Below are 112,673 nucleotides of genomic sequence, written 5' to 3'. Positions count from 1 at the left end.
AGAGAGAAAGAGAGAAAGAGAGAAAGAGAGAAAGAAAGAAATATACAGGAAAGTAATTAAGGTGGGACAGAACCAAGATTTCTAAATAGTATTTCCAAAGCCTTACTAACTCTGGCTAATCTGTGGCTATTGAGGCAACTGTAGCCATTACACTGAAGGTGTTTTCACAGTGGAGATTGATAACTTCCTTATATGACAGATGAAGAAAGCACTGTACCTATGGATATAAATTACAGGGGGAAAAAAAGTCCTCTGAATATTAAGCAAATTAGATAATATAATATTAAAACATTAAAATTAATTCACTTGGTTTGTAGAAATGATTTGTAATATTATTCACTCATACAGAAAATTTTCAGCAATAATTCTAAAAAAATATTGAATGTGTAATTCAATATTATAAACCCACATCATCCATACATAAGTGACAATTAATCAACCCCCCAAGAATAAGTAATGAAAACGTAGGTAAAGGCATAATACAGCATACAGTACTTAGTAATTGAAAGGAAAGAAAAATATTGTATTAGTTGTAGGACTGCTACTGTATGTCCCTGTCAGTTCCTTAAAGGGACAGTTCCATAGATGGTATGAGAAAAAAACATATCATAAACATTTCATCTCAGAGAGACCTTAACTGATCAGGAAAGGTCACAGTAGGAAAAAGCCACTTTTGTATGAACTGAAATACTGGAGCTGGTCAGATGTTCACAATATATTGCTCACCAAGAAACTGAGCCCAACAACTATTAAGTTTTTTGGTGAATAACTTTGAATAATTAATCCTTCTGAGAAAATCACAATCTGTTCACCAAGAGTTCATGAAAAAAACAAGGTGAATAATTCATTATGAATTATTTGACCAGTTTTAGCAATGAGGTTCTAAATCTGTCTTCTTATGGATATTACCCTCATTAATACTATTCAGATACAATGCTTAAGGATAATTTACATGATGAAATACTGCACATCTAATATGATACAATTTAAGCTAGTGACTTTTTTTTTGTTTCTTTTAAATAATTTGGATATAAGTCTTTATTTATTAAATTTTTAAAAGGCTCTGTGTATCACTTTAGAAGCACTGTTAGTCTTGGAACAATTGGTGCAATGACAGGACATTCTCAAATAAGAAGACAACCTTGATAGAAGACAGACCTAAATGTTTAAAATCTGAAGGGGAGTACGGCTGTAACATATAGTTAGGCATCTGTACTCATGAGTTTTAGGGAATTTGTGAGTATGTCTAATCCTGCTCTGGGAAACCATGAACGTCCATGGATTTGAAGGAAAACAGGTTCAGATTCCCATTCTTAAATATTTACAAAACATTAATTATAGCAATTATTGTACAATAATTTAAAAACTGAATAATGTTACAACTGATTTCAAATTGTTCCAATGTGCCATCCTAGATTAACACATTTAAACATTACTACACTATTTCAGTTTAATTATAAACATGACATTGTTTTAAATTAAAAGCTAACATATTCTGAGCAACATGTAGCCAACTATATAATTGCATTAGTTAAAGCTGCAGTTTCATGACACTTTGAACTGCTCTACATCAGAGCTGCCACTGTGCTTTGTGCCAAGTGTTTCACCCTTCTCTCTTGCATCAGAGTATGGAGGCCACTTGTCCCCCCACTCCCTTCCCACAGAGATGAGTTGTTTCATGGCAAAATTCTATTCAGGGTGAAGCCTGACAATACAACTAGGCTGGTCTAAAATCATTCCCTTATAAAAAGAAATTATCCAGCCTCTTTTGTTCCCAAACCTGGCTCCATCCTCCCTGGCATAGGTAATGATCTGACCCCAGATCTGTCTCTTTGACTCAGAGGAGTCAAAGAAACATAAAAATAATCTTGTAAAATACACTTCTCTATACTAGAAGAAGGCCCCTGAGCTGCAAGACATTCAGTTTGAAGTCAGATGAATGAAGGTGCCAGTGAAAATGCTGGAGAAGAGCACAGCAAAGAGAGCTCAAGGGAAAGCAGTGGTAACATATGGCCAAAAGTAGGGTTTGCGGCAATCAACATTTAGATTGGCTTCAGCTTCAGTGGAACCACAGGCTTGGATTTACTGTAAATAAGATCTAATTCTGAAGGAACTTCCTCAAAACAAACATAAGGCGAGTCATTTCATACTCCTCCTCCAAGAAAAAGAAACCCAACAAGCACATCAATTACAGTGATAGTAATAGTAATAGTAACTTACTTCATGTAATGTATTTTCAGCCACTTGGCATACAACATGTGAGTCTACCAGTTGATTATACTAGATGCTTAACTGAGTTTTACCTATGCAAGATTTAATCTGACCCTTCAAAGAATCTTTTAAACACATTTAAAGTGTGAACGCAAAACTATGGATTTTAAAAGTTTTCTACTCTTTACTATGTGCAAATATGCATCACATTACTTTGAAATGTCAGTAAAGGCCTCTTAAAAGAATAGCTTTCTCTGGAATAAATTTTCCATTTAAATAATTCTGACAGTAATCTTCTGTTGGGTGGTATGATGTTAAAATCAGTATATTCATTATGAAACTATTTATTATATGCTATTATATACTTCATTAACATTTTCAGTACTACTGTTTAATTTTAATATAAAATTTGAAATTATGTAAAGAGATAAAACTAAAGCAATTTTCTTCTTTACATTGCTTTAAAATATATGCAACACATGTATATGTATACAGTAAATACGAAAAACAATCCACTGTTTGACACTTAAAAATTATGGTAATAACTGTTTATATTAATAAATAAAGTAGAAGTGTAATAGTAGCATGTTGGCAGAAGGTAAAAGTGTGTACAAGTGGGATTTGGCTACATTGTTCCTATTTACACCAATTATTCAATTGCATATTAGTTCTAGGAATTTTCTTCTTATTAGCTCAGTATTAGATTTTTTATCCCTGTGCATTTTAAACTGGATTAGAGAGTGACTGATCTCTGCCAGTTTCCTTGGATGTAACATTCAGAAATGGAATCTTCCCAATTTAATTTTTTTCTCCTCTGTATTGAAACAGTATTATTACAAGGGAGGACTGCAACTATTTAATACTAATGGCCATGCAGTTATAGTTACTCTTTCAGCTGTATTAACGTTTTAGTCTAATGTTCATTCGTATGACCCCATAATAATTTAGGAATTCTGAAATAAAAATGTATTAATTCATAAATCAGAAGATTATGGATTGGATTTACAAGATTTCATAGTAACAAAATTTTATTGGAAAACATAGTAAAAAGCCTACTACTAGAAAAACGCTTCTGGGAGAAACATTTGCAGTATTTGTATTCATCACTTCTTGCTAACTAATTTTCTCATAAGATCTGGGAAAAACACTGAGCAGATCTCTCATAACTACATCTCCTTGCAGTACTGATAGGTTGCCTGATGGAGCTCTCCCTGACCAGAGATGAAACTTTTCATCTTTTAGAGGCTACATAACCTTTTTGAAAGGTTAGTTCTTTCTTTGGATGAGTTTCCTGGGCATAAATAGAGAGTAAGATGAGAGGTCCACAGAAATAATCAGCTAGTCTAGATGGGCATATCTTGTTGCCTTTCAGCATAAAAGAAAGGGGATCTAAATGTTAAAAAAAACCCACCAAAACCTTGCTAAAACAATAGATTATCACCCATTTATTTAGGTAAGAGTGTGAGACCTCCCACCACCTACCATATCATCCCACTTCAGCTTTTTGGTACTAAGCTTTCAGCTGTTCTCCAACCCTTATGATTTTACTGAAAATTTCTCAATATTGTGTGATGCATTCCACTGAGAATCTCAGCTTCCATTGAATCAAATCAAAACATGATTTTTCACACAAATAACTTAAAGCCTACCTTTAAAAAAATATCAGTGATTAAATAGCACAAGTGTGACAGCAGTAAGAATGAAAACGTATCCCTTTTTGACTCTTTCTCTAACCTCTCTGATATTCTGTGAGCTATCTAAAGGGGTAGATGAAAATATCTTAGTTTCAGACTTACTTAATTGCATTAAGCAGCCTGATTTTAATTTCTTTTTTCAAAGCTTTGTGGTATCTTTCCAGATCTTGTAGTTGAATTACAATCTTCTGAATATTATTGTTGTTTCAAAATGATCACATTAGTTATAAGGATAAGCAATTACTATATTTAGTCTCTCCCAGCTAATCATTTCAAATGCTCAAAATATATACATATAAAATTTCAGAAGTTCCTTAAGTGCAGTACACAGTCTTTTTCCACTCTATTTAACAAGACTTGTACTAAGAACTAAGATGTTATGTAATTTCCATAAAGTGTAGACAGTTCACAACAAAGCCTATGATATGTTTTTTTTTTTTTCAGTACTGTGTTGTTCCCTCTAACATACATTTTTTTTTAAAGAGCAGATAAATATGGGCATTGTGTGCTAAGTAATCAAACTTGCAGCTAAAAGACAGATTTATGGCTTTTGAGATAAAAATATTATGCTTGCATTTTATTATTTTTAAGGTTTAAATTTTCAATTAATTTATAAAGGAAGTATTTTAGTATCTGTGATTGTGATTTAATTAGTAGTGCTTTAGGATGTTTACTATAGAGGAAAGAACAACACATAGCATTTAAAGGACTGAGCTCAGAAATGTTGTTGCTAACATAACGTGCTAATACAAGAACAGGACTGAAAATTAGGCCATGCTGTTTTCACACTGGGAGAAGCTATTGAACTGTTTAGATTTTAGAGAGAGATTATTTTCCTTCTGAAGACAACAGTCTCTCTTTTGTTCTTGTCTCTCTTCTATTCCTGAAGGTCATGACTTGATTGTGCATTCCAGCATCCTGTTTTCTCAAAACAGCAATCTAACTCTTCTTTCAGCAAAACTCTTCTTCTTGGAAGAGTAGACAAGAGAAACTGGCTGCAAATGGCCAGTAAGGAAGACCAAATAGCCACAAATATGAGATTTCCATAAAGATTAATGGCAACAGCTGATCTGTAAGCAGCAAAACCAAGTTTTCTCCAGATAAAAGCTTAGTTCAGGCATCTAGCTTTAATTAAATAATACCACTTCATTGATTAAAAAAAAAAAAAAAAAGTTTAGGGACTTGCAGGCATCTTTAAATTAAGCAAGAAATAACATGAAGAAGTTCATGTTATTAGATGTTAGAGATATCTAATTGAGTATGTTTCATCTCCTCAGTTTACCCATCAAGTGCTCTATATTTTAAGAGTTTATATTCAAATAAGTATCTTAGATTCTGCAACTTTAAAGATAGTCACTTTGGTCTCACCACATTATTTTTAACAATGTTTTTAGTGTTTAGTTTAATATTAAGCAAGATGATTCACTAGTTAGTTCAGCAAAGAATTCCATAAATGGTAATAACTGTGAGATCATTCTTGCCCACCCTCTACTCATGCAATCAGGACTCCCTGTAATGCAGTTTGTAAGTCATTGTCCAGTTTAAATCTGTCATGCATTAGCGCTTTCATCCATCATCTTTCAAGTCTGAATGTGTAGTTTAGACTAGGCCTTAGTCTTATGAAACAACCAAACATTTCATTTTGAAAAGCAGATACTGCAAGCAGCCTGACTTAAAAATACAAGGAAATTCTGGATCCATAATTCACCCTCCACCTTCCGACCCCACCAACCGCCATATTAGTGTGCCCCCACCAAAATACCAGCTTGTGTTTACAGTTTCGTTTCTCCTGATGGTGGATGGGCGCGTGTACACGCACTCGCTCTATGTGCACTCAATAGGATCATGATCTGGAGAGCTGAAAATGTAAACACAAGCTGGTATTGTGGTGTGACTAGCGGTTTGTGGTTTCTTTGTTTGAATATTTCAAAAATGGCACACTGGCCAGAACTTAGGAAGAGAAAAGCAGAGCTGCTACTTACACAAAAATTTGATGGTTCCAATGCTCAGATTTCAGATGGATAAAGCAGGCTGCACAATACTTTATTTTTTACATAGTTGACTATGCTTGAGTGCAGGAATTTTGTTTTCAGGGATAGATAAAATACACTTTTGCCCTTCATTTCACATAAGGTGGAGTATCCCACTTGTTCAAGTGACCATCAAGTGATTTCTTCAGATTAGGAATGCTCTATTCATCCAAAGCTGTCTGTAATCATGTGACTGAAGTAGACAATATGGTCAAGCATTCACAGGATCGGCACATTTTAGGTGAGTACAGCTAATAAAAAATTTATTGCATTTTCATAGAAAATTCATTGCATCATGGCCATTTTCTAGTATTTAAGCTCAAACATGGATCCATATGTGGACCCCACAGAGAGCCCCAAAATTACATACCTATAGAGTTACAAGAGCAAGCTTAAATTGGTGTAATGTCAGAATTTTTATTTGTTTTTGCTTCACTGAAAGTAAGGGAAGCAGAATTATTTTATGAAATCACCATGAGTCCAAAAGCTCCTCTATTTCTTTCTAAGTATATCAGCCAGTCTCAATAAAACCTCATAATATCATTTTGCTACTGTTCTGAACATGGAGGGGAGGAAGGAGGGAGGACTGAAATTCATCTTATAAAGTACTGGATTATATCCAGCTACATTATATTATTTTTATACCCTATAAAATTTTTAATAGCTTATCAGAAATAGATATTTTAAGTAATTTTTTCTGCCAATAATTTATTTTCATCAGTTGCAGACTGGTTATAGTACCTATTATATACACTATACAAGCTCATCACTGAAAATTTAAATAACTGAAAGCAAAATCTAAGAAAATATGGAAAAAAACAGGGTGGTCTTCTCAAAACAGTGGGAAAAGGCCAGAAATTTCACCAGTACTATTGCAACAACTCTTTATTCAAGAAAGGGGCAGTTCTAACATCTATGTTCTCTATAAGAATAGTGGTGTTATTCTTGTAGTACTCACAACTCATGAAAAGAGCATCTAGTTTATAAATACTTAGCTCATTCCATTGGAACATATCTGTCCCATAAAAAGCAGGAAATTCTTTCTTAAACTATGAAGTATTACATTACATACAAAACCATGCAAGAATATTAATCAATTTTCCTCTTCAAATACTTTTCAAGTGTATTTTAGAAAGACTTGATTACTTTACACAAACTGCACAACTGCAATGCCATCATAAGGTAGAACATCTTGCCTTTTTTAATACATTACTCTATATAAGCACCCTCACAAAGACAGCTTGTGAGCTTTTCACAAATTATAATAATGGAACCACCTACATGTATATCAGTGCTGACAGATCTGGATCATCTTATTTTCACCTGCAGTAAGTTCAGAGTCAGCTAAAAACTAAATTATACAATGAACAGCTTTGTTGTAGGAATATGCATGGCCTTATTTTCCACCAACACTTGCAGAACAAACGCATGCAGCTAGCATAGATATTTAATATAAATGGAAATAAATACTAGTGAATTTGCAATCGCTTTTTTTTTTCATCCAAACTGAAGATAAAGCCCATCACTTTGGGGTTTTTTACATTATGCTCTATAGATGGATGGTTCTGTCTATACAGATGCATACCTGTCCAACAGTCATTATCTGCAAAATGTTTAATGTACAAAAAGGAAGATGTATCCAAAAAGATCTTCTTGGTGTTAGTTAAAATGAGTAATAAAATAATAATTAATTAGATGAAGAATTAACTAAAGCAGAATTTTGTGTTTAGCTACTACACAAAACACAATAAAATTTTGATAACTATTTGAAGTCAAGATCTTTACTATGTACTCTTCTGAAAGGCAGTGGCACTTCTGGCATAAAATAAGAGGACTGCCAGCTGAGATGATCATGTTGTTCTGAGATGCCTAATAGTGACCAAATATAGACAGATAAGACCAAACACTAGTCTGATGTTATGCCAAGGAAGGGTTAGACTGGATATTAGGAAAATATTAGGAAAAATGTCATCATTGAAAGTTTGGCCAAGCACTGAAATAGGCTGCCCAGGGCATTGGTGGAATCACTGATCAAAAATCATGCTGATGTAGCACTTGACACGGTTTAGAGGTGAAGGTGTTAGGTTCACTGTTGGACTCAATATCAGGGGTCTTCTAAATGACCCTATGATTCTATGATCCTTGCTCCTTGGGCATTGTAGAATGCAAGGATGGCTTGAGTCACATGGAACATGTTTGTAACTCAGAAGGGAAAGATAGCATTATTCACAGTGTTTCCTTGTGTTTGAAGATGTACCTGAACCATTTTTTCAAAAGAAATATAAATATATATTTCATGAAAACAGGAAACAAATTTGTGTACAATACTGCATAATAATACATGCCTTCCCCTCCTACTGGCATCAGTCAATGTAAAAAAATAAAACTATTGTTCTTCAGTCAGCTCTATGAAAGAGTACATTTAGCACTATTAGCTCCTGAGGAAAAAAAGCACCCTCTTTCTTCAACTACTAAAATGACAAAGACCTCAAGCGGCAAAATATCTGAATGTCCAAATTTAGGTAGAGTGCATTCTTCCTCCATAAAAATAACACCTCATTCAAAATATAAGAGATAGCTCCTTTTTCTGTCACAAGAAAGACTTAATATTAAGGTCTTTTTCTATTTGTGTAGTAAAAATTCTAGACCTAATGAGCAACAAAACAACTACATCATAACAGCACATAATTATAACAACATACAAGTAGAGTTAAAAGACCATTTACACTATTTTATTGATGACATGAATATAATCCACATCAGCCCTGTATATTTGAATTGAAACCAAGTTTCAATTACAACAGAAGTACCTAAACTAGCTAGAACTTTACTGATAAGGAGAAAAGAAAGTTTGATAAATGTTCAAGACCTGCAAGAAGCATCACAAAATTAAAAGACCTACACCATGTTAATAAAGTAAATAGCTCACCAGCTTTAAGTATAATGGTTGTTTGAAAACTAACTGCAATATCAGAAGTCTTGATATGAAAATAATCTTTCTAAGAATTCAAACCACAATTACTTTTCACACAGTGGGTAGCCTATTCTTATGCTTCAAGACAGTTAGAGTGGCTTGCATTTATAAAATTGTTCCTTAATATATGTGTGCATAACAATCAGTCACATAAAATCACACACAGATCTAGACTGGACAATTCCCATATTATCTGCAAAATAAAAAAGTTACAACAGCTTCAAACTGTTTTCTCAAAGATTAAAAGTAAAAAACATTTCCTTAAAAAATTGTGTCTCACACAGGTAGTCAGAAGAAATGGTTTAAAATACCTGGGCTTTAGACCCAATTTTTATGCTTATTTGAACACATTATTTGATAGTCTACATGTGATGATCACTACTGGTAAGTATTTTTCTGTTACTTACTTGAGAAATAAAAACATGAAAGATTGCATGAAGAAAATTTGAATGAACTGGATTTGAATGTTTTTCAGAGGGATGGAGATTTTAAAAGGTTACTGCTTATGTACACCATTAACAGTATATTTCACTGTTTTTCATTACAAAGGAACTGAGCTGGTTTACTTTCCACTTATTTAAACAATATTAACTATTTATGTATTACTGCTACTACAAAATCCCAGATCTATTACCAAGAACAAAGTCAATGGGTAAAGTGGACAACAACATTTGACCTTTAAAAATATTTGTGAAGTTTTTCTCTTTTTTAGAGGGAGAGAGATATTTTGCTGAGTGGTTAATGAATTCAGACACTGACCATTTGACCTAGGTTTTTGAAAGTAATTAGCAGCTCCGGTTACCTGAAAGATGGAGCTAAGATGAGCAGGCAGTTTTAAATCAGCGCATTTCTAATTAAAAATGATGTTATTTACAGTCACTCGATAGACGTTGTAAGCATCTGTGCTCATAAAGAAATATGCAACAAAGGATTGGTGATTTTTAGAGGCTATCCACAGTTCCTGAAAATAACAAGAGAAGGATGTTGAATATAAAAGGTAATTGTTAGCTAGAGGAGATTATGGCTCTTGCTTAAATATATTTTTCAGGTAAACTGGAAATGTGTAATTTAATTAATTTTTATATCCAAGTTTTGTGGAGAAAGGAAAGGTTCTCAATAATGAGTGTAAAATTAAACTGAAAGGACCAAATAATTATATTGGCTTGGACTAATACTGAGAAGGCCATCACAAAAGGACTGCAGTGTAAGTTTTAAGTATACAAACACTACTCAAAAACACCAAGCTCCTAAGATACACAAGAAGAGTATAAGGTTCTGTGACATGAGGTAGTTACTAGGGAGTATAACTGCTGTTAGAAAAAGATTATCGAGATCATCATCACTGCATTTATTCCACCTCAAATTCCCTATTGCAAATATGCCATATGAACAATCAAATTATATTTCATATATATTAAACATATATATGAAAACCAGTCAAATACTCCAAAGGATTTTTAAACTGTTGACGTTAACTTTGTGACCTGTGGACTCTGGTAAAGAAGTGTCTGTGGAGTATTCTTTGTCTTCAAACGATGTTTCTAATGCAATTCCTTATCCACTGAAATTTTTATGACTTCCCAACTCAAGAGATTGACAACTATTGCCACATACTGACATACGTAGTTGGAAATAAAACAAGAGCCAAAGCAAACTTTAAGGTTTGAGCAAATATCAAGTTTGAATATTACCAAAACTAGGTAGCAGATACTGAAGTACTTTATTGGACTTCAGTAACTGGCCATTTAAGTTATTGTATTAACTCATCTGGGGTATTAAACCAATTACATTGACTTAAACAGATGGACAGAAAAATCATTGGTCTCAAGACAATTTAAGATATTTCTCTAGTATAATAATTCAAATCCACTTTCTTCAAAAGACTCCATACCAGAATTAAAGAATATGTATTGTATTACATTTTAACAACCCAGCAACTTACATACCAGCAATACAACAGTTTGGAAGACCTAATGAAAATTCCTTTATCATTATCTGGTTTCAGTATTTTTATTTAATTACAACAAGTTTTTGTATTTACTTTTGCCTTGAATATTCTTCTTACCTAGATCTAGACTAATTTTAACTATGAAACAAAATATAATTACTTAGATAGTGCTGTGGAGATTAATAGTTAAACAGCAAGAATGAACAAGGGAATTGTATTTACTCTTTTTAGCAGAGTAACTAAATATGAAATAAAATTGTAAAATAAAGTTTAAATTTAATTAAAAATAATTTAATTTTATTTATTTAATTTAATAAAGTACTCAAAGAACAAATCAATGTCTTACGCACCTGATACTGAGAGTTGCTTCATCAGTTCTCAGGATTTGCAAATCATTTTATAAAACAATAGCATGTGCAAGTGTAATATTTGCATCCATCTTTTCTGCATGGATAAAATGTCTCACTCTTTGATCATTTTAGCAAAAAATATCTGGAAAACATTGCATTTTTCACATCCTACCTTTGTTGAGAAAAGGCTAGGTTCAATTGGTACTTGAAATGGTCTCTGGACCTAGAACAAAACAGGAAAAATAAGTGTTTAGTAGTCAAACTAAAAGAATCATGACCCCCTAAATGAATAAAAAAATCTGGAGGCATATCAATTAAAAAAAAAAAAAATTAAATTATAAATCTGGGCAATATTAAAAGCTTCTCCAGATCCCTTCTACAATGGAGACTAAAACTGCCACCACATGGACCCAAATATTTAGGTCTCCAAATACCAACTGTTACAACATATAATTAAAGTCAGTTTCTAGCCTTTAATCAACTGAATCAAGTAAGCTTGTGAGATGAGATAAATTGCTACTGTATTTATTTATGGCACATAGCCAATATAGCTAAATATACAGGCTTACCTGAATAGTTTATCAGCTATTGCAAGTACCATGACTATCCAAATTACATTTCTCTCAGTGTTTGTAATAAGCTTGTCTATTCAGTGTAATAAAGTCAGGAAGAGTTATATTTCTGACAATTTGGGTACTACAAGAATGAAATTAACCTTTTCTATGTACTTCTAGGTTTTTTTCTGTGATTAACACAGAGAACAAGGCATGATCACAACTCCACAGATTGTGCACAGTCAAAAAACAATTATATTTTCTTTTTCTTTTTCTTCTACTGATGCCTTGTGTTCCAGAAAGCTGAACTGACTGAAGTATATGTTTTTAAATGCATATGTTTAATCAATAAAAAGCAATTTTTCTAAACCAATCAAGGAGGAGAAATATCTAGTTTATTTTAGCTAGCTATTAATTATTTGCATTATCTCAGAAAAATTCCAAACACAACTGGGCTTCATCATGATTTAATGTTTATAAGAACAGTAGATAATTCTAGGAAGGATGACAGAAAAAAGAGCCAGGGTCAAGAAGAGGAAAAAACACCATGGTGTTTATCTTGAAGGGCTGCAAGAACTGAAACCATCAAAAAGAGAAGAGTCAATATATTTGATTAATAATTTCATAATTCTTAAGACTATATAAAAGTCAAAAATTTAATGTCTAAATCAGATACATTATTTTGTATTTACCTCCAGTTTCTATTTAAATAGAGAGCACAGGTTCCTCACATACTGAGTAACAGGGTAAATTACAAATACTGAACACACCTTGTTTTGTAGAGGCACCAAGACTACAAATACCTTATTGTCTGCTATATCTTTGTGATTAGTAGAGTAATGTAATCTCTACAGATTTATTTCATTTATGTAAAACTCTGCGGAATGAAGCTATTAAGGAATTCTTCATTACTTTTTTGTCATCAGACAATTTCCAAAATCTGCAAATTGCAATCCTGTTTGTGAAATAATTTCAAAGGTAAATGTTCTGGTCCAGCAGAAAATCTGATTTTATAGAATAGTATCATCCCTACCATCCTCTAAATCAGCCATTGAAATCACCGTTGTCATCCGTTATGTCCTCCAGCAGCGCAGCCACAGATAGCTTTTCTTAGGCAGATCTTTGTAAGTTGAATTGAAAGCAATTTAATTTCGGCAAAATGGCTGCTTTCATTGTATACAGGACACCGAACCTCTTGTGTAGGACCTTTTCACCATGTTGTGATTGATTTTACATCTATTGAAAACAAGTCTGGTCTCTGCCATTTGTTTACCCTTGTATTCTCTCTTTATGCTTTGGTATGCATTTTTAATTAGATACACTCCAGTTCTTTCACCACTAGCTAACACTTTTATTTGGGAAGCAGTCTTTACTAGCCCTGCAAATATCCGCTGTTCTTTGCAATGTCAAGTCCTTTTCTCACCTTGCTTTGACTTGGTTATCACTTATATCACAAGTAATTCATCCATCTGTTAACTGCTCCAATTCACATTACTTGGCTTTATTTTAAAGATCTTAACAATGGTCAATGGTCTCATCTGGCAGCTGGTTTCTTGTAAAAAATGTGCCTTTCCCAAGTGACATTCTTGTGAGGATCAAAATATTCACTGAATGGGTTTTTATCTAGCAGTTTACAGGTCCCTCAGGCTCTCCATAGAACATATTGTATATACCCAGTGCTTTGGGCATGCCATGTGTAGCAATGTGGAGGACTTCACCTTCTCCAATTTTATTTCACTCTTTTCCAGCTTTCCACCATGTTGTCTTTACACATTGTTGGTTCATTCTTGTAAAAAAAAAAAAAAAAGATATCATGCATCTACATGATTGTTGAAGTTTGCATCCAGAGTGTGCCTTTAAAGCAAAACTCTCAAAGCAGTTTGGTGCTTTGGTTTGTCCCATGAAGCAAACCAAAGTTTGGGAGTTCTGGAAGTAGGTTCTCTCACTGTAAAATGGCAGAGCAGAAACATGCTTCATATGATTTGGTTACAAATGGGCATTCACCCACGGACACATGTACAGCTATCCAAAGTGGAAAATGATAATAGAAATGTATCATGCCTATTTAGCCCCACACATTTACTCCTTCTAGTCTGTACGATTCCCTAACACAGACATAACCACAGAAATAATTGAAATTGTCTTTGTTGGTTGGCTCTCACTACCTGAAATTGGTGAAAAGCATTATACAATTATACCACAGCACTTCTATATAAATAATGTTTCAGCTCAATCAGAAATATCTTAAGTACTAAAGGAAGTATAAAATTAATTTTTATCATGTCACAAATAAAGGGAAACTCTCCCACTGAATAAAGGGGGGAAAAAAATAAGGTGTAGTATTCTTCCATCCCACAGCAATCCAGAAAAAAACCACAGTATGTCCACTTTACATACTACCTTTCTCTTAATTTACAGTTTTCAATTTACAGTCTTCTACACAGTTATTTAAATAAACTGTCTCTCACAGAGTAGCACCTTTGCAATTGCCAGGGACACAAACCCACTTCTCTGTTTCCTCATAAAAATTTTCCATAGACACCCCCAACACAAGCATTTCCAGCAAGACTGATTTTTTACTTGGCCTTATCTTCTCCAGATGGTTTGTAGATAGTTCTCACAACTCAGCCATCACTTTAAATAGACTTAAAAAGACAAAAGTCCAGTTTCCTTTAGGACTGTGTGTGAAACTTGTGGCTGGTGAAATTTCCAATATAAACAAGATCTTTTGGCACCAACTGGAGGGGGGCTGGGTCTGTGTTTATGGCTCGCTGCAAGGAATGTTTGCTTTCTTAATATCCTCTCCCTTCTTAAATGGGATGGATTATATCCAAATACATTGTTACCATTCTTCTCACTCAAACTGACTTTATACTTGTCATACTTTAATGGGCAGGTCTGTAATCTGAAAGAGATGCAAATAGTTTTGTTTGCAGGTTTTCAATAATCATATGTTTCATGATTAATGAAGCCTCTTTCAAGCCTCTAACAGCCTTCTGCAGCTGATTGTAGAATTGTTGAGGAGTCTAAAAAAAGTAATCTCACTCATATACTATCTTTAACTAATCCTGTTAAATTTTATTCATTGTTTGTGACAAGCCTTGCTATTACTCTGCATGCAGCAAGGAGTTGATCAAGCATTGTACAAGCTGTTGGGGATGTCACAGAGGTCACCATCAGCACTTCTAACGGAGTGAGTGCTTGCCAAGGATAACAGAAGAAACCATTTCCCCATTTACAGGTTTGCCAAGACAGAGTTCCAGTCCCTTCCCATGGTGAAAGGCTGCAGTTTAAAACACTTCCTTAGTTCCACTTAATTCCTTCATTACTTTTTCAGTGTATAACTACCAAACATAACTCTAAATCAATCAATCAATCAATCAAATAGTGTGATTCTGGCTTTATTACCCTCTCACAAGGATGATGTCAGCTCTTGTGCTCCTTGATGTATATTCATTCCCCATTCTCTGTTTTACATGTTTAAACATAGAAAACAAAAAATATCCACAAGTCCAATATTTTCTTCAACCCACAGTGTTATTGGGCATTCTAACACCAGGCTTTCTGAAACAGTATCTTCTGTTGGGTTTGTTTGGGGTTTTTGGTGTTGATGATTTTTTTTTTTTTTAATGTTATAACTCAGTCCTGGAGAATTCCTCCTGTCCTAACACAAACAGCACTCTCTACATATGATTTATCAGAAAATTGTGTCCAATCTCTCAGTGCACTCTTCATGTTCTACGTGCCATTCTTACATTTGCCACTTAGCCATGTACAATGGAATTATTTAATTACAGAGTTTCAGCAATATTGCTGCTTTAATCCAATCACAAAGAGACTTGAAGGGAAAATTATATGCCAGGAGTTAGAAAAAAAAGATGTGATCTGTTAGCAAGTCTGACTCTGTTGATCACTTCATTACAAACAAGGATAAGTTGGTATGAAAAATGTGAAGGTCCAATCAAAGCTAGTATTTACCACTTACGAGAGCCATCCAGGTAATAAAAAAAAGGTAATAAAAAAGAGAACAAACCTTGAACATTTTCTTGCACTGCATTACTGCAAATCAATAAATAAAATCTATACATTAGCACTGGTTAGACCAAAACAATGAGGGATTTGGAAGCATGCAAGAGAATGCCCTTCAGATTAAATGACAATTTGGAAGTGTTTAACAACATATGGTCTCTTTTCTTTGACATATACGATTAAGAATATATCTTTTTTATATAAAAATATAAAATACCATCTGTCATAAGTTCCAACCATGATACTGCCTCCTTATATCCAATTAATTCACTATACTTCCTAGTGTAAATATTTCTCCTATTTTCTCATTTTTTCATTTTCTGTAACTATATTTATTTATAAAATTTCAATAAATGTATATATTTAAAAAGTCAATAGTATGACTTGAAATGTAATTAGGAATAACAATGAAAGTCTGTTTCACTTTGTATTCATTCATATTTCAAAGAAGGGCCAAATCTTCAAATGGTTTGAAATGCCATTGCTCATTTAAATCAGTGGGTATAGGCAAATTATAAAGATTTTACTATGTTGTTTTTCCTTATTATACACATTAACCCAGATAAATGATCACTTTTCACAAATAAATATTTGTGTTTCTTTCTTTTTTCAGAAATACAGGGTACCTTAAAAACACATGACTGCAGAGTGAGAACCCTAATATAATGGGTATTTTTCCTTAAGGTGTCAGAATTCCAGTGGACATGGAGAAATAAATGGATTAGTCTCAAAATCATGGTACAAACCAGCAACATAATGCATTTCCATCCACTGAATTAATATTTTATCTCATTCATTTAATCCAAAATAAAAATCTTTGGCCACATAATTAATATAATGACTTCTGAGAACACTAAGACATGCACAAGTCTCAAAATACAGTCTCAAGATTACAGGAGCTAAGTTTTACCAGGTTATAACAGGAAGGACTATAACAGCCTGTTTGAAGAAGGGTGCAAGATTTCTTCTGTTAGAGACAAACATACCCAGATAAACATATACACACAGACAGAGACACGTAGGTTTTACTCTTTGTTTCTCAGTAATTTGGCTGTGGGTGCACCAGTAAGTTACACTAATAGGTTTTGCATTAGTAGCTTGAGAAAGAAATTACTGGCCCACAACTTAAACCACATTTTAAACCTTTAGCTTTTTAAGAATCTTTTGAAATTTTAACTCTTGAGATGCCCTCAGCCTAGCAAAGATCTGAAAACAAAATGGAAAATTATTTTGCTTTTCAAAAACGTTGCCCCTCTTATAAAGCAGAATACCATATAATGGTAATTCCCTTTCTCTTTCTTTGGATTAATTTTATACTTCATGATATAAAAAACTAGGACTTCTGTGTCTGCTGAAGTGCTGTGGAAGTGGTGACCATATCTGTCTGAGGTTATTCCCATTTAATTTACAACTTAGTACCTTTTTACCTGCTTCCATGTAGCTGATCTGTGAAAGAGAAAATGCTGAACATCTTCTAATACTACATTCTCAGTCTTTAAAGGAGCTTTCAAATAAACCTTGAGGCTCATCTTGTTCATTCATGGCAGAAATTTTATACAGAGTCCTTAATAAATTGCTTGTATAGGTTCTTAAATTGTCCCAATACTTTCTAAAATACTTGCAGTATTTCAGTAACTACACATAAATCAACTTCTAAAAATTTTTATTGTGTAAGCCATAATAAGTTTGTAAGGGGCACTGACATCCACATCTTGCTCACATGCTGTCTGGCAATGTACTCCCTTGGCCTTTGTGTTTTCCTCTTTTAATTTACAACAGAGTTTTTGCTCCAAAGTTAACGTAAGGGTAATAGAAATTCCAATTCACTTCTCTGTTTGCATCAGGCAAGTATGCATTACTCAACAGCATGCACACTTTTATATGATTATCTCCCTATTATCTTTTTTTAGCCAAAATTCTGATGCTTTTCCATTTCTTCTTGTGCTGGTTTTATATATATATATGTGGTCACTCTCATTTCTCTTCTCTAAATCCTCGTATTTTCTGTAACACTGTTTTTGAGAGGAGTGCATGCGATACTGTTCCTATTACAGTAATAATTCTTTTATTAATTTGATGACTCATTTGTTGATTCTCCTGCCATCCCGTCGTGTCGTTCTTTCGGCACTGGTGGCATTCGGCTGCCAGGGGACCAAGTTAATCCCCAGCACTCTATAGCAGAGCAGTTCATGGCGCCTCACATCGGCCCGCTCCCCTGGGAGGCCGCTCCCCTCCGCCGCTCTCCACTCTCAGAAGCTCCTCCCCGCCGGCCGGGGGCCGGAAGCCGCTGCCGGGTGCCCTGTGAACCGGGAAGGGCTCGGTTTGAATGAGATCCGGCTGATTCACCGCGGCCCGGGAGGCTCCGGCCCAGGTGAGGGCCCGGCCGTCTCCTGGCCGGGGTGCTGAGGGGCCCCGCGGTGGCAGCGGGAACGCGGCCCGGGGAGTTTCTGCCCGGCGGCGCCCGGGGAACGCGCCCTCTGAGCAGGGCCGCGGACGGGAGCGGGACCGGGCGGGTCTGGCGGGCGGCACCGGCCCGGGAGGGGAGCGCGCTGGGCCCCTGGGCTTTCCGCTGGGAAGTCCGGGCGCTTCAGGGCAGTGGGAGCAGCTGCGAACGGTCTGGGGGGAAGTGGCGAGAAGGGCCGGGGAGCGGCGCAGGGCGGGGGCCCGGCCGCTGGAGCCGGACGGGCCTCGGCGCCGCACGGGCCACAGGGCCCGGCCGCCTCCTCCCGGCCCGCAGCGGCCGCCCTGGTTCGTGCTGCGGGCAGCACCAGCGCTCTGTGCCCTGTCAGAGGCACCTCACGGACCGCAGCGCTGCTGCTCCCGGAGTGCGGCATTGCCACGATCCCCGGCAGTGCAGCTGAAGTTAGAGGGGCGCGGGGGGAAGTGAAGGCAGAGCACTTCAGGCTGGGATACCTGGATGGGAAGGAAGTAGAATTAAATAGAAGAGGAGCGATAATAAAAAATTAACGGTGCTATTTATAGTATGCAGCTGACTTAAGTAATGTTTCTGTAACAAATTTGTGTCATGTAGTTGGATACTTGTAAACAATATGCTGGCGTCATGTCTTTAAAGTTGCAGTTGTTTTCAGTGTGCTGTGGAAAAACAGAAAACTAACAGGGATTGAGGTTGACTTTTTATAAAGAACTTTCATGTAAATGTATTTCAAAGCTATATATAAGTGAAATGATACTAGGCAAGCTGAAAAGCCTGACAGATTTGTGTTTATCTGAAAGCTGTCAGCCCTGGGAGTCAGCGGTGTCCCCTGTGCCTCAGGTAGGGAGTAAACTTAGAAGAAGATTCTGTGGACCAGAGTATTCACTGTTTGTGACCTTATTGAGACAGTGATTTATCTGATTGTGAAGAAATTCAGAAATTTGCTTGCCTATGAATTGCTTCTCAATTACTCAGTGTGACATTGAGCAACAGGATTTAGCCTGTAGCTTAATGGGAAAGGCTGTGTTCCATCACCTGTTGTAACATGCCATTTCAGTGATATTCATTTGAAAACCATGATTTAGAACATTATAAGTTAGAGAATACTTTAAAAGCAATATTAAGTAATACTAGTATATAAACTAGTTTGTCAACTTCCTTGGAAATTATTCACTCCTGACAAGAATTATGGAGTGCAAATTAATAATACCTGTAACTACCTTGTAACATCTAGGATGATGGGAAAGGGCAAATGTTAAGGACACCTTTAATAACAGAGAACTGGTATGATGAGTACTTGCTGGACTACTGCAATAGCTCCACAAGAGTCTCTGCTTGCTTTTCTGCAGATTTTGGAGAAGGCCATAACTTCTATAATACAAAAAATTCAAATGATTTCTGTCTGTTTCTGTGGTGGTGCAGCTTGTAAAAGAATCTCTGCTTATCTGGAAATTTTATATGAATGTACTTCAGTAGCTTTAAAGCAGTCTGTTTGAATCTGTGTTACTGAAGTAACTCCAGCTCAGCAATAAATGTAGTAGAATTAGGTTTGCTGCACTTCTGAAAGTCAGAAAGCAGTCTGGGAAGCTGACCTGCAAACCACCTAGTCCAGCTTGGGTCTATTGAGATTCAGGTCTATGTGATCCAGAAACTGGGTCTGTATTTACAGAACTGATCATGTTATGGAAGCAAGAGTAATGTAACTCTGGACTTGCGCTACTGAGACTCCATTCATGCATGACATGATTAAACTCTAGCTTTAATTAACAGATTACTTAGTATTGATGGTAATATGTACATTTTTTTCTTCTTTTCATACAAAACGTATGGGAAGATAGGCTAGCCCCCTGCCTTGCCCCCCACCTTTTCATATGTGAAGTCTCTGTTCAGGTTTGATGACTTTAACTGCAGTGAGATTTTTTCCTTGGTGAAATAATGTTTTTCTGCAATGCACAGTTTTTCAGCTGATTTACCTCTTGCTGTTTATCATCCCTAGTGAAGCTGAAATGGTTGCAGTTGCACCAAAAACTTTGAGCCACTTTTGAACACTGTTAATAAAATTGTTGATCATCTGCTGCATGTAACTCCTCAACAGGAGATCTGGAAGTGCTTGTCCAAAGCTTGTTATATAGTCTCAGGTGGAGAAACTGAGTTACGGAAGATGAAATGATTTGCATCAAGTCACTCAGTGTACAAATTGCAAAGTAAATTGCTGTCACCTGTGTGTAGCCTGATACTCTCCACTAATAGGGCAGTTTAGTAGCCATTGTTTTCTATGTATGTCAAAGCTGATTTTGATATTTATTTCTCTACTAACTCAAAAGTTGCCAAACCAGGAGAACCCTCTTTCGTTGAGGGATCACATTGTGGAGTGTTAATGCTAGATAAAAATAGTGCACTGTAGTGTGAAATTCATATGTCTCATGCAAGGAGATGGAGTAATTTAAGACTGTTTCCAGTTGATTTCAAAATACATGCTGAAACATGCCAAGTATAAACACAGTAGCTATTGGTTTATACCTATTTGTGTATACACATTTGTGCATAATCCTTTTATATAACTTCATCCCTATGCTACCTAAGAAAAAACGTTTTCATTATTAAAAGTCCAAATTTAAGTGACCTGAAAATACCAATGAACAACGGAGTGGTGAACTAGAACTCCCCAAATGGGCAACTCTTTCCAATTGTAACAGTTGTCTAACAGTAGTATTAGGAGCAAATATTAGACATGGATTTTAAAATTTCTGTTTTCAGATCAATTTTGAGATGCTCTGTGTATACTCTCACTGCATTAATAACATCAACTATTATTTCCCTTTTGAGGGAAGGACAGTTAAAAGAAAATTGCGGTAATGCAAGTTTGGATTTTTAAATGACATCCTGTGACCAAGCTTATTTTAGTTATGGTGTTTCCAATCATGGACATACATATGCAGAGAAGCTATTCAGTTCTTTTAAGCCATTAATGACCATATTGATTTCAGTGATGAGTATACATTATCCAAATCCTGCAGTGCACCAAAATGCAAGTTTATTATGATAACTGTCCTCCTGTATTTTTTCTGATATGGAAATATTTGATACATTTGCTTCCTTAAAGTTTAGCTTTAAACAGAGACTGTTAACTTTCCCCTGCAGACAGAAGGAAACAATCAAAATACCTGTTGCCAGCTTTGGAAGGAAAGGAGGTGAGATTTACTGTGAACTGTTTGTTTACTTTTCTGGCTTTTATTTATATGTATATATAATGAAACTATATGAGTGTGTGCAAATATAGGGGAAAAGCCAACAGAGAAGTTGCTAACCAACCCAGCTTTTTGCACGTTGTAGCAGAAGTGAGATTCTCAGCTGTAGGCTACCCAGTGTGCCTCCCTGGGGAACAGATCAAGCTCACAGAGGTTTGTTTCTTTCATATCTTTGTAGTAAATGGGGAAGAAAGTGCAAGACCACTGGGAGGTCAGGTGGCTAAAGGTGAATAACAGAAGCCCAGGTGAAGAAGTGGCTGCAGTTCTGTTGTAGCCTGTGCTACTGACTCTTGTGGTCTCTCCTGGCTCATTTCCTTCTGCAAAGCTGGCAGAAGGCTAGTAACTGTCCATTCAACTTGTTAGTGATTTCCAGCCTGTCAGCACTGAGAAACTCTGACTTCTTCTTTCTCTTCTGCCTTTCTGGGAAGGTGAACACATCTTTGCTCTTGTACTACTTTGAGATAAGCTTCAAAAGGGTCTCTGTTAAATTGCCTCAGTTACCAAAAAACAAAACAACCCCCCCCACCCAAACAAAATCCCAAAACCCACAGACATTCTTTGAGCAGCTTAAGCTTAAAGAATGATTTGACAGAAATGTCTTCCATAGCCTGTATTAGTGTTACAAGCAATCAGCTTTTCCAAGACCTCTTTTTCTGTTATGCCAAGACAACTATTTCTGGGATGCAGCTTGAAGCCTCTCAGAGAAGTGAACAGGGTTAAACCCAGCATTTTTGATAGCCTCTCAGTTTGCTGCAGGGCTGCACAAATGGCTGTCCTGGCAGTACTGAGAAAGCAGCATCAAGTTGGTGAGCAGCAGCAGCTTCCTCATTGCTCCTTATGTTAACACTGACATTGAAAAAAACGTCTATCAAATCACAGCCACAGATCATTTCACAGATCTGTTTTAAAACACTGCTCTACAAATGATTGAGTGGATGCAATTAATGGGCAGTGATCTCAGGGAGGAGGAGAACGTGAATTTTAACTCCTAAATTGAATGTGAAGCAGCCTTTGTCTACCTGAAGTCAGGCAAACCTAAAGATCTTTTTGGCTTTTCCAGTCACACCAACCGCTCTTGCAGATATAAACAGGAGAGCTTTCTGTACCTGCAGACTGCTCTTACCCTTGGTACTTAGGGCATCTTAGCTACAGCAAAAGCTTCTAAAATAATAAAAAAAGGCCATGGTTTCAGTTTCTAACAGCATTTAAAATAATCAAATGATTTTAAATTGCTTAAATGAATTATTAAAATATTTTTACATGTAATTTTGAAAAAATTGGAAGCTTCTTGCAGTATTATGGATACTTGAGCAAGACATGGCTTGTACCACTTCAAGGAATTGTATGGTAAAAGGAAAAAAAAAGCCCAGTAAACATTCTTGGGGTTATTCTTCAATGGTGCCTTGTCCTTTTGCAGTTTATCAATGTAATATTTTCTTTCACGTGTGCCATAGTTTCTAAATTTTACTGGGTTTCTGCCTTTCTCCTTTCTATTTCCTTCAACAGGAAAGAGACCTACTGGTGTCATCTTTACAGTCAAAAAGTGGGAGCTGCTGCTGAGTTTGTTCTGTGAGCATCTCTTGCTGAACACCAGGTTAGAAATGTATAGTTGCTTTATTTGTAAAGGCTAAAGTTAGCTTCACTTATGTCTAAAAATTTTGCTTAATCTGTTTTAAGGTTTACAAAAGCATTGTTTGAGGGATGGAGTTTATGGCTGAAATAATATTTAGATTGATTAACAAAAATTTAATTTTTTTTGGTGAATGTGATTCAGTAACCTAATTTTTTCAGGTGTTTATACATCTCAATAAACAAATCTGTTTAGGTCCGCATAGACTTTAGCCTACTAAAACATATTCAGTTACAAATAGACAAGTAAAGCATTAGTTGCCAACACTCTAACCAGAATCATGGAAGCCAGTGAAATAATTTGCAGTGCATCTAAAACTGGGTTTTAGAGATTTTCTGTCTGTGCTGCTGTCTTGAAAATTTGAATACCTCAGTTCAATGACTAGTCTGTGGGATATGTTAGGTGGGGAATGTTACATCACTCTTGTTCTATAAGAGTAAGATTTTGTTGTAAAGTTATGCTGATAAATAATCAGTTTATTTAACACATTAGTCTATTCCAACCTTAATATGGCAAAATATATGGCTTTTATAGAAACTGGAATAAACTGTGTAAATAAAATATTAATTAATTAGTACAAGCTATTGCTTTTCACTTGTGTTACAGGATTTGTTATTAATTTATAATTTCTTAAATGTACACAGGTAATGTACCCCATCAGTTTATGGAAGTTGCTGTAGTTGTCAGAACGACCACTTTTAGGGTTACTAGTTGTAGAGACTAAAAGTTTCTTAAAATAAAAGAACTACCATGATGGTTAAAATAATAGTTTTAGTAGTTTAAATATACTTCTCAGTTACTCTTCAGCCCTCTTTAGTGTCACGGAAGATGAATCATCGTGGGTTTCAATGGAGGAGTATCTACCACAGAGGGGTAAAATGAACTGTAGTTGGCGGTAATTTGTGGTAACATTGTGACTGTTTTATTGAAGCCATTTAACATATGCTTACATAATATCTTTAAACAGCAACTTAACCTTTCCAAGGAAATCCTCCAACTTGATGTGGAATTTATTGTAGTTCAGTATAGAAAAGCACATACACTGTGTGCAGCTTTTGACTCTAAAAAAGAAGCTTGGTTTCAATGACTTACTGAAAAAGTGAAGCATAACCACTGACCCTTTAATAAACTCATTTTTAATTTATACGGTGCTAGTGGAGCTTTAAGAAAGTACTTACTGCTAGATGAGGATGCACTTGTTGGATTTGCAGGTTCTACAAAATCAAGAGAGTGAATCATATTAAACTAATAGCCTGATAGTTCATTGAACTGGGAAAGTGAACTTAGCAAGTAGAGCAGGTATTTCTGATCAATGTATCTTGGATATGGATAGGACCTTACTAAAGGAGGAAGTAAAATGCTGTTTCTTTGTGTGTTTAGAAGATTAAAGTATTTGTTTTAAACTTATTCTGAAATAAAGCTTATTAGTCTTTAGCCATTAAAAATTCTAGCAAATATCAGAAGAAATTATGAAAATTATGGTGACGTTCACCTTCAGCATGAAGGTTTTTTCATATACAAAGCAAATATATTTTTCAAGTTCTTTTGTAAAATTACTAAGAAGGCTATTGAATTAGTATTGTTAATGTAATCTGAAATAATGTGTATAATTCTCTTATATCTAATGTAGCATCCTCTTGGAGGATGAATGTATTTTGAAAATCTTATTTTGTGGTTTAATTGCTTTCATATCAGCTAAGCAGGCTTCATTGTGTTGTATTAAAACTTGTCCAATTAAGACCATAATTTTCAATGCTATACTTTTTAATCTTCTATTTCACAAATAAAATAAAATTTTCTGATTTCTGTAAGCCTTGGAAATTGCTTGATTTGCTAAAAACAGCTGTTTAAAAATTGATATCCAGTAGGCTTTTTTTTTTCATTTTATCCGTAAGTTTTGTTGTACAGAGCTAAGAAGTTGAAAAAGCCATGGTAAAGTTCTGTTAAAGCTGGGGCAGAACCTCTACTTAGGTACCCACCATGAAATTGTAGATGTCTTTTCAACAACAGAAAATGAAAAAACTGTAGAGAAAGAAAGAACAGTGTAATTTTTTTGGTTGGGCACCTTAACAGCCTTTATTCCTGGGGATCACTCCTTTGAAAGTTACAAGACACAAAAATGGATGCTTTTTTTTTTTTTTTAGTAAGATGTTTCATTGATTGGAACAATCTTGCAGTAAAGCAATGGCACATGCAACACTGGGAATGTATTAAATGACTGTACTGTCACTATTCTTCCAACTATATACACATTAAATGTTTACTTTACAGTATTTCTTTTAGTATAATGAGTTCATTAAAAAAAGCTTTTGATGCTAATTCAGAGATCCATAATCTGCTTAGTGTCTTTCACATGTAGTTTTGATGATAACTGACAAGCTGTAAGTTAATTAGTGTGGAACTTACTAATGAGGATGCTAAAATCCTTACTTTAAGATTTTTATTGATGATTTCTGAGCAAACTAAAGTACATTTGATTGTATATCTAATAAGTTTTAGGAACTTTCTGGCTGTAGGTACTGATCATAAGCAACAAAAATCCCGCAATTAATTGAATGATGGGAAAGTTTTGAGAAGTTTGACAAGAGTGTTCATCTTCAGAAATGGGGATAACCCAAAACCAAAGCAATAAAACAAAGTCTGTTAATTAGCATGGAAGACAGCTTCTTGAATTAATATGTGGTGTTAATTAACAGGAAGTCTGATGTTGTGTTGTAATTACCACCAATATTTTTGACATACTGAGTGACTGAAGGTGAATTATATAGATAACAATTTAGTAAACATTTCGAGCTTGGGAACATTTTTCCTTTGTTTCTGTTTTTCTAGAAATATGGATAGACTTCTGCGACTGGGAGGAGGTATGCCTGGGCTGGGACAGGTTAGTATATAGCTTGTCAATCTTTTATTTAAAATTAATAAATTCTGGAGTATTCCTTTTATTATTATATTATATATATTTTAAAACAGCATAAAAAAACAGAGTTCATAGTAATAATCTTTGACTCAGGAGATTTTATATGTGTATGCAAATCTTTGTTACGACCTGACTTTTTTTTGTAAATATGAATACCTGTGTTAGCACTAAGTTTACAGAATGTTTACAAACCTTTTTGTGTTTGAGCATTTCAAAATTTGTATCGAAAAGCATTGGAAGCACATGGTGTATTTTTTTAATTAACAGTTCCCAATAATACGGAATTTCAGAACATGAGGGGTATTCTAAATGGCCAAGCATATCTACTGCTTTTTCATAAATTTTATATTTCAGTTCTTGGATCACATTGTGAATGGGACATTATAATATACTGACTATATGTAAATTTCAAGAGGTAATTTGAATTGAATTTATCACTTATGTGTAGTTGTAGCTACCTGTATGAGTATTTTATTGTGTCTCTTCTTGTTGATTTTCCTCACTTCCATCACTCACAGCAAAAAGGCCTCCCTGGCAGCTGTCCTATTCCAGTGAGAGACCTATTCACATTGTGGCTTTTCCTACCTTTACAGCAAGTCCTAGTGTTTTTTTTCTTTGATCAACTGGCACGGCCAGCAGTCTTCAGAAATAATATCAAGCTGATCATGCTACGTTGTGCTGATTGCAGGGATACAGGGGGAAAAATAATTAGGAACTTTTTTTGTTTGAGGTGTGCAGGAAGAATTATTTCCTTGAGGAATGGGCTCCAGTGTAATTTCCGTTGTGGTCCTTTCTTTTGTTTGGTTGCTGTAGCTGGCCTTTCTCTGTTCCCTCATCTGCCTCACGGTCTCTGTCTAAATCAAGAATCCAGACTCTTGTTCTTCTGGAGGAATCAGTTCTGTATGTCTTGGGCTTTAGGGTGTGTGAGAAGGGTTTCTTCTGGGATGGTTGAAATTGCTAAACCAAAAGTTTCTTTGGTTGTGTATAGTGTGTTTGTGTCCAGTTTAACTACAGGAGTAGTTTAATAGAGAAGCATTTGGTGAAATATTCTAGGCTGATCTACAGACTCTAGATGTTTTGCCAAATAAGCTGTAACTTTTGGTGCATAATTTTTTTTCCCCTTTTTATAGCTAAAATTCTATTCACGTTTTCTTAGTGAATCTTCAAGCCGCCCTCAGTTATTTTTAGTTTCACTTTCTTAAACAGTTACTTCTCTTGTTCCTCTGAGCTGCCAGCCTGCTTCATGACTCTTCATTTTTTTAACATCTGTGCAGTCTAATCTCTCAAGCTTTCACTTCTTAGTCCTCTCTGAACTTGACGCATATCAAAGCTGTTTTTCAAATTTACAGTTAACTCTCTGCTGTTTTCTCAATTTTTCATCTTTAACTTAAAGCTTGCTAAAAAATTGTGGCAGACAATAAAACATAACATTCAGAGGAAGCTCACTGAACTCCTTTGGTAGTTTTGGCCTGCAAAGCTGTTCTGTGTTTGTTTAAATATGGAATTGTCTTTTAAATGAGTTGATGAGTATGTGTTGGATAAAAGAAAGGCATAAAACAGAATTGCTCTTTACTCAAAGTTGCTGCTTGCACTGGATGTCTTGACTACATTTGTAGTCTTTTGGTTTATTGAATCAGCAGGAAGGCTTTTCAAATAGAATATTTTTATGTCCTTAAAATACTATGTTTCAAAGGACCTTAAAAGGTCACTTATATTGTGAATATCAATTGATGGTAATTGAGATTGAAAGATAATCCAGAGTGAATCAGACCTCTTTGAAACAGAAGAGAAGAGGAAGGTATTTCTTGGATAAATTTTGTAATGCTAGAAAGCAAAATTATTGTCGCTTGTTTGCACTAGAGCATTTTAAAGAGCAGTACAAAGCTTTTTGTTCTTATTGCTGTGTCACAGTTGTTCTAAAGGTTGAACATAGTAAAAATGTCTGACTGAGTCATTCTTGCCAGCATAAGAATCATCTGTGTATGGTCTGGTAGAAAAAGAGGCATTTTCAAAGTAACTTTATTGCATAGTTTGGAGATTTCTTTTTCTTGTAGCTTGGGGTCTCCTTAGCAAGAGGACTGCATCACATAAAGTTTGCTAAGAGTGTGTTTGATTTGCTTTGTTGATGCTTAAGTACCAGCAGCAGATGCTTGGTCAGCACAGTTCCTGTTTGATCTCTGCCAAAGGATTCTTTCTCAGCGACTTGCTTTAGGTTCTTCAGCAGCAGTTACTTGGCTTTTTCCCCTTGGCAAAACTACCTCTTCTGATTATTGTCTCATTTAGGTGTTTTTGGTCTTCTAAATTTCCAAACTCAGATATGTTGCCCAAAATGCACTTTAAATTCATGTGTTTTCAATATGCTTTTCAGGTCTTTTGGTGTAGTGTATTACACTTGAGAAATGCTGTCACTGAATTTTTGGTTCTTTCCTTACTTCTTGTTCCTTCTGGATGCTATTGAGTGGCTGATTGGCCTTCAGGTGTCCAGAGGTGGTCAGTGCTAGATCCCATCTACCCTAAGCCTGTCTTCAAATGTCTATTAAACAAATCTTTAAGGAAGTAATCTTAAACTGAGACTTCAACAATAAATTTTCCTTCCAGTGACATGTGGCTTAGAAATCTTGAGGCATTTCATTCCTTTTAATCATAGGTGGACAAAGGGCTGACTTAGTAGGGCAGGAGGTGGACAAGAGAGTAGAAGGGAAGATAATCTTATAACTTTTGTCATCACATAAGCCATTCACAGTATTTTCTGACAGCGCACTTGGTCATTAACTGTGTGTTCTTTTTATGGCAAGGCACCTGTGTTTAGTTTTGAACTTGATGCCAGAAGTATTACCTCCTTTGGAACACTGCTTCATGCTGAATTGTCTTACATGACTGGTGTTGTAGACCTGGTCCATAAGTTTGTTTTTGTCTTGAATTTATGTTTTCATGAATGAATGCAGCCTTTTAGAAAAGAAATAAAAGATTGAAAGTATTGTGATGTCTCAAAGAAAATCTTATTACTTCAGTTTCCCTCCTGTAGTTCATAGGAATTAAGATTTTGACAATGCCCTTGTTCTTCTTCACTTACTCCTTTCTCTCTCTTTCTGCCCCTTGTCATGTTGGGTTTTTCTACTTATCTTCTCTTTCCTGATTCATTCTTTTCTGTCTGTCCCTGTTTATCCCTCTCATACTGCCTACCACAGAATTTCACCAGTAGTTTAGTACTTTGATTTGCATTGTACATTTGCTGCAGACAAATGAACAGGTTTGTGGGGTACGTGAAAGCATTCTGCTTATGTAGCAGGCAGGAATTTGGAGCAACACTCCTCTTCATTTTGTATGCTGAACTATTGTTTGCTGGTGAAATCAGTTCCACATATGCCTCTATTAGGCAACCCACTGCAAAGGGTGTGAGCAAATTAAGTGCATTTGTAGCCAAGCTTTCTCCTCCCATCACTTCCAGAACAATAATTGAAGTTAAGCAAGTTCTTGTCCATGCTAGCACATGCTGTCTGTTTTTCTGAACCCAGATGTGATAGGAAGCAGTGAAATAATGACACTTTTTAAAAAGAGGGTTTTAACTTTATATTGCTTGGTAGATTTTTGAATCTGTTAGTGCGGACAACTGTTCTAGTACAATAAATGAAAAATAAAACTGATTCTGTATTTTTGAATTAACATATTTGATGACAGAGGGTGAGGGGAAAAATTCCAATGGGAAGGGTGGGGGAGATGGAGAACTGACCTGTGTCTTGTAAGGAGTGTTTACACCTTGACTTGGAATATAGAAAAAGAAGTGCAGATAGCTATTTTATTTGAATCATGGACTTGCCAATTAGCCATCAAGTGCTTCCATCTGTGAAATAGTTGATCAGATGGGTTAGCTGGGATGTTTCCAGATTAGGGCATTGTAAATGGCACTTGAAAACTGTCACTTTGATAAGGAGGTTTCAAATATTGCACTGCTTGGTGCTGTGGAACCTTTTTCCCCTCATAGGATCTTGGGTTTTTTAGAACACGCTTATCCTATTTAGCAAATCTGTGGCACATGGGAACTTGGGAGACCTTTTGCTGATCTAAAGTTCTGCTTCATGTGCTAATCTAGTTGGGATGGTTATTGGAGGACAACACAGTGCCCTTTTTTGTGGGGCTTCCAAAGAGGACTTGATGGTCTGGCAGACAGAGGAGGGTCAGGCTCTGTGTAGATCATTCCCAATTAACAATTAGATGCAAATTTCCTTGACTTACTTCATTAAGCTGATGTGTCATTTGAAGTACATGACTTCTTCTTGCATCTTACATCTTCCATTTGTAATCAAAAACATCCACCAATAATAAAAAACCTCAAACCCAAAACAAACTCGGACACCACCATCCCTCCTCCCCAAAAATAACCCAAAACAAAACAACCTGAAAACACACCAACAACTCAAACAGGAAAAACTTCAACACCTTAATATCTTACTGAAAATTATTTTGGTTCATTGATTCTTGAAACAGCTTGTGTTTTAATTTGAAGGGTGTAAATGTGTTGTCTTTAATTAAGTACCTTTTTCGTTGTAAAGCTGTAGAGTGTTCTGGTATCTCAGTATCTATTTACCTGTATGACTTTATCCTTTCTGTGTCTCCTGGGTATGTATGCTCTATGTGCTTTGAAATGTGGTGATGTACTGTTGTCTCCTTCTCCTATGTATTTGAAGCTTCAAATACACCTTTTGAGAATATTTTGCCAGGGGAATAAATCTGAATTATAGCTCTTAAAACTGTGCATCATTTTTGTGCCATTGTTTCTGAGACATTTTCCAGCAAAGTTCTCAAGTATGAAGAATGTTACTATTTCTAGAACTCAAATGTAATTCCCAGTAGATGAGATGATGTACAATTTGGGTGGGTTATTCCAGTTCTACTTTTTTTCCCTGGAAGCTGTCAACCTATTTAAAGAATACAAAATTTTTCTCAATGACAAACATTTTTCATCCATTAAAAACATCCAACAAAAAATCCCATACGAAGTTCAGAAGACTTAATTTCCTGCATTATCTTCTGTAGAAAATCTTGGAATCAATTTTTATATACAAAAGATATGGTTTTGTTTTAAGGAGAAAAAAAAATCTTAGCGATAGATAGTAAACTCTGACATTTACTTTCAATGTCTGGGATGAATGTTTTACTGCACTAATTAGTGTTTCAGTACAGGGCTGTTCAATGAAAGCTTCATAAATTCAGGGCCCAGGTATGGCCTGGGTCTGGTTTTGCTGGACACAGTAACTCTATGGGTCATGTTAGGCTTGTTTGAAAGTTGTTGGGGATGGCAAAGCAGAGTATAGTTCTCATGCATTTGAAGTACAGTTGAGTCTTTGTAATGTGATTTTTCTCCTAAGGAGCTAATTGGGAGAGGGAAAGAGAAACCTGTTAGAATTGGTTTAGGAGCAGTCATATAATTTTACTTAAACCCTGTGTGTAATTTGTGCTATAAAAGCTGTCTTAAAGTAGGATGGCTGCACTACAGACATGTTTTACATATTAATCACAAATAAACATAACTACAAAAGGTAGTGGATTGTGTCTGAGCATTAAAGTTTCTTCTGATCTGCTGTTTTACTCTGGAGAACATTTTTAGCTGCCTCTTCTTGGCCTTGGATCTTAAACTTCCGTATTTCTAATAATTAGGCAATTAGATTCTCTCTCCTCAATTTAATTGCCAGTGTAGTCCAGCTGACTTTTGACTTTCCCCAGAAGAAACAAAGGAGCTTGGATAAGGAAATGAATGTAGCCATAATGAGAAAGAACATGGGAAGAAAGAGTAAAGAAGAGATATCCTTGTGCATTTTGCATTACATTTATTCATTTGTAATGTTCCTTTCTGCAAACAGAAAGAAACAGCTGCCTTATAGTGATTAATTTATTTCTATTGGAAATTGTATCTTCTTTCTGAAATCCCATACAGTTGAATATTAAGTTGCAATGCTACTATGCTGCACCTTTGAACAAGGTTTTCTCTTCCTGTAGAAGAGTCCTCTTTATGTTTTTCTAAGTTTGAAGCATTTTTATGTTATAGTGGTGTGGTCTGGTGGGGGTGGTTGGGTGTTGGCTGATTGGTTGTTTTTTCAAGTGTTACGAACAACTGACCTTGGTGCATATTGCCACTGAATCTCCCAGTTCACCTGCTTCTATCCAGAGGACCAGCTCTTCAGAACAGTGAACCCGTAGGCATATAGAACCCAGTGCATTCTTATTCACATTGAGGAGATATCTTCATCTGCTTTGCATCACAAAGTGTATTTCAGGGTGAGCTTAGGCAGAACTAAGGGCTGAGGGCTACCCTGCCTTCGTAGCACCTTCGTAGCAGAATTGTGCCTAGAATAAGGTAATTAAAAATGTACATTGGAGTAAGACTACTGGAGACAGACAAAATTACAGGTGCTGACTCCTCATCTGCCTTGAGACTCTCAGTTCTAAATCCCAGTATCTTCTGTAATGCTGATGGGAGTAGATAACAGGTTAGCCTGGCTTTATTCTGGAATGAAACTGATCTCTGTATTTTCTTTTTATTTCCAGTAGATTGAGGCTGTGAAAAACAATAATTATTTTCAAAAATATGTACAGTGTCACCGAGAATTTGTTTTATAGTCTCTAATCTTAAGGCTTTTTGCTAACTGTAACATTGTCAGAGAATCATAGAAGGGTTTGTGTTGGAAGGGACATTTAAAGGTCATTTAGTCCAAATTGTCCTTATGCTTGATAAGGAATATTAATTGCACTAATACAGCACACCTACCCCTTTGGGTTATGTGTCTCAATGTGTAGATTAAATGGGGTAAAGATAGAGGAAACACTGACCCAGGGAAAATTACACTTAAGCAGGTATTTCATGCAATGGTTGTGTTGGGAACACTGCAAGAAGTCCGACTATTGTAAATTGCATCATGGTGATATATTTAAGTAATTTAATATCATGAATACATGTTAATTTTGAGTAGTAAACATTTATTTCTATTAATAATGTTGCCTGAGTCTCCCATAAAACCAGAGACTATTTTTGTTTAAAGTCCTTAGTTAAAAACAATCAACGAACAAACCAGCCCCAAAAAACCCCAAAAAAAAAACCCCAAAAAACCCCCAAAACACAAAACAAAACCCAAAAAACCCAACCAAACAAAGAAAAAACTCACCAAAAAATACCCTGCAAAAAACCCAACCAACCAAAAAACCAGAAACACCCCTTACCCCCTGCCAAAACCCTAGCAAAAAACTGAACCAAAACCCACCCCACACACACACTAAAAAAGAAAACCACAGAACAGCCCCACAGAAACTAAATCCTAAATAAGCAGAAAAGCTAAGCAGCAAAATTCTGGCTCTGCACCAAAGAGGTGTTGGCAAATTTATGATCCCAACCCGTTTAACCAACTGCTCAAAGCTATACAAAGTTCTGTGTTTTGTAATTTTGGTTTTGAAGAGGAAGGGAGATGGGAAATGCTATATATTTCAAGTCCATCTATATTGCTTTTCGTGGAGTTCTGTTGTAAATGTGAACCTGGGTAAACTTTTTTTAGGAGACAGAATTTTGTAAAACACACAGAGACAGTTTTTATCTTGCCTGATAAGGTGGGGTTTTTTTCTGAGATTTTTCAATTTAAGGTAGCAGTTGATGCCACAATACTTCCTTAGTATCCCTACTCCATTTTGGAGTCTCTGAGACTAAACATATTACTACAATTTTTATTTCATCTGACATATGGTGTAACAAGACAATGTGATCCTTTGAGAAATCTAGGCTGTTTGTTAAGACTTATGGTATTTTGTGGTCTGTTATGCATGCTTGATTATAATTGGTATAAAAATGGACCTAAACATACAAACTGTTTAGCCGTAATGGTAGCTTCAAAATCTAATCCTGTTGATGTGGAACTAACTACAAAATTGTGTGTGTAATAGCTTGAAAATAGCAATAAAATTTCAAATTGCTACTAATTTTAGTGTGTGATTTACACTGCAAAGAAATATTTTTTTCCCTTTTTTATTGAGCTCACTGATTTTTTAATATTTTTGTATCACCTTAATGATTTCCTCTGTCTTAACTGATTATGTTAACTTCCTGTACTGCAGAAAATGCAATACATGGCTTCTGGTCCTTGTCATGACAAAGTTGTTAGAACCATTGAGATCCCAGAACACGCCTCATTCCCTTTGCTACTTCCACTGATGGAACATGAGTTGGTAATTTGTGTCAGTGTATTGTCTCAGTGCAGGAAGAAAATAGTTCTGCAGTCCCAACTCTGCTTAGATTTTTAGCCTTAGCAATGTGTAAGAAACATTGTGCTGATCTAAGAAATTTCTTATTCTTTGCATCAATATATCAGCATGTTGTACCACTTACTGGCAAAAAGTAGAGAAGAGCAGTGCTACTCTGGTGAACTTTTAATGCATTGCTATTATTAATACCTCTACCCCCTCCACAGACTTACTCATGTTTGTCCTCTCTGCAGCTAGTATTTTGTAATTTTTTTTTTCCCTTCTACAAAGCTATACACACAAAGTTGAATTTACCTCTACAAAACAGTAGCTTTAAGCTCACTTTAAGTGCCTCAACCATCCATGTATCTTTTAATATGATTAATTATTATTTTATAATGGTTGTCATTGCATTTATACCTCAGTTTCCTTTCTCCCCCTTACCTACATAATAAAATGTCATCTTTACCTGTAACACTTATTCTGGGGGAGGTAGAGAAGGGTAGTGAAGAAAAATTGTGGGGTAAATAAATTCGAAAGTAATCCAAGGGGGGGTTTGTCTTTTTTTTTTTTTTTTTTTTTTTTTTTTTTTAGCTAATCTTTCTCAATTGTCTTTGGATATAGCAGCTGAAAATATGTAGTGAAAGGGTTAAGTCGGCATGAAAGAATTCATTTCCACTTTAATGACCTAGCCTTGCTGGGTTAGGACGATGGGGAACATGCTTCTGACTTGTACTCCTATTGCCAATTAACACCTCCTATAACAGGTTGCCTCAGCTAGTCATTGAAGCAGAGGCAGTAGAAATAGTTTACATGCAGCTTGTTTTTCACACTAGTTGTTTAATACTCACAAAATTAAACTATTAAAAGGTTCTTTCTTAGCTTACTGGGAAAGAAATAAAACATGATAGCAGTCATTGTTTGCTCATGTGTCCTGTGCTTGTTCCTAAATTGTTCCAGTTACAAAAATAAATAGAAGTAGTAATGATTCTTATATTTTACACAGTAATATGTTTGGTGCATTAAAGCTGAGATGTGCTTTACAGCACTTAAGTTGTCTGCCTTTGGATTTTTATTACAGTTGCCCCTGCAAAACTGAGTTTCTTTGAAACAGCTATGCTGCATTTCAAATCACCTTCTGTGCTATTAGCATGAAACCAGAGCAGTGTTTAAGATCCATTTAAACAATGGAAAGTTATATCCATTTATGGAATATATCTCAGTTCCTTGTGTAATTAATCAAGTCCACTTTCTATACCTATTTGAATAAATTTAAAATAGTATAAATGAAGAGCAGTGCTCTAAAATGACACTTTAGTTCACATTTAATAATAAAATTGGCTAAATAATTTATATTGGTTCACACTAAGAGAAAGGTGAAGTAATATACCTAAAAGTGTTAACAAATTTGCTAAAAGGCCCAAGTAGGTAACACTTCAAGGCGTTAGTTTTTATCATGTAAGAATGGCAAATGCCTTTAACACTTCGTCAACAGGGGCTACCCAAGTAAAGGACTCCTTTTTTATATTGGATCATCTCTTTAACTATTTGAAACAAAAATAGTAACATCCATGATTTAATACTACGATGTAATTTTCTGACCATAACTTTCATGTGATTCTTTTTCCCTTACAAGTCTTACTAAAAAAAAAAAAAAAAAAAAATTTGAACAGCAGTAAGTTAATTTTAATTTTATATTTGGAATTCTGCCATTCTAAACAAAAACAATCCTGAGGCTTGGCTGGGTTTTATGAGGTGGCCATCCGGCAGCTCATTTCATGACTGGAAGCAAAGAAGGAGCATCAATTTTTCAGTAACACATAACAGTACTTTTTACAGCAATTTTTTAATTTTAATAATTACTGTATCCATCTTATACATGCATAGTTGGGAAAAAGAATGTTCAGTATTCCTTTCAGTTTCCAAATCTAATTTTTCCCCAATTCTCCAAGAAATAATCCAATAAAGCTGTAGGTATGCAATATTCAATGTTTTGCAGTGAGATGGACAGTCTTCTAAAACTATGCATTGAGATAGCTGTCCTTTGAATATGATAACGTAGCCAAAAATACCAGCAGCTCTTTTGCATTGCAGACACAAACGCTTTCTTGTCTGGGTTCCTGATACCAGTTAATTTAATTTGGTGCTCTGCTTCGTAAGGATGGTGCTTCTTTGTTAAAGTTGGCAGGCAGTGAAGTTTATGAACAGTGGTAATAGCACATGCTGTGGAGGGTCAGTGTAAAATATTTGCCTCCATGTAGAGATTAGCTAATAAAATCTTTCTTCTTCTTTGCTTGATGAAAGAAATGCATAAACTTTTGTGAAAGACTACTAGAAACAGGCCAAAGAGATCTCAAAACACGTAACTCATAGCTGGCTCCCACATACTGTGTAACTAACACGCGGAAGCTGGGGCTGTCACTCCAGGGCTGTGTTAGATTATCAGCCATTTGTGGAAAAGGAGGTGATCAGAGATGGAAGAAATTGGTTCCAGTTTCCAAATGGCTCTGTTTTCAAATCTAAAGTCAAGTAAACTACTTGGAAGTTCCATTTGGCTTTATCTATTTAATCTTTGAGGGTTTAGCATTTTCTATAGAAATACAAATGTGTGCTTATAGTATTTTATGTGGCAGTTTATCTTTGATAGAAAAATAATATTAAACTTGACCTATGCATCATTTCCTCCTCAAAATTCCTGAATTTCAGTATTCTTTCAAGCAGTTTATTGTAATTGATATTCAAAACGAAGGAATATTAACATGAAAAATTAATACACATAATTTGTACAGTGCCATGAGGACTTCAATTTTTCCAAAATCTACCTAGTAATTAAAATCTAGAAGAAGAACAGAGCAGACAGAAAGGAGATAGGTCACACAAACAAGCATCAGTGACCAAGGAAATACTTGGTATGTGCTGTGTATTTATAAGATGACTGAGTATTAACAAACCTGTCTTGTATACTACCATTAGCTAATTTTTACAATTTAGCTAAATTGGTTGAACTGAACGGTAAGAGTGGAAACTCATGTTTGGTATTTTTTCTGTGTCTTGCATGTGCTTAAATTGAAGCAGTGAAGTATGCAGTTGATACCTCCTAATCCTTAATGTAGTAATTTTTATATATAATTAAGCACATTTAGTATGTAAAATCCTTCACAGTGAATATTATGGCTTAAAAAAAAATAGCAAAAGTTAATCAAGTTGGTTTACACTGATGAAGAATTCCTTTATGAATTAGCAGGGTTTCCTGTGCTGAAAGTAAATTGTTGACTATGGGCACTGGCAACAGGAATTCAATGTAAGTTTGGAAAAAAAAAACAGGTTTATTTCATAGAATGTCTTAAAGATTTGATGAAATTTCATATTAGGTATCCCCTCTTCTGCACCATCATCAAGGTAAATGAGCATTTGGATGCTCCAAGGAATATAGAAATTACAGGCAAATATTAGGGACACCTGCTTTAGTTCCCACCTTCACTTAACTAAAGGTGATTCATTTGCCTTCTTATAGAAACAAAATGTATTGTTTGTCTTTGTTTCCTTCCTGTAAGTGGTGAATGTACTGACTGATGGTAAAATGAGAAAAGTTTTGAAGAACAAGGTTTTATAAGTTGAGGGCACAGGCATCTATATAGGGGACAGAGCTGTGATTAATGCCTCAGCTGCAGGACAGGTGTCAGTGTGATTTTAACAGACACTAGGAAATCCCCAGAGGAGAGCTCATCCAAGAGCCATAGTCTATGGAGTAAGCTTCAGTTCAGGCTCCTGGTTTTTGAGAAGCTAGTCTCAGTAAAATAGGAAGATTAGCTTTCCAGAAATCATGGAACCATTTGTGCTAATCTGGGGGAGATTTTTATTGCACTGTTCTTTATTTTAAAAATTACTGAATGGGATAGTTGCTTACAGTGGAATATTAAACAAAATCTGGAACAAATGTAGGATGCAGTTGGTGATCACCACATGGGTATTATGGTTCTTCTTCTCTTCAGACCATCTCTGGTCTAGAACTGGTGGAAAATTGGGAGAGCGTAGTGTATTAAAAAAGGGTTTTGTCAACAAACTAGTAAGTTACTTTTAAAATTAAAACTCAACTTACCTTGGCTTTTTTCTTTGCATTAATTAAATGGAAACATGAGTCTATGCTTTCCAAATTCTAAATGAACTTCCAAGACTTAAAGCAGGAGAGATAGAGTTTAAAAAGTAAACTGACATGTTTATGGAGAAAAACATGGGAACAACATTACAAAATGATTGGGCATTTGAAGCTTTGCCAGTCAAACAATTTAATTGCAGAAAATTTGGGATAAGTAATGCAGGTGCTCTACCCATCTGGTTCTGGGAAATATTCTGAAGAACTGCTTATAGTTTTTCAGCTAGAGGAGCACTTCTCCACTGGAGCATCATTCTGTTGGGCTTGGGCTAGGGCTAGGCCAGGGAAATACTTGATGAAGGGGTGGAGTTGATAAAAAATGGACCTTTGGTGAGAATACTATGGAAGGTGAAAAGCGGGGAAACCTGCTGGAAGATTGCTGATGAAAAAGCCAAAGTGACAGAACTAGGAGTGAGTAGTAAGAAGTGAGGAAGGGCAAACATCAAGAGATGATAGTCAGCAGTATCAAAGTTGGAAACAGAGGTTTGAGGCTGTTAGGAAGTGGATATGGTTGACAGATGCGTGCGTATATGTGAGTTTCAAAATACGAAGATTGGATTCATAATATAAAGATTGGATGTAGAACTCATAGATTGATTGACTTTAGCGGGGAAAGATCCCACAGCTGAATTTTCTTACTGTCTTTAAAGCTTTATTCTGAAGACTGATGTTTTTCTGTTTGTGTAAAAATCAAAGTATGCAGAAAGGGTAATTCCTGTACAAATGTAATGTGTTGTTTACTTAAGTATCTGGTTTTATCTTGAGGAGGTAATGGCTTGTGTGGATTGCTGTGTCTTGTTTGATGTCATGTGGACGAATGTTTGTTGAATTTTTTCACTTAAAGTGAAAAATTAAGAATTTATTCAATATTTTCCCCCAATTTTGCTTATAACTGTGGAATCAAAGTTCTAAGTCTATGAAGTGTTTTTGTAAAGGCACCATTTTTCCTTTTTTAGCTTGATGTGGAGTACCTTTTTTTTTCCCATAGTTGCTTTGTTGCTCTTCTAAGTTTACATCACCTCATGCAGAAGTAAGCTGTCATTTCAGTGGAAATTTGGTAATAAAGTAATGAATGTGCTGTTAATTGGCTGTAATGAGGTACGCTGATATGAAATTCTGTATATAACAGCAATATTTCTCTTGTTCCTCAAGAAAGGGACATTTAAACTGCTGCCTCCTGTGTTTTTCAATTTCAACAGTACACAGAACCTGTTTCAACCAATCATTCACACCTGGGACAGTTGTGCTAATTTTTGAATAACTACTCATAAGGCAAAGAGCAAAGTATTTTGTTCACAGCTTTTCCACCTAGGGATCAGAGGTCCGTTTTTTCTCTCACTGTACCAGTGTATCTGCAAAGTACTCCCATAGCCTTTATCTGCAAGTCCTCTTTAGCTGAAAGCTGATGAAGCAAAGGGAAATTGCTGTTTGTGTTGGTGCCAGTTAATCATGCTAGCCCAGCAGCATTTACATTCACACCACTGTAAGAAACACATAGTTAATTGGAGAACTGGCCATATTTTACAGCTGACGAAGGTTAGCATTGCAGCAAGGCTGACTAATGGAAACTTACCTGACTCTTAGCCGGAATGGCTTGTAACAGGTTTGTATCCAGTGTAACACTTGCCTGCTTTATATTTGACTGGCTCTAAAGGTTGCTCTTTAGACTGTGTTATTTGGAGTGGGGGGGGGCGACAGGATAATGGCTGAGTGACCTATTACAAAATAATTTTAGTGACAGAAGGTGCTGTAAAAAAGGGTTTGGGGATTGGGTGTGCATTGTTTTGTTTTGTTTGTAACAACTACATTAACCCATGAAGTCACAATTAGATATGGATTTTTCTATAAGTTTTGCAATATGCAAAACAAAAGAAAATATTTAGAAACAACAGAATAACAATGCTGGTGAAAATAATTGTTTATTCTTTTTATAGGGGCCACCGACAGATGCTCCTGCAGTTGACACAGCGGAACAGGTTTATATCTCTTCCCTTGCACTGCTGAAAGTAAGTGTTCTGTGTACATAGCATGTCTGATATAATGTAATACTGGAGCTAGAGCACCTGGCAGTGGTCCAGAGTTAATGGACTTGTCTTGCCTATGTGCTGGCCAGACGTATTAAAAATAAATTAATACTCATTGGAACCCTCAGAAACTAATTTTAATTAGTTGTCTTTTGTTGGCTTTGTTTTACTATTTTATAGTTTGTTACAGTTTCCAAAAGTGCTACAAGTTGTAAACTAGCTAGAGATCTACAAAGGCTGAAAAAACTACCTCAAATCAAACTTGAACCTTCTGTTAAACATGTGGTGTCATTTGGTCTTAATTCCAGATGTTGAAGCACGGTCGTGCTGGTGTCCCTATGGAAGTTATGGGTTTGATGCTTGGGGAATTTGTTGATGATTATACTGTGAGAGTGATTGATGTTTTTGCAATGCCACAGTCTGGAACGGTGAGTTTTTTATATCTAGACCTTGATAATTTTATTTGCTTGTTTGTTTTTTTTTCCGTAGGGTAAATTTATTTTTAAAAAACTTTTTGTGCTTTATCTCATTGACACAATGTGAAGGTATAAGTTGTGAGTTATAATACAAATAAGTCTAATGGTTAAAGGGTTTCAGTAAAAAAAATATGTAGTCAAAGCTTCTTTTTTAGTGAAGGCTGGTGCTTAAGTGTGTATATCAATATTTGCAGATATTATGGCTTTTTTATGTAGAAATATAGTGGTATAACATGACTAGTAAGACTTACCAATTCATAACTTTCAGAACTCATATTCTATGAGCCAGCAGAAAGATTCAAAATGTAAAAGGTTTGATTAGAAGTGTATCATGCCCTTAATTGTGATGGTGCTATATACTTCAAACTTTCTTTCTTTGACAGATCTTAGTTGCATGTGTCTTAAATGATACTTCTGTGATTTGAAAAAAAATATGTATTTAAATTTTGAGTAAGAATATCTATTTTATGAACAGATTAAAGTGACAAAGAGTCAAGGGGCATAATTAGATTTTATGATGCTTTATTTTCTCTAATTAGAATGAAATGTTCTTAAAACAAGCATGGGATGATTCCTTTGTAACTCAGAGGTGCACTCCATGAAATTTTCAAATTCTTTTGTCCTGAATTTATTCTATACATGTGCATAATACAAAATTCTGCAAAAAGCCAATATGTGATATTTATCTTGAATATAACATGTAGAGCTGAACTTGGAACAAACAACAGGCCACTGTTTGCAGACCAAACAGAGGAGAAAAAGGTGAATTTCTGTGCCTATTTAATCATGTTTACTCATAGTAAAGATTACTTAAATAGCAATTCAAAATAAACTATTAATAATCGTTTAGCATTTTAAAAATCACATTGAAATACATTTCTAAAAATTATATTTTGTGTTTAAGGGTGTTCTGTCATGTAGTACTAAAGTATTCAGGTTGCTTTTTTAAACAGATGCTTATGAATATTTTTGTTTGTGTGAAGTTACAAGTTAAAAGATAATATTGCTTCATGTACAACTACTATGATTTTTGTCTGTCTTTTAAATCAGGGTGTCAGTGTGGAGGCAGTTGATCCTGTATTTCAAGCAAAAATGTTGGATATGCTGAAACAGACGGGAAGGTAAGTCACTGTAAAGAGGGCTGACAGTAACAAGTACTCCTTCCATGGTTTTTAGAAAAAACGCCTGGCTTTCTGCAAAGCTAGTGATCTATGAGCTATTAATAATACTTAAAAATAAATAATTGCCCCAGAAGTTGGGTGAGTAACATAGCATGTAATTCAGTCTCCCTCATGCATTTAAATTGTCAGGAGATTGTCACTCCTGTTAAACCTACAGCTTTGATTATCGCCCAGAAAGGTTAGAATGCTGCTCAGTTTAGCATAGGCGATTACTACACAGCACCTGCTTAAAAGATTGATTTTTTTGTTTAACCCTTTAAATAAAATTTTAATTTTTTTTTTTAAGTTATAGCTTATTCATGAGAAATTTTAATGAAAAGAAAGGGAAAATAATTTTGCAAAAGATCCGAGTATTTAAACAAATTTTTTTTTCACTCCTACCTCTCAACAGTTGTCGTCTGCTTGCTCAAATTCTTTTACTGTGGGAAAAACTTCAAAATTAATGTTAGCAAAAGGCTCAGCAGCTGAACAGAACAGTGCAAATTGCTTTTTGACTGAGTTCCTAGTTCTACTGCTGGTTTAATTGATATTTAATCCTTTCCCACCGTTGGTTCCCGTTGTCCATGACTGAAATGGACTTTCTGCCGTGAAAATTCAACCTTCGACGCCAAGGAGTTAAAGAGTAGATATTTACTCGAGTGCTGAAAGGGTAAAAACTGGTTCAGGGAAGGTGTGGTAACAGGGTGAAAAACTGAAAGCATGATCTACCACTGCTAATGTGTATCTCTTAATGATAGCCTTCTTTTGTCGCATTTATTCATGTCCATGTTTTCACCATAGTATGGTGAGTCATTTAAATATTACTAATGATGTTTTTTTTGCAGCTCATTCTAATTTATGCCCTGATCTGTTCCTATTTCTTCTTGTGATAAGTGTTTATATTTTTAAAAATATCAGTGTCCTCTTTGTTTCAGACCTGAGATGGTAGTTGGTTGGTATCACAGTCATCCTGGCTTTGGCTGTTGGTTGTCTGGTGTAGATATCAATACTCAGCAGAGCTTTGAAGCCTTATCAGAAAGAGCTGTTGCTGTGGTGGTGGATCCCATTCAGAGTGTAAAAGGAAAGGTATAGTAGACTTGCTTTTTATTTTTTAGGTACTTCAGTAAGATTTAATAGAGAAGCACTGTAAATATGTGTAAGTACTTGATTCTTGGAGGCCCATACTGTATTAAAAAAAAAATAAAACCAAAATCTCATCGTAAATGAAAAGATCACTTCCAGTTTGTTCTGTATCTTAGAGAAGTAGTCATTAACAGGCTGGAAGTCTTTGACATTGTCAGTACACATAACTAGTCATAATCCTCTCTTAATATTTTCCTATTCAGGTGTCACTCAACAGGTTTACAACTAATAATCCAAGTATATATTGTTTTAAATATTACATTTTAGCTACAAAATCTGAGATCAATTACTAACTGATTGGAGTAGGTTCAGCCCCTTAACATGGGTACTAAGAATGCATTGATTTGCAGGCATTGCATATGATGATTTTTATTAAAATTCCTATTCCAAATGTTTTGAGCAATAAAACTTTACAGAAGAGTTGATATCAAGCATTTGAATTTTTGAGAAGTGTGCAGATAAATGATTAAGTACGTTAAATTATTATGAAAAGATATTAACTTGCAAAGCATATTGGGTTATAGTTGTCCTTTGTTGAAATCTCTTTTGTTCTTGTTTAGTTCTCTTTTTATTTCTTTCTAGCCCCATATGCCATTTTCCTATTTCCTGCCTCATGACAGCAGGGAGCAGCTCTATTATCACCTTCACAGAGCTGTCTGCAAATGTGAGAGGCAATTCGATTTTGCTCAACCACAGGGAGAGTGGATTAGAAAAACTACAGAACGTACAGAAATTGGCTAGGTGGTTTACTGCTTTAAAATACTGCTGAGGTGTTTTGTTTGAGCATGCACTCCCATTGTATTGTGGAATAATTATTGAAATGCGTCATGGTATATATGGATGATGTTCATGTAAATTTATAAATATTTTAAAAGTGTTCATCTTCTATAAAACTGTAGTATCCTATTTCCTGTGAGGCATATCTTGTTAAAGATACCAAACACTATGGGTTCTCTTAATTTCACAGCAAAGTCTTCTGAAACTACAGTTGCATTTTCAGTTGTTTTTTTTTTCTTTCAATTCTGAATTTTATAGCAAATACATTTATGTAACAGACAATTGAAAAATTATTAGCTTCTGGTTCTTTGGAAGGTATTAGACATCTGTATAAATTTTGTTCCTTTTTAAATTGCTTAAAGAGTAGAAGAAAATACAGGTAATCTTGGCTGGGAGGGAAAGAAGCAGTAGAACACTTCATTATTCCTAACTTATTTTTCCTAGAACTTCTCTCACTCCAATATAAATGTTGAAATAGGATTCTTTTTGTTTTGTCAAAATATAATTGTCAAGAGTATTACTAGTAATTAATTTAGACCTCACTAGCTATTAAATTTACTAAGAAGAAAAGCCTCCCAGGAAGTCACACTGCTGTTATAACACACTTGCTCACTAAGTACTTCTTTTTAAAATATTTTTATTGCCAGTGTTGTTTGACATAGATGTCTATCTTTGAGATCCTTGAGATCTTCAATATAGTAATCTTTGGCATATTTATTTTGAACGTGAATAAATTTTTTGTCCATCTAAGCATTTCTCAGTTACAGCTGCTCTTACGGCATTGCTGCCAGTACTTGAGATTACTGGAAGTCTTGTAATGTTTGTTTTTCATACACGTTTTTAGCTGCTACAGTCAGATTAAATTACGTTCTCAGGTTTCATGTTAAAAAAAATTTACATCTGTCATGTTTCTGGCAAGTGCATCCTTTAAAGCTTAGAAATAAGAAGAATCTCCCAAATTATGAATACCACTTGTAATTAACTTCTTGATTTGGAAGATGTGGAATGTGTTTGAGTTTTATGATCCTGGTTGGCAAGATCACTTACACGAAAATGTGTTTGGATTTTAGATGAACTAAGAGAAGAACGGATATATTAGAGTTCAAGGGGGTTTCTTAGGTCAGGTTTCAGTGCTACATGTGCCTGGCTAACTTATGATACCCAGAGCTTCATCGTGTGCTACAGAGCTCAAGCTCAGCCTATTTCAGGAAAGTATCTGCATTTTCCAGCACCAGCAAATGAAGAACCACTTACAGAGGTAATTTTGCTGGTGTAGTAACAACTATACTGATGGGCTTTAGCTACATGAGTCCAAGGTCATTACTCATTTTACCTTGTACTCCCTGGACTCTCTGGCAAAAAAATACAGTGAATGTGTGGCTTAGAAGATTTTAATATGGCATGTTTTGTCTGAGATTAGATGTATTTAAAAGCAAAGCCCAAAATAACACATTAGCTGATTTTAAAGCTGCCTCAGGGCAGTTCCATGCCCATATAAATTGCCATAGTTTATGGTCACTGAAGCAGTCAGGCTTGTGCTAGTGAAGAATAACTGGGGCAGAGGTTATTTTCATGTGTCAGGAAGTTGCAGTGAATTCTGATGAGGAACCTCAGGTTCACCTTGACTAGCTAAAACATTAAAAAGCAGTTTGTCCTGAATGAAAATGAAAACTTGTTCTTTGTTAACTGCCTTGTCTCCATACACGTTTTCTACGTAGCACAGGGATGTATGATTGCAGTTTAAAAATAAGTGTACCTGTAATTCTCGTCAGTCAAAAAAACAAACCAGTCATTTTATGTCTTAAAGCCAATGAGCAAAATAAACCCCTCATAACGATCTGTGGATTGAATGCCAACTGCTATAATGACCACTTTGGGACTGGGATATTTTTGCATAAATGTAGTAAGACACATGAAGGACAAGTAATTCTCTACATACATATTCTTTCACACAAAGTATGTTTTTTTTCATGACTGTGTACCATATTTTGCAATATTTAAGCTAATAGTGCTCTAGTTGTCTGTAAAATAAACTTGCAGCATAGCAGTGAGTTTTAAATGGTTAGTAGTCTCAGAACCCAGAGAGGAAAAGCTTTGTTTTGACTTTTTTGTTTTTTAAGCTTGATTTCTTTGAATGAGGTCAAAGTAAGCATGCTGAAATATGGTCAGTGGGACAACCTGGCTACCTGTTCTTTCATTTTATACTTACTTATAAATTTTTCTTTTATCCCTTCCAGTTTTCCAATCTGTGCAATGGGAGCTGTAATACATATTTAGAATATTCCACAGAAACAGCAATTTCATTAAAGATCTGGAATAAAGCTAAATATTGACATTTCATATTTATTTCCAACATACACTTTGAAATGTCTGTACAGAGAACCATAAACCTTTGCCAAATGTTAAAAATAAGTGTGTTTTTTTGGACCTTAACTTAGCAGCTGTTCATCACCTCTTAAGGAAAATATAACTATACCAAAGCCACTGTAACATAGTATCTTTAACTCCAAAAGCATTACCTTACTGTGTTGCATTCACTGTATTGTTAAATTAATAATAATAAAAAAAAAAGGTGGTGTTTTCTTCTTTGAACTGTTTTAAACTTTGGATCTTCATTATAACAAAGTCATAATTTAAAATTATTTGTTCCTCTGAGAGAGTTAACTGGTTTCCCTTGATTAATAATTGCTTGCATAAGGATCGATAAAATATTGAAAATTGTCAGAAGTCCATTTTGTACATCTGAGAAGCTTGTTGGTATTTGTGGTGTTTAGCAGGATTGGTCGCAAAACCTCTTACTAATACAGCAAACTTTCATTTCTGTTAAGCCATACTTTTTCCTAGCAAGGAACTGTCAGAAGTATTTGCAGGAAGATCTGTTGATTTTTGGAAAAATTCTTTTTTTTTAATTGTTTGCTGAGGAAAATAGTTGTCTTTGCAATAACTTTTTTATAAATTCTGTTTCATTTACCTCAGACAGATGAAAGCAAATATCCTATGCATCCTGATCTTGTGCTTAAACCATATCATGCCATGTTCAGAAGAGGATTTTGCTGTGGTACTTTATCCTTATCTTGAACTCATTCAGATGGTAAAAGAAAAATAAATATGTACATTTGGGTAGCCTGGTAAATCAAAGTCATCCTAGTTGACAATGATCTCTGTAGATCATGTAGCCCAACTTTGTGCTGAGCACAGTTTCAACATCAAGTTCAGATCTTGATCACTAAGCTCACTTACTGTTTTGTCCAGTTGAGTCTTGAGATTCAACAGCCTCATGGCAATTCCTGTTCCAGTATTTTATTTTTCTTGCAGCTGGCTTTTTACTGTTGTATGCATGTGGTCAGTAGCTCCTTTTTTCAGTTTATTACTACTGTCTCCTGTCACATATATCATTGAAGAACCTTGTTCTGTGGTCCAAGCAACCTCTTCCAGAATTAGGAGGCTTTTTTACTTCAAAGAGTCAGAATGTGGGCTGTAGTCTGAAATAATTTTGTGCATGCAGTTTCTTTTCACTGGTAGTTGAAAATTGCTTTCTTTTGTTCACCTTACAAGATCTTTAGGATTTTATTCTAAAAGGAGTAAAAAATGTGTTAAACTTTATTGTTTGTTATTTTAGTAATTTTTGAAGTATGAAAAACATTGCTCTTCTCATGCTGGAGGGAGAGAAAGATACATGCTGGTTTTATTCTCCTTATACAAGTGAAGACCCTGAGGAGAGCTAGAAGACTTGTTTTAGCAACCTCTTTCCCCTTTTTTGTCCATTGATACTTGAAAGTCTAAGTGGCAACCTGTGTGTAATTAATGATGTATATGAGCATTAAGGGTTTGTTAATACCTGGTTTCATTTTTTTTACTCTACAGAGTAATAGATCGTCATTTTGTTGACTGCTGACTATAAAAATAATGATTTGAAAGTAGTTTTGATCTCTTTTGCCACTGTTATGTTCTAGTTCAGATTAAATTATCTGTATATTACACCATTTCAGATTGGTGACTTCTGTTTTTGTGCTGCAAATCTTCCCAGTTTATCAAGACAAATATGTGTGTGAATGGTTTCATAATTTGGTAATTAATTGTCAGTCTAAAACACTGAAACCAATAGCAGATAATGATTAGCAATTAATTTCCTGAATATTGGAATTACCATCTAACTTCAAGATTTTCTTCAGTTGAGGATGTTTTACACCAGTTTTTTGAAAGCTTGCCTAGTTTTAAACCTCCGTTCTTCTATCAAACTGATATTATTTTTCCTTTGAACTTGCCTTTTTCCCTTCTTTGTTTAACTTGAACTGACTATGGGATTTAAAGAGACTTTTTTTTTTTAAGAAGGCAGAAAAAGAACAATCCTTGAAATGAGATGTGTGGAGACACCAGTGTAATGCCTGAAATGTAAAATAGCCCATTTAGAATTATGTTTGTGAGAAGTGTAAACAGATTGGAGCCACCTAACAAGACTTCTTTAATATATCCAACTTCTCCTCCCCACTTCATGCACCTGTCTTGATCTTTGCCTTAGTAAGTCTTCCCTAGACACAAGTGAATTCAACAGTCTTTAGAGTACAATTAAAAATAAGTAACACAGTTTAAATTAATAATTAAAAACAACTAAACAAAACAATAAATTGTATTGTCACTACTTTGGAGACCTGTCTGTTTATTGTGAATTGTTATGCAGACAGCATTTAGAAGAAAATGTATTTTAAAATATGATGCCTATAATTTTGCCAGAATCTTTTATACCTGGAACAACTTCCATTGTTAGAACTGGATTTGCTAATACTTTTCTATTTTAAATGGAAAAAATTCTAAAATGGATAACATAACTTTGCAAAATGTAATTTTGATTGACATATCAAGATTACATTTCTGAACAAAGTGCACAGTGTATAGTACATCTAGATAGTCTCATAGTACTCTGCTATTTCTTGCCACTGACTGGACAGAAACATCATTGTTTGATCTAGGGAAGAGCCAAGTTTCAATGGGAGCCTGATTTGGAGAGTAAGGAAGCTTTATGTTTGTGCTGGTTTGATCACTGTTGATTCAGTAAAGACTGATGTTCTTTTGCCTGGAGAATCATATTTGTAGGAGATGAATTGTGTCTGCAGTGTGGGCCACTTGGCACTTTCAATTCAGACTGTGTAAACTGAGGCATAAAATACCTCGTTTTATTACTGCCAGCACACCACTATGTTTTCTTGAGTGGTTATGCATAGCCAGATTTATATATTTTGCATATTTTACCTCCTATTTTCTTTAATGGAGTATTGGAATTGTTAATGTCAATCCTAATGTTCCAAACTTTGTTATGTAATGTCCTTCGGACTTGGATTTAATTAAGTAATGTATGTTTACCTACTAAACCATTTACATAGGTTACTTGAGTTCATGCCCTTCCCTAAAACAGAAAATTCCAAGCCTTCGTTGAAAAGTATTAAATGTTTAATTTCCTTTTGCTGTGGTGGATGTAGAATAGTCCATTTATCCTCATTAAGGCATATAGCTTTAAAACTTGTGGCTCAGCTACATGGGAGTTATGGATGCATGCCCTCACTTGTCAAGATAAATGTATTATGCTGTAGTTCTCTTCCCTTTCCAGTATGGATATTGAAGTTGTACTGCAGATTTGACCACAAGTAAATAATTCTCCAAGGATAGAGAAGGAAAATGCACATACTCCTAGGAATATGTTTTCCAGAGCTAAAATTGACATTTTATAAATAATTTCCGTGTTGGAAACTTCAAACTCACAATCACAGCAATTCAGTGATATGCATTTGGCATGAGTCAGTTTCAGTTCTTAGTGCTTTTCATTGGAAATGGCATAAAAAGTACAATTTCTTTGAATTTTTTATGTTGTGGGCTTGCAGGGGACAGAAGATGTTCTTCACTTGTAGTTGTCTAACAGTGCATGGCAGCATAAATAACGAAATGGTCATAAACCTGAGCTGCACTTCTCCGGTCACGTGTTCCATTTCATTTTTAAAGATTCTAGAAACAAACTAAGCAGTTGATAACAGGTCAGTTGCAGGTGATAAAAGAGATTTTAGATGGGACATTACTTCATTTTCCACACCTGGCATAACCACACTCAATCTTTTGCAGTTGTCTTTAAGCACTGGTATGTTTATTCATAAACATACAGTATAAACAATACATCGCTACTTGAATTCCAAGGACACAATGCTTTTTTAAAGATAGTCACCATATGCCATAGATTCTTCACTGGAAAAATATTGATGTTAGATTTTTTTAAAATTTAAGCAATAAAGGCCGACTTACGCCTAACTGAAGTTTACCACTAAAATATAGTGAGACTTGAAAAACAGAACTATTTCATTCAGTATTGTTTGGAAATTTAGTATTGGAAGGATATAAGAATCAAATGTGTAAAGTACTCTTGAATTAATCCTTTTTATTTTTTTTTAATACCCCACAAAGTTATGAAGACTGTTTTAGAAAAACTGATAATATTCAATTGTTACCATTAGCTGATAGTAAGAAACTAAAGAGTGATAGCATTCACACTTTCAGGAGAAGCTAAAAGAAGTCTGGCTACTAAATAACCTAAATTTTAATCAAGTCATTACTTTTAATAACTGTGTGGAGACTATAAGAGACCAGATTTTTGTCTAGCTAGTAGTTGAGGTGCCCAGTGCTCATCTTAGATTGCAAGTAAATTTTAATCATTTTAATTATAGCTGTCCTGAAATTTACACAGGACATAATCGTAAATTTTCTTTTTAAAAATACATTCTGTGGACTCTAGTGTGGGCTGTTGACCCCAGGCAAATGCTAAAAAAATGCTGTATAGTTATTGTTTTTTAGATTATTATGCATTTTGAAGCTAAGACAGATGTACAAAAAGATGCAGTTTTTATTTTGTATTGGCAGCTTCCAAATATTTAGTATCTATTTCCAAGAACTGCAATTAGTAAAGCATCCATGGTACTGAAATCCACACATCCCACAAGCTAATTATATTTGCAAGGTCAGATTGAATACATATTTTCAGAAAAATAAAGGGTTATATAAATGTGTCTTCTACTTGGCTGTTATATCACAGTTTGTTGATCTGGAGTATAATGTGTACAATTCACAAATTTGTCTGATAACAGAAAGTGGTGTGTGATTGTGTTTATTTTACTAACCAGTATATTCACAGCAATCACTTCCAAATATCTCTCCAGTAAAGATGTGTTAATTACAAAACAGACAAGGTCTTCTATTATATTAAAGCTACTAACAAGAAGACAGCAGGAATCACACATGTAAATAGCATCATCAACCCCTATTTTAGTCCTCTGTTTTGATCTGTGAGTTGCGCATAGACCAAAGGTGCTATTAAAGACTCAGTATATGAAATAGGCAGCATTATATGAACAAAATTTATTCAACAAGAAAACAGACCTTTAACATGAATTTAACAAGCCTGAGAAATTATAAACTCTCATATGCTGCAGATTCATGCAGTGATAATAAACAAAAAAGGAAAGTAAGAGGTTTCCTTAAGCTAGCCAAACTGCTAATGGTTTTGTTATAAGCTGTCTGCTGTTGAAATGACCTCTGAAAAGTCTGGAGACACTTACACAAGGAAAAATTAAATGGTCAGAGTGGTGAAAGAGTTGCACTATGGAAATGCATTAAAAAAAAATTACCTTTGAATTTCTGGAAAACATCCTAATAGCATAGACTTCTGGTTAACTTTTTAATGTCTTTTTAGAAAAGGAATTTAGCATGAAGCTTGGAAACAAATTTTTACTCAAAGAGTACATGCTGTATTATATTTTATAAGTAATTTAAGTACAATGAAACCTTAAATTTTTTGGTTGGGAAATACTGACTTTTTACAACAAAAATCTGAGCAACTGAGTGGTGATTTTGTGCTGGGTTTAATTAATCCTTAGAAGTTCTTTGTTCAAAATACTGTGTCTAAAGTTTCCATCATAGAATAGGGGTGACCATGTTTCTGTCATCAGCCTGTATCATTCTGTACTTCGAAATACACAAACATAGACAGGAGACTTCAACTTGTACACACCTCCAAGTGCTCACTAGGGCTTTTTTCTTGGATCTTACTGTGGCGTAATTAACACCTACTTCACCCATTGCTCATTAGTACACTGGACATTAATGAGTCTATTTATTTTTATGTAATCCTCTAAAGGCGGGACTGATTTATGCTTGCTATGATAAAAGCAACTACATTGCATAGAAATTAATATGTAGGATTTCTTGTTGTATTTATGTTTTTATTGTGTATTAGGTCTAAATTTAGCCTCCAGGTTGCTGAGCATGTTAGTTTCTTTAAGATGGTTGCTATAGTGATAGCAGCAAATTCCTTTAATCTTAGTGTAGTTAAAGTATTTAGTTACCATTGGTCATCAGAGTGCAACTAAGATGGAAAATAGCATGTGTACTCTTTGTACCTCTCTGAGATTGTAGGAATTGCCATTCTATCACTTTTAAAAGCATAATGTTTGGTTTGTGATTTCAGTTTTTCCTACTGCTTTCTGTTAGATTTATATTTGTTCTGCTTAGGAAATACTTAGATGTCATTCCGTCAGGAGGACAGAGAGTGCAGTGTATTCCCATGCAGCTTGTACCCGAAACATAATGAAAGTTACTTCTGGTCAGAATTAAGATGTTTGAGCAATATTCAGTATCACTCATAAATAATTCATGAACTTGTTCTCATATTTTAATGTGAAATTTAACTAATCTGAAAACTAACCAGAATGTTGAATTTTCTTGTAAAAAAAAAAGTTTAATATTTTTTTTATTTTACGTGGCTCAAGCTCGAGAACAAATCCATGCTGGACAATGAGCTTATCTTTTTGGATAAGCTCAGCCATGTCTAGTAAAGTTCTCAGTTAAATTCAGGTCTAGAAGTGGAGCTGTTAATAAGCTATAAAACAACTCTGTATCATTCTAGTATACTGCCAAGTTCATGTTTCTTGCTCCTCAGGGTAAATTTTTGCTTGCTTTGTTTTTTTCCATTCTCTACCTAGTCTCTGGAGAACTGGTGGTGTGTGGTTTTTTTGTTGTTTTTTTTTTTTCTTGCTTTGCATGACTTTTTAATTTATACTGCCTGTTTGTTATGGTTGGGCATTTCCAGGTGTTGATAAATTAGAGCATCTGGTTAAAATGGAATAAAAGATACATACAAAAGCTTGCCACGAGTGTTCTAAGATAGAGAAAAATGGTAAAAAAATAAAAAAAACGCAATTGCTTCTTCTGTTATGAGAAAGAATGTGTAGACATGTAATAACTGTTTTAGATATTTTTGAGAATTTTTCTAAATGGAATTCCTTTTTTTGTAGCATTGATATCAGCACACTTCTGCTGCATTCTAAATCTGAACTGTGGTTTTTTTATTGTTCAGGAAAAAAAAATATCACTGGTAACTCACTTTATATGTGAGTTACATGTTATATAAAACTGAACATTTTTAATAAAGAAGATCTTTTTGGGAAGGTTTTCTGCATGAGATTTGAAAATGGGGCATATGCAGGTGGATCTGGCCAGCAGCTAAGAGACCAAGCAATAGCCCTTAGTGGCACTCAGTCAACACTACTGTCTCACTTGGGTCTCAAAAGTAAATCATAACAGGTGATAAGTTTGTGGGTTTTTCTGTTTACACCTGATGATTTTTTTTGTTATAAATACTTGCCAAATAATTTAATTTCCACATGAAGGATATCAACATTTTTTCATGTCATCCTAAAAGCTGCACATTATTTAGTTATTAATATTTGTGTAAATGGAGAGGAAAATGCTGGAAGGAGGTGGGAGAGTCAGTGTCAGTTTCTCCACAGACTTTCATTGACAGTGGTTGGTTTCTTGTTTGTTTAATGTAAACAAGGTTCAACTCTAACTCCTCAAAATATCAAACCAGCCATGTAAATGCATTTGTTGTTGTCCAACTCATAGTACAGAGAAGAAAAGAATAAGAATTATTATAGAAAAGCTGTTAAAAGGAGATTTAAGTTAATAACTCTATAAACATATGCAGACAAGATGCCTGCAAAGTCTGCCTGGTACTGTTTTAGTGGACATGTGAGGCTGTACTTGCACTGGCCCAGTTAAAAGACTGGAACTTATGCAAGAATTCTTGCGGTTACGAACCCGTGCTGATCAGGACACAATAAGGATGGGTTTGGGTGTATTGTTGGTACATTCTTAGGTCTGTTTCAGCTCCTATAGGTTTTGGATAGGGGTGGGAGTTTATTGCATGGGACCATGAATTTCTCTTTCCAAAAATTTTCATAGACAAATTTAGCACAGGACAGAGTAAGAATCGGTGATGGGTTTACATTATTTGCAATAAAATAGCACTGAATACTTCCTACCGTGTACCTTTAAATCATAAATGACCTTGGTTTTATTTTTCTCTATTTTTTACTCCTGAGCATGACACTGACAAGGACTTTTTAATCCATCAGACAGTTTATAGACCCTTTCGTAGTCACAAGAAGCAAAAAGCATCTGACTAGAAGGGAATACATGGGGCAAGTTCCTTGCTGGCTATAATTTTGTTGTCATTTCAAGTATTGTGGTAGTATAATTGATGTGACAGGACTGGGCTTTAGACTTGGTCCCTTAGCTTGTGCTCACTTTCAGTTTTAGTCTCTCTCTGTCATTCATTTTGATTGGATAAGATTTAGGTGACAAACATATGCATAGTTTTGAGGCTTAGAGTAAGTGTACATAAAATCCAATGTTACAGGATGATATAATGTATATAAAACTTACAGTTCCATGGAAAAGGTAATAATCGGTGTCACCTTACGATGCAAGGTAGTGCAGTGTGCTGATCACATAGCCAGCAGGAGGTTCTTTTTTATTAATATTATAATTAAATGATTTTCTGGATAAAGGCCAAAAACAGATGAGAGTTGATTGTGCCTTGTCCGCTGTTGCTTGGCTCTATTAGTTGCGTTTTCTAAAAAGAATTGACTTGACATCTTGTTTTTACAGGTTGTTATTGATGCCTTCAGATTGATCAATGCTAATATGATGGTCTTAGGACATGAACCAAGACAAACAACTTCAAATCTGGGTCACTTAAACAAGCCATCTATCCAGGTAAACATAGTGCTGATAGCCCTGTAAACTGCAAGATCTATTCATCAATTTTTAGGAAAGGTACTGAAAGCAGTAGGTTACAAATTATTTATTTTTCTCTCTATTGCATTTTTCCACATGCGTTTATAATTGATGTGATTCATCAATGGACATGTATATGTGAGGGGTTTAAAACTGAGCCCTAAATTAGCTAGCTAAGTGTGAATGCATGCATTTAATGTGTACAGCAAAGATTCACATATAAACTTATGGAAACGCAAACTTTTAAAAGTGACAATTGATGACATAATATGTGATGCAAGTCAGGTGCTGTTTTCAGCCCTGCTGAAAAACTGCTGCTTATCAACATCTCAGCTTTCTTCAAGTAAATTATGGAAAAAGTTCTCTCTTTTCTTTTTACTCTAAGCTAATAAAGGTTCTTGCTTATTATGTAATCTAGATTAAGCCTTGTATTGTGTCTTAAATAATTAATCTCTGATTTTTATGTAATGCGGTAATTTGCTGAAAAAATGGTGGAGTATGTTCAATGGATAAAATGGATGCCTGATTGGCTTCTGCTGTACTGTTTCTTTTGAATACACATTTGTGAAGCTTAAATATACAAAGTTTGATTTCTGAAGTTGACTTTCATTGAAACGACAGAAGTTTTGGTCTTCACTGAAGCAAGCCTTTATTTTGAGAAATAGCTTCAGTCCTGAAACAAGTATCCTCTGGAGTGATTAATGCATTTATGCCTGTCATTCTTCTGCCTCAGCATTTTTTCCTTTAAAAAACTTTTCCCCCTTACTATGTATTCTAAAGGTATGTGTTCTTAAAACCATGAAACCCAGTTCCTGCTTTTTGTTCCATTACTTGAACAATAGAAGTAATATTTTGCTAGATAAACATCCAAGAAAAAGACCACCCACTAGTCACAGCAGAACTGAAATAATGGCTGAACTTGTGCTCTAAGAGAGCCATCCTATGGGAGGTCCTAACCTACCATACCCCCATCTTGCAAAAGATAAGTTGTTTTTTGTTACTAATACATTGAAACTCTTTGCTGTTGATAAAAATGCTAGCACAAAAGAGTGTCTGCTTCAGGAGGCTGTGTTTTACTTTTGATTTTTGAGTTGGTCAAAAGCTGCGAACAATAATGAGTATGAAATAAGCAGCTAATATTCTTGATTGGATACAGGCAAGCCCATGCTTGCATGTTTCAGGGCTTTTCTGACTGGGCTTTTCTAGACCATGTGTAATGCTTTCCCTTGGAAACCCCTGCAGTATTGTTCAGCTTCATTATTTTAAGATCACTGTCACTACAGCATGTCATATTTTGGCCATGGGATTTTGGTTTTCTGTTATTAAAATGGGTAGTTTTTGTTTGTGTTGATTTTTGCATGCTGGCAATGAGCTGTTGCAAATGTCACTGTTAAAATAAAAATCATAATTTTAAATTATACTCTGTTCCTAAAGCTGCAAAAGCTCTTGCAGTGTTGTTTTGCTTTTATTTTAAGCCATGAATAAAATTCTGACCCACTTGAGGACAGAAGCAAACTAAATACTCATTTCAGCTGAGCTAGAAGCAGGAATTATAAGACATTACTTAACATTTCAGGAAGAAGAATAATAGAATAGTACATGCCTTGGCTTCATTCCCTTTTTATGTGTGTGGTTTTTTCTTGTATTCCTTTACCAACAGTTTTTTTTACAGTTTTTACCTTTTACATTTGCCCAATCTTCTAAAGGGTAGTTTTTGGAAGCAGGGAGGAAAGGGAGAGGATATTGGGACAAGGCAAACCTGTTTGTCACATTTTAAGAACTTGAAAAAATTTCCTAAATATCTACACCTGAGTTTATACACAAACACCAAAACCTCACATGCAGTCATTTTGAGTGAGATAAGAAAATGGCAGTGGAAATTACTTACTGCTAATAGGTTCAAGTATAAATTCCTTAATTGATGATAAAAGCTGTATTTTACAAGTCTAATTAAAATAAGTTGCACAAATAATGGTTTTATGTAAGTGCTGATTCTCACAACTTTTCAAGTAGTCTTTTATCTTTCTATGTGTTTGCAGTAGAAACCTTTAAAATATACATATGAAAACATTTTCTGCTTTCATACAGATAATTTTGTAATGCTGAAATATTAGGTTGCATAAGATGCAAATGCACATTCATTTTGTATTGCTCTAAATATATATTTAAACATAAATAGGTGGAATGTGTGAAACAAGTATTTATCACTAATAATAATAATAATAATTATAATGATGCACATTGTCTGAGGTTTTTTTGCTTGCTTCAGTTAATTCCTCTTCATGTTGTACCCTGGAGAATGAACTTGGAAACATTGACAATTGTTATAAATAGATTGCAAATAGTCTTTTGTTTGTAACAGAATATTTTAATAGAATATTTTAATAGGAGTGATAACCAAATTTATTGAGAGAGGAAGGATTTGAGAGAAATATGTTTGTGCATATGTATCGGTCAAATGTTTGAAGGCAGTTAACATTTTTTCTTATTATAGTTGCTACTGTGTGAAAAAAAATCTGTGGTTTAGAAATAGAAAGCATAACTGTCAATTAATGACAAAAAGAGAAATAGAACCAGGTATATTTACTTCATATCTCCTTATAGTCTCTACATTTTCGTCTTAATTTTTTCCTTTTATTTGAGTGATGTTTAAAGATGTTTATATTGAAATTAGCTTGAATTATCTCCTTCTGATATTTCTTCATTTCAGTGGTGGGTGATTTAATTCAGTTTCTCCCCTAAATTTTGCAGGCACTAATCCATGGACTAAACAGACATTACTATTCCATCACCATCAACTACAGGAAGAACGAACTAGAACAGAAGGTAATTGTTTCAGCTGGAATTCAGAGTACCAGGAACATTATACAAACTGTTTAAAATTTGTGGCAGTATTCTGACTTCAATGGCTGTTACTTTCAGTAATTGTTTAAACTCTCCTGGGATAGGCAACTTCTCTACCAGAAAGCACTTGAATGTACAGTCATGGTGATGAAACTTTCCAAAACCACATTCTAATGACCATATGAATAGTTTGACAACATTTTTGGCCACTTTATGGAAAGTTGTCATTCTGTTCTCCATACCTAAGTTTGTCCAAAGGTTCAAGTTTTCAGTGATGAAGCTGCCTTCAGTTTTCACAGGCTGAAATTCCTGAAGCTAGGAGAATTTTTAACTGTGTTCTCCAAAATGGAATATATATCCAAGGGATGTTGGGTTTTTATTTGCTGTAATCACTTTGACTGGAAGATACTTACAGTTGGTATGATTTGAACTCCCCAAGACATCACTGAGTATCAGGAAGTAGTGATGTCCTGCATTTGCAGAAGAAATATTATGGAGTTACTGACAACAAATGTTTTTTGTTATTTTTGCATCAAACTTCTTCAGATTACATGCAAAATCTAGCTTGAGAGTCTCAACCAGGAGAACAAAAAAGGGTAAAGAAAGCTTACTTATCATCTACAGAAGTTCCTTCTTAAAAAGCCAGATTCTATCCTCTGTGTATGTTCTCTGATATGTCTGCATTTTCATGGCCTCGTTAAGGTTATAAATTGATCTCAAAGCTTATGATAAAATGGTCAGAATAGTTTTTTCACATAATCCAAACCTTTTGAGTTACAAGTAATAAGAAACAGGCAGTTTCAAATAGTGGAGGAATACGTGTGCAAATTAAGGAGTTGGAAAGAATGTGTGAAATCCACAACCATTTTTAGTGCAGTATAAGGCTTCTAAGACCTCACTGTTACTGAAAAGACTGATTCAACAAAGCCAGCTCTCTCAGGAAATGTTGGTGAGGCTTCCAGGGGGTTTTTGTTTCCAGTCAAATGCAACAATTTGGCAAATCAAACCTTGTCTGAAGTTCCATGTGTGTATTTTCATCAATGGCTTTACATAAGTGAGTTATTACCTTTGCAAGTAGGAGAATAATCTTGACCAAGTTAGGAAGACTTTAATCTGTGAGGCAACAACTCTCTCTCACATCTTTCATGAGGCAGCTTCATACATATCTCAAACCCCCCTCGTGGTGGTAGTGATCTGTTATCTCCATCTGTAGTAAGAAGAGTACATGCTTCATGTATTAGATTAGGAGCTCATCACACCAAACCTTAATTTTAAAATCAAGATAGCCTAGCTAAACTGTCCATATGCAGTTTGCCTACGACTCCTTCTGTCAGTAGCAAAGATCTTGCTAACACAAATTATGACACAAACTTTCAACTCAGTTCACATGTTCCAAAGCCAGGTTTCTTTGGAAGCTCTACATAGGATGAAACAGGTACTTTTATTCATATGATAGCAATTACAGGGATTACCAGTTCTCAAAAATATCTAGTACATGTTCACAAATTGAAGGCAAGCTGAAACCATTTGCTGAAAGGGTCCTCCTACAGTCATCAAGTGTGCAGGAGATCCACAAAATACACTTCCTTTATTCATGAAAATAAAGAAATTGCTGTTGTAGCTATTCCTTTGCTCTTTCAAGATGACATGAAAGTGTCAAGTAAAACCTTTCAAATATTTGTTATAGTGCCTGCATTTATCACCATCAAATCTCTGCACATTTTATCTTACGGCTTTTATGCTTGTTTATTCTGCATGAGGCAAAGGCACACAAGTCATGCTTTGGTCACTTTCAAAGTTTAGTTTATCACAACTGTCAAGTTGCTTGCATACCAATCAGATAATCAGTGAAGCCTATGTAACTACTTTATGAATTTAATCCAGACATTAAACTATTTTTCAACTTTGTCAGAGGCCAAAAGCTTCAACCGTTCTTCATACGGCAGCTAAAGTATTCAATTTTCTCTTAGCCCTGCTACAAGGCAGTTGTGCATTCTCAACCTGCAGCAAAAGTAACAAATCACAGGAAACGAATCTACATATTCCTGTCAAAGTAAATATAACCCATGTTTTCATGCCTCATTTTCATATTTAGGATTCAAGAAGTTTGATCTTGCAAATCTATCTTCTACTCCAGTAGAACAGTTGATGAATGTATTTCCTCTATTTAAACACTGACATTGTAAGATCATAATTTTTTTTATATTCTTGTTACTATAAACTGGTTGCCTGTCAAAGAGATCTTCATAATAGTATGAAATTATTTTATGGTGAATGCTCTAAAGAGGTTTTGTCTTGCAGATGCTGCTAAATTTGCATAAGAAGAGTTGGATGGAAGGTTTGACACTTCAGGACTACAGTGAACATTGCAAACTCAATGAAACAGTAGTGAAGGAGATGTTAGAATTAGCTAAGAATTATAACAAGGTATTCATATCCCATAATGATAGTATAACTATAGCTGTGTTTATGAAATGAAGAAATTAATTGCTTAATTTCAGAAGGAATTGATTATCACAAGCTTTGTTCAGAATGACTGTAGTTCATACTGATCAGTTATGTATGGTTTCTGTGTGAAGTTGCCAGATTAGTTCCTCAAGCATTGCCATTAGACTTTTTGCCCTAAACTTTTGTTAAAGTGTTTAGTTAGATGTTTTGCTTTGAGTAATCATATAAATTTTGTATTTTTACTTAGTGACAAGGACATAAGATTTCTGTAGATCAAAATGAGCAGTTAGTCATATTTTTCAATCCTTCAGTCAAGAACTATATGATCACTGTAGCAAAGTAAGTTATCTATCTGTATCTGTCTAGCAGATAGGTTGTAAATATTTAGAGCACATTCAGGGCCCAATTCAATGTTCTGTTTAGATAAGAAATTTGTTATTGGTGTTGTAAGTAAGAGGAATCACAGCTACTTGTACTGTTTTAATACTAACACACTGAAATATTTCTTACAAATATTAGATCTCAACAAGCATTCTATGAGTAGTAATCATGTCAGTATTTCTTAGCAAGTGTTATTTTTTTAACTCCTTAGAAGTCCTTAAAACCAATATTCAGTATTATATTCACTAGTTAAGTTAGTGGATGAACTTTATGAAAACACTGTATTTGAAGGCAATGTAACAAAATCAAAATATATTAAAATAAATTACTTTAAACAGGACAAAAATTTATTGAGATCCAATCTCCAGTAGTTGAAAAAGTATAGATAATGTTTGGTTTGGTTCTGTTTTACTATTTTAACCATTTTCAACTATCTTAAATTATTGGTACCACTCATTTAAGATTTTTGCTTAACAACATTTTGGTGAATATCTGACAATAAAACCATTCATAAGTATTTGCCTTGATCTTTTGCACTAACTCTCAGTAATTAAAACCACGTCTGCTGAAAAGCTGAAGTACCTTTTCTTTTGACTTTCTGAAATGTGTTGCTGTTTGATTTTTTTTCTTTTTTTTTTTTTTTTTTCCCTCTCTATTTTTTTTAAGGAACAGAATTGTATTTTGAGAATCTGTGGCTTGGGGAAAAAGAAAACGAAATCTGAAACACTGACCTTTTCTGTGTTTCTTTCACAGGCTGTTGAAGAAGAAGATAAGATGACACCTGAACAGCTGGCAATAAAAAATGTTGGCAAGCAGGTGAGGTGTGATGAATTAGAGTGAGGTGGAATGATATGCTTCGTTCATTCTAAATACTAATTTTTTACATGTGCATAGGTGATTTTAGTTCTATGTGCATGATAGTCTCAATGCTTCAAATAATAAATTTATTTTTGTTGGAGGTTATTCAGGGAACAGGACCTTTGACTTCAGGTAATTGACAGAATATCTGCAAGCCATGTTCTACCTGTGCTTTTATTACATAGTAAGGTGCAGTGTTGAAAGGTAGTTTTCCTTTTTCCTTCTTCATTTGTTTTAACTTCTTCTAAGAGACATAAAGATATCCAAGTCTGTGTCAGAGAGACCCAAACTGTGGAGGCTCTTAAAAAATGGTGATCATGGAAACAGAGGTGAAGGGGGTGTGTTTGTACATTACCGTGGCTGAAGAGCCAGCTTACCCGTCTTCAGTTCATGAACACACTGCCAGTGCTTAGCTTTCAGACACACTTGGCAGGTAGGCTGAGTTCCTTTGTATTGGTACTGGAAGAAAGCTGTTTAGGACCACAGCTGAAACTAAAAATACCTACTCAATTCACTCCATCCCTTTGCAATGTTAGGATATAATGTCTTTTTAAAGACTCAACAAAAAACTATTTCAACATTTGATTTCAACATAAAGGTTGAGGAAATGTGCTTTTGTGAGCAGGAGGAGAGCAAAGCAAATTTGTAAGAGTTTGTGTTCAAGAAGGGCAATGGAAACAAGAAATAGCTTTTAAAATATCTAGTGTGTCCTTAAAGAACCAGTGCTTATTGTATTGCTAGTAGCAGTAGAGGAATTTAAAAGATTCTGGATTGCTCTTATGTGTCAGCTTCTAGCAGCAATGTCATAACACATCTGCACTATTGTTCAGTCACTCATGTATTTCTGTAGCATTCAGAACAATGGAGTTTATGCACACCTACACATACATAAATATATACATATAAAATATGTAAGAAGGGTTGTATTTTAAGGGTTATGATGTCATCTCAAACAGAACTTGAGCTTCGCTAGTTGTTACGCATACATGAAAAAAACTCTATTTTGAAACAGTTGTTCAAAAAGAAAAGAATATTTTTCTTGATAAAATTTTTAAGTTTTCTTTAAATTAAAAAATAGTAAAAAATTACTTCAGTGAAGTAATTTTCAAGTGGGGTTTTTTTATTCAACTTACATAAAAAGCTTTGTAAACAAGCAACCACTCACAACAGGGATATTATGTTATTAGGTATATAATTTGTTATGAACAGAAAGAATATTGGAGAACTGTCTGATCTTTGAAAAGGAGTTACATGAGAATGGCAGCATATACCGATTCAGTGGTACTCTTTTATATAAATTTAGATGGGTTCATTACATTTTGACAATAATTCCATCTTTTAAAGAAGTTACAATTCCCATGCAGGATTGTCTTCTATATTTTCATTTCTTTACACACAGAAATGACTACACTAGTACTGTAATAAAGTTTAGGCATCTTTTTGAGGTATGCCTGATATTTTTGCAGTATTTGGAGATTATTTCATATCAGTGGTGAAACTGAAAAAGTGCATGGGTATGATTTTCAACCAGAAATAATCTTATTGTTGCATGCAGATGCCCACAAATGCCTACATCAATTGAGTAATAGTGTGTGGGGATATATATTTTCAGAAAACTGCTCAGGCTTAACATTCAATTCCTAAGAGCATTTGAACAGGGCATTGTTCATGTTTCATGTTTTTATGAATATAGATACATTAGTTTTCTTGTAGTCAACACAACTATTCAAAGACTGTGTTAGATGATACTTGAATCTCTGCAGGATTAGAACACACATTTGTGCAAAGATCTGAAAATTAATTGCAATGTACCAGGACTAAGATTAAAATACTGGCCTTAGTGAGATGTATAGTAAAATTCACATGTTGTGTGTTGTTCTTAAAGCTAACTCAGAGCTGCCATGGTTACTCTTGATATACTGGATAGAAATTTACTTCCTAGACCCAAGCTCAACTTAATTGTTAGCAGGAATTAATAAAATTTTGTTCATGGAAATTCAGTCATTTGCTGGGTCTTCCTAGAGTGGAAAATTTAGGAGCATTACTGGCCTGTGTTCATTAACTCACAGACATCTTAAATAGACTTGAAGTAAATGAAATCTTTCAGAGATGTGTTTCAGTCATTCCTCTCATGGCATCCTTTGTGTTTCAGGACCCTAAACGTCATTTAGAAGAGCATGTGGATGTGCTGATGACCTCAAACATTGTCCAGTGTTTAGCTGCTATGTTGGATACAGTTGTATTTAAATAACTGATCTACCATTTGTGATACTTTGTGTGTATATTTGTTTATTGTTTCTAATACTCATAAAACAGAGACTGTTGAGGCTCTATTTGATTAAACGGAGACATCTGACTTCATTTGCAATGTAAGTGCAGCACTATAACACCTCTCAGTCTCTAATTGTGCATTTGCTTCAGTTTCTTTATGCCAGGGTCCTCACAGATTCCAAAGCATTCAAGAACACCATGTGGGAAAAAATGTAGTACATTTTCATTTAATATTTGGGGGGGGGAAATCAGTAGTACATATATATTTTGATTGTTGCAACATAATAAAAATACATTTACAAATCTGTCTTAAGTTCTGGACAGTGTTTTTTGAGAAGGGACAGTGGGAATTAAAAAACTAGAAAAAGTGTTAGTAACATTTGTTTCTCCCCACTGTAAAACTACTGAGATATTAATTGTTTGGAAAGCAAAAATTCTCTACTGGAATTTGGCTCCCATTAATTACCAGTTACTCTCATGGAGATTAAAACAAAAAATCATAGTGCCGAATTCTGAGGATGTAGAAAACCAAAAATATTGAAAATTCCTCTGTCAGCTCCCTTTGAATACTATGCAAACCCTAGTATCTACAGAAGACAACTGACCTTAAGGAAATTAATTCACTTGCTGATAACTGAATCACAGAACTCTCACAAGCAGTGTCATAAATAGCAGTATTCTGAGAATAAACTTTAAAGTGACAGAGGCTGTTCTAGGTTACATGAACCCACCCTCCTCTGAGAGAACATACATGAGCTGTCCATATATATAAATATATGGAAAGAGTCCCAACTAGAATATGACATTTAAAACCATTTTCACTGACTGGAGAGGGAGACACTTGTAGGAAGGCAGGTGGTTTGACTGCTTGGTTTGAAGCAGGCAAAGCCAAATATCTGGGTTTGGGGAGTGACTTGGGTTTTGGGCAGGGACTGATTGGAATTTTTTTGTTAGGGTTCTTTTTTTCAAGTGTTGTATGTTGCTTTAGCCGATTTAATTCTTTGTCTGGGCAGAAGTTTTCTTTTTACTGCTGGTTTGGGGTTTTTTTCAATAAAAATACTGTTATTAGTGGCAGGCAAATAATTCAAAACTACCTACATCTCTTGCTGAAGATATTTTTTTTAAAATTGACTTCTTATTTGCATACTAAGGAAACAGCCCATAAAATTGTCTTATTTTTTGGCTTATGCCCATATTTACTTGCACTTTACCATTCAAAGATTTTTCTTTTGTTTGAAATTTCTTATTGAGGCCTTTTAATTTACTATTTTAGACTAACTTTCTCTCTCAAAGTATATTTAGCGTGCACTTACTTCAGAGGGAAACATGCAGATTTTTGCAGCTGCCCTCCTTATGGCCTTCCCTCTGCCCCCACAGTAGGCAGTGGAATATCAGACTGGGAAAATGGAGACATACCAAACCACATTTGCCTGCGTGTAGTTAAATGGAAGTTCTTTCTGGGAGATTCCCACTGCAAACCTGCAGGTGGTTGAGGAGGGCTGCGTTCGGGCCTCACTGTTGCCGGGTGCACACGCCTGGGGTGAGATGGGGCAGGAGATGATTGAGGGACCTGCCCTGGGGCTTGTCTGCCAGGGGGACTCTGCATCCCTGCCGCTCTCTACTCCCACACACACGTGTAACACCACGAGGGAGACAGAGTTTGGCAGGTCGTGGGTAACATGGCACTGCAGAACAGGAGAGGAGCTAGCGCAGTGCTGCAGTGTATACATGCGTGAGAGGCTGGTGTAAGCAGGGAGACAAACCAGTGAGTCTTACATATTCTAAATTAATTTTGACAAATGTACATCTTGCAGAGGGTAGCTAAAGGGAGTCTGTTGGAGACACAGATCTCCGATAGTATAAGCTTGTGCTGTGGTACCCTGCTTTCTATTCACTCCTCAGTTTAACTTGGAGACACAATTTTCCATTTACCAAGATGTTACATGAATAATAAAAAAGGCAGGTTTTTGGGGCATCCTTCCTTATTTTTGTCCAGTGCTTTAGGAGCTACAGAGTGGATTTGGAAGAATTGTGTGTGTGCCGTAACCTGAAAAGAAGCAGCCCATATACGATGTTGAAGGAAGAAAGAGATTTTCAAGCGGCCACCTTCTGAGCCTCCAGCCGCAACGGAGCAGACCTTCATTAGCAGCATGACCCCTTGTCACCTGTCAGCACGAAGGACGGGCATATTGTATTAGCAAACCTCACTCCATTCTATGACGATTCTGTAACACCACCTGCCATTGCATAGCCCCCCTATTATACCAGTTTAGGAGTTGTGCACTGAAGATTTTTGGCATATATTAGCACTTCCATGTGATTGGCAGTATACCACTGAATTCATTGCAGCTCCGCATCTATATGGCTGTAGCTCTGTAATTCAGGACAGCATTTCCAAGGGTTTATCTGCATTTCGGTCCATCTCCTGCCTATATAAGTCCATTACCGTTCTGTTGTTGCAAACACAGAAAGGGAAGGGTGAGCACTGGTGAAATAAGTGTTGGAAACATTAGTTAGAACTGATAATAATGAAACTGTTTTCTTAACACTGAAAGAAGGTGGTGTATGGAAAGTTGCAAGCGCTGAACCACTCGAGGAGAACAGTGAACTGCTTGCTTTTTTTTCATAAATTGTCTTATTAGAATAATTTCCTTGCAGAGAGTGTGTATATGTTGGCATCTATGAAATACCAAATAACCAAAGTAGCTCACGGTTAAGCAACAGAAAAATAAATGGCCACGGGATTTGAGAGCATTGAAATACACATTCTGACAAGTCATCCCGGTTCTTCTCCGGATTTGAGTTTGCAAAGTTTCGGTCTGGCTTCAGGCAGTTATGCGGTGGTTTGGTTTTTTATGTGGTGGCTCAGACTGCGTTATCTGTCAGTGAAATTTGAAGCCGGCTGCTGATGTCACCTGGGAAGAGATGCAGTCTGTAAAATACCTGAAGTCCAAACCACTAAGGGAACAACACTAAGAAAAATGGAACAGGAGAGCTTCTGCCTGGTAAAAAAATCCCAAACCCACCAAACCCCAAACGCACAAAAAACCGTAAAACAAGCCCCGTGCTTTTAAACTCTCAGGCAGGCTTCCCTAGGAAGAGAAATTAAGACTGGTGTTTGGCAAAGGCGGGGTGGCGAGAGGGCCCCCTGAGCCCTTCAGGCGCATCTTCGCGCCCTGGAGGGTCCCGCTTTGAATAGCCCGAGGCTCGGCCGGGCACAGCGCGGGGCCCGCCGGCCGGTCCCTCCGGTCACTGGGAGTCCCCGCAGCCCCCGCCCGCCTGCGAGCGCAGCCCGGCCCGCGGCTCCTGCGGAGACCCCCCCGGGCAGGGGGTGCCGGCGGCTCCTGCCGCAGCATCATCGTGGTTTGGGTTTCTCAGCTCCGATCGACCCCGCGGCCGGGGCGGGCCGCGGCCCCTGACAAGGGTGCTACCAAAAATCTGCCCCTCCCGAGAGCTGCCCGCGGGACTGAGTCACTGAGGGAAAGCAGGCACCGACAGGAAAGAAATCCGGAGACGGATGGGGAGGTGGACGCCTTCCACGCTGTTTTGCTGGTAATCTTCGGCATTACGGCGCCCAGATAAAATATTTACTTACTAAAGAACCCGTAAACATCGCGGCAAATACATTAGGGCACTTCGGCTGCGGGGCTTATGATTATTTCAGAAGTTAAAAGAGATGATACGCGGCCGCTGTCAGCGGGGACGGAGGGTGGATTTTCCCCCGCGAAACAGGCACGGGTGGGAAGGGTGGGGGCGATGCGCCGGGGATCGCTCAGAAGAGCTGGGGGAGAGGGACTGCGCCCCGCTGGGGACAAACCGCGGGGGTGAGCTGAGGGCAGCGGCCGCCCAGCCCCGCGCTCCCCTCGCAATCGCTCCCCAAAGCGCCCAGGACCCGCTCTCCTCCCTGATGCACAAAGGTGGGGTACACGCACGCAGTATTTGGGGAATCGCAGGGTTCGGATTTATTTTCCAGCCGTAGTCAAAAAAAAAAATTAAAAAAAGCTAGAAAGGTCACATAATAATGAGCTCTCACAGCAAACATACTCTTCCCTTCCCCCTTTCCCTTCCTTCTATCTCACAATAAAATCATCTCCTTCAATTTGCCATGATCGTCGCGACCAGGAGCCAGGTGATTATCCTAATTAATGTCTATCTAATTAAATTACTGTCAGCGGTTAACCAATGGCAGAAGCCGTTTCATCCTCTCCACAAGCAGCAAGATCAAAAGTGAGTCTTTCCTGATTGCTGCATAGTGTCAATTGGCCAATCTCTTCTCCCTGGGAAGGGAGGAAAAAAAAAAAAAAAAAAAAAAAAAAAAAAAAAAAAAAGTAAATCAAACGTTTGGAAGCATTTGGTAGATGAAGTGCTTTCTGCCTAGTGTGGGTCCCAGGATGTCTAGCTTCTGATACTAGGAAGCCCTTTCAGATCCAGGGACTGAAGGGTTATTACTGTGGTGCTAGAGCTATGCAGCTGGAGCATTGTCTTTCTCCCTCTATCATGCTCTCCAAGAAATTTCTCAATGTGAGCAGCAGTTACCCACATGCAGGCGGATCTGAGCTTGCCTTGCATGATCATCCCATTATCTCGACCACTGACAACCTGGAGAGAAGTTCACCTTTGAAAAAAATTACCAGGGGGATGACGAATCAGTCAGATACAGACAATTTTCCTGACTCCAAGGACACACCAGGGGACGTCCAGAGAAATAAACTCTCTCCCGTCTTGGACGGGGTCTCTGAGCTTCGTCACAGTTTCGATGGATCTGCTGCAGATCGCTATCTGCTCTCTCAGTCCAGCCAGCCCCAGTCTGCTGCCTCTGCTCCTAGTACCATGTTCCCTTATCCCAGCCAGCATGGACCTGCACACCCAGCCTTCTCCATCGCCAGCCCCAGCCGCTACATGGCTCATCATCCTGTGATCACCAACGGAGCTTATAACAGCCTCCTGTCCAACTCTTCTCCTCAAGGCTACCCCACGGCGGGCTACCCGTACCCCCAGCAGTATGGCCATTCCTATCAAGGGGCACCTTTCTACCAGTTCTCCTCCACCCAGCCGGGGCTGGTTCCCGGCAAGGCTCAGGTCTACCTGTGCAACAGGCCACTCTGGCTGAAATTTCACCGGCACCAGACGGAGATGATCATCACGAAGCAGGGAAGGTAAGCCACCGCGCGGACCTTTCTGGGTGTCGGGGCTGAGCCGCGGACTTCGCCGGGGGAGCCGCCCGAAGCCTCCGCCGCTCCGGCGGAGCCGTCCCCCCGTCACCGCTGCCCCTGCCCTGGTCGCCGGGAGCTCCGGTGCGGGTCCCCCCGGAGTCGGTCCCCGCCGGATCCGGTCCCCGCCGGGGCAGCCCTCTCTGCTTCCCCGCAAGTTCCCGCGCCCGCTGCCCTCATCCCTTTCCCGCGGAAAGCTCGGCGCTCCGGGGAGGGGGTTTCTTTTGATTTTTATTTCCCGGTCGCTATCGGGAGACGTGAGGATAAAGCACAACGGCTGGTTGCTCCGCGTATGCCTGCCGCTGCCGGTGGCTTGCTTTCCTTCTTCCCTTTCTTTTTCTTTTTTTCTCCCCTTTTCTTTTTTCTTTTTTTTATTTTTTTTATTTTTTTTATTTTTTTCTTTTTCTTTTTTCTTTTTTTATATATATAGGCGCATGTTCCCTTTCCTAAGCTTTAATATTTCTGGTCTCGACCCTACGGCTCACTACAATATTTTTGTGGATGTAATTTTGGCGGATCCCAATCACTGGAGATTTCAGGGAGGCAAATGGGTTCCTTGCGGCAAGGCGGACACCAATGTACAAGGCAAGTTCCTCCAATTAACACTTTTCCCGACACATATGTAGGTGACAATGATTAATTAATGCTTTTGCGGACTGTCTCTGGCGACTTCTTAAACGCAAATGGGCCAACGATGTTTTTATTAAAAAAAAAAAAAAAAAAGGAGGGTGGAGGATAAAGTAAAAGGTGTTCGGAAAAAGCTGTTTTAATCCTTTTCGTTTAAAATGAAAGGAGTTTTGGCAGTAAAATATTGGCCACTTAACGGGGTCCCTCACCCTCGTGTGCGAATGTAGTGGCAGAACCGGGGTACAGGCGAGAACTGTGATGTGGTTGTGTTTTTTGTTGTTTTGCTTAGGAAACCGGGTGTATATGCATCCCGACTCCCCCAACACGGGAGCCCACTGGATGCGTCAGGAAATCTCCTTTGGGAAACTAAAACTTACAAACAATAAAGGAGCATCAAACAACAACGGGCAGGTCAGTGGGGGAACGCAAACGCTGCCAGAATTATTTTTACTTCTTCAGTTAAAATCCTACCGTTTCCAAAAGGACGTGTATTTTTTTTTTTTGTTTTAGATCCTGTCGTTAGGTGAAAATAAAAGGGGGGTGGTGATGAGAAAGTCCTCCCATTTATTTCGCCATGGGCCTCGTCGGCCCTGAGCGCGTTGCCCAAGCTGACACCGCTGTCCGGTGCGGCCGGGGAAGTCCGCAACCGTCCCGGGGAGGCGGCGGCCAGCGGGCATCTCTCTCCTCGTTCTTCTCGCTCTAATTTCTTCTTTTCTCCCCGCGTCCTCCTCCCTCCTTTTGCCGTGCCCGACAGATGGTGGTTTTGCAGTCCCTTCACAAGTACCAACCTCGCTTGCATGTCGTGGAGGTGAACGAAGACGGGACGGAGGACACCAACCAGCCGGGCAGAGTGCAGACATTCACGTTTCCCGAGACGCAGTTCATTGCCGTCACCGCCTACCAAAACACCGATGTAAAGAGCTCCCTGGTTTATTCCCCTCGCGGTCCCCTCGCTCCCCGCAAGGCAGCTCACCAGGGACGGCCCGGCTGCTGCCCACCCTCCCCCGGGTCTCCTGCGCCGGGAGATGGGGCTCCCTGTTCCCCACTTTGTGCCATCCCTCCTCCCTGGCCATCCCGAGGGCGGCCGCAGCCGCTCGGGCCGCCTTCGCCTCAGGAGCCCCCTCCGAGCGACCGCAGCGGCATCGCCCTCCCCGCCAGGACGGGCGCGATGCTGTTCCTCTGCCCGGGGCTGGGCGATGGCCCGCGGCGTTTATCTCCCAGTCGGAAACAGCTTAGTTAGCTGTTAAGCTGTTAGCTTAAGCTTTAAGTCTGCAAAGATCAATTAACATCCTCATTGATTGCGCCAGGGGTGACGGAGCAACTTCCTCAAATTAAAAGCTCGTTAATGGCTGGATGCGTTTCGGAGTGGTCTGGCTTTGCTACAGACTGGTGCCCCCTTTTCAAATGACATATGTTCAGTCCACATTCTCGCTTTAATTATTTTGCTCGATGCAAATGCAAACTCCTAGTTACCGTACTGCGGTACGTTTTCCTTAATTTCTGGATTTCAGTATATTCATACCCATGCGCTAGGAATGCTGAACACGTCTCAAAATATGGGGTTAAATATTGATGTTTTTGGTATTTTTACAACAACGTAAATCTTAAAATTAGACTGTGATGTCAATAAGCATACCAGAGCTTATTTTTTCACGGTTTAAAGCCAGTATGATTGCCTAGAGTAAAGCTTGATCCTTTAAAAACGTGTTGGCTGCAGTGGGGTATATTTTTCAGGCATTCACAACGTGTGCTCTGCTCCTCTCTTTCCCTAGATCACACAGCTGAAAATAGATCACAACCCTTTCGCAAAAGGATTCCGAGACAATTATGACACGTAAGTAAACCGGATTTTTACTACCCTTCTGCCGGCTGCACACACATGTCAAAGTGGGGAGATTTAGGATGAGGGCTGGCTCATTTCACACCGAGATGTGTAATGTCAGCCTTTTCCAGAGCCCTCCGGGAGGGAAGCACACGCCCGCTCCCGCACGGGGGCTGTCCCTGTGGCGAGGCCCTGCGCAACCCCGAGGCCGCTTTCCGCCTCTGGGGCAGCGGTGCCCGCACCGAGTCCGCATCTCGCTTTGGCACTTGCTGCGGTTTTGTTGTTGGTTTTTCCCGGCACGTATCTTGGCGCCTCTTTCCAAGCTTCCGTTTCACTTGCGCGTAAGGGCTCCGAAAGAAGCACCCGGGCAACAGGGGCTCAGTCCTGGGCAACCCGCCGGGTCTGCATCATTCCAAGGTCCGCAGAGCCGGGATCCGGAGGGAAATGTCTTCGTCTCGTTCTATTCTTCGCCGGGGTTGAATTTTTTTTCCCCCGTTCTCCCTTCTGGGTGGAGCTAAAGCCTATGAAGTTTTAATCGCGGTTTGTCCCTGTTCTGTCCCTGCCCGTCCTCCTCCGAGGCATTCTCAGCGGTCTGACCCCTCCGGCCTTGACGCCCGCGCCACAGGCGGCGGGTGCCCCTTCGACTGCGACTCCGGGCTGGCATCAGCACTCGGCCCCAGCCGCTGCCGCTCGCGGCCCTCGGGACAAAAATGAGGGTGTCCCGTCCTGCAGGCCCTGCAGGCAGGCTTCCCCTGGCCGGGGGTACGACCCGCCCGGCATCTCCCTGCCCCAGCTTGGGGCAGCGGGAGGTGGTGGCCTCAGGGTTGCCCAAACACCCGGAGGAGCAGACATCAGGGATGTCGCCTATCCCGCTGCAAGCTCTGGTCTGTGGGACGGGCTTTGAGGAAGAAAACCTTTTTCCTCTCTAAACTGTGGCGGGGAGCGGCCTCAGTTGGCCTCGAGCGCCTCACTCATCCCGTGCGTATCTCAAGCGCCTACTTCAGCCTCCCCGCTGGACCGCGGTCCAGCAGCCACCAGCAGCAGGCTTTCAGGGCTAGGGTGGGAACGACGCCGAGAGCTGAACTAGCTCGACAGGGGCAAGGGGCCGAACTCCAGCTCTTCCCAGGGAGCAGCTTGTGGTGCGGTCGCTCTCTCGCGGGGGTCGCCGAGGCTGTGGCGGGGAGCAGGTCTGCCACCGGGAGGGCAGCGGCGGTCCCTGGTGCCACGGAGGGCGGCAGCCGAGCCTGCCCGCTCTCTGGGAGCTCTGCGAGAGTATGTGCGGCCTTGGGAAAGGCTGCGTGGCCTTCGGCCTCAGCCAAAAGTGCTTTCCTCTTTTTGTTAGGAAAAAAACTTTATAGGGCGTCACTTGAAAGGAGACGGGGGGAGGGGGAAGATTCAATGTTGTCTAGCACGTTGAATTTGTTTAAGGGCCAAGTTTATTTTGGATAAGAAATTCCAGGAGGCGTGGAGGGTTAATTAAAGCACAGTTTTAGCCTGAATTAAATACAGATAGTAGTTATTCATCCATTAAAGTTTTTATAATCACAAATTGCAGCCCAGCATGGGAGAATTATATATAGGCCAAGCAGGGAACACTGGAAGTGTCTGGCTTTACATTTCCTACAGTAGGTGTTTAAAGATTAGCTTAATTTAAACTCAGTAAAATGTTGATGGTTCGTCTGTGACTCCCAATAATAAGTGTTAAACAGCCGATAGAATTCCGTAGTCTGCCACTCACGCTGTTCTCGGCAAATGACCGGGATGCCTGTTGCGCATGTGGTGGGATCGGTCAGCGTGTCACCGCGTGGGATTCCACGCCTTTGGGTTGTGGGTTCGGACCGGAGAGGGGGACCTCAGCCCCGTCAAGGAATGCCCAACCCGTTCTGAAACGTTTGTTCTCCATGCTTGCCCCCATCTTTCCTCTTCCCCGTTAAAGGCCCTCGGCTCTGCTGATGCGGGAGGCCGAGCCCGGAGAGGAGCGCAGGCTCCCGGGCCGGGCCGGAGTGCGCTGGGACGGCGCTGTCCCGTTCGTCCCCCGAGGGCCGCGTTCGGCCGGGTGCCGCGCCGAGGAGGGCGCAGGGCTGCGGCGGACACCCAGCTCTCTCCCCTTCTCTTGGGCAGGATCTACACGGGCTGCGACATGGACCGGCTGACGCCTTCCCCCAACGACTCGCCCCGCTCGCAGATCGTGCCCGGGGCCCGCTACGCCATGGCCGGCTCCTTCCTCCAGGACCAGTTCGTGAGTAACTACGCCAAGTCCCGCTTCCACCCCGGGGCAGGAGCCGGCCCGGGGCCCGGCGCCGACCGCAGCGTGCCCCACACCAACGGGCTGCTCTCCCCACAGCAAGCCGAGGACCCGGGGGCCCCCTCGCCGCAGCGCTGGTTCGTCGCTCCCGCCAACAACCGCCTCGACTTCGCCGCCTCCGCCTATGACACGGCCACCGACTTCGCCGGCAACGCGGCCACGCTGCTGTCCTACGCGGCCGCAGGCGTCAAGGCGCTGCCGCTGCAGGCGGCCGGCTGCGCTGGGCGGCCGCTGGGCTACTACGCCGACCCCTCGGGCTGGGGGGCCCGCAGCCCCCCGCAGTACTGCAGCAAATCGGGCTCCGTGCTCTCCTGCTGGCCCAACAGCGCGGCGGCGGCGCGCATGGCCGCCGGCAACCCCTACCTGGGGGAGGAGGCGGAGAGCCTGGCCCCCGAGCGGTCCCCCTTGCCGGGCGCCGAGGACTCCAAGCCCAAAGATTTGTCCGACTCCAGCTGGATCGAGACACCGTCGTCCATTAAATCCATCGACTCCTCCGATTCTGGGATTTACGAGCAGGCCAAAAGGAGGCGGATCTCCCCCTCGGACACCCCGGTGTCCGAGAGCTCCTCGCCCCTCAAGAGCGAGGTGCTTACCCAGCGGGACTGCGAAAAGACCTGCGCCAAGGACATCGGCTATTACGGCTTCTACTCGCACAGCTAGGCGCGGCCGCCGGCCCGCCGTCCTTTTGCACAATAACTCCTCCGCGTTAGCGCACTGACCCCCGCCCCTAGCTGCCCCATCCGTGCCCCGGCCAGGCCCGGCCCGGCAGAGAGGCAGGCAGGCAGGCTGAGCCGCGGCCGCGGCCGCCGCCGCCTCCCCGCCCCGCTCCCCGCCCGGCCCGACCCGGTCCGGCGGCGCCCCGGGGGCGCGGGGGGCACTGCCGCACCGAAACCCACTGATCAGTAGGATGCTTAGACTCTCAAACCGTACAGCGCTTCCTTCCTTTTACCACGGATGGATTCTAGGGGAAACAGTAATAGTGGGGAAAACAGCCTGTGAAATGCCTGTACATAGTATTTATTTTATTGTAACAGATTGCTTTTATTTGGTTCAGTTTATTTATTATTTGTTTGGATTTTTTTTGTTTTGTTTTCATTGTTAAGTCACAAAACTTAGATTCTGTTTAAATTTCTTTACCCCATTTCCCGCTCTTTGCTCCCTCTTCCTCGTGCCCCTCCCCAGGTAAACACTTCCTAAATGCCTCTGGAAATGTCAGTGGTCCATAGCTGTAGCAGCGGGTAATGGGTTTCTCACTTTCTCTCCAAATCCTCGCATGAAATAATTACGTGGTGCCCTGGGCTAACACAGCTAAGGAATAGCTCAGTTTTCCCTTCAAAAGAACAGAAATACGTCTCATAGGCAAGTCGATTAAAGGAGCACAACGCCTTCTGGAACCAAAATTAACTGCCTCTTATTTTTCTTTGAAAGGAATAACTCGAGATCAGCAATATTATTATTTTTGTGGAATCCCCCTTCCCCTGCCCCCAAGTGCCAAATCCATTACTGGTCCCTGCAGGTGCCAAATATGCTAACAAACTATTTTCAAATTTCTTTGCAGTTCCCCCCTCTTTCTTTATATTGCTGTAAATCTTTGTAATGAATAATCTAAAAAAGAAAAAAAAAAAAAAGAAAAAAAGATATAGACGACTGAATTGTTGGTAACCATAGTGTAGTCCAGTGAAGATGAGTTGTGAGTTGTATATTTTACTGCATTTAGTTTTGGAATTGACTTTTTCATAAAGTAGCTAACCGAGATCTGACTTCCTGGGGAATCAAATACACATCGAAAGTAAGAGTGATAATTCTTTCTTGTAAACCTCTTATTATACTGTTGAAGGAGAAGTAATTATCCCTCCAGGACTCCCCCCCACCCCGGCGAAGCAGAATAATAAGTCTTCGAATTTTGAGTAGCAAATCTATAAAATTAACGCATTTTTATATGGAAGAAAGAAAACCAATTACGAACTGAAATATGCATCAGGCTAAATACTCAGTCTAGATTACACTCGACGGGGAAATTTCCTAATAGAAATTCAGGGTCATAAACGTGTGTATATTTTTGACTCTTCTGTAAATCGAATGTTGTGATTTTTATATTTGTTCTGTTACGTCTGTGGAACTGAATAATTTATACCAGTACATGCTCCATTGAGAAATGTTTCGGTTTTTGCCCGTTTGTATCGTCTGTGTATAACAAGTAAAATAAACCTGGCAAAACGTTAACGTCGTGTTGGAAAAAGCACTTCGCCGATTTGCAAGGGATCGGGTGGGCCCAAGGGAAAGAGGCTGGCGGGCTCGCCCGCTCTCGGCCCGCAGCGAGGCTCTGGAGCGGGAGTCCCGCCGCTGCTCTCCCTGACGGAGCTGGTCCGCTTACCCCGCGTTTGTCCTTTTTTGGGGGGGGTGGAAGAGCGTAGGGGACCGTGCTTACACCGCGTGGCCGAGCGTGGAGGTTTGCAGTCGGTGAAAGAGGGAGATGAAACCCCGTCGGTTTTGAGAGGTTTATAATTATCCCAGTGTTTGACGCTTAAAAACCCTGACAGCACTCTGCAGGCGGGAGAGGTGCCTGGCGCGGGGCGGGGGGTGCCATCGCTGGCGGAGCAGAGGCGAGGGACGCAACGCTGCCCGCCCGCAGCCTCCCCTGCTTTCCCAGGGCGGGGGCTGCGCTGGCGGAGCCCCTCAGTGCCCCCAAGGCGGGCGTCCTTTCGGGGGAGCAGCTCGCCCTGTGTGCGGGAGCGGAGCCCCACTCCTGCAGCACCACCTCTCCCTCTGCGACCTTCCCGGGACTCTGTCCCCTTTAGAGACAACCACCTGTGGGCTTTAGGACAGGCGCCGGCCCGGCACCTGCGTGGACCGAGTCCGCACGGGCTGCGGGGTAACAGGCCGGGTTTACTCTTGATTCCGCGGTGTGGAGCCGTCAGAGGTATTCTGTCCTGCCGCGGTGTTGACGGGGGGCACCTGAGCACCCCAATGAAGTTCCGTCCCCTCCACCCCCGTCGAAGTGCGGGGCCCTGGGGGCCCAGCGCCTCCCGTGGGGCCGCGCGGCCGCCGACCTGTGCCGGCCGCTGGGAGCGGTGCCAGCCCCACGGTGCCGTCGGGCCCAAGGCCCTGTCCCGGGACCCCACCCGGAGAGGGGACGCGGGGGCAGTGTCCTCCGGGTCCGCCCCTCGGAGAAGCGCGGGCGGTGCGCGCCTTTCTCCAGCCGCCTCTTCCCGAGCGGCGGGGGCCGGGGCGCCGGACGCGTCCCCCCGCGCAGGGCCCGCACCTCTCCGCCTCCCGCGGGCCCCGGCTGCCCCCTCAGCGGCGCCGTGAGGGGCTGCCCCAGCGCCCTCCCCGGGGCTTCCCGCGCCCTAAATAACCCATGGCACGTTCCCGGCCATCCTTCCCCGCTCTCGGCCAGCAAAAGCCGCCCCCTTCTCCCCTCGCTGCTGCCAGTCCCTCAGCGCTGCCCCCCGAGAGGGCAAAGGGAGCGGCCCGAGGCACCGCGGAGTGCCCCGCCCGCCTCCCCTCTGCCGCCGCGGGGCCGGGGCTGCTGCCCGCCGGGCAGTCACCCCGGGCAGACCTCTCCTCACGGAGGTTCCGCCAGGTTTTATTTAGTGGGGGTTATCCAGCGGGTCTGGAATAAATACGTAACGTGTGACAGGTCTGAACAAAATTCTTTCCTGTGCGTGAGTGGTTGATGTTATTCCGTAACTATTTCGACAGGATAATTCCATAACTATTTGTGCAAGAGACTGGAAGAGATAAGGGCTGCAGAAGTTAAACAGGCTATTTCCTGTCGGTAGGTCACTTTATTACTATTATAATTTTTTAGAATATTATTTTTAGAGGTGCACCTGTATATCTGCTAAACATACGTTTACCAACCCGTTAAAGTGTTTGCATTCACTGAGGAGCGAATGCGCGGGTTTTGACACAGTGCATTTAAATTGAAGCAAACCCCCGTGCATGAATTTGTTAAAACAGCAATTAATTGCATGAATTTTATGTGTAGTTTGTATTATTTTTCTAGGCATGCTGAATGGGTTTTAATTTAATTGTTGTGTAAAGCAATCTATTAAATTGCCCTTCCTTTATTTAATATAACACAAAATCAAGCTTCAATCTGTAGAAAGTAATTCAAAGTTCCTATTGGTAATACTTTCTATGATGTTTCACATTAATACTATATCAAATGTAATACAGTGATTTACGCTCTACAGATTTTGCACGAGTACGCTATGCATATTTGATGACACATTGCATATTTTAACAAGGTTTTTAATGACTGATTGAAATGTTTGCTAAGATATTTTTTAAGAGCTGGAGGAAAAATGGTTGTGGAAAATGTGTGTAATAGAATAGTGATAAGGATGGGAGGGTTTTGATTGACAGTATGAGGAAGCAGATGGATGACTAGGTAGGTCAGAGGTAAAGATGCCTTTGACAGCTTTTTAAGTTCCTTTGGCCATTTTGGTCCAATGAATCATGCAAAACATGTGTACATTACCAAACTGATGTCTCTGCATCGTTTACTGTTGGAATCCTCATCTTTTCAAACCCACCCTAACCTTCTTTCATCACCACTTGACGTGCTATGTCTAAACTAGATTGCAAGATCCTAAGAAGGCAAGAATCTGTCTTGTATTACTTGTCAGCATTAAGAAAAAAAAAAAAAAAAAAGAAAAAAATTAGGGAAAAAAAATCATGTAAACCTATGGAGCTAGAAGAACAACTGTGACAGATTGGCAGAATAGGCGTAAGGTGGGACACATTCTTCTTAGTTTTCGCTGTCTGGTCATCACTCCCCTCCCCTAGGTAGAGCCCAAGGGAGATGGGGAGAACAATGATTTTTCTTTTTCATTCCTCCAAATGGCATAATCTGAATTTTCCTAAGTCTGATAAGAGACCTAATTGCATAATTTTCCTTTTAGCATTATGCAGTGAGTGCTGTTGCTATAGTTAAAATGGTTTTCATTGCAGTCTGTTTTTTCAGGTGCTCTGCATGCCCCTCACAAATTACTTTGTCAACTGGAAATACTCTGATTTTTCCCTGCAAAAAGGTTACTGTTTTTGGAAATCTTATTTAAATTGCATGGGACAATTTTAAAATCTCTGTGATATAAAAAAAGAACATGTGTGTATTGGGAAAACAGAAAGAAAGGATTTTGCATGAAAACACACTTTCCAGGTACTTTCTGTGCAGAATGGACACAAGTTTTCATTTCAAGTATTAAAACTTGTCATAAATGTAGTTTTCAGTAGGGAATATGTCACTTGCTAAGATACGGGGGCAAAGTCAAAGGAAAAAATATTGAAAGAGCAGAGTGATAAGTAGAGGGAAGGCAGCAGACTGTTTGCATTCAGTACCCAGCTCTTTCCAGATAATATATTTGTGGTAGGTCTAGAGAGCCGCACAGCTCACTGGTAACATTTCATGCTTTTATCGGAATGCGTATTAATCTGGAAATGCAAACAAAAGCATCGCTTTTTTAAGAGCATGGTCTCTTGAAAGCTGCCTGTTTGTTCAAATATGTATGTCTGAAAAAAACAGATATTGTTTGAAATATATATATATTTAACTCTTAAATTTTTGAGCATATGTAATATTTTGCTTCTTGGATGTAGAATAATTATGAATCCATTAGAATCCAAGGCTGCCATTGCTGATTAGATGTAACTTTTGACCTTATAAAATATATTACACAATAAAACCTGTGATGTTTTATTCATGCTATCACTGTGATTTGTCATAGTTGGAGTGTTTCTAATTCTAAGGGGCTGATATCAGTATGGATGATTTCCTTGGTCTTAAGATGGCTTTTTAGGCCATTTTTTTAATTTTTTTTTTTTTTAAAACAAAGGCAAAAAGGATGAAAAACTTCAGATGCTTCTGCGTAAAACTGTCTATAATATTACACGGATATTAAGCTTTAAATAAGAAACAGCTGGTAATGACTTTGAATCCGTTTTTAAGAGACATTTTAGGTAAAATGTTGATAGCTTGTAAATGTGTATTTCTGCCTTAGTCTCTGATCGTGCATACGAGTTCATATGTGTGAACAACGTAAAGTAAGAGGTCAGTCCTACAAAGACTATTCACTTGTCTAAAAATTCACAGACATAAATGTTTTCAGGATCAAGGCCTTTTTCAATAATTGTGATAGTCGTGTACCTTGAAGTGACTGACTGATTTAGGATACACTTAATAATTTGATTTTTTTTTTAATATAGCAGAAACATTGATGAATTACCAAAGCACATCATCCAAGCTCCCACTCCAGTCATTTGAAATATAATTTTTTGGCTATTTGGGCAATACTTTTTTTAACTGACGGCACTGGCACATAAATTAAACTTTCTAAAAGTCATGTCAATTTCTGTGGGCCATGCTTTGGAATTCAGTTTTGTAAGTAAGTTTCTTTCTTTAATGATATTTAATTAAACATTGGCTGCTTTTGTTTATCCAGAAAGCAGATAATGGTCTGGGACTGAAGGATGAAAGAGCAACATGGATATTTTGAGTTGAGAGAAATTTTTTACTGCTGAAAGGTGTCCTAGTTTAGATGAAGACACCCACCCACCCACTAAGAATTAAACCAAAATCATAAATGTAAGCTGAAAAATGTATTTGATGATTGATCAACACCCCGATTAAAGCTTATTTCCCTTTGTGGAAATGTTTGCTGTCACATTTTTGACTTCCAACTCAAAATACCAGCGTTGCTCTCTCACCCTTCAGTCTCAGACCTCCTGCTGGAGACACTGCAGAAATATGGTGGATACTCCTCTGGCCCTGGGGAAGGTTCTGGCTCATCCTGCATTGTCTGGGATGTCCACTCAAGGGCCTGGCAGGAGCACCTCCTGTGTTGCCTCTTGCTCTTCGATCGGCTCCTGCACATCACTGAGATCTGCGGTGCAATGACACAGAGAAGGACCCACTCCTCACGCTGCATCCCCCCTGGGCAAACCCTCGAGGCATCTCTCCTCTCCTCTCCCCACATTCCCACTGCTTTACCACTGTACTTCTATAGCATGAGGGGTTGTACATAGGTGTTAACTTTAAGCTTTGTGTATGCTCTCTCCTGGAAGCTCAGTTTACTCTTACAGTTGGGAGAAGGAACCTTTCCCTTGAATTAGATGCAGGGTATTGAAGAAGAGGTAAAAGACTTTGCTTTCTATTGTCAGTTCCTGACTTTCCTATGGAACCTATTGTGCATAAGTGATGAGGGCAGTGATATTTTTCAAAAATCTCGAAGTGGTTTAGTCACCTGTGTTTAGAAATCATGAAAATCTTACTGAGAAATCTCCAGCGCTTATGGCTCTAAATGACTTTCACACTTTTTGCAGTTTTATTCTTGGGCACATCATCGAGCAGTTATTTCAGTTATGCATTGAGGATGGCATTTGTTGCAGAGTTAGGGTCAGAATAGCATGCATTAAATCCTCAGCTAGCGTATAGTTATGTCATTTTGTGGGCTACAGTGGTTCAATACTGCTTTGTATTGAAACAATCTGACTGTCTCCTCTTGTGCTTCAGATACTATCCAAAGCAGGTGCTGCTTCATGGGAAGAATAGGACCAAGTACTAATTGATATAGAAACCGATATACAAATTTGTTTCTCCAGTGATAAAATAATTATGAAAACATCGATGGATATCTTACTCTACTTACATTTTTGTTTTTCACTGTTTAGATTGTAAGAATAATTGAAGCTTCCTTTCTGCTTATTGTCAAGGTTGATTCTGATGATTTAATTATCTTAATGATTGCATTAAAAGCAGTTTATTTACTGTGTGTAATACAAGAACTTCCCCCCTTTCGGGGGGCAATATTTAGGCCAGCTATATTCTTTTAATATAAAAGTATTGTTCAGAAATTGAATGGAAAGGAGTTAACCAGATATTTCAATTCTTCTTATAAGTGTTTAGGATTTTGTAATGCCTAGATCCTTTTCACCTTCTTTGAAGTGTTATCTCATGTAGCTCATTTTTTCCTTTGTGTTAAATACTAAAAAACCCTCTGATGTTAACATTTGGTATTGTATTTTTAAATATTTCAGTGTTTCAGTTGCTGTATTTCCATATACTATTCACTTATAACTTCTTTCTCAACACTATATAAAAAAAAATATTTTTAAATTGTGTTTTTTTTAAAAGGCAAATGGATTCATTTGTATAAGCAGATGTAAACTAAAGTAATGTGAAATGTAATGGCAGAAATAAAATGCAGGCCTATAAAAATTAACATAATTTATTTTAATGGCATGTAAGATTTCTTCAGGACTATATTGTCCTCTAGGCCATTTAGTCAGATTTAACCTAAAAGACCAAATCCTAAAGTAGTCCATTACTGGTATATGTTTATTTTTCAAATACACTGTAACTGGAGAAACAACACAAATGATTGTCCTGTTACAGTGTAAAGTTTGGTGTATATGTGTACATAAGTCTTTGTAGGATCAAGGCCCAAGTCTCTTCTGCTTTGGCAGTACTGTCTGTTGTGGGTTTTGGGGTGGTTTTTTTCCTCCTGGTAATTAAAATGCAGTTCTGTCACTGCGGTCACATTTCCCAGTTATAGAGGGACAAGGGCAGTGCCTGTGCTAAATACACAATGTGCTAAACAGTAGCTATATTTAATTTTGACTTTGTTTTAATATCTACAGTTGCCTCAGGATAAAGATCTAGGAGATTTCAAGTGTAGTTCTGTGTACTCAACCCTTTTCACGAGGGTTGTTTTGCTGTCAGCTCAGCTCTCTGAAGTCACTTGGATGGTGATGGTGCTATTTCATGGGAAAGGCTGCCAGGCTGGTGGGTGCAAGGGCAGGACAGCAGGAAGCTGGTGATCCCTTTCACAGGCAGGTAGGAGACGGGCTTATCTCTAACCCAAAACCTGCTCTCCCAGAGTTGTTTAGGATAATGCATGCGATTGCTGAATTCCTGGCTAGCAAAGCAGCAGAGCTCCAAGCTGATGCACGTACACCAGTAGTCCCCAGATAGCCTCTGGTCTCTTCCCCTGCTAGATCTCCAAACTTCCCAGGAGCTCCATACCTTGCCTTTCTCTTCACTATCCTTTTCCTTACTGGGGAGCACTTCACTGGCTCTTCCACGGCTTGATGTATTTAGAACCAGAGCATGCAGATGAGTGCTTTCTCCTGCAGCTCCTGTGGAGGAGGCTTAAACCAGGAAAGCCTTGCTCAGGATTAGTGAAGAGGAGGAGATCCATGCTGCTTTCTTTTGTACCCAAACTTCTAAATTTACATTTACATACATTTTCTTGTGATTGTGCAGGGTTTACCTAATATAAAACATTTAACATGACATGTTTTGTAAGAATTTAAAATGTAAAACACTTTTAGCATTTGTAGTTGTATAATCAGCGGCCATTTCTGAGTTTTTTCTTCAGCAGCATGTAACAGGTGAAGTCCTATTTTTATAGGTGTTGCATTACAATTTATGGGGCCTCTGCTGATCTAACTTTGATTTGTAATAGCTTTTTGACTAAAAAAAAATAAATTAGAATTTTAACACCATTTTCAAAGAGGTTACTGGCAAGATGATATCTTAAAATAACCTACTTAAAATTTACTATTTTATAAAAATTTTTAAACTTGTAGAAAATTTTTGTCCACCCTGTACTTGCAAGAAAAGTGTGTCATGTTAAACCAATATAGTACTAATCTGTAGGATTAAATATTGTCTCAAATAATATTATTTCTGAGTGATAGAAGCCATAACCATTATGCATATTTTTTACATTTATGGCCTGTTTTGTCTCAGAAATACTGAGGTTTATGTTTTTTGTTTTATATTTTGTTTTGTTTTGTTTTGTTTTGTTTTTCCATAGAAAAATAGTCAGTGTAATGCAGCTTTTTCTTAAGTATTTTTCTCCATCTTGCTGTCCTCTTATTATTCATCGGTGATTTAGGAGCAACTCAGCTAGTGCTTTTATTCCATCCCATCATACTTTTTTTCCTTTTTATTTTGTGTAAAAATAGGTTGATATTATATTTGTAATATCCTCTGCAAAGTTTAATCTTGTATTACAATGCCTGCAATGACAAACCACAGCTAGTCTGAGACTGGGAATATTTTTCTTGAGTGTCTCCGCCATCAGTCTATGGTGTGTGTGTATGTCAGTTTTACCGAAAGCTTGGATAGGGTATCAGCTGTCACTGAATCTTGTCTAGATTTATATTCTAGCTGTAAACCTCACAACTGTGTGAAGACTAGCCTCTGCAATCTAGGCGATGAAACTTTGAAATTCTTCCTTGCGGCTGTTACTAGTGGCTTTGTTTCTGACAGCTTCTAATTTTCTGTACATAATAAAATCAATTATTTTGCATGTATATGCTAAAGCTAGAGGCTGTTTTTTGACTGTGCATGCTACAATTAGTTATGTAAATAGCAGCATATGCTACAAGTTTTCAGTGCTCACCCTGTCTTTACAGAAGTGTTGGCTCAGGCTCTGCTTCGAAGTTAGTTGGCAGAGGTGTTTGGTTCTCCATGGCTCAGGCTTTGAAGACATTGCTTTCTTCGGCAGCTCCCTCTCATGTTTAGTGTTTCAGTCTATAGTACCTGTGTGTGCACCAAAGCCAATGCATGCCTTGAATGCACAGTGGATTTTGGTAATCAGACTTTTATGCTTCCTCATATTTTTCTTGATTCATAATAGTGGTATGCTGGTAATTGTGTGCTAATTGAATACCTCCTGCCTGTGTACATCTGTCTTCTCCCTATCCCACTTAGACTATTTCTTCAAGTTTGAACTTACGTTTCTGCTTAATGATTTCTAAACCAGACCTTTCCAGAGATTCTGGGATATTTAAGGAAGTTAAATTATAATTCATTCCCATATGAAACCCTTATTATTGCTGTCTTTTCAGTATGATCAAAGATTTTTGTTTATTTTTGCAAAATAGTTAATCTACAGAGAATAATCTGAAAGATAGGTTGCTCTCTACAGCTCCCAGAAAGCAGGTGGTAGTGAGGTGGGGTTTGGTCTCTTTTGCCATGTCCCAGGCAAAAGGATGAGTGGAAATGGCCTTACTTTGCATCGGGGAAAGTTCAGATTAGATACTGGAAAAGGAAAATTCACTGAAAGAGTGGTTAGGCATTGGAATAAGTTTTCCAGGGAGGTGTTGGAGTTCTCTTTGGAAATGTTCACAGGGAGTCTGGATGTGGCACTTGGGGATATGGCTTAGGGGTGATTTTGGTGGTGCTGGGTTGGTGGTTGCAGTAGATGTTCCCAAAGGCTTCTTACAACCTTGATGATTCTGTGATTCTGTAGAGCAGGACATTCCAAGTGGGTGTTTTAAATGTGCTGACATGCAATTGGCTTTCTCTGGAAGATTCTTCTGGAGCACTGATAAAGCTCCCGATGTGGAGCAGGTTTTGACCTCTGAATCTCAAATTACAGATTTTCCTAGTATGAGTCAGAAAACCAGAGAGGTTTGTTAAAGTCTGTTGTCTACCACTTTTCTGCTAGCTCCTTGTATAGGGGTGATATTATTTAAAGATAATTTTGGTTAAGAGTTTATATTGTGGCACCTACTAATAGAGGATATTTGTTAGATATGCACACTTCTCCAGAATCCATTAATAATGTCAACTTATCTCTTAACTATTAGCTCTGTGATAATACTTTTGAGAATCATGTATATTTTGTATTTGTGTGGTAACACCTTATTGCTGAGGGCATATGATAGTAAAGCCACAATGGAATCATAAACAGGAGCATTATGACTGGTGTCAGACTGAATTTAGCTGCTGTGAAAAGTCTCTGAAAAAAATAATTCCAACAAGGTGTGTGAGAAGCCAAACCCCTACTGTGGATTGACCAAAGAAGTCATTAGATATATGACTAGATATACTAGTTGATATGCTCTTTTCTAAGGAGTAAATAATTCAGAGTCTACTGGGGGCATGAGACTGAAAATATGCTGAGTCAATATGTGTCATCATATGTGAGGAAAGATCCTAAATCTAACTATTATTTTTCTAAAAAAAGGAGCTGGCATAGTCTGAAATGTGAGAAAGAAAATGCTATAGCACAGTGTAATTGATGTGCTGGGTTGGTAGAAATAGAATTACAAAAGGAGAGACCAATCATAACCAGTACAAGCCACAGTCTTCCATCAAAATCCTTTGTTGTCTTCTAGCAGGGTCATAGCTAGTGATTACATGCATGGGAACTCATATTTTAGAGAAGGACAAGGGTTACTCTTTGAGTTGAAGATTTTAATTTCCCCATACTGCTAAAGAGTTCCATTTCTCTCTTCTTTGAGAGAGGGTTTGTTAGCACACGCCTTCTACTTTGTCATACATAAAGAATTCACATCTTCCTATTTCTGAACGTGTGTGGTGGGTCTTGAAATAGGAAATTCCAGTAACAAAGTGACCTGTTGGTCTAGTAGCAGCTACTTACAAATCACAGAATCATAGAATATCCTCAGCTGAAGGGGACCCACAATGACCATTGAACCCAAAACCTGAGTCTCCACAGGACAGCCCCAAAACAGGCATCATTTAACTGAGATGTTGGTAACTATACTTCTTAAAATTCCTTTGTTCAACTTAGATTTGTCTTTTAAAAACCCATACCATTAAACATATGCAACCTCTATGCATATGCAAATACTTAGAAACCAACTATAATTATGTTAATTATATTATTGATAAGGTATATTATAAATGTAGAAGTCAGTACATTAATTTGGCCTGATTAATGGCTTAAAATGCTGCTTTTGTAAGTATTTTTTTTTTCTTTGAAAGTAAACCTATTCTCCAAATGTATTTAAAATGTTAATAAACTATTAAATGAACAAGTAACACTATATTCAACATTTTTACACCATTTCTACAGTGGGTAAAATTGTAGTATAAAGTTGGTGTATACTCGATAACAATTTACATGTTTATTTTACCATCTGGTAAATGTGTAAACGATATTTTGAGAAGCACATTTCAAATTCACTTTAACAACTTATCCCCGACAATATGTATCCTATCTCATGTACTGACTGGAAGGATTTTGAAAACCTCTCAGAGAGAAATGCAGTAACAAAACATTTATTTTTTTTAGTGATGAGTAAGATCAAGCTTAGCATCAAGTTGGAGGTCTTTCAATATTTCGGAAGGATTTTGGTGCATTACTGGTGTCAAAGAGAGATTTCAGACTGTTTTACACACTATGGTATAAAGATATCATATCATCTTCCCTAAAGAAACCATAGGGTGCATAGGTAGTAATAACAAAACAAATACACTTTGCTATGTTGTTGTATAACTGTATTGTATCCTTTCCAGGGGGTTTGAATTTGCTATCTCTTGTGTCTAAATATGGGAAGCTCATTATTAGAAGTGTTACATTGAACCCCAAGTGAATTGCTTTTCTCATGTACTTTAACAGCACTTTGACACTACAGCCTTCTGCCTTTTTATTTTAGTCTTCTGTTTATTGGTCTCTCTGGATTAAATTGCAAGCACTTTCTTAAATACACCAAACTAGAGAATATTCTGTTGTAGCTCAGTTTTTATTCACCCTTTCCTAGCTGTTACTAATCTGAACTGAAAAACAAAAACCCAACAACACTCCCCCCCAAATTAAAAAAAAATAAATCCAAACCCCAAAAAAGATTTCCTTTTCTGCTTCCCCAACCCCCTCCAAAATTTAAAAAACCCTGCCCTGAAAGCAAGTCTGCCTGTAGAACACCTCCACACTAATGACCATCTGGCCAATCTGCAAATGAGGTTTGAGAGCAGATTTCAAATGTAGGCACCAGCTAGTCTGTGCCTTGCATTAGTCCATTAGAATTTAAAAGATTTGAAAGCATTTAGACAGCTAGAGAACAGGCAGGTACCCTAATTTTGGGAAATCCAGTCAGGCATCTCTTTGTTCCTTCCAGGGCTTAAGTGCCCTTGTTCTGGTACCTGATAAGCAATGCTCCTTTAGAGTTTGTGGCAGCCAGTTTATAATGAGTATTTACACATTATAATGGGCAATAGTCTTATGACACCTTTGAAAAAGCATCGGTGAAAACACTCCTAAAAAATTATTTGCAAAAATTCTAATTAACTTCTGTACCAAAGTTAATGAATTACAACTGTTGTTTCTTTTTATTTATGTGTTATTCAAATCCCTGATTAGTGCAGTCTAATCCAGATCTGGTCTTGAGTAATCAGAGAAACCTGTGAGCTGCTCTGACTTTATGTGTGCTCCTAAAATCAGGTTTTAGCCCAATAATAATAATAAAAAAACCAGGTTGCCATTAAACAACTTTAAACTTAAAAAGATATTTCTGTTTCTGAGGTTAATTAAGCCCACTGAATTTAACATTATTGTTTTGTTTCATTTAGTATTAAATATGTTTCACTAATGAATTTCAGGTTTAGGATGTATTTTCTCTTTTTACTTACAGCTATTAGACAGGACTTTTCCTGTTTGTAAATGAGTACAGTCAAAGGTAATCTACTTCTCAGCAGACTGTTAAAGAAATTTTTTTCTTTTTACCTCTATTCCCTTTGCTGGCTTCTTGTTTTGTCTTAGCTCTTAGCTTGTTTTGTCTTAGCTCTGTGAAAAGTGCTGTCAACCTTATGTAAACAATAACTTATTATTGTGTTTCCAATGATAAAAAAAATGGATCCAGAAGCCCTTTCAACAAAAGAGCAATGGTTGTTAAGGACACCTGCTGTTACAAAAGAACTTCCTACAGGAGCTAATTATTCAATAGGTGAAGTCCGAGCTGAGAGCACCTGGAAGCATGCAGAACTGAATCTGAAGTTTGTAGGGCCAAAAGAAGTTTTAAATATATATTGAATTTGTCTTTCTCTTTAGATTGGCTTCTGGTGTCTATATTGCAGAAGCAGATGTTCAAAAAATTACTCAGATGCTTAAAATGGTGTATAACTGGAATCACCTGGAAAAAATGAACAACACTTGGAAAATCTACTTGATAGAGAACTGGAGAGGCATCCTGAAGTGATACGGGTTTGAAGGTAGGCAGTAAATGGACAAAGCTTTGAATAGTGGGTAATATTACTTTTATTGTTTTGTATTAGAATTTTAATATTGCAATTTGTAAAATGGAAAATAGTCTAATCTGTAGCTATTTACTGTCAAACAAAGTGCTTGCAGTCAGGAGTGCCAACACCATCAAGGAATCTGTCCCTTACCCCATGATCACACTTATCATGCTGCATTTCAAGAATAAGGTCCCCTGGCTTGCAAAATGTAAGCTGTTTCCCTTTAAGTGAAAAAATATCCAAGCCTACTAAAGAATGATTTAATAAAAAATGACCTTTTAAAAAAGTAAGTAAAAATTAATATTTAGTTCTTGTATTGTTAATAACTGGTGTTCGTTTGCCTCAGAAAATCCCCTCTCCATGATTTTCTGTGTGTCTGCTTATTTCAAAAAATTGTAAATATCAAATTATATATTCGGTGTTCTAACTCTTTTAATTACAATTTTAAAATTAAATGTGACATTTTATAGATTTTGATATTGACTAAAATGGACCTTTTAAAGTGACATAAATACATAAATTGAGATTGATAAATTTATTTCAGACTACCATATGGGAAGGCTGATTACAAGGGCATGTGGAGCACAAAGCCAATTAAAGATATTCTTACTTCTTACTGTGGACCATTGCTGCCTTCCCCATGTTCCTTGGAAGCTAAACTGAATAGCATTTACAAAAAAATATTAAGCTAAGGGTATCATAAATTCTCCCTTTATGTAGTCCTGTTCTCTATTGACAGTCAGATTTGCATCAAAGAACATGACACCAGTGACTTGCTGGCAGCTTAAGTAATTGGGGAAAAAAGTGGTTATTCATATGGAAACAGGAGTTGGCTCATTACAGCCAATCACCTGAATAGCAAATGGTATGGTTGCCAATAGATGGAGAAAAAGGCAAGTCTAGTGGAAAATAGGAGCATTTAAAGGCCAAGAAAAGACATATGGTCTGTCTATGCTTGCCTTATACGCCTGGAAATTATAAATTAAGCTACAATATAGCCCACCACCTTAATGTGACAATTTTCCAATTTTTCCCATCTTAATCTTAAAAAACTTAGCAGATTTGGCTACTAACATTGACTAGTTCTTGTGTCAGCATTTAAGTTCTATATGAAAATAATAGTTGAATTGATTCTTATCTAGTATTTAATTTTGTTATGGCCATAAAGGATGTACTTTTGAAACAAACTCTCTTTCACAGCAATTGTAAATGTGGGTCTGTTTTGTCCTTTACAGATGCCTATATTTTCATGAGGGTAGGCAAGAAAAAAAGAGTGAATAGTTCTTGGCAGATACTTTTTGTAAGGTAAATACTGTGGAGGTGTCTAGAAATTTGTCTTAAAGCACTGTAAACACTTCAGTGTCTATAGTTCTCATTCTTTGTTGGTTGTAGTAATAATTTTAATTTATTGTTCTAATGCTCTTCTGTACTCTGTTATTCCTATAATGAAATAGGAGTCTGAATTTTAGTAACACTGGGCATATTGAGGTGGCTACCTACCACCTTTTCTGGTAAAGCATTAGTAAATGTTGAGAATATTAAATAATTTTAAATGTGCTTGTACGCATTTCACTTGAGACATCAAGTTCTTGAACATCTCAAGGGGCAGTCTGAGTTTTAATGAGATTTTATATGGCTTCAAGACTGTAAAGGCTTATAGCCTTTTCTTACTTGTGTTTTTTGTATAATAGATTCCTTATTCTAAACCATCCCATGATATATAGTCACGTGGAGAACAGATGCTGAATTCTGCCCTTTTTTAAATGCCATGCTCTGAAACTCTGGTGGTTTCTCCTTTTCACTTAGAAATAATGATAAAACAACCAACATAGGACCATGACATGAGCTTCCTGGCCTTTATTTCTCCATTTTATGTACCTGAAAGAGTTATTAAAATTTTATTTCTGGTTTTCATTCATGGGTGCTGAAAATATATAGCATATATTACATATTCCAAAGTTTCTTTGATTGTGGCTGAAAGAAATATAAATCTCTGCTTAGCTGGTAAGTAATTTCTGCCTTAATTGTAGTGCTATAGGAACAATGAAGCTTAAAATTCTGTTTTGAACAAATTTCAGATTTAATGGAGGAACAGTGGACAGCAAAATGATGTATTATAACTTACGTGTATAAGGTTTGACCTGTGATAGGTCTTGTCAAAGCCATGAAACTTAGAGCTGCATAAAAATACGTATAAGCTTACTGAAGTAATTGCATCTATGGAGTTTCTAAAACGGATCCATTGGTGACAGAGTACACTTGGAGTTCTTACCCCACCCTTACCAGGGTTTGGTCCTTCCACAAGTAGCTCTGTGCTCCTCTTTCTTACTTTTTCTCCGCAGGTGAGTGGCCTGCTGTCTTAATTTCCTTATTTCATTTCAGCACAGGCACAATCAAATCATCCCAACTGGTGACCCTTCTGACAAGCAACTGCAGAAAGGAAGATTTTTAATCCACTCTAAAACTGACACATGTCCCATATGGTTATTTTGGGTTTTCTGAGTTGCAGGGTAGTGTAAATATTTACACAATTCTGAAAAAACACTGCTAGGAAAAGTTCTTAAGAAAATATCTCATTATTTTGGGATCACCCTGTGCTTAAAGTAGCAGAAATTTTTATTCCTAGAGGTTCCATCTTGGTGACTTTTTTCCATTCAGATCCATAAATCATCCCATAACTCTTCAATGAACCCTTACCAGGTAAGACCAGCCTAAGTAACAAGAGTCTTTCCCCACCAGTATACACTGGCATCACTCATTTACTGTAGCTCCAATTAATGGTAGTAGAAGTTACACTTGTAAATTCCCCCACGCATTAATGAGTGAACAGACCCCCTCTGTTTAGTTAACCATCTTCCAGTTACCTGGCACTTTCCCCATCCCTTGTGAGATCTCAAATATTTAATTAAAGCCTTTCCTTTTTTTTTCCTTTTTCTTTTTTTTCCTCCCCCCACTCTCCTTCATTCAGTTTGTTGAGTTGTAATTCTTGTTGGCCTGATGCCTTGGCAACATTCAGCACTTCTAATTGCCTGTATAGTCTGGCCTAGTCATGGAGCCTTTTAACTTTCATTCAGGCTTCCAGCAGTATCAGCCTCACTGGTCACAAGCTTCCCACTCAGGTTCCGTTCACAGCCCTTTTGCTGATTACTTGTTATGTATTTAAAGAGCTCCATACTGTTTATTTCATTTCCTGTTTGAGATAGTCTGTTTGCTTAATTTTTTTCTATGCTAATTTAATTTTAAACATATAGGGCTGTCTTCCTGGTCAAACAAGCCAGAATTTTGCATCCATATGCTACATTAAATAATAATAAAACAACAAATAATAGTCAATGCTTTCTACTTCTATAATGTCTACCATTCAATGATCTCATAGCATTCTTATTTTACAAGTGGTAAAATGGTGTCAAGAGACATGAACTACTTGTTAAACAATATGTATGACATCTGTTACAGAGCCAGACACAGGATTGAATAGTTTGGTTTTCACTAATAGCAGTTAGTCTAAAAATTGCAATATGCTATAGGAATTATTAGGTTAAAATGTGCTTCAAGAGAGTGGGCTGTACCCTGGTGGAGACATGTAGAGACTTTTGTTCTCAGAATATCATCTTTATTGGCATATAAGGTGCAGAAGGGACAGGAAAATCCAATGGATATTCATGTGGACTCTGTAAAGGTTAGTAACCTGTGTAATTTTAATTCATGTTGATTTTAGAGGCACTATTATTAATCACAAATAGCCTGGTGCATTTTTTGTTTCATTTTGTTGTCTGTGTGAAGATCTAGCATTCCCGATTCCCTTTGATTTCAGCAAACCTCTGGCTTACTATGGCTACAATAACTCATTTATGTCTCTGCAGACATAATATGCTAATGTTATGACATACGATAATATTTTCTGGATGTGTTCTTTTTCAGTGTAAAACAGCACACACAGATAAATTGAAAATGGTCCCTATAATTCTTGGTTTTTAAGGCTGCTCATGCCCAGCACCTGATTGTGGCTCTGTGCTGTGAACGCAGCTAGGATCTCATCCATGGCCAAGGTCAAATTCCTTTGGTCGCTCTGCAGGAGTCAATAGCTGATTTAATGCCTGCACTCTGCTTTCAGAAAGTGCATGCTCATATTTATTGTTACTGTGTACTTAAAGGAAGATATTACATGTGTGTGTTCTTCTTCCCAAGGTCAGAATGCAAGGGCAAAGAAGAACCAACACAATTGCATTGGTAGCAAGGGTGAGTAGAGGCCGAGGTTGAAAAAAAACGAAGGAACATTCCCTGCTGGCTGGGGTAGGTTCCCTGACACGGTGGTAAGCATGGTGAAATGATCTTTCATGGTTTTCAGGAGTGAAATCAGATTAATTCTTCTAGTGACACAAAGTCTTCCAGAGACACCACAAAAATATCAAGGTGTACTAGAAAGCTAACAGCTGAAATAAGTGGAAGTAAAAAATGTTACACAATATCATTGTATCAAAAGAAAAATCTTAAAATGAAATTTGATTGTTTCTTTAAGAATAACTCAAATTGTGATAATGTCTGAAAAGCAGCAATATACAAAACAGCTTGCTACAAATACAGGATTTCATTTGTAACACGAATGTACGTCCATTTATTTCTGTATTTCTGCTTGTTTGACCAGTGTGTGTTCTGACCTAAGTCCTAAGCATAACTTGGTGCCCATGGCTGCATCTGGGCTTCTTTTGGATAAGGACTGTGTGGGCTTTTGAACAATAGTCTGCCAAGCAATGTATTATGAATCCTAATTGTTTTAGAAAACAGTTGTTCTTTTTCCTCAGCAAATACTGTTGTATCCACATTATTAACATAGATATATATAATCGTTTTGAAAATCATTCTCGGTTTGAAGAATTCTAATGCTTCATACAGTGATTATGCAAAAGTCTCATGTATAAGCAATACCGATGTTACTGGAAGCGCCTCTTACAGAGTCCAAATATAGCAGATCAAATCAAAACTGTGCTACATCTTAAGCAACTGTTGACCCATTTCCATATCAAATTGGTTTCTGTTATAGAAGACTTTGCCTTTTCTTTTGGAGATATTTACTTGCACTATTCCAGCTCAAGTATAGTAACAGCACATTTTATTCTAAGGTAATTTAATAATCAGTCAATTGTGTTTTTTTTTTTTTTACTTGGTTTATTAGCAACTTTCTAATTAAGAGACTGTCATAATAAAAAGCTTGTTTCTGCTCTGTGGTATGTGACTGTACCACCGGCTCCTGTAAAATCAGTTGCCATGATTCAGCACATGCAGGAAGCTGGTGCTAGGTGTTATGCCATGTGCAGGATGCCCACCAGTTGGCTTGATAAGCTCAGTCCTAAATATCTAACTTAAATAAACTGAAGCGAGGAAATTCTATTTTAAAATTTTCACTTTGCCCCTTGTTTATCCTGCTTTTTTTTTGAGGAGGCGAGGGGTGGGGGGATCAGCACAATTAATAGACTATGGTATATCAGTCAAATTTGAGAGATTGCTATAAATACCTAGAGTAGGAAGAAGGTGAGTTGTTAGAGGTGTAACTTCTTTGTGTCACTTTGTTAGAACATTAGCAGTATCTCAATATAGATTTCCTTTTTGGCTTCTAATGGTCTATTCATTTCACCAGGGAGAGGATGGGGAGAATGTGTCACTGCTGTTTTTCTGGCATGAACTGCCATTCCCTTTGGTGGCTCCTGGAGTCTCTCTGGGCGGCAGCGGTCCCTCCGGCGGGGATTGCTGCCAGAGCTGGCTCTCTCAGTTGCCACATTTCCTACAGCTGTGCCATTGTGCGTGGACATCAATGTAGGTGACATTGCCAAATAGTAAATCTCAGGCCCAAGTAATGTTTTAAAGCAGGATTTACTTCTTGCACAAAAAAAGTATAGCCCAGGCAGCAGGCCAGCTGGGACTGCAGCAGGCTTGCCAGTGCCTGTGCTCCGAATAATCTATTATGTTGTATATGATCAAGCCACACCTACAGAATTAATTACATAATATGAACAATATTTGAATGTTATTAGTTAATTTGCTTTTTTTCGATGGCTGGTATTTTTATTTTTATTTTTATGTATGTATAAAAGTCTAAGCATCTTAGACAACAAGATGCTTGTTTAACATAAAAGGGTCATTCACACTATAAATACTACGGTAAATAATATTATTTGAAATATAAATATAATAGATTATTTAGGTGATTTTGATACCTTAACAGTGGTTCTCTGCTGAGATCATAGATTTTTTTTGTCATTGGTGACTGTACAGATGTACAAGAATATAATTTGTAAACTTGGTATATTTGTACTTTTGCAGTCTCTCCTTTGAAAAGTGGTTTCTAGTCATTTGGGAGAGCAGTGCTAACATCCATGTTTTTAGTGGTAACTAAACATCTTTTCTGGGGATATGGTTTTACATGCCACCTCTCAGAAGACATTTCTGATCTATGGTAGCAGAAGCTATTCTTTCCTCCCCAAGCTCAACATCGGTATGTTAAATATAGAAATGACAAACATGTGTGGTTTTATGTCTCATGTCAGAGATGATGCCTTCAGAAAGCACAGCCGTTTCCATTACAATGCCAGGGCAGGGTACAGTATTAGCTGACAGGCATGTGAATCTCTGACAGGGTCTGTCCTCATGGCAGAGCTGGCAGGTTGCAGCCTGCTCCAGCCTTCCTGGATCTCCTGCTCCTCAGTGGTGCTGAGCTCTGTGTTCTCCACCTCTGTAGTGGACCTCCAGGAGCATGGCACTGTTGAGGGCCTGGTGGGCCATGAGAAAAGCTGCCTGTCCTGGCAATAATCTGTAAGGGAACATTTTCATATCAGAGAATGCAGATTTTTTGGAAATGGCTTTTAAATGGAGGAAGTTTGTTTGAAGAAGCAAGCAGTGTCAAGAAACTTAACTGGTTCCGGAAGGTTCCTTTCCAGGCTGGTATTCCAGCTTTATGTTAACATATGCATCAGGTTGCTCTCATAATTGGACTGTTTTAGATCCTCTCTGTCTTACTGATAAGCCTTTTAAGGCTGAAGGACACAAGTTTGTTGTTGACTTCTTCCTGTTAGAAACCCAAACATCTTGTTGGAAACGCAAAACCTGTGAGGCTTTGAAGTTACTGTGCAAGCCAGGGCTTATAATCTCCAAGTTTCTCAGAGTAAGTGGCCTATTATATATTCCCTTCAGTACTGATTATCAGGCCTATTGTAACTATGAATGTCTGTGATTAATTACATTATTGTAATTGTAATTTTACAGTGCTAGAGAAGCAAAACCCAAGTTTGTAATAATGTTTAAGGTTATCTCTGGCTGCAGACTGTGAGTATGCTAGATGTATTTGGGAATTTTATGGCAAATGCCAACTAAGGGAAACCTGAATCTAGACTTAAGTATCCAGCATTTCATCTCTGTGGATTACAAATCTATCTGAAAGCAGGGAAAGAGAAACAAATCCTTTCATAAATCAAAGTGGTATTCTCCAGCTGGAATCCTGTTATACATCATCAGATACAGATACTATTTTTAGTGAGCTCCTCAAATTAATGGCTTTTTTTGAAATGTTCCACTGCATTGTAAAAATGAAGAAATGAACCCCATGTAATTGAAAAATGCTTTGGAATAAATAAAACAGCTGTTATTAGCATTTAGCTTTGTATATCATAAAACCTATTTATGTTCAGGTTTGGTGATTATGCAACTTGAGTCATTCTTAAATCAGAGACATGGGTCTGAATCACAACTAAACAACTCACTTTTTGTTTTCCTTCGGGGATCTTCTGCCTGGCTTTGTTCAATGAAACTGAATATGCCACATTAGAGCACAAGCAGATGATTACCAACAATGTTTATTGATGCTACCACTAAGAGAAAATGGCAGACTGATATAAAATAAAGAGACTTAGCAGATGGGTTATTGGCATTTGAATTGGTTGAAATAGATTACTGATTTTACCCCAAACCTGCCCTTTTATGAACACTACAGTATCGTCGCTTGTTGTAGAACTGTAAATCATATTCATTTTTATAAAATTATTTCCTGTTCCAACCCAGAGTATTTATGATTATATATGCAAACAAGATTTTATTATCAGGGGAATCTAAAGCAGGGTTCCTTGTTAGAGCTCCTGTCAGCACTGACTTGAGACATAAGCTGCCAGCATAGAAAGTTAGATTAAAAGAAACATGTATTGTTTCTAGGCATCCCCTTAATATAAAACCAGCAAAAAAGGATCTGCAAACATAATTAGACACATGGCTCTAATTGAAATCAATGGGAATTAGAATCAACATCAAGGAGTCTGACTTTCAGTAAGCTGTGACTGAGCAGTGCCGAGAACCACATGAGCCTGAAAAGGGATTCAGACAGCCCAGATCAGGGGCAGAGCTGAGAACTGCCTCGAGTCTGCTAAAAACAAAATGCAGATGTAGAATAGTAGGATAAGTGTAAGAAATTAGGGCATTCAGGCTCTTTGAATCTGGCTCTGGGTGCCTAAATAAGGCTGTAAGATCTTGATTATGGTAATTCTCATGAACTCCAAGCTAGTGTGAGGAGGCACTATGATTGATTAGTACTTTGGTTTTAACATTGAGCATTTTGTGCTATGAGCATCCATCAAGCCCTGCAGGCTTCATTACCCTATGTTGTGGGTCAAGACATGTTCTTTACATGTAGGTCATCAAAACAGTCCGGACTCATCAATATTTGTTCTGGAGGCTTTTTGCACTGGATATGGTTCTTGATATATTTGAATTAACAATGACCCTTAGTATCCAGGATGATTCATCACAATTGCCAATGCATATTTATAGCAGCAAAAATTCATTCAGTGCTAGTCAAGGAAATCGTGTGTGAATTTAAGTCCAGTTGGCAAGGTAGTACAGTATCTGAAATGTTGGCTGTGCAGCAGCTGTCATTCTATGCCAATCTATTCTATCATACAGTAAGCAGGTGGCTCACACATATTGTTTTTACTACATATCATTTTAATTTTGCAATGTCTCACTGAAATAGGAAATGTGTGCTACTGATTTCAATAAGATTTTCTTTATTGAAGCCAGGAGAGCATGTTAATAGCATGCAGCAATTTACAGTGTAGTTGAAGTAATACAGCAGCTGGTGAACCTGTTTATTCCCTATGGCTGTAGTTGTATATCGGTCTTAAGTGTAGCTAATTAACTTCTATTCATTAGAGATTTTACAAAAATTCAAGCAGAAAAGAGAACACAAGCCTCAAACCATTCGTGTTCCTTCAGCACCCTTTTGTGAAGCCATACTGCAGCAGCCCATCTCCTCTGGCAGACATGTGATGTCCTCAGGCCAGCCGAGGGGGACTCTGTGATCTTCTGTGTTTCTCAGATTGGTAATTTTTTTGAGGGCTTAATCTGCTAAAGGAAATGTCTTCATCATGATGCTGCATGCTAGCTGTTGTGTGGGATAATGGTGTCTCCATGTATTATAAAGAGCAGTTTTCACAATGCAGCCCATTGGTGTTTTGCCACTTGCCAGCATTAGTGTTTGTGTAGGTCAGGTGAGGCTGGCAGGGCAGGGTGTGACAGTGTCCCACTGAGGACAATCTGAGCATCCCTGTGCAAAATGTTTCTGGTATTTTATGGTCACCTTGGTTTGCTTGATTCTTAGGACATTTCTTAGCCTTCTCTTGCATTTTTTTGACAAATAATATTTTTCTTTTGCACTAAGCAGGAACTCCTACTCAGTTTCAGTTTCTGCTTATGATTCTAGTTTTCAAATATTTTTTGTTGGCCTGGGGAAAAAAAAATCTTTTTTTTTGGTCTGATTGTAACTTCTATTTATGATATGGGAACTTCTTGTAAGACATTTTTTTGGTGGAAATTACTGTTGATAGAACTGGTAATGTATTCTATTTTTTTTCCTCTGCTAGTTGTTGGTTTGCCTTTCATTTAGAAAGGATATTGATAGCATATGGATATAGAGCCCTTATTTTGGTAAGGTGTTTCAAAAGTGTATTATCTGAGGGGTTAATCAGGTTAAAAAAAAAAAAGAAAATATCCAACCTAAAATAACAAAAATAATAACTGTGAATCAGGAAGGAGAAGGGGACAGAATAAAGAAATATACTATATTGTATTGCTTTTATCTCTTAGGTAAAATTCAAGATACAAGGTTCAAGATCAGGTGTTCTGGTGAAGATAAGTTTTTGCTCAGGTGAGTAACAAAGCAGTAATAGCTTACCTGACTTCTAATAGATTTTTCATTGTCCCATTCTCTTTGTGTTCACTTGGTCCTTCTCTTGCTTGCATGTGTTTGCTGAATGTCTATTCTTGCTTCCTCTGACTTTGTCTATTTTCCTATGTCCTGCAAATTTCTTTCACCCTCCCCTCCTCTCTGCTGGTGATTTCTTTACATTTCTGTTCATGTCTCATTTTAGGCTGAATGTCTGTTTCCTCTGAAAATCCAACTGTGGCTTTTTTGCTTTTCCAAAACAGAAGCATTGAGGCTACAGATGAGATCAAATGAAGGATCAACATCCGCCTTCTTTCTAAAATTCGTTGTTTTCTACAAGTTAGTTAAGTATCACACCTCTTCGAATTGAGCTACTGGATGCCCTGGTGGAGCTCCCTGCAGTTGTGGCATTTGAACACTGAGTGGCACTAAAGCCCACGGCACCGGCAATGCAAGGTATCCAAAATAGGTCTTTAACGCAGGAGGATGCAAACGACTAGGTAACTGCTGAAAATGCTGGATTTTTGTATGACAGGAGAGGGAGGTTTTATAGATGCAAACTTGTAACAGGCACATCCTGCATATCTTACACATGTTGTCTCCCAAGCTACTTTTGAGGAGGAATTTATCTTAAGCTTTACTAAGGGATCATTCTGGATCTGCTGAAGAATTCTTCTGACTATATTTTTTTAATATTTGTTGACCTTAATTCTTAGGTTCAAGCAGGTGCAGTATATTAAAAACAAGCCATTCTTCTGGAAGTCCTGTATAAATTTGATATTCAAATACAATTTCTTAGTTTGTTTAGCTCAGAGAATGCATGGAGAAAATCCTAATGCTGTAAATACTCTTGAACAACCATGATGTTATTTTTAAAAATTATTTGTGATCAACAATTCAGATTTTGCAATACCCCATGGTTCTGGGGAAATTTTGTATTATTTAAAGTTATCTGAGGCCCAGCTCCTGTCTGCTTAAAAGGTATAGATTGATCAAAGGCTTTTAATCTTCCTTCAAAAATAAATAGCTCTTGCTTTTATTGTAGGAACCCTGTTTTTTTGCGTAGTCCATGACATGAATGTTACATTTAGTTTTCTTAAGAGGTCAAGATCGTCTGTGCTTTACTTGAACAAAACATCTGGGACTTGACCTTAGACAGCTGCATTTTGTGTTTGACAGTTTTTACTGGCACTCAAGTCAGGCCTAGATTTGGCACATGGCCCTCAATCATTGTGCTGAGGGCAAGACTGAACTCCCAGCTCTGACCTGAAATTCTGGAGGTGTAGCTGTAGCATGTGCTTAAAAGTGAAACTCTGGGGAAAACCATCGGTTTTAGGCTGACTGTGATGCTCTTGTTTCAAGGTGTGACTTAGATGCAGCAAACACATGAGGCAAGTGAAGCTAACTATAGAAATTGCTTTCATCCCTCTTCTTATTTTCCATCTTTCCCTATGACACTGCAGCCATTCAAACTTCTTTTATCTTAGTGTGGTAAATCAGTTTCTGAGTGTCACAAAGATTTGGTTTTGTCTTTTAATCCCGTCTGAAGGGTGACAGGATCTTAACAGTATCTTACAGTTTTTCTTACTTGATCAAGCTTCAATTATTGATTTGTGTATAGAAGTGCCATGCCCTATTTATTTAGTTACAAATCAGACTGTATATTACTGATTACTCATTTCTCTTCACAGCTGGCAGATGGTTGTTAGCTACAGAAGGATTTAAAGTGGGCAGGGAGGGATGGTTAGTGGCATGCATTACCTTTTGTCACCTTTCATCTACGCACTGCTGCACTGCCTTTCTTCTTCACACCACTTTGAGGCAGGTAAGAACTTCCATTTAAGTGAAGCTGAGTCAGCTGGACAAGGTCTGGCAGCATCTGGAAAAGTTAACAGTTTCTGTAATTATCTACATATACTTTCAGAGGAAAACCCTTAACTTTATGTTTAAGTTTGTTGGAAACTGAAAATCTGCAGCCTTAGAAAAAGCCTGGATTTATGTAGTGATGAAGGTACACAGACATTGGGTAAAGAAATTATAACCTTAAGTCTCTATAGTTATAAGTAAGAATATGTCTTAAGTAGGTAAGAAATTACATTAGGTAAAGTAGTTTGAAGTTTAAACTGTAACAGTATGACTTACAGAGTAAATTAAGATCCAGAAACTATAACAGAGGTGTGTGCATGAGTACGTGACCTGTCAGCTTAGTGGCTAAGAGACAGATGCAGTGCAGCAAAATTAAGCAAAGGTGATGGGTTAATAAGTGAAAACAAGCTTTGTGTCAGCTGTCTATTGGGCTAGAATGTTACATATTGCTGTGCAGAGAAGAAACAGGTGACTTCCCTGAGCTATGGCTGACTTGTTGCTTCTAAAACCTCACACCTTGAGACTGATATCTTATTGGGCTACTTAAGCAATAAATCATCTCAAAGCATGGTGGTCCCATCCCTTGTATTTCATCTCAACAGAACTTGTAATTAAAAAATGTTACTATGTCTTGGGTTGATTTTTATCAGGGAAGAGTAAACCAATTTCAATTTACTGCAGGGTCTTTCAACTCTGTGTTTTGTGTTTTTTTCACTAGCTCTGTGTTAGAGATAGGGGAAGGTGAGACCTCAGAATTCTGCACCTTGCTCAGCAGTATGGAATGCGCCTGCTTGCACATTGACACCTCCTTTGCTGTGTCTGGCCACTAGCTAGCAAATATCACAAGCACAAGCAGTGACCAATATGTTTTCTTTTGTAAACCTCCCATAATAATACCATGGAAGAGCAACAGTTAATCTGATGTCTTGTATTCATACACTGCAAAGATTGTATGTTTTTACTGCAATTTGCAGTAATGAAAGAAAGAACTGTAAATATAGAAACATATATCTATAAAAAATAGCTATTAAAATAATCTTGGCTGTATGCAGTGGCAGATGAGATTTACTGCAAGGACCCTTTTGTCAAGTGTTCTGAACTTGTCAGGCCTCCATCTGTGGTTACACAACCAACTTATTCTTGTAGCTCTGAATGTCGTGTTTCAGACAATTCACCAGTATATGGAGTTTCAGACAAATGTGGAATTGCCTTTTGACATGACTCTGAAGCTCTTTCCTCCCAGGTTTGTGGCTTTGCACCGTTACAAAAAGCTGTGCAAAGTACATTTTGTGAATTGAGACAAGCTGCTCTTGTGATGAAATCATGACTGCATTAAATGACCATAGATGGTGGCTGTATCCCTGTGTCTTGGGGCTCTTCATGCTTTTTCTACCGATAAAATTTGGATTGTAGATTCTTTCTTTTTTGACAAAAAATTTATTAGTAGTTCGAAAACCTTACCTTCCTTCTATTTAATATCCCCAGAGGTGTTTACTACAGTGTAAAAGGTTTTCATATATTTAAGCCAGACTGGTGATACGTTCCTGAATTGTCCTGCCTGGAAAATGGACAATTTATTACAGGCATTTCACAAGGGAGAGAAAAATGTTTTCCATTAAATTGTTCTTCACTACCTCTAGGCATTAAATTGTATTATTTTCTGATTGATGGTAGCCTTGTGATTTGGACAAACAGCAGCAATCGGCTAAGGTGAAAATGTACTCACCCAAGGGTTTGTGCATGAACTAAAAGAAATGGCAGAACTTGTGACAATTCCTCACAAGCATTTCTTGGGCTAGATTTACCTTTGCTATACAAACTAATTTTCTTTTTATCTATTAGAAAACATGTTAATTTTGTTACCAAAATTCAGTATTGAATGAAATATTAATTACATATTGTCACACCCTTATAATTTTTCTCATCATGGGGAAATGTCAAAGCTTCCATGTTGATTTGCTAGGACCCCTTTCAGTAATTTTTTGAAGTTTTTGAGGATGACCTACAGAATCATGTGGAACTGCATTGGTGTGATCTTCATTTTTTTTTTTCTCTTTCTGAATGGTCTCAAAACATAAATCTTCATAGAAGATCTTACAGGGAGTTGCTCATCAGTTAGGCTGTCATGGTAGTTATCAGGGAAATGGAAGACTAATTCCTCGATGGTTTACAGTGTGTTTGGTGTTACTGCAGTTCCACAGTTATATATTCTGAAGTAACACCAAGAAATATAGTAAAATAGAAACTATGCTAGGAGCTCTGGCATACAAAAAAAATGCTCTTCCCCTAAACATGTTAACCTCTTGCAAACCCTGAATATTAAAGTTTAATTATGATTAAAGTTGCATAGTTGTAGCTTGGTCTGAGAAACATAAGTCCGTATGGACAGAAAACACCTCTCAGTGAGGTAGGCAAAAATGTCCACTGCTGAACATGTGGTCTTTTGATGAGGTCCAGCAAAAAGCAGCAAACTTTAAGCAAAATATAGGTTTTACGAAAGTAGTGCAGGTGTGATCCCAGACATTAGAGATGTGACTGTCTTACAGCTGAGACCTGCAGGATTATCCTGATGACCATTGATTCTTAGGGTAGGGCAAAACAATTTGTTCTCCTGAGAGGACTCTGACTTCTATGCACTTTCCAGTCTCTCTGTTGTAAGTGCTTCTTGAGGTAACTGGGACCAAGATGTGTGCTTTTGGTGTCCCTCTTCTCTCACCTGTGACACACTACAGCTTCCCATGACAGTTCCCTCTTTTTGGGAATGAGGACTCTGGGCGGAAATAGTACCATGGTTCTGTTTTGACATGGACATATCAGAGTGGGAACCACAGGAGATGAGAAGCTATCTTTGTTCCTTTAGCCAGTTTAGATATTAGTGTCCAACAGTCTATGTTTGAGATGTTTGACAAAGTTTATGTCATAATTTGGTCAAGGCTTGAATCGGTCCATCCCTGTTTTCTAAACATGCAGACTGATGCCAAGGCTGAATTATGTGGCAGTGCCTCGAGGCATGTTTGCAACAGTGCAGCTGTCTCACTGTGATATTTATGTTTGATACTTCAGGTGGTCCTGATAACCTCACACTTTCACTTTTATGTGTTTTCATGTGTGCAGCAGGAGTATTAGAGGAATTCTAGAAGCTTTGGTGGCTTCTGGTCCTGCTGGCAGGTGGTAAAATATTTCACCTGCGTCAACATGTTGGCCATGATTTTTAGGAACAGGCAATGATTTCTTAGATTAGAGAACTAGTACTGGCATTGCTGGGTGTAATGCAGTGCTACAGAGTGAATTTGCTGCTGGGTCCTGACAGTTACAAATCTAGAAATAATATGGTATTTGCAGAAATTTAAAGAGACTGCATGTACTAAATGGCTTCTGTGTCTTTTTAAAAAAATCTATTAACAGTTTTAAAGATCCTATAGGTAAATGAGATACAGAAACTGTACACTCACTGTCTTAAAAGTCCATAGACATGCAGGTAAGATTTTTCAGAACTCTGATAAGAGTTCTCTACTGCTTTGGTAAGAGTTAATATAAACCATTTTATCTATGTGTTTAATGTCACAAAAAGAATTCCTAAATATTGCCATGTTAGTACTCCTCAGTTTTCTCTTTATAGCTGGAATTTTAATATTATATTTTTTCATCACATGGAGGAAAGTACAAGACTACTTGAGTTTAAAGCTTCTTCTTGTGACCATAAATTTTGTGCTCAGTTCTGTGGTTGGTATGTTTACCTTTGGTCAAAATTGGATAAATAGTTGGAGTTCAGACATTATACTGCTATTTACTTTGTAAATAAACTCCCTTTTTTTACTTTGTAAATGAACTCTCTTTTTTCATGTGTAATGCAAGACAATTTGGACGGGGTTATTCTGACAGTGTTAGATGACTCAAATGGGGCTAAAAGTATCTGAGAAATTTGTGTGAAACCCTTTTGAAGTTTTTGGAGAGAAACAAGTACTCCTAGGTCATGAATATTTTTAAATGTTTATCTTAGGGAGATGTGAGTTATTATAGCTGAGAAATGCCTTTTTCTATATATAAGGTATATATTGCTTTTGGACATTTGACAATGCTGTAAGTATATAATTTGAATGGACTCCAGCTTGTTGATCTTCCTCTGTGTACTGGGGGCCCAAACCCAGAGCATTGTTATTTCAGATTTGAGTGCCAAGGGGGATTAATCCCATTCCTGCACTTGCTGGCTGTGATTTTGATAATTCACCTCATAGAGCAGACCCATCCCAGGTACAGGACTCTGCACTTCTTGCTAAACCTGATGAGGTTTCTGTCAGCCCGCTCCTCCAGTTTGCCATCATGGAGGTGACCGATGTTAAACACTTGAAGCATTAGACACAGGATCCATCCCAAAACTGACTGACTGAAAATGAACATCACTTACACACTAACTGCAGTAGGGTTTTGAATCACTGATCACTACTCTTTAGACCAAAAGCGTTTTCCCAAAGGGGCAAAATTCTTACAAAACCAAGGAATTGGTATCACTGTCTTCCATAAGTCTGGTAATTCAATGAAGGTTTCACTTTTTGTGTCCCAACCACATGCCTATTGGGGAACATGGATGAATTTGTTCTCTTTGCACAATTTAAAAGCTCAGCTTTAAAGTATTTCTCTTGAAAGAGAATAGTTACTTCTTTGTAGCTATTGTTTTCAAATAGTTCCTTTTTAAATTCCTGCTTTTGATTTGAGTTGGCTACTCCAGTAAGGAATGCACTTTCATGTCATAATCCCAGTTTGACTGTATTGGAGCTCTGCTAGTTTATGACAGCTGTTGCTCTTGTGAAATGATCCTGGATTCTGGATTTCAGGTAAGATTTTTTTGTCTGGAAACATAGCATGTGGAAAAATGAGAAGGACATGTATTTCTATTTCACTAGTAGGACAGTATAAACACAGCAAAGATTTTCCCTCTAGGTAGTGGTTAGAGCAGCAAAACTGATAAAGGTGGTATTTTGAAACAAAAACATTTTTAAAGCCAACACTGTCATCTTTATTAGTAATATATTACATGTGGATCTAGTTTTTGTGGAAATCTAGTACAGCACTGAAAATTATGAATATAGTAAAACATGCTTACAACAAACAATTGTCATGTGATATAATTTCTGAAGTATTTTTTAAAAAAATCTTGTTTATGGCAAAAAGGTTGCTTAGGGTGTATGGAATGTCTGATTAGAAAGTATAGTAAGTATAGTGTTCATTCACTTTTATTTGGTATCTCGGGGATGGTCCCAAAAGAGGAGAAAATAATCTTACCTGCTAAGCAAACTTCATGATGCCAGGGCTGGGTTCCTATCAAAGGCAATGGGTAGAGAGGGGGCTAGATTGTCAGCTCCATAAATTACCTGTAGCATTGCTCTGATTTACTTAGAAACTTCAGGGTTAAATGAAGCCTAGACTGGGATTTTTATTGATATTGATTTTTATTGATATTTTTATTGATATTTGTAATTTTTGTAGCTTTGTTTTCAAAGCTGTAATTAAAAGATAATTTTCTGTGCAGTTTTTTTCCTCTTTTTTCTCTATTTATATTTGAAGTGATTTGAATTAACTTTGTATTTGGAAAACCTGAGGAGGAGGTGGGTGCTTTTTCTGCCAGGAGTAATTGATTTGGCAGAAGTTGTGTTGTAAACAATCTCCTCAGTTGCCTGCAATTCAAGACAAAGTTGAAAATCCCAGCAGTTGGGATAATGTATCTTACCCAAGATGTAATGAGAAAAATGGTTACAGCATGACACAGCTTAGTGCTTCTGTTTCTGGGACTAACGCTGATAACTTCTGTGTCTTAGGTGTATGTGCAAAATATGAATTTTATGTAGTTATTTCTATAGTTTCATGAATACCTACAGAAAAGCTTTTGTCTGAAGTTTAGTGCCTTTTAGCTCAATCACAGTAAGGCCACGTGATCAGTCTGGTCTGTTATGGAGGCTGACAAACTCCCTGCTTGAAGCATTACAGTCTAAGGCAAGTGCCAGACAAAGAATATGACTAGGATTTAAAAGCTGAAAGTAGATACATGCACTTTGTAACATGTACTTGCAAATTTCAAATATTGCAAACAAACAAAACTGCAGCCAGCCTCATCCATCTCTCTCAATAACCATCATCTGACCCTGTAGATGCCCCAGTTAGGAGCTCTCCTTGCGGTGCAATGCTTAAGGGAGTAATCATGTTCCGTGATGTGGAAAACAGGGGGTGATCCAGAGGTCAAAGGCAGATAGTCTGGCTTCCTAATGCTACACTGTCAGGCCAAGTTTTGTTATGTTGTGGTGTTCCCCTGCAAACTAGAAACTTCAGAAGAGCCATGACAATGGTGCAGAGAAGGATTAGAAGCAGAGAATTAAAAGCACCATAAAGGAAGATAAGTGCTAACACACTCCCTACCCATATAGAGAAACCACTCCTGATGCAAGAGGACTTCTTGGCCTCGATGTAGCAAAATCCAACCACTTGAAGCTCAATCTAGATAAATGTTGTGTTCCCTCTGTGAGATACACATTTAGTTATAGTTTGTTGTTAGAGTAACTGAGCAAGAAACAATATATTATCCCCCCTTGCAGGTTTTAAATTAAGATCGCTTAATCTTTCTGAAGGATTATTTAGGTCAGTGACTAATCAGGGCCTGATTCAACATATTTTATTTACAAAGCAGGATTAAATGGGTGATATGTCTGAGGAATTTCTTTCACTTGAAAAATAAACCTAGGGTGGTTCACTTGAAAAATAAGCTTAAGAGTGGCTATCTTAATAATTAGCAAACTAATATAATGATTAATTACATGTATTATTTTGAGAGTCTCTAACACATCTTAATTTTAGTTTAGATTTTAAAATAGTATTTTCTAATATTGACCTTATAGCAAAAGTCAAATACCTATCTTAGAGTCAGAATACCATAAAATTAATGAATTTTGGTAGAGGATCAATTTTGGGGAAAATTAAGAAAGTAACAAATATTTGGTGCTCTTTACCAACACAGATTGTCTCCCAGTGTCATAGAATTTGTAGGATTGGGCTGTGGACACAGACATATTTCATTGGCATACCTTCTTTTGGCTGAACAATGTGAGAAGTTATATTACTGAAACAATTATTAGAGTAGTTTTTTTCCAGTTTGAGTTCCAATAGGAAAAAAGAGATTATGTTGAAATTGAGGGATATATCCCAATCAGTACTGAATCTTTTTGGATCATATGTCAAATGAATTAACATAGAGTAAATTATTTCAGGCAGAGTATATTAGCAAAAGAAAGAGCTGCTAAAGAGCCATTACCACTTTCCAATCAAATGAGAAACATAACTGAGTACCACCTGTCACAAAGGCAGTACAGTGATCCAGATGGTTATTTATCTTCACTTAGGGAGGAAGAATGGAGAGAGGAGACACTGCTGCCAGAATTTGTGTTTTTCCCCTCCCCTTTTTTACCTTTTTGTCAGAATAGTTTCTCTAATTACAGAGAAAAAAGTCTTAGGAATAAGTTGCATCAATGGGATCTTCCTCTTCATACGTAAAGATAGTTCATATCTTTTTTTTTAGTAGTATGAAATGCAGTTTGAGAGGTCCACCTATTACTATTCCATCTTCTCTGGTCAATAAGACAAAAATGGAATGAAAAGGATTTTGACTGCTTGATAGTTATTTTGTTTCCCTCAGAAGCTTAGAAATTAATTTGCTGTTTTGCTTGAAATGGAAATAACCGGTAACAAGCTGAAAATAATTTGCAATTTTTAAAAAGGTTTCCCTTCATTAAAGAAATATGTTTATGATAAATATGCACAGTATGAGCATTCAAATTAATGCGTATTGTGCATGCATTTTATTTACCAGTGTATTTGAGGCTCGAGCTGAGGCAGGAATCAAGAGAGGGCAAACTGATCTAACCCCAGTCCTTTCTGATTTTGAATATTGTGTGAAATTGTTCACTATGTTGCTAAAATCTACTGGCAACCACATTAGGTCTGACAGAGTGCAGGTTCTTTTTGGAATTAAGAACATGCTGAGACTATTGGACATAGATGTAAATGAATGAATTAGGCTTCAAGCATATTTCTGCTATGGGAACATTTTAAAGTAAATAGTTCTCATGTTAAGGTTTGTAACTAACAGCTCCGTGGAGTTCACTCCACTTCAGTAGCAATTCCCAGCCCCCTCCATCCTGGTAGAGTGACATGTTTTATGGCTAAACTGGGAGATGAGCCAAACCTCCCAGGATGTCTTCCTAGAACAGGAATTGTATTCAGAGAAATGGTTTAAATAAAGCATTTCTTTTAAATTATAGCTATATATTGATCACAAAACAAAAACTGACAGAAAGGTATGACAGTAAAAATGTGAGTGGTAGTGGGCCAGTAAGTGATGCTAGGGCTCTGTGACAGCTTTTATGCACAGATAGAAATGCACCCATATATATAGCATCACTTATTATATCAGAATACCTTCTTGGGATTTAGGTCGAGGAAGTACCTGTCACTCCTGATAATTAGGAAGTGCTCTTTAGGTAAGAAAACAGAACTTTTTTTACAAAGAATTACTAAGAGAAGTATTGCAAGACCCCTCATGAACTTGAACTCTGTGATTTCTAGGTCTTCCTTATTGCTGCTGCTTCTTATCACATATCTGTTTTCGTATAAACAGGGCTATGTCAGTGATGCTCAAGACAGTGGGAATTATTTACACCCCTGACCATTTTTATGTCAAGCTCAGATAGATGGGTATGTGCCTCCAAAATCAATGCTATGTGCCTACAAAGTACCTTGAGAATGTTCTGATCTTTTTGAATGTAATTCAGCTTATATATAAAACATACCCCTTGTGAACAGGTTCTGAGGAACAAAATCTCTGTTCAGCGGGGTTTAACACATTGACCGTGACTCGAGAGAACATCTGAGTTATTGGCTTGCTGCAGGCCAAAGGGGTAAAAGACAGTTTGAGGAAGGATAAGAATTCTCTCAAAGGAGAAGAATAAAATTCAACTTTTGCTATCTTTAATTTCTTATGAAAGATGACACCAGGCAGGGATCAGGTCAGCTTCTGACATAAATTCAAAATGTTATTGAACAAGAACAGTATTTCCCCTTTTTTCCACTGGCATTAGCTTTAGGAGCTTTATTGCTGTAAAAGTAAATGTAGAAACATTCACTATTTCGTATATCCAATGTACTAGAAATATATATAAAGAAAAAATATTAGTCTGACATAAATATGCCACAAAATTATGTATTTTTATAGCATATCCTGTATATATATGGAAATATGGCTTACAGTCAGATGCAATAGTGAAAGAAGCCAACTTGAAGTAAGTAAACAGAATTTGAATTCAATTATAAATCAACTAGAGAATAAATATTACTTGCTCTTATTTCTCTTTTTGGTGTGATATACTGCTAGAATGTTACAAAAAATAGCTTAGTTATGTTTGATTAAAAATAGAATTTTCAACAAAGTCATTTATGTTTTTCCACTTTTGTATGTGCAAAGCCCTTGGCTTTGGAGTTTTGGATTCAACATTTTGGACCTTCATACTGAAGCATGTTTGTCACAGCTGCCAAAAGAATTACACTTGACTCTGGCTATCAATATGTGGCTTTGTAGCTACAGAAGTCTGTGGTGTTTTCATGTGTGTGGAGCAGGAAAATACAGAATCATTTGGAGAAGTTTATTACTTAATCAATTTTTTCCATATTTCATCTAGTATTCCATAATGGTGAACTCCTGACTATAAAGCAGTCTGACAAAAAACCTTTGCAAAAACAATTACACGGCTGATCCTAACTCTTTTTTGATGGTCCATTCAGTAACTCACTTGTAACTCCTGAGCGTGATGCTTGTAGTCTTGATCCTGTTTTTCACTGTGAAGTGTTGGGGAGCAGTGTCATGTACACAGTATCTGAGTTGGTTTTAGGCTTTACATTTATTAGATGTGTCTATGTGTTCGACACATTAGATGAGTGTGTTTTGAGGGAATATTTTGGGGAGTGAAAGACATGTAAATGCCATTGAGCTTGAAGAATTACAGTACCTACTGAAAAAATGCTCTTGGACAAGCTTGAGATACTTAGGCAGAGAAGACTAAGGTGCTTATACTAATAGTCATTGAAATAACTGCCTGTAAACTGAAAGCTTTTGGTCTTCCTGATTTCACAGGTGGTATATTCACTTTAAATCTCTTTTCTTTAAAGAAGGAAAATCACTTTTAAACTCTTTCCCAGCTTCATCATGACTTTCATAGCTTAATTATAAGCTCCTACAAATAGGGCTTTACTGCACAAATGCTGACACAGCCTTACCTCTAGTGACCTGAACGGCCTCCTATGTTAATTACTGTAGATCTGTAATCATGTTATGAAAATACACATCTGACCTTTGTCCCAGAACCTGGACCATATCTCTTGTCTGTCTTTCTGTACAATGTTAAATGTGTCACTTTAAAGAACAAATTCTCAAGTGTAACTCAGAAAAATAGCCCCCCTTCTTTGTAAGAAACAGCCTTGACTCCCTTTTCCTTTATACTGCTCCCCCAGCTTTGTGTCTTGCTTGGCTGATGTACAAATAATTCAACCTGGAAGATCTCTGAGAGACTTGAAGAACATGTCCCATGGCAGAGGAAATTAATCAGATTTAGTGAAGCTGTTTATTGATCTACTTTTAGACTGCAAAGGATATCCAAAATGTAGGGCATGGCCTGCTGCCTTGGCAAGGAAATTAATGTTAACAGGGAGATAGAAGTTTACTTGCCAGTTTATTTTTCATAATCAGTTCTCTGTCCATTCTGATTTTTATGCACACAGGTTTGGATGGGCGTATTTTTTTGGAAGATATACTGGGAAGTAAAGAAAATATAAACTCTGGCTCGGTTGCTTTGGTAGGCAATGTCACACTTGTTCTTAGCAGTACAAGTACTGTGGGAGCTCAACTTCTTATTCCCATTTGTACAGCAAATTTAGGCTTTGACAATCATTTGCATAGCTTGTTGGGGTTTTGGTATAGCTGAATGTAGCCACTGAGATGCAGAGCCAGATAGACTAGGAGAAGCTAAATTTGTAGCTGGCTTGAATAATAAAATTGGGTGAAAAAAGGGTAAGACTCCTATTAAGCCTATACCAAAAAATATGATATTCTGATATGTTTATGGACTGCAGGTGGAAGGGGATGGAGGGGTTATCGTACTGGGGAGAGGGGCAGAACTCTCTTTTGAAAGTGCTATCTGTAACTAAGGGTCAAAGCCAGGCAGGACCAAGTGGAGGGTCACTGTTTTCTGGAATTCTCCTGGTGCTAGCTAAGTCAAATCTTGGCCCAAGACTGCACTTGAAGCAGCAGTGCTGGGGAGCCTGCGGCTGAAGCTCGCCGTGAAGCGCTCAACTTCCGAGCCGTGTGCGATGTTTTCCATAGTCTCACCCAGCGTTTCGCGAGCCCCGGTCCCTCTGCTCCCCACTCCCATTGCAGCGCCCGCGGGGTGCCGGTGTGCACGGGCGAGGCGGGCCCGGCCCTGCGGTCCCAGCGGGAACGGCTGCACCCCGCATCCTACACCCCGCATCCTGCACCCCGCATCCCGCACCACTCATCCTGCACCCCGCACCACTCATCCTGCACCCCGCATCCTACACCCCGCATCCCGCACCACTCATCCTGCACCCCGCATCCTACACCCCGCATCCCGCACCATTCATCCTGCACCCCGCATCCCGCACCCCTCATCCTGCACCCCGCATCCTGCACCCCGCAGGTGGCTCC

The 112,673-nt window shown here is 37.8% G+C and overlaps 3 protein-coding genes across 6 annotated transcripts in view; all 3 read left to right on the top strand.

Annotated features, from left to right (window-relative positions):
* The first annotated feature begins 18,046 nt into the window (after window positions 1–18,046).
* On the top strand, window positions 18,047–64,195 carry PSMD14 (proteasome 26S subunit, non-ATPase 14). 2 transcript variants are annotated; one of them, XM_015634954.3, is made up of 13 exons: window positions 18,047–18,161; window positions 21,366–21,415; window positions 22,979–23,066; window positions 25,932–25,983; window positions 40,327–40,398; window positions 40,725–40,844; window positions 41,943–42,013; window positions 42,988–43,138; window positions 54,956–55,063; window positions 57,836–57,910; window positions 60,230–60,355; window positions 61,511–61,573; window positions 63,768–64,195. In XM_015634954.3, exons 4-13 carry the CDS (start codon window positions 25,936–25,938, stop codon window positions 63,864–63,866), a joined length of 933 nt encoding a protein of 310 aa, XP_015490440.1. In that variant the 5' UTR covers window positions 18,047–18,161; window positions 21,366–21,415; window positions 22,979–23,066; window positions 25,932–25,935; the 3' UTR covers window positions 63,867–64,195. The 2 variants fall into 2 exon arrangements, with proteins under 2 accessions (XP_015490440.1, XP_015490441.1); XM_015634955.3 differs by lacking the exon at window positions 21,366–21,415 and having other exon boundaries at window positions 18,062–18,161.
* A 4,020-nt stretch (window positions 64,196–68,215) lies between these two features.
* On the top strand, window positions 68,216–76,073 carry TBR1 (T-box brain transcription factor 1). Of its 2 annotated transcripts, XM_015634517.3 has the most exons (7): window positions 68,216–69,042; window positions 69,527–69,681; window positions 70,013–70,134; window positions 70,478–70,636; window positions 71,496–71,557; window positions 73,667–73,784; window positions 73,890–76,073. In XM_015634517.3, the coding sequence occupies exons 1-7, from the start codon at window positions 68,351–68,353 to the stop codon at window positions 74,508–74,510; spliced, it is 1,929 nt and encodes a 642-aa protein (XP_015490003.1). In that variant the 5' UTR covers window positions 68,216–68,350; the 3' UTR covers window positions 74,511–76,073. The 2 variants fall into 2 exon arrangements, with proteins under 2 accessions (XP_015490003.1, XP_015490001.1); XM_015634515.3 differs by having other exon boundaries at window positions 73,667–76,073.
* Window positions 76,074–89,979: 13,906 nt separating this feature from the next.
* SLC4A10 (solute carrier family 4 member 10) overlaps window positions 89,980–112,673 on the top strand; it is a 171,431-nt gene continuing 148,737 nt past the window's right edge. Inside the window, exons 1-3 of one of the 2 annotated variants that reach the window (XM_015634510.3) lie at window positions 89,980–93,090; window positions 98,974–99,034; window positions 99,316–99,508. The gene's annotated coding sequence lies outside the window, so the exon portion shown is untranslated. Of the gene's footprint in view, window positions 93,091–98,924; window positions 99,035–99,315; window positions 99,509–112,673 lie in introns of those variants that run through there. The other variant, XM_015634509.2, reaches the window with a different exon arrangement.

Source organism: Parus major, chromosome 7 (assembly GCF_001522545.3).
Source record: "Parus major isolate Abel chromosome 7, Parus_major1.1, whole genome shotgun sequence".
NCBI classification, from domain to species: domain Eukaryota; kingdom Metazoa; phylum Chordata; class Aves; order Passeriformes; family Paridae; genus Parus; species Parus major.
This window is presented reverse-complemented; position numbering and strand designations above follow the sequence as displayed.

What these genes read in the sequence shown, in the direction of transcription:
- TBR1 (XM_015634515.3), top strand. Translation starts at nt 68,351, where the DNA reads ATGCAGCTGGAGCATTGTCTTTCTCCCTCTATCATGCTCTCCAAGAAA. An exon ending in GGCGGACACCAATGTACAAG is followed by an intron (nt 69,682 to 70,012) that starts GCAAGTTCCTCC and finishes TGTTTTGCTTAG; the next exon opens with GAAACCGGGTGTATATGCAT. An exon ending in CATCAAACAACAACGGGCAG is followed by an intron (nt 70,135 to 70,477) that starts GTCAGTGGGGGA and finishes CGTGCCCGACAG; the next exon opens with ATGGTGGTTTTGCAGTCCCT.
- PSMD14 (XM_015634954.3), top strand. Translation starts at nt 25,936, where the DNA reads ATGGATAGACTTCTGCGACTGGGAGGAGGTATGCCTGGGCTGGGACAG. An exon ending in ATGCTGAAACAGACGGGAAG is followed by an intron (nt 42,014 to 42,987) that starts GTAAGTCACTGT and finishes TCTTTGTTTCAG; the next exon opens with ACCTGAGATGGTAGTTGGTT. An exon ending in AGAACGAACTAGAACAGAAG is followed by an intron (nt 57,911 to 60,229) that starts GTAATTGTTTCA and finishes TTTGTCTTGCAG; the next exon opens with ATGCTGCTAAATTTGCATAA.